This window comes from Lissotriton helveticus, chromosome 5_1 (assembly GCF_964261635.1).
Source record: "Lissotriton helveticus chromosome 5_1, aLisHel1.1, whole genome shotgun sequence".
Taxonomy (NCBI): domain Eukaryota; kingdom Metazoa; phylum Chordata; class Amphibia; order Caudata; family Salamandridae; genus Lissotriton; species Lissotriton helveticus.
Genome location: NC_136065.1, coordinates 1,093,778,942 through 1,093,900,837, shown reverse-complemented (window position 1 = coordinate 1,093,900,837; position 121,896 = coordinate 1,093,778,942). Strand labels below are relative to the sequence as shown.

General features: G+C 43.5%; 1 protein-coding gene across 1 annotated transcript; it reads left to right on the top strand.

The window, feature by feature from the left end:
• Positions 1–4,623: 4,623 nt before the first annotated feature.
• CALHM3 (calcium homeostasis modulator 3) lies at positions 4,624–61,502 on the top strand. The gene is made up of 3 exons (XM_078641173.1): positions 4,624–4,910; positions 22,075–22,330; positions 61,026–61,502. The coding sequence occupies exons 1-3, from the start codon at positions 4,624–4,626 to the stop codon at positions 61,500–61,502; spliced, it is 1,020 nt and encodes a 339-aa protein (XP_078497299.1).
• The last annotated feature ends 60,394 nt before the right edge of the window (positions 61,503–121,896 follow it).

The following is a 121,896-nucleotide window of genomic DNA, read 5'->3' as shown; positions in this document are numbered from 1 at the left end:
TGATGAAACTGGTCGAAATCCCTTGGGAGCCAAATGGTATGACAAGACCTGCCGTAAGGCACATAGTTCCCTGATAGCTGTTATTAAAACTAGGGTAACTATGGATATCAAAGTAGAGAGGGCAAAATACAAGAAAGTATTAAAGCAAGCAAAGACAGCATGGGATGATCAACGCTGGCTGGATCTTTATTAGGCCAGCCTGTCCACCAACCAGCTTAAATTTTGGCAGGTAGTCAAGTGGGGAGGGTCATGGGATCTGCAAACCCCAGTAAACCACGTTCCAGCCGAGGTCTGGGTTGAGTATTTCTCGGCCCAGTTCAGTAGCATGGTGACGGGAAGTCATACTATAGGGGAGAGTAACCTGTCCCCCACTCCTGTAGCTATCTGTGGGAGTATAGTTTTCAAAGAATCCGAGACAGAGAACGCATTAAAGCAGGTCCAAACTGGCAAAGCACCCGGTATGGACCGCGTCCCAGCGGATCTCTTTAAGCATGATATGGAAAATTGGGTTCCTTATATAACCACCCTGGCTAATGCCATCGGTAGAGGCGCCAGAATACCAGACTCCTGGAAAGGGGCTGAGATCCTCCCTGTATATAAAAAAGGTGATAAGACCAATGCGGGGAATTACCGCCCTATTAGCCTTATTGACGCCCTACAGAAAGTAATTGCTAGAATGTTGCTGGGCAGAATTCAGTTTTGGATGAGGGAAGATAACATCCTGTCCCCGCTACAGGCTGGCTTCAGGGCCAGTACAAGCACTGTCGACCAGGTGCTCAGATTTATTATGATCTATTGGAAGACAGTGCACTTAGGCGAAGGCACAATATACGCAGCGTTCGTGGATCTTAAATCTGCGTTCGATTTGGTCCCCAGAGAGAAGATGTGGGTAGCCCTAAGAAGAATGGGAATGCCTCCTGAACTACTTGAGTTAACCATCAGGCTACACAAACTAAACTTTGCCAGAGTGAGATGGGGCAGCCAGGGCCAGGTGACGGAACCCTTCTCAGTGACCCGAGGAGTAAGACAAGGGTGTGTCTTGGCACCATCCTTGTTTTTACTCTTCATTAACCAAGTAGTGCAGTTTCTTTCCACCACACTGACAGATGCGCCAGTTTTGGGTGGGACCAGGTTCCCCCTTTTAATTTTTGCCGATGACACTCTAATTTTGGCAAAAACACAGGTGGGTCTCCAGACTGCAATAAATAAGTTTGTGGAGTTTTGTAGTATAAATGACCTTGAAATTAACGTTTCAAAAACCAAATTTATGGTCCTGACCAAGAACAAACCGCTAAGGGGTCACGTAACTATGAATGGTACCATCTTGGAACAAGTAGGGGTAATGACCTACCTAGGGGTGGTTATAGACTACAGGCTACGCTGGAAGGAGCAGATCGAGGCACGCTGTTTAAAATGTGCCCGTTTATCGGGATGTCTTGTTAAAGAACAGCTCCCTAACTAAAAGAATTCTGCCAGCGCTAAAAATTTATAATGCAAAAATTAGTTCAGCCATCCTCTATGGCTCGGATCTATGGGGATACGTAGATCTCGCCCCTCTGGATAAAATCCAGAACAAGTTTTTCCGTAGTTTGGTAGGTCTCCCACTATCGACACCATCACTTCCCCTTATGTTAGACATGGGCTGCCAATCCATTAAAAATCAGGCACAATACAGGATGGTAGCCTTGTGGAGGCGCATCTGGTCCACACCAGAATTATCTATGTTTGCTAATGAGATTCTGGATGTGAGATCGATACTAGGGTCAGGGAATTTATCTTGGTTTAAAACCGTGCAGGCTACACTTTTTAGAATGGGTCTTCATATGCAGTGGTCAGATCCGGGAAATCAGGTATTCCCGTCGAAAAAAGAATTTAAACTATTGTTTTGGGCTACTGTAAAGGAAGATCTGGTTTTGCTTTCAAAGAATTTTAACCTGACAGGTATTTTTCTGCTCCACAAAGTGGTTCCGCATACTGAGACCTACTGGGACACCATTACTAAAAGTGCAGACAGGAAACTCTATCACCAATTTAGAGTTGGCACGCTGCCAATAAGGGAATATACCAACAAATGGCATAACAAATCGTCTTTGCACTGTCCCTGGTGTAGTGAGCAAAGGGAATCATTGGGCCACTTTCTTTTTGCTTGTCCAGCATACTGCGCACCACGCCGGAAATGGCTTAAACCCATCTGCAGAAGGGTCAATGCACGGGTGTGTGAAGAAGCGTTGCAAATTTTAAGATCTAATACAGCAGAGTGGTTGTCCATAGGTATGGCGAAATACCTCGGTTGGGCCTGGACCATTAGAGCCAGGCACTTACAAGGTGATAAACGAGAGAATCGTAACAGTAGGAACACACCAATATGAGTTGTTTAATGAATGAATTGTAAACTTTTATTAGCTTCTAAAAACGTCTTACGATGTCATTTAATTGATTTTTAAGAAAAATGATTGGCTACATTGTACATTGTACTTTTTAAAGATCTGCATTCATCATGTTGTACTTTTGTATATATTTTACTTGTTGTCTTTTATGAAGAAAACTTCGAAATAAAGACGTTAAAAATTGAACTGGAAGGGTAGGGGGCCAGTTTAGTTTGGGGGGACCGGTTTTGTACAAGTGCAGGAGTTTTAAAAACACTGCAAAGTTCTTTGTATATTCAGCAGGTTTCGGTCAACAATACGAGTGCCAAGATAACTTTTGTGATCAATGTACCTGCTGGAGAGGGATGGAGCATGTTTTGTCTAGTGGCTGTTTTACTCACCTAAGGTAGCGCAGAGTGGTAATATGCCTGCTGCAAAGAACATGTACCATGCATATCAAGGAGCAATATGTTATGTGCATAGTTCAGTGGGTACTGCTTTGTGTTCACTTCCCGAATGAAAGGACACTTGAATACATATGGCCTGGCAGTTTGGGCTGGACTGTTCACATTGGGCGCAGGATCAAGACTGATTTGCATATGGCTCGGTCCAAACTGGAATGGCATGGTGTGCAAAAAACGATGGATTTAAGCCCAGATCTCTGAACTGGGGTGAATGTATGACATTGTTCTGCATTCTGTCCATCAATTGTTCTTTTTGCATTTGTCACCCCGAGTGGGACAGGTATGCTCAGACAATAGTCCCGTGCTCTCCATGCCACTGGAATCAAGCTATCCTGGTTGATGAGGGCTGAAAGCCTGAAACCGGTCCTAGGATGCTTGATTCCGGTCCAGGGAGGACCTGGCCTGGCAGTTCGGGCTGGACTGTTCTCATTGGGTGCAGTATCAAGACTGATTTGCATATGGCTGTGTCCAAACTGGAATGGCATGGTGAGCAAAGAAACAATGGATTTAGGCCCAGATCTCTGTACTGGGGTGAATGTATGATATTGTTCTGGATTCTATCCACCAGTTGTTCTTTTTGCTATATTATGATTGAGCAGCTAGCTGGCTGACATGAATATGAAGGAGACAAAAAATAATCATGGATTTCTGAACAATGACAGTAAAAGCATTAAGGTAACATGTTGTTCCTGCTTATATTTCACATGCTTTACATAAACCTGTATTCCCTATGCGTGTTTGCTTTTTCCTGAATTAAACCTCAAATAAACATATCCATTCTTTTGATTAAATAATGTTATAAGCTGTAACTGGTCGGTGAAATGCTAAACGTACTAAAAATTGGTATGTTTTGCTATTTCTAGCCACATCCCTGACTCCGCCCACTGATTCAACCTTCGGTTATTCCCGCCCCCTGATTCTCCACCCACAGTTCCCCTACTTTTGTTTTCCCCACTTCGACCACTGACTGTATAACACCTGATTGCACAATACTGACGAGCAACAATGCTTGCTTTCAGAAGAAGTGTTGTAGGAAATGCAGTTTTCCCTAAAGGAATGCTTTAGAATATTCTGTGTATCAACTGCAGCCGATGTGCACGTGACTTTAATTTTACTAACCATTCTTTGACAGTTGCTGCGTCACTGCCCCTCCCCTATGTCCAGCGTGGCTCCCTTTGTTGTCGGTCTTCATGCTGTTTGATCTGCAGCTGGTTTGAGGGTGGGGAGCAGTGAAAGAGGTTCCCTCAGCTGCCTGGTTGCTGTATTGTTGTGAGCTATGCAAATACTCTGGGTGGAGGCACGAGCACAAACAAATCCGTGCATTTGAATAGCCGAGTCTCTCTCCCAAAGCCTGCCACCAATGGCTAATTTTCCATCACAACAAACGAGGAAGTGACTTGCTGAACATCCACTGGTCCCAGCCAGAGCCTCGTAGCCCAGAGGGGACCGCCAATTACTTGACGAGTGAGTATAGTTTGGGGGGCTGTGAAGCGTGGGATATACTTTGCTCGTCAGAGAGACAACTGCACATGATATGAATTAAAATAGAACTATTATTTGAATTGAAAGGTGAGAGGGATTTTCCTCACTCTGATTCACTGAAGATCAACATGAAAATACTTGTGTTGTAGTAGAGCTTCACCAAGAAAATCCAAGAATATCAAAGAAGGGTAGTATTTGCTCCTTCATAAAAAAAATTGTGGATATTATCAGAGCAGCTGAAACATAAGGGAAAATCCAACCTGACGTAAACTTCAAGTAGTCATTTATCGACACCAACATCAACCAGCGCCATGGAGAAGTTCCGTATGATCTTCCAGTACTTCCAGTCCAACTCTGAGTCGGTGATGAACGGGATCTGCGCGCTGCTCGCCCTGGCCAGCGTGAAGATCTACACCTCCTTCGACTTCAACTGCCCATGTCTGCCCCGGTACAACATGATGTACGGGATGGGCATCATGTTTGTGCCACCCACAATATTCTTCCTCTGTGGGATGCTGGTGAACAGGCAGACGGTGATCATGCTGGAGGAGTGGAGGCGACCCATAGGCAGAAGAAAGAAGAACTTCGCTATCGTCAGGTATTGTATAGATTACAATTATTCTTATTTGAATGGTTGAATGAAGTAATTAATGAATTAAACATTGAACACATTTTTGCATAGCACAGCAACAAGAAAGCTCCAGGCGTATTCTGTTTATTTCTTCATTCTCCATTCCACTATCTGTTAAAACTCAGATTTACAGGACCTCCATCCGGTATGCATTTTATTAATTTTTGGCATGCTAGTAAATTTTGATGACTATATTCAGATATTTGACTCCAATTCCAGGTGTCCCATGGATAAGGTTTAATTATCATAGGTCCATTCACATTGTCTTACAATATTACTGAATATTATTGCATTTCTGCCCTGGGATGTTCTGTGCCACTTAGAGAACTACATTCCTATTGTTTTGTATTAACCACATTGATAAGCAGGTGATATGCCCTTCATAGATTTGCATATTTTGGGATATAGGTTTCCTTTTTGTACGTTTAAAATGGCAGTGCATCTTGGCTTATGGTGGCACGAGATCACAAATGTACTTCTAAGTGGGGCAAATCCAGAAAGCACCAAGTTATCTATACATTTAGTCTGCCCTTGCAATAAATTCGAGATTTGACAATTATTGCATTAGGTACATTTTTCAAAAAGTGGCCAGCATATCATTTACCAGCGCCTTGGGACAGATCAATGTACTGGAGGATGTATGTACAGGTAGTGGAGGAGTGGAGGCACACGTGTTTAAATGGCTAGATGCTCAGGCAGATCAAATGCACTTCGTGGCACAAGACTACACAGATGGATTGGTGCAAATGTTTGGGTGGAGTGATGGAATAAAAATGCATGTACAGAAGATGTGATGTATGTGTGTGTGATACTAATCAACAGTTGGGGAGGAGGAATAACTGTCCATTCAGTTCCCCTTTATTAATCCAGAATCAATAGTGGAATGGACACTTGTAACCGTGTACCTTTGGTTACTTAAAAACCCTCATCAACGCGGTGTACGAAACGTGCCTAGCGGTGTATCTTTTTATCCGCTCTCCATTTGCGTTATGGCATAGTCATTGGGTTTATAAAGTTGTAATATGCCAGCCTCAAGCCTGAGGCAACCTCTGGTACTGCACGGTAGTGACCAGAAATCGTGACTCGCCCAAAAACAATGGTTAAAAAACAGGGCTGTTTTCTCCAAAATACTTTAATTAAACTCAAAACAGGTCTGTTATTAAAAAATTGATGGGATATGATGTTAGATCGTGTAACTGGGTCCAATCATACCACATGGTATAATTAAACTCAAAACAGGTCTGTTATTAAAAAATTGATGGGATATGATGTTAGATCGTGTAACTGGGTCCAATCATACCACATGGTATGATTGGACCCAGTTACACGATCTAACATCATATCCCATCAATTTTTTAATAACAGACCTGTTTTGAGTTTAATTAAAGTATTTTGGAGAAAACAGCTCTGTTTTTTAACCATTGTTTTTGGGCGAGTCACGATTTCTGGTCACTACCGTGCAGTACCAGAGGTTGCCTCAGGCTTGAGGCTGGCATATTACAACTTTATAAACCCAATGACTATGCCATAACGCGAGTGGAGAGCGGATAAAAAGATACACCGCTGGGCACGTTTCGTACACTGCGTTGATGAGGGTTTTTAAGTAACCAAAGGTACACGGTTACAAGTGTCCATTCCACTATTGATTCTGTATGTGTGTGTGGACAAATAGATGGGAACAGGTGTGGAATGATACTTGTCCAGGCAGTTGGACAGTTGATGTCTAGTTATTGAGATATACAGGTGGATGGCCAGAGAAATGTGTGGACGCACAGATGGATGAGCCAGAAGCGGAGCTATGTATATGTGTGCAGGTGAATTAATGCAGAGACATATGATGTACGGGTGCAAGGATGGATGGATAAGTGAGGTGATCAATGCCAAGGAAGGTGGATGAGTGTTGATTAACAGGTGGGTGGATGAGTGGAGCCATATCAATGAGTGTTCCAGATAAAGGACACATAGATGAGTGTTGTAAAGCTATGTAAATAGAGAGATAAGTGGATATCAATTTAAAAGAATGGATGGGTGGATACACAAGGGTGGTGGATGCTAAGATGGGGAGTTATGCAAGTTCGCTGATATGAACGGTTGGATTTTTATATAAATTTAAAGATGCGTAACTTCTGTTGGGATAGAAAAGTCCCCACATGGTACTAGATGTGAACCCCTGCCCTGAGTTCCCTAGCTGCGGTGATATTTGGATCCTTGGTAGCGAATTTTGGTCATGAGTGAACACAGATCCTCAACCACGCATACAAGGCCCTGCACAACACTGCACCAACATACCTGAACAGCCACCTTTCCTTCCACGCACCGAAAATACATCCCAATCAGCCGACCTCTCGCTGTCCACAATCCCTCGCATTCATAGGGCCAGAACAGGCGGAAAGTCCTTTGCCTACCTCGCGGCCAAGGTCTTGAGCAACCTCCCCCTCCACCTCCGACAAGCACCCACGCTGTCCTAGTTCAGGAGAGACCTCAAGACCTGGCTCTTCGGCTGCCCCCCCAATCCACTAAGGACCTCGACCTGGTCCTTCGGACGACTTCCACACTCAACAGAGCTGCCCCACCTCCAGCACCTTGAGACCCTCATGGGTGAGTAGTTGCCCTTCAACAACCACGATTGATTGATTTAAGTGTGTGCACCAGGCCTGTCTCGCGGTTTGTGGTCTGTTTATGGATGGATGCACCATACGCTATCCTCATAGTGGTAGAGGGCTACCATCTTAACAGGAGCTGAGAATCATGAGCACAGTTGTGCTGCATTCCTTCTGACCTCTTTTGTGGGAATGGGGCCTACTAGGCCACTCATAAATGTTCCACTGCTGTGTGTTCAGCTCAACCTTGGCCTACATATGGAAAGATGTTAAGACATTTTCTTTTCATAATTTCTTTTTTTTTTTACTTTTCTTTATTGATTTTAATAACACAATATAATTGAAGATGTTGAGTCATGTAATTCATGTTTGAGTGCACCACAGTGGCGTGAGCCTGTGAGGGCTACAGTACATGGGGACAGTCCATTCATGTGGGAAGTTCACCACACTGGTATGTGAGTGAGCCTGAGTGCTACAGTACATGGGAATAGCGCATGCTTGTGTGAGTGCATGCTGTGGCATATATGTGAACCTGTGAGAGCTGCAGTACATAGAGACAGCACATGCAAGTTTGTGTGCATCACGCTGATGTGTACGGGTGCCACGAGTGGTACAGCACATGGAGGGCTACACAAGTGTTTGCTTGCAGCAATAAAGATGCAAAGGTGCAAACAGCAACGGGCAGTCTCTCGCTCAGGGTCCAGGCAGGGGAGGGCGAGGGTCAGCGCGAGCAGCGGCCAGGAACAAAGAGGGCGCTTGACCCTCGCCCCCTGGGCTATATAGTCACTCCCCCCTCCCCCAAGACACAGGAAGTGACATTACAGGGGGACCTCTAATCCCCCCAACCACTAGACCACTCAGGGTCTGTGCCATCCTATGGCACTAAGGGTGGCCGCCCTCGTAGGTGGCCACCTTTGGTGTCCCGGGGCAGCCAATCAGTTCTGCCTGTTGTGACCAGGACTGGGGACTAAGTCTGTCCATGCTGAGTGTGGGTGTATCACACAGGAGAATCAAGAACACTCGAATGGAGCCTTTAGCACCAGCTTCTTCCTGACCCAATAAAAGAAGGCCCAGTAAGGAGAAGGAGATCACCTGGAAGGAGTGAGTTCCAGTAGAGATCCTGCATAGTGGGTCCTGGGAGCAGACTGTTCGATATGGGTCAGTCGGCACCACTGCATCGATAGGCCAGTCTTTCCGTGTGTACTGTCATACTGATTGGGCTGCCTGCCAGTGTGCGTAGTCCATGACCCCCCTCATATGTCAGGTGGGGGTCACAGTGATGATTTAGGGACATCGCCCTGGTATAGCGCTAGGCCAAGAAGAGTGCCGTCACCCTGTGTGCCCCTGTAACCTGAAGAGGCCATTGCACTGTGTGTGCTGCTATGACAACCCCAGTGTATCTGGAGGGGGTGTGGTGAAGTGAAGGGTGCCATCACCCTGAAGCAGCATGCTGCCATGAAGAAGGAGTAGGCTGTGACCTGCGGAAGAAGAACAATGATTTCTCAATCCGAATCTGGGAGCACCCAAGACCTGCCACTGGGCTCAGAGAGACTGACTACTAGGCCACTGGTCTTCTGGAGGAAGTTGCTCTGACTGACGGGCTATGGCACAGAGACACTTTGTCTTCTGCAAAGCTATCGTTGAACTCACTATCTGGGCCTAGCTTGTATGTTTCCTCATGTAAATGGGGAATAACCACTGTCCTTAAAATGGAAAGCGGGACTTGAGAGCTGAGCCTGTAAACAATTGTGTACCTGCCTTATTAAGACTGTGAATATTATTTGTGGTGTACCATATTATACTTTGTGTATGTGTGTAAATACTACCTTTTACAAAAAAGAAAATATTTGACTGGACAATCATTTATTGGGATTGTTAGGTGTGTTCAGAGTTGCGAGGCTGTATTAAACCAACACCTACCTCCTCCCTGAGAAGCCTTGGACTGCTCAACTCACGCTAGCACTGAGTCAAGTGCAGAAGGGGAAACAGCATTTACAATGTGGTTATTACCATGCAATCCCTCTAACACACATACATTACAACGCATATATCTTTACCACACATGCCTTTACTATGCACGTTTTTACTACGAAAAGGCCCTTACCACGTATACCTTTACAACAAAAATGTAAGTATATAGCAGATAAGTGAAGCAATATATATATGATGACATCACTGATGACATCATCAATTGAGTGTAAGTGTTTTCTAAGAGTTAATGAGTTCTAAACATATATACAAGCCTACTACAAAAGTTAGATTAGTTTACTAGGTGTACAAGTAATGAGAGATACTATTTCTAACATATGTGATCTGAGTTGCTGGGTGACTGTTTGTATCAGTGTGTGAGTGGGTGTCTGAGTGCCTGTATAGGCGTGTGAGTGGGTGTATGAGTTGTGTGTGGGTGAGTGAGTTAGTTTCCGAGTAGCTGTGTGGTGTGAGTGGTTGGTTGAGTGTGTGAGTGGTTTTGTAAGTGGTTGTGTGTGTTTGAGTGGCTGTGTGTGTGGTTGTATGTGTGTGTGAGTGTTTGTGTGAGTGGTTTTGGGGGTGTTAGTGGGTGTGTGAGTGGCTGTATGGGTTTGTAAGTTGGTGTGTGAATTGTTGTATGGATGTGTGACTGAGTGTGCGAATTGTATGGATGTGCAAGAGGGTGTTTGGATGGTTGTATGGGTGTGTGAGTTGTTGTGTGGGTATATGAGTGGGTGAGTGAGTGGTTGTGAGCATGTGTGAGTAGTTGTATGGGTTTGTAAGTAGGTGTGTGATTGGGTTTATGGGTGTGTGATTGGATGTGTAAGTGTGTGAAAGAGCGTCTGAGTACCTGTATGGATGAGTGAGTGGGTAAGTCAGTGTCTGTATGGGTGAGTGAGTGTGTGTATGAGGGGGAACAGCGTTTACTACGCAACTTTTACAACGCTGTGCCTTTACGACGCAACTTTTACAACGCAAGTCGTTACAACGACTTGCACTGGGGGGCGCTCCAGGATAGGGAATAGTTTAATTTACTATCCAACTCCTTCCCTACTATCCACGGGGACCGGAGTTGGAATAGTAAATTAAACTATTCACTATCCAGCGCCCCCAAACGCAAGTCGTTGTAACGACCTGCGTTGTAAAAGTTGCATCGTAAAGGCATGCGTTGTAAATGCATGCGTAATAACGACATACATCCGTGTATGAGTGCCTGTATGGGTAAGGGACTGCATGTGTAAGTGGCTGTATGAGTGGGGTTGTCAGTGGTTGTATGACTGGGTGTGTAAGTGGCTGTATGAGAGAGTGAGTGGGTGCATCTGGCTGTATGGATGAGTAAGTGGGTGTGTGAGTAACTGTATGGGTCTATGAATGGGTATGTGAGTGCTTATGTAGACATTTGAGTGGGTTTATGAGAGACTGCATGGGGGTATGAATGGAGGTGTGTTGACATCATCAGTGATGTAATTCGAGATGTAATCAGTGATGTCATCAGTGATGTCTCTGACCATGTCATGAGTAATGAAATATGTGAGGTCTTAAGCAGTGCATTACAGGGCATAACTTGTAGTTAGCTCAAGTTACTATAACTGCTGAATTTTAATGGTTTTGTACGAGTGAAATCTGAGCCTAACTATATTGTCTCTATAACCTTAGATTTTTCCAATTACTTTCCAAGGTTTTTTTAAATTCTATTTCCTAACTATAACACCCCCTCTAGTCTTTGGTTTTGTCACCAAATTTCAGAGGATGTTTTAATGTTATTTGCTAACTATAACCTCCCTTCAACCTTTAGTTTTTTAAGTTAATTTCTAAGGTTTTTTAATTTTATTTCCTAACTATAACCTGTTACCTTTGAGAGGGAGTGTGTGAACGAGAGCATGAGTGTCTCAGTGGGTGTGCTAGAATGTGAGTGGGCATTTGAGTGGCTGCATAGGTGTCTCACTGGGTGTGTGAGTGGGTCTGTGAGTGGGTGCATGAGTGTCTGAATGGGTGTCTGAGAGGGTGCGTGAGTATCTGAGTGAGTCTATGAGTGGATACATGAGTATCTGAGAGGGTCTATGAGTGGATACATGAGTGTCTGAGTGGGTCTGTGAGCAGATGCATGAGTGTCTCAGTCTGTGAGTGGGTGCATGAGTCTGTGAGTGGGTGTGTGAGTGTCTGAGTGCCCTCTGTTTTGAAATGAAATGAAATGAAATCGGGTATTTATAAAGCGCACGGATACTCACAGGGAGTGTCCTGGTGCTAATCTCCAAAAAACTGAGGCAAAACATGGCCCTCCCCGATAACCAGATGTTATTGTTGGAACAGCCATGTTTTAAGTTGTTTCCTAAAAGAAAGCATGTCCTGTGCCCGCCTGAGGTAAGGGGGTAATTCATTCCACAGACAAGCAGCTAGTACCTGGAATGACCTTCCTCCTATCCAAGATCTCGTGATCTTGGGAATCACCATGAGGAATTGTTTGGAGGATCTTAGGTCCTGTTGAGACTGGTAACGTTGGATCCTTTTTCTCAAGTACACCGCACCGTACCTTGGAAGGCATGATAAGCGAGTACTAGGGCCTTAAACTGGACCCTCTTTCTCACCGGGAGCCAGTGCAGCGCCTTCAGGTGGGGTGACATGCGTATTCTGGAGTTTACCATGAAGATAGCTCTGGCTGCAGCGTTCTGTACAACCTGCAGCCGATTGAGAAAATACTCTGGCAGCCCCAGATACAAGATGTTTACAATGTAGTCCAACCTAGATGTCATTAAGGCTTGCACTACAATCTTATGGGATTCCACCGGGAGGTGGGGAAGAAAGTTTTTTACCATTCTTATCAAGCTGTAGCAAGTACCAATGACCTCTTTTGCTCTTTTTTGCCTTTTCTGTTAGTTTTTCTACCCTCTGTTTTGCCTTTCCTGCTTGTTTTTCTCTCCTCTGTTTTGCCTTTTCATTTTTCTGCCCTTCATTTTGCCTTTTCTGCTAGTTTTTCTGCCCTCTCATTTTCCTTTCCTCTGTTTTGTCCTCAACTATAAATAGGAGAGGGGCTGTGCGGCCCCCTCCCAGACCGATTTCGGCCCCAGGGACCCGATCCCTCAGGTCCTGGCCATGTCTCCCTAGGTGCCATGGAGTCCAAACTGGGAACCCAGTGTGCAATGATAGGGACTGTAGGGTAGCCTCAAGGCCCCCATGGTCCCATTCAGCTCTTTGCCTCCTGCGGGAGCTGCCATTGCCTCCACATGCAGGAAGCTGCAAAATATGTAGCTCCCTGTGTATAGGAATAATATTCCATCTGTTTCCAACAAGTTCGAGCAGTTTGACAGCTCCCGTTTGCTCGAAGCAGAGTTATGTTTGCTCTCACTTAACGGGAGCTGTCAGCTCCCGCCAAGCAAAAACAAACTGCTATGTACCGTGGGTGGGCATCCCGGGACATAGCAGGAGCGGCGGTCCCCAGGGCCATTAATGGCTTCAGAAGAGGGCTGCGCAGCCCCCCTTCCTTTGAATGCACGGGCCTGCCCAATGGAAGTTGTGGTCCCCGGGGCTGTATATGGCCCAGGAGGGCAGCGTTGCCCCCTTCCCATTATTACATCCATGGCCTTGGGGAGATGGTGGTCCCAGGGACCCGGTTGGGCAATAGAAGGGGGTCCGCGTAGCCCCCCTCCTTTTTTCTCATAAAGCCCTTTGGAGGTGATGGTCCCCAGGGCTGTTAGAGCCTCAGGAGGAGGACTGCGAAGCCCTAGGCAGGTGGCAGTCCCAAGGTCCAAGTTTGGCTATGGAGAGAGGGCCCTCGTGTGCCCCCTCCCCTTATTTAAGATACAAATGAGCCCCCAGGACCTGGCCCACCCGGGGGCAAATCTTCAAAGAAGCACATGAGCCTGTGCTTCATTTTTAAAACATTTTTGCTGTGGATTGTGACTTTGTCACGATTTTGTGGCAAAAATTAAAACAAATATGTTTTTTCGCCATGGAGCTGAAGCAGAGTCCCAGGAAGGCTGCCAACACTTCCTGGTTGAAGTGTTGGCAGCCAATCAGATTTCAACACGGGGACTGTCAGATCCTCAGAGGATCCGTGTCTCTAGATATACAAATTTGGTTTACCGTAAATTTCTCAAAAACTATTGACTGGATTTAAATCACATAACAAAATGGGTGCTTTCTGATGCCAGGAGCTACCTTTCTTTCACATTTAATGTAATTCTGTCCAGCGGTTTGGGCAGTAGTCGTATTCAAAATCCCTATGGGAAGTAACATGGGAAACACACTTTTTTTTAACCCCCCCCCCCACCCCCCCATTTTCTGGACCCCATTTGACGGATCACCCCAAACTTTCCATACACAGCTAGAATGACTGGTACGTCTTTTTTGTAATTTAGAATTTTGCAAAGAATCATCCTATATATTCGGGATTGGTAAGGGTAGTAGGTGATATGGGTCATTTTAGAGTTTACAGGTGGATAGGGGTATTGGGCGGGCATGGTGCTTTTAATGTTTAGGAATGGGTAAGGGTATTGGGTCGCAAGTGTATTTTTTGAATTTAAGGTGGGTGTCCGTATTTGGGTGGCATGGGTGTTTTTATGGTTATGGGTGGGTGAGGGTATTTGGGTGGCATGGGTGTTGGATTTAGGGTGGGTGAAGCTATTTGGGTGGTAATGGTATTTTTAGGACTTAGGGGTGAGTAAGAGTATTTGGGTAGCAGGAGTATTTTGGGGTTTGGGTGGGTAAGGTTATTTTTAGGGTTTAGGGTGGGTGAGGGTATTTGGGTGGTAAGGGTATTTTTAGTGTTTAGGGTGGGGCAGGGTATTTGTGTGCTCAGGGTATTTTTAGATTTTTGGTTGGGTGAGGATATTTGGGTGGCAAAGGTATTTTTAGGGTTTAGGGTTTAGGGTAAGGGGGAGTATTTGGGTGGCAATGGTATTTTAGGGTGGAGTAGGGTATTTGGGTGATAAGAGTATTTTTAGATCTTTGGTTGGGTGAGGGTATTTGGATGTTAAGGGTATTTTTAAGGTTTAGGGTAGGTAAGGGTATTTGGGCGGCAAAGGTATTTTTAGGGTTTCGGGTGGGTTGGGGTATTTGGGTGGCAAAGATATTTTTAGGGTTTAGTTGCGGTTGTGTATAGGAGTTGGTGTCCACAAGGTAAAAAAAAAAAAATATATATATATATATATATATATATGTACCGCCACAAAGTTAAAAAAAATGATGGCACTCCACTCGGGAAACTTTTCAACAGCATTTATTTTTAGGCTGCGAAGACCAAGACAAGTTGTGATTTCATATATATATGTACATATACATCGAACCAAATGCTGTTCCCTTTCTTTTTCAAACAGCACGCCAAAGACACAAATGTTGCATAGCGGTGTTTATTTTCAAGCTTCAGTCAAGACCCAACGCGTTTCGGGGACAACCCCTTGATCATGAGTCACATATATATTTGCAACACGAGTTGCCTCCTAGGAAAGGAGCCACATTGGTAACGTATACTCAGCAAAATTTCTTTAATGAAGGAACAGCAATGTGACAGCAGTGAAATGCCTCGCCAAAATTAGTCCTGTCCAACGCGTTTTGTGCATCCCGCACTTCCTCATGGGCTACGGGCATTACTTAACAGCAGTCACGGCAGTTTTTTTAAACATCCTTTTATTCGTATATCCCGCCCCAATGGGCGTGGCCACCGCGTGGCCTCTTGGTCATATTAGGAATTTCAATCTTCCTTTCAAGAGAGCGAAAGATACATACACACACAGTTTTCACTTACCTGCAATATACTTAAATGTTCATTGTAAAGGTATGTGTAGTAAAGGCATATGCATGGTAAAGACTCGCGTGGTAAAGATGTATGTGTGGTGATAGATGCATGGTAAAGGCATGCGTGGTAATGGCATGTGCTGTTCCGTCAAACATCAATGCTGAAAGGGTACTTGGCCCAGTTGCTCAGAGCCCATAGTAAGGTGGGTCCTGGGACATCAGGAGTGAAATGCCTCAACCCTCACGGTTGGGCTCAGGAATGCCTGCTTGCCCCATGGCTCTCTGAAAGGAGTTCTTACATCTACATCTGCGTGTAAGTGGAGCTATATATGGGTCAAAGTACAATCTGTTCTGTGCTCAGATGGATTGATGCATGTATAGATAAAAGTGCAAATTAGTAAATAAAGAGATGCATGTGCTTTTAGGTAGATAGTTTCACTGTAATATGTCTAGATTGATGGATGGGGTATCCATTTGTGGATGGAGATGCAGAGGAGTGTGGAAGTACATATGAGCTGTTGAACTGGTGAGAGCGTGCCTGCGCACAACCACATGTGGGTTGATACAGCTCTGTATGTGGGTTGATGTAAAGGTGGAATGATAGATGGATGAACTGATGAGCATATCTCAGGTTACCTTGTCTTTGGCTCCTTGCCAAGTGCCCACTGCTTCTGACTGGGTCATAGTGTATTAATTGCCTGATCTCTCTTTCTATCTTATGGCCCTTTAGCAGACTTGGAGCACAAAGGATGTGTCAGGACATAGAGTTCCTCTTAGTGGTCACGGTACGTGCCAAGATAATTGCTGTCACTGAACAAAAGTTCATCCTGTAGCATTTAAAGTTATCTTCCTCCTGGGGTGCATAATAACGAAGGGAAAACACATTGACAGAGAAGAAGGACAAACCAGGAGACTACATTGTTGAGGTACAATCACGCAACTCAGTGATAGATACAGACGTTAGCATGGTGTCTAATGTAGTGAAAGGGGATAGGAGCACACTTCTATCACGTCTCAGCATCATTACGTCTAGGCATCTTGGTCGATGTAGTACAATGTTTTTTGCTCAGTACAAAGTTCGAAATGATAATTGGGTAATGCCATATTTTTAGTAGCGTTTCCCTAGACACGTGTTTCTGGATTCCTCCATCATCAGTAGGGAAAAAGATAGTAGGTTGCTGGACATGCTGCCACTTAATGTTTAAAGGCACAATTCCACTCAGAGCAAGCAGGCGCTCCCAAGCTCGTCAGCTCAAGCGGCTCAAGGGAGCCTTTTAAAACGGTGAAAGGGGATCGGAGCACACTGCCATCACGTCTCAGCGTCATTACCTCTAGGCATCTTGGTCGATGAAGTACATTGTTTTTCGCTCAGTACAAAGTTCGCAATGATAACTGGCTAATGTCATATTTTTAGTAGCGTATCCCTAGACACGTGTTTCTGGATTCCTCCGTCATCAGTAGGGAAAAAGTTAGTAGGTTGCTGGACATGCTGCCACTTAATTTTCACTTGCACAATTCCACTCAGAGCAAGCAGGCGATCCCAAGCTCGTCAGCTCAAGCGGCTCAAGGAAGCCTTTTAAAATGGTGAAAGGGGATAGGAGCACACAGCCATCACGTCTCATCGTCATTACCTCTAGGCATCTTGGTCGATGTAGTACATTGTTTTTGGCTCAGTACAAAGTACTGCCCTTTATCAGACTTGGAGCACAAAGGATGTGTCAGGACATAGAGTTCTTCTAAGTGGTCACAGAACTGGCCAAGATAATTGTTGTCACTAAACAAAAGTTCATCCAATAGCATTCAAAGTTATCTTCCTCCAGGGGTGCATATCAACAAAGGGAAAACACGTGGACAGAGAAGAAGGACAAACCGGGAGACTACATTGTTAAGATACAATCAGGCAACTCAGTGATAGACACAGACGTCATCATGGTGTCGAATGTAGGGCAGGATTAAAGGATGGTCCATGTGGACGTGCCTAACTGAACCTGAACTTTATGAAAGTGTAAGAGTTTACCAAACTTCATGTCACGTTAATTTTCAGGTGATCATCATGGATGACAGTTCACCAAAATGCCAGGGTTAGTGCAAGTGCCATCAAGCACACGTTTTAATAGTTATTATGGTGCTCTGTTCTGGAGTCTCTGTACTCTGCAGCGCAGATGGAGTGGTGGGGGGCTGTAAGGGAATAAAACTCTCCCTCTTTCCCACAAAATTTCTCCTGAGATGCATATTACGGTAATGAATATTTGGGTCAGTAATGTTTCGAAAAAAGCATTACTTTCCTAAAATGAAAGATGCTGTTCTTAATGGTTGTTACACTCCTGTATGAATAGTTGGGACTGAAAAGATTTTGTATTATTCTGCAATATGACACTTAGCCCAACTATTGCAGCTGTAACTGAGATGGTCTCATGCTGAACTGTGAATTTCTCCCACTGTTTAAGGTTTCTTGTATTAAACTAAGGGACATATTATCAAGGAACGGTGTTAAAATTATCGCCGCTTTAGGGGGCAGGAAACTGCCGCTAAGGGGCGATAATGGGCTTAATAATATGTCCTTGTGAATTCCCCTAGAAGCTCATGTTCTGGTGTGAATATGGGCTTCTATTGGAATTCTCTACAACATATTATCAAGCCTATTATCGCCGCTTTAGCTGCAGTTTCCTGCCGCTAAAGCAGCGATAATTTTAACACCGTTCCTTGATAACATGCCCCAACATGTTTAGTTTTCCTGGTGTTTTTTTCTCTACTTAGGTCCATTCGTATAATAAGTAACCCAATCATTACCAATGAGAAGAATCCCATAACATGATATTGGCTCTTTACAGGAGAGATGGTGTTCTTTGGGTAACGTGCTGTGCTTGGTTGTGTAAAACATAACCACTTGCATTTGGGCAAAAAATATCCATATACATTTCTTCGGACCTCTAAGCATTTTGTAATATGTTTACAGTGTCTCCTGAGCATGTTTGCGTGCTTCAAATGAGATTCAGTGAGGACGTCCTTGAGTAATGGCTTTTTTCTTCCCACCATACCATACAGACCAAATTTATGGAGTGCCTGGTGAAATATTGCCTCATGCGCACTTTGGCTAGTCTTAGCCATAACAGCCTTCTTCTTATTCAAAGTAGCCAGTGGGAACATTTCCTTTAAGGTTATCAATTGACACAAGCCAACTTTTACAACAGTTGAAATTTGTGGTGCCAAGTCAAAAAAGGCTCCTATGTTCTTGACCACTTCAAGAGACTTTGAATAAAAGGTAAGAGCGAGGGGCAGTGTGGAGGGAGGTTTTACAGTGAAGTCACTAATAATAGGTGCACTTTTTCTTTTTTAGCACATAATATATTCTGGTATAAGCCATTTGCAAAGGATTTTGCTTCAGAAATGACAACAGAAAGTGACAAATTACACTTGCCAATGCCTGTACTTGTATGGTTACAAGGACTAGTAACGATTTGAAGCTTTGTAGTAATGCACATGTCATCTTGGTACTTTTTGACTGACCAGATGATAAAGTTATGCACTGTATGTACTACATAGTAGAATCCTCAAAACCAGATGGCATGACTCCTTTAAAAAGCATTTGGTCAACGGTTTCAAACGTCATTGATAGATCCAAGATCCAGGATCCAGGAAAGCTACCTCTAAACTTTATCTCACACTAAGGCCCTGCCATTTCACTTCCAAAATCACATTCACACATCAGACTCATTCAACACTCACTACATTAGAGGACTACAGATTGTTTTGTCTCAATGAAGACCAGAAGGTGTTTGACCTATGTCTATCATAATTGTTTGGACAATAATTCCTGGGATTGTGAAGATTCATAGAGGATTTTGCACAAAAAAAAGGCACAGTTACTGCATATGTTTAGATTGAATGGCACTGTGCTCCATGCCAGCGATGTATTTTTTACAAAGGTCACGCAATATGAAATTTTAGAGTCCAGTACCAGAATGTGTATAGTTTCAAGGTGGGAGGTATTTCAGACACCTGCTGGTCTTGAGCTGATCTTCAATAAATGTCAGCGAATTCTACAAGAATGACTGAATTTGAAGCCAGGTAATGAGATGTAGTTAAGGAGCTGGGAATCATTGATGACCTCCTTGCTATGAGCTAGCCCTGATGAAATATCTCAATGCAATGTACTGAGTTTGACAAAATGAAATTATTATCGGATAATTGTAAATTGTCTATGCCATTGTTCATTGCTGTGAGTTTCATACATTTATCTAGATTCCAGAAAAGTTACATTATTCTTTCTTGAGGATTCTAAATTTCATGGAATATAATGTGAGTGTTAGATCCTTGAATACGCAATCTGCAATATCTAGAATGCTTACTGATCCGCAGTTGGTGAGTGGAGAGAACAAACACAGCTAAACAGATTTTCATTCATTTCTTCAAATCAGGGAGTTCAAGTGCATATGTCCAACACATAACGCAATATACTGAGGCAACGAAGCAGATGTTGAGAAATTTGATGGGAAAGAACTCAAAATTATATTTTATATATCTGATACCAAACAAATAGTAGGTTTTCAGGCATCCCCTGTTTCCTCGGCGTGGATCAAAGAAGTGTTGTATTGACTGAGTCTAAGCCTGTTTTCTTGTCAGGGGAGGTTTTTTTTAACTTCACATATTTAATGCACATGAAACAGAGCCTTGTTGCCTGATCATTGCTGATCGAATGCGCCCACTGCGGTGATGAAAACTTCCAGCAGGCTAGCCAGGCTCCGGCCCCTTTCAACCTAGTCTTGTATATGGTTTAGTAATAGTTTCCTATAGATTTTCCCTGCTCCATCCAACAATGACATTGGTAAATAGTTTGCACTGTCTGATGGCGAGTCTTTTTTGAAAATAGAGATGATATTCTCTGTTGTCCATTAGCAGGGAACGTCTTCGAATTTCCAGATCAGTTTGTAGACTGCTTAAAAAAGGAGAACCCATATGCCTTGGTTCGAAAAACATCCAATAACCTTTTATCTGGGCCTGGTGCATAATGTGACCTGACCATTGGCCTTAAATCGCATGAATCATTTCTTCTTCAGTAAATTGTAAATCTTAATTAGAGCCTAATATGCTAACTGACTCTGGCCCATCTTCACATTCTTTCTCGAAGCTATTATTGTTCTCAATTAGAGCAGAAAACTTTCAGAGCCATTCGACTCCCCTGTTTAGGTTTGTAGGTGTCCCGCTGCAACCCCATTTGACTAATTGCCAAAATCTACTTGTGTCACTTTGATGTAGCCCACTTTTTACCAGATTCCAATCTTTGAAAATGTAGTAGTGTCTTCTTAAGTTTAGTTAATAGCTTATATTCTCCTCTTAAAGTGTTTAGTATCATCTCCCCTGTCGGTTCAGATACCTATTTTTTAAGTCTTCCATTAGAGTTAGTATTTTTTGCATAAAATTCCTCATCAAACCATTTGAAGTTTTGCATGGAATAATTTCTTGATTTTAGGTTGGTGATATTTTTGGATAAAGGGGGATGAATGTGAGCATATTCATGAAGGCTTGAATTATATCATTCGTTGGGGCTTGCTTCTGAGTAATAATTTCTTGTAATTGATTTCTGAGTATTTTGTCTAGATGGCAGTATCATGTTTTGGGGTTTCAAAACTAAGTTAGTGGGTGCCTCTTTAAGCCTTGAAGTAGGAGCTTTGCTATTAATGGATAATGATCGCTTTCAATTCTTGGTTGAACACTCATATCATTAAGACTCGATACTGATTAATATGGAATTGATCAAAGTTGTTCAGTTTTTATCCAAAAGATATTTTTTGCAGACATTGCAGGCATATCTAATATTACAAGCCCATTAGGAGTATAAAGGCCGCATGCTGTCATCATTATTGCAAATGTGAATCCTTTCTTCATCTCACCATGTGGAGGTGGAGGTGTTTTAATGAGCCTTTGGAAAGAGAACTGAAATGTGAAAGAACATTGCAGTGTGTTTGACAGATATGGCGATGAGCCAGTCTTTCTGCATCGATGTCCTATTGTTATATCATCAATGGAGGTGCTTCTGGTTCACAGGATTTAAAAATGGAAGTCAAGGGTGTGATATAAATACGTTGGCTCCGCCATAGAAAGGATGAAATCACATTTGTTTTCTGTTTTTCCTGATGTGCCTCTTTGAGTAAAAAGGAATGTCACACAATAATTTAACTATTATAGATCAGGTGAGTCATTCGTTACCAAGTTATTAGTGAAATATCTGAAGTGTGTAAGAATGGCAAAATACTCGCTAGAAAGTTGTAGCATCTTCTGTAGAACACAGTGCCATTCCTCTCTTGTTCATTTGTTAAGGCAAGTGCTTTGAAGACCATGGCCCCATATCAAACCACAGAAGTGAGCAGAGACTACCTGGAGCTTTTGGTGCAGGAGATACAAATGACTCATAGGCAGCGCATTATGCTAAACACCGTCGGTTTCGGCAGCAAGGCTAATTTTCTGATTGGTGGGTAAGATATTAGAGATTGAAGATAACTCTATTTCCCCACATCCACATTAATTACACCTTTGGCTCGTGCCTGACTTTTGCGCCTTCCTACATATGTCCAGCTCAAGTCCACCTCTGATAAACCTTGAACAAATGGAAAATAGGCCGGTGTGATACAGATGATTGCATGACAAACACACATTCTGTTTACTCCAACAGATACATTTAAAATCATAGATATGCTTTTCAAATATTTCACAATGCATGGCATCATGTGTTTAGCTTTAAATGAATACTTTGTATGATTTGAGTCTAACCCTGGTCCCACACAGTTAAGATTCTGAGATGCCTAACGCGGCCTCTTGTCTACTTCTTGCTGCAGGTACATGTGCACTTCTGTCATCCAGCGGGCAATGATCGCTCCTGTGGTCTGGATAATTGTCACCCTCCTCGACGGAAAGTGCTTCATCTGCGCCTTCAGCGAGTCAATTGATGCAGACAGATTCTCTGGCTTTGCCAATAAAACGTCCCTGGAGGTTCTAATCTTGCTCTCCAAGGTCCCCTGCAAGGAGGATGAGCTTGTGAAAAACCACACTTCCAGAAAGGCCATTTCCAGGTACCTGCGCTGCTGGTCACAGGTAACACTTCCTGCATGCCTCTTCTGAACAAGGGCACCATTACAAGCCAATATATGAACTTTTGTTGTAATAGTTGGATTTGGTTCCTTTATATGTATGCATGGATGTAAACATATGTAAAACACACATGCAGGTGCCATCGCATATCCAGGTAGACCTGCAGAGTCAAGTTTATGAATGAATGCACAGATGATCGATGAACGTTTGGGTCAATAGCAAGATGGGGTTTGTGAATGGATAAATGTTGGTGGAATGCTGTATGGATCAATGTGTGGGTGGATAAATGCACATGCTTGAGTATGTTGATAAAAAAACATGCACGACCTATAAATAGGAAGTTACCTCTAGGGGCTCCTTTTCTCCTGATATGCCATTCGATACAGGGCAACCGGGGTTTAAGAGTATTGTTATCTTTAAAAGTACATATGCCATTGTCCAAATCATTTCAGCAGTTTTAACAGTGGTCACTAAATTTCGAACTGGAATTGGATGTGTTCCATGGGCGTGGGAGTCAAAGACAGACAGGAAGGACCAGGGCTGGCTTTGGCTTTAGCGCTGGTGGTGCCCGGTGCAAAATAATTTTTAGTGCCCCAACACCCCATGACAGCCTTCTCGGATTTTCTCACTGCCACCTGGCAAAAGTGCCCCTCATCTCTCCAATCATACGTTATTGCTAAACACAGTGCCCCCCTCCCCCCGAGGTCAGCGCCCCATTCCAAAGGTCAGCGCCCAGTCGCGCTGCCCTAAAGCGGCCCTGGTAAGGACATCAGGGTAAGAGGTGGCCAAGGTCAGTGAATGGAGGATATAAAGGGATAAAATGTCTGAGATTAAGGTCCCAGTCATTGTGAAATCATCTCAGTATATCTGTGAGTGTAAGATACGGTAGGGTATTGAGAGAAGAGAGTGTTATTAGGGTTTGACACAGAAGAAGGGGTGGTGGTTTGGCCATGCTGCCTGCTCTTGTTCCCTGTAAACTCCATATTCTATAGGCAGAATGAAAGGGGACAAGTTCGGATTTGAAGAACATGCAGGTGGATTGGTGGAAACTGTGGACACGTGCAGTGGGGGAAGGAGCAGGGATAAACTGATCCCAGTGACTGATATAATGCATAAGGTGAGGAATAGAAGGAGGGTCGTATCTGGAATTAGCCAAGTGGCGGAATATGGCTGCCGAATGAGACAAAGAGAGACAGGGTGGTGGTGTGTGCCAAGATGCAGCATTTTAATAGTACTACCCAAAGGGAAACTAGAGACTCATTGGGGTAGAGGTAACTAAAATTGGTCTTGAGGGCTTTCATGACTGAATCGTGGCAGCAGACCCAGCCCTGCAAGCAGCCTTCTAACCAATAGTCCACTAAGAAAATGCCAAGGTGGTAGAGTGGCCAGTCCGGCTCTGGAAGTCATGAGGAGCTTGTGATGCTGGTGATTGCAAGGAGAGCAGTGTGGTACTGATGCTGGTGTGCAGCCTCTGTCTTCTTTTCTTGCTCTTGCCCTTGTCTTTAAAGGCGTGTGTGAGCAGCCTGGCTGATGACGCCTAGGGGGACGTGCTTCTATGCCGGAAGATGATATGGAGGCCCAAAAACTAGAATTATTGACCGAGTCTGTAGACAGTAACGCTATGTTTGTAAAGAGCTGCATGAAATGTTTAAGGATATCATGATGAGGCTCAAGGGCAAACCATAAAAAAGCGCATGTTATCTCGAGCCACGTTAATGTGACTTGTATGTCCTTTGATTAGTGGAAAGGTTTTCTCTACCTCCACTAAGCACTAAGAGACAAGGAACAGGTATTAGCAATGGAAACTTTCCTCACACGTATAGAGCAGGGGCAACATAGGCTGCAGCAGGGTGGCAGCTTACAAACACACACACACACACACACACACCACCTACCAGATGTAGGACAGGTAAAACCTGTTCAAGATTCCCTCATACATAATATGTACCCACTGTGCAGGAACAATGAAATCTTCCCTCACATATTCAACCTAGTTACAGCCTCTGAAATTTTTAACTGGATCAATTCTGCTTTGCTGCTTTGGAAAAAGAGGTTCTGACATAAACAATACATTGAAGATTTGTACAGCCAGCCAGTAGGCTGCCCCTCAAAGTTGTACTGCGTATCATTCAAGTTGAGGTACCCACAGTTGAGCAGAGCTCTGCCCGTGTCAGCATTTATTGGCTTCAGCGCACATGGATTTTTCCTACAGGCACCAGCAGTTGATGGAGAAGGGGTATTTGAATCTCAATCTATTGGTAAAACCATAAAACAGAAGCCCCCACTGGTCATATAGACCTTTGGTTGCCAACTTGAAGTGTTGAGAGGGAGCTAAAATCAAAAATACATATCCAGTACAATAAACCAATGTGGCTTCACAATAACAACAGAGACGATGGTATTCAACCGTAGAGATTTGTTTTCCAAATATCAGTCAAATCATCAATCAGTAAAATTGGCAGTGGTCAAGAAAATATCAAAAATCCAAACAGGATATTAAAATGTTCAAATACCCTTCATTTTAGTATTAAGAAATACCCAATAGAAACAATCAAAATGTAAACAAAGCAAAATATCCAAATTTCTTCCATGAAGAAACACACCCTGTCTAAATTAAGAAATGAAAGAGTGATGGGAATTTCTGAAGAGGAAGTTAAGAAGATGTTAGCATTCAATGAACCTCAGTAGAAAGTCAGAGGAAACAAAAGTGTCCAGCATGAATCTTTCTACTCGGGGGGGGGGGGAACCCAACAGAGAAATCTTCTCGCTTCTAAGTCGGGGTAAGGTCTGCTCTAACTAACTATAGAGTCGCAGGGATTCTGCTCCTACACAGAAATGTGCACAGAGACCCAGGACCTCAGTGAATTGTGGTGTACCAAAAAATTCACCTCAGTGCCTAGAAACCCTACCCAGCTAGCATCAGTGCCACATTAGCTCTTCGTCCTATAGCAAAGGAACCAATGATTAGACATCCCAGAACATACGACTTAGGTTATATTCAGGAATGGCGGGAAGCAAGAGCACTCTTTCATTATACTCTCATACCAGTCCACAACAGGAGTAAAAAAGAGACACAGGAAAGGTTAAAATATTTATTTTAACGACGTGCTCTAAGATGCAGTATCTTTGCTAACATAAGCAGACATATGATTAGAAATAATATGATCAGCATTGTTACAATTCCATAAAACACAAAGGGAGAAATTATATTATAATGATGGTGAAAATAGGTCATATAGCGCCTAGTGATTCACCCTCCCTAGCTAGGAACTATGGGCCCGATGTAGGTAACCAAATACCGGTCGGTAATGGCCGTAAATACCGAATTTCGGCCGTTACTGACCGGTATTTGGTGTTTGAGATGTAGGGGGCCTAAAATTTAAATAATCTGTCAATTTACCGATTCGGTAAATGTACCGATTCTGTAAAATACCGAATCGGTAAATTTACCAAATCGGTAAATCTAGATGTAAGTGGCACTGAAAACAGTACCACTGACCCTTAAGAATTCGTTATTTACCACCAAATTCTATTTTGTGGTAAATAACGAATTCCTGTGTACATGCACATCTGTGCATGTACACATGTGCCATGTGGCACACATACATGCCAGAATTAGGGGTGCAACAGGGTGTCAAAGTGACACCCAGTCCCCCTTGACAATTCGGTAATTTTACCAAATCGGTATTTACCGATTCGGAAATTGACATTGATTCCTATGGGCCTCAAGGCCCATAGGAATCATTGGCAATTACCGAATCGGTAAATAGCGATTCAGTAATTACCGAATTATACCGATTCGGTAAAAATTACCGAATTATTTCCTACATCTCATTTACCGAATCTAGAATACCGAATCGGTAAACTTCGGTATTCTAGAGTCGGTAAATAAGATTTACCTACATCGGGCCCTATGTTTTATAAAATATGGAAGGTCTCTTAGGCTTGTACGTGGGACTCCATACCCCTAGAATCGGCAGGAATGGATCACATCAGGATCTGCAAAAGCTCTCTGTCTCTCTGGAAAAACGGGATTCTTCCAAGTGTCTGCAATCATGCTTACAGTGCGATATTAAAGGTGCCAGAATAACATTGGCTGCAGCTGCATTTATGTTATGGCTAAAAACGTGAGTCAATCAGTCCGAACAACAGCTACCTTGTTATGATAACCTTGGAGGCTTTAGAATTCAGTGTGCAAACTAGAGTCAAGATGTAAGTCTAGGGATGCTGAAAACAAGCCGTTCTTATGTGAAGCCTTTCACGCAGCCTAACTTACAACAACAGTTATATGTAGTGTCATGTGCAAATGCGGCAAAAAAGTAAAATGGCGTTTAAACTTATAATAAGCCTATGCAAACTTAACAATGTGCGCAACAAGGCCCAGCCTTTACTACAATAGAACACTAATTAGACGCACAATTGAAGGTTCCAGAACATCTATATCACGCTCCCACAGTCTGGAACCAATCCCATGGCAGCATTTGATGGGAGCTGGTAACGCCCTAAAATTCCCATGCTCACACAATTAGGTACACATTTGCTTGCTCATGAGAGTTGCATCTTCCTAGTATGCCAAGCACGGTAGGCTGCTTTTACCGTCATCTCTCCAACTCTGCTGCTAGCTTTCTCTTCAAAGAACCTCACTATCAGTCTAATATATAACAATAACTCTTTCTCTAACTAACGAGGAACCTGATACCACACATGTGGAAGAGACAAAACCAGCATACCGCCAACCTTAAAGCGTGCAATGCTCAGCTAAGACCTGACGCCAGGCTATACATTTCCTCAAGAATCAAATTGGAAGCACAATACCATATTATTAACCTTAGGAATCAAACAACTATTATTAAAGTATAAATACATATTTGGTAAATGCAGTTACACTGATTTTCATCCAACTCAGTACAGTTAAGCATGATTTCTTAACATGCCCGAAAGTGATAGCCAACCAAAGTTCATATTAGAGTGGAACACACAGATTAATGAAATTAAACACACATTGAATATAAGAGTTACACGTAAATGCATATACGTTATAAACAGAAGGTGGAGCCTAAATGTACGCTGCTCCAAAGCTCCCTCCACCACTGATGGCTTGTATGTCCATCACAAATCAAATTAATCTTTCTAGAGACATCTCAAAAATCTGTTGTCTACAACATCTTGCATCTGGAGTTTACCAGTTACTTCATTTCAGTGTAAATTTTACACTGACTCACTTCTCTTTTTCTTAGCTCCCTTCCCCTCAACTACTTCTTCTTTGATCTCATATATGTGAATCCTTTAACCCCTCCGCCGCGGCCGGAATTCTGCGCCTGTGCGGCTGTTTTGAAGAGTGGGCGGGATCATGACGGCCCCCAGCCGTCATCAGCACACGCCCAGCTTGATGCATGACGGCCGGGGGCCGTCGTCAGCATTGAAGGGGTTAAACAAAGCAAACAAACAAATCAAACACATTTCAATAATTCTAATAGGGTTCAATATAGTGCCTTAAAGCCCAATACCTGTATTACTCAATCAATTGCTTACTGTGGCAAATCCCTTTCCAATCGCTTCCCATGTGCTGTAGTTTCTAAATCCTTCTGGTGCTGTTTCAAATCAGTGATGTTTTCCACAAACCGTCTTATCTCCTCCCTCTTATCTGGTATACCAGTGTGGCATTGCTAAACCTTCAACATCTTTCAGACTCCGCCTTACTTTGCTAGCAAAATATCTAATGCAAACTGATTTTGCAATACCATGAATCTAATAGCTATGATTTTACTATCAACAGTCAGTAATGACCCAGCAGTGCTAATTGCTAATTTATCAGCTATTGTAGAAAGCTTCCTAATCTTGAGGTCATTTAAAACAACCCTGACAGAAGGAATCCTTGTGCCAAAAATATCTCCAACTATTTCAGAAGCACTACTACTACGCTCTGGCCTTGCAAAGAAACCCATGTCATGCTCATTTAACTTTCTACATGATAGATCTTTGGAAATACTACAGATAAATAACAGGTATCAGCCAAATTTCTGGGTAATTCAAAATAGGCATGAGGTTGTACACATTACGAGACCCCAGAAATAACAGAATCCTCCGCTCCCATAATCGGTTCTGTATCACCCCCTAACTCAAACGCATGTTCACACTTACTTCCTCTGATGAACTTATAATGTGCCACATGTAATCCCCTATACACACACATAACTTGCCTCTGTGTTGCTTATCTAAAGTTAATGTATTTTGAGTTCCCAACTGTTTATTTTCCTTCTTTGCCCACTTATCTTTTCCCATTTCTTTTCTTTCCTCAATCACCCTTCTCCTATCTTCCAATTAATCGATAAATGTATCTTCAATTGCAGTCATGGAACACATCACATTCTGTCTATGAGCATAAGCAGTGTTAAGCTTAGGTACAGGCCGAAAGAAACTCCAAACTGTTTCCGTCTCATTGGCATTAGGATGTGAATTCGAATGTTTGTACATCACAACCTCTGAAAAGACAGTCATAATTGAAAAAGCAATACTCAGATTGGCGCTGTTGATATAAAAGACTAAGCAAAATACTACTGGTGATGCCATAGGTAAGAGGAATGTGGTGATGTGTAATACATTTAATTAACAAGAGAGAAAGGGTCGATAAGCCACTCTTATACCCCTTAGAAATACTACAATCAAACAACAGAAGAGTGACTGGAGCGAAAAACAAGCAAAAAAAGGGGGGTAAAGAAATTCAGTTACCACCACCACAGAGTATTATCAAAAGAGGAGAGGGAACAAAGGATGGGTTTTGCAAACACAGTAAGGAAAAAGAACCCTCAGGCACCAACTGAACGTTGGTAGCCAGTTGTCTTCATTGGGTTCTCATTGTAAGTACATAGGATAGTACCCAATAGTGTAAAGTGAATTAAAGGAGTGTGGACTATTCCCCAAACCAGAATAATTTATTTAATGAAGGGAAAGTTCTAACTCCATTAAAAAAGTGATAATTGGACATACAAATGGTTGGGTTAATTTGAACCAGAGAGTCCTAAACATAAAAGTGCAAAGGTCGACATGTTTCTGCTTTTAATGAGCCAATATTCAGCTCAGCATTCATCAGGACCGTACATACCCTCGCCTCGTAGGCCGTGAGAACAAAAAAGGGGGATGATATTCCTGGATGGTAGTGGCGCTACACCAAATATCGGCAATATCAATATTAGTTGTTCTATTATCTTAGGCGTTGGGTGCCTAGGTATGGGTCATCATCCCACCCCACAAATGATCCGTAGATCTAAAGATACTTATGAAACACCTATCACACCAACTTAGAACATTCAAAAAGAAACACAATGTCACAAGTTAAATCCACAAGGTCACAATCAGGTTGAATGAATGCATAAATCTTTTAATCCACAAGGCTTTCTCCAAGTCCAGCCAACACGTGTTTCGTCGTATGGGCAGGTACCCACGACTTCATCAGGGCTGGGAAAGAAACAATACAGAAATATATTGTAGTCCCGCCGTACATCGGGCAATGTTTATACTGTACATATAGGTAATCAGTAATCTTCCAACTGTGGTATCATGCAAGTGGGTCTATTTTTACATATTCTATGCCCACAGATATCTAGGTTTATTCACATTCTTATATCAAGAGTGCGTGAAAGTGAATGATTGAAGAAGGGAGGAAGGGAGATAGAACTCCCAGAGAGAGAATAAAAGATGCCTCCACCGGAGGCAAGTGAGTTCCCTACAATTTTTGTCAATCAATCCATTCACCGGTAGCATCAGACTTCCCGGCATCATACCGGCACTATGCCTCACTAGTAATTTGTGTGCCAGAGACCCACGTGAGCAGGATAGCGTAAATATCAGTGCTGTACGTCCCTCCGTGGGTGAAATATATAACCCGTGATCAATATATGTCCAAGACTGAGCATAGCAACTCAGGCCTGCCTGATACTGAATCGGTGGTATATTGTGAGCCTGTAAATCATCATAAAGTGTCAGAACAATGTATCCTCAATGTCAACATCAATATCCACATAATGATCTGACCCAGAGACGTACCTTCTGGCTGGTTATACTTCCGACCCAGCCTCACGCGACTGGTCAGTTATACTTTCAAATCACGGGTCTGTCCTTAATATCACGCTGTGGGAAAATATGTATATATCATATATTACCCTGATGATTAACAAGTCTATATATAACAGCAATATAAGCTATGATTGCAATATCCATAGTCATGTCGTGTCCCTGGTGATTCCACACTATGTATATCCTAATCCAAATATCCCACTTCCGATCATCGATCTATTGTTAGTATCTATGTTGGTTATACGTCTTTGATAGCTTACCTATTGATTTTGTAATGCAATTATACAGCCCGTGAAGCGACCAAGATCCGAATATTGTATCGGATTCGTAACTGGTTCAGGTTTCAATTGTTCCTCACGTAGGTAATAAATATCAATGCCGTCACCCCAGCTAAAATGAGCACGAGGGAAAAGAAACACACATACGGACATCCATTAGTATTCTGTATGTGCAAACTCACGAGAGATCATGCCGCACCTCATAGCACGTCGCGTTCGTCCTTACCTACATATTATGAAGTTCTGGGAATAACAATCACCGCAAAGAGTAGAGCTGGTCTCTCCGTTATTTGGAAGAACCGCGTCTCCTTACCCGGAAGTCTCTTAAGACTGCCTGGCCTTCCTGCTGTAAATCACTAGACCGTCAGCACCCAAACATGCCGGCGTCCATATCCGCCATTTTGGGTCAGTATCAGTAACTTCCCCACAATCTATGCGACTGCTCCTGATCAGGGTGCCACTGTTCTCCACCACAACCATCAATCTACTTATCTAATATTGATATCGATCTAGATGTGCTGCGACTCCACTGTTTTATCGGAATAGAAAACCTATAAACAACTAATTTAGTATTCGTGTCCAAACCGGAACGTGTCACCGTTTGTTCCTATATGTAGGCCGTACCTATCTTATTTAGTATGTGTATCTACATAATTAGTTAGTATCTGGATAGTTACACCTCTAAGTAAATAAGTAGCGAGACGATCATCAGAGGGTGTGGCCTCACATTCTTATCAGTAGGGTGCGCCTGTGCTGAATTCAGGATACTATCGCCACCGGTAATGCTTGACACAGAGATGTGGGGCATAGTCAAGTACATGTAGTGTAGATATAAGGCGGAACAGTTGGCCATACTATTAATCATGCTAATTGCATCAATCTCGAGATACCTAATCCTAGTGCATGATCAGTGAGGCATATAAGTATATTTATATATCATCACACTCATATCTGAGTAAGGAGATTATATCATATAATACTTCTATAATGTTCAGTGAGCTTGAGGGCACATTAACGTTTTGCTGTGATTGCATTTCTGTCATCGTGCAACAGTCACATCTCAATAGTTGATCTAGACATTTTTACATTACATCACGCAGATGTACATGTTAATGATGGTATTGGCGGTAAGAAACCCATATTATTCTCCCAAAAAGTAATGTAGTTCATGGTCTGAGTTCATCCCATATTCAACCGCCCGCATTGTTAAGATCCATGTTGCCTCTCTACGGCGTAGAGACAATTCTCTGATGCCCCCTCTGGGGTCATTTCTGACCTGGTCAATGGCACAAAAACCAATGGTTTTATTTTTTCCTTGACTGGGACATTCATTCACATGTGTGGCAGTCATGTATCTGGCGTCATGATGTCGAATTGCTCTTACATGCTCAAATATCCTATCTTTGAGGGCTCTTGTTGTGCTGCCAATGTAAAAGCTTCCACATTTGCAGGTAATCATGTAGATTACAAAGCAACTGTTGCAATTTAACATTTGTTTTATCCTAAATTCTCTACCCATGTAGTTACAGAATGATTTGGTTTTGTTCATTGCCATAGGACACAGTTTACACGTCCCACATTTGTGAAAGCCCACGCAACTCTGAGTCAGCCAGTCTGGTGTTATCTTAGGTGTTGATGGATAGGTGGGGCTCACCCAAGATTTAATGATCTTCCCCCTTCTATATGTAATTAGGGGCTGTTTTGCGATGTGGTTGTTCAGGGATTTGTCATTGTTCAGTATCCACCAGTGTTTCTTCACGCTGTTTCTTAGTGTGATTGCTGCATCGTCATAATTAGTAATGAGTCTAATCTTTGTGTTACCACTGTCTGTATTCTGTTTGTGTTTGAGTGTGTCATCTCTTGGTATGTTGTTAATTCTGTCTTCAGCCTTCATGATCGTGTCTACATCGTTCCCTCTAGCTCTAAATCTGGTTCTCATATTGGTCTTGCATTCTGAGAAATCTCTATCTTTGCTACAATTCCTTCGTGCCCGTGTCAGTTCTCCAAAGGGAATGGATTGGATCTTATGTTTCGGATGTGAACTACCAGCATGTAATATTGCATTGCATGAGGTTGGTTTTCTATACAGTTTTCTCTGTATTTTGTTGTCCTCAATAAATAGTGTGAGGTCCAGGAATTCAATCTGAGTCCTGCTCATGGAATATGTGAGGTGTATTCCCATTATGTTGGAGTTTAGGTATTCACAGAATTGTTTTAGACTATTCATATCTCCTGACCAGAAGAGTAAACAGTCGTCAATATAACGACCCCAATATATGATGGATTCATTCCATTGTGTGCCACCCGGGCCCCAGATCCACTCCTCGTCAAACCTGCCCATGAACAGGTTCGCATAGGAGGGAGAGAATCTGGACCCCATGGCAACGCCCTGTTTCTGTCTGTACTATGTTGTCTCAAATAGAAAAACATTATTCTGTAAGATGAGCTCCATCATCTTAATGAGCATCTCCGTGTGAGCCCACTGGGATGCAGGTCTCTTGTTGAGAAATTTCCTAGCAGCCTTGAGAACTAGGTCTGTCCTGATGTTAGTGTAAAGGGAGGTGACGTCTAACGTGGCCATAATCATGCCATCCTCCCATGGTACATCCGATATGATGCCTAGAATATGCTTGGTATCTTTGATGTATGCTGGTAGATTCCGCACTAGTGGTTGTAAGAAATTGTCAACATATTGTGACAATTTCTCCGTGGGGCCCCCTATGCTGGAAATAATAGGCCTCCCTGGTGGTGTTTGGGTATTCTTGTGTATCTTAGGGAGTGTATAGATACGTGGGAACCTCGGTTTGTCTACCCTCAAGTATGTGAATTCCTCCCTACTGATTAGGCCTCCATGCCACCATTCCTTAAGGTGTGTATTGATGGTGGCCGTCAAGGGTCCTATCGGGTTCTCCCTGAGTTTCTCATAGCATGTCGTGTCTTTGAGTTGTGTCTGTATTTCCAAATTGTAAGCCTCAGTATTCATTACCACAATGTTACCACCCTTGTCCGCCTCATTGATGGTAACATTGGGTAATTTGCTCAGATCCATTAGTGCCTGGCGTTCATTTATGCTCAGATTATCTGGAAAAATAGTCTTATGTTTCTTTTTGTGTTTCAAGTGGTTATATAAATCCTCAGTAACCAGTTTGTGGAACATATCTACACTATTTCCACTTGGTAGGGTCGGGGTCCATCTTGATTTATTATGTATACCACTCGATATGGTAGTATCTGGTTCAATTTCATGATCAAAAAGTAATTCATCTATGGACATATGGGCCTAGATGTAGGTAATTTCATTTTACCACTTCTTAAATACCGAATTTTACCGATTCGATATTTAAGAAGTAGTAAAATAGAGGGGGGGGATGTAGGTATTACAGAATCGGTAAATACCAAATCGTTAAGATTCGGTATTTACCGATTCTGTAAATTCCGATTCGGTAATGCCCATTGATTCCTATGGGCATTGAAGCCCATAGGAATCAATGGGCATTACCAAATCGGTATTTACCGATTCGGTAAATACCGATTCCAGCAAGGGTGCAGGGGCTGTCACTTTGACACCCTCTAGCACCCCAAATACAGGCATGTGTGCCATGTGGCACACAGACATGCCCTAAGGCACACCTGGATTCGGTATTTTACCACCCAATTGGATTGGGTGGTAAAATACTGAATCTGAAAGGCCTTTGTGACTCAGAAGAGTCCCACCTACATCTAAAAGTTACCGAATCAGTAAAAATACCGATTCGGTATTTTACGGAATCGGTAAATTTACCGATTCAGTAAATTTACTGATTCGGTAAAATTGGCCCCCTACATCCCAATAACCCATTTACCGGTCGGTAATGGCCGAAATCGGCCGTTACCGGCTGGTAAATGGCCACCTACATCTGGCCCATGGTCTCTGTCATCATCCACAATAGACAAAAGTATTTCAGAATCTCTAATATCCTGTATTGTTGGTATCACATGAGTCACATTTGGTATTTCTATTTCCATGCTTTTATTTACTCTTGGATTACATTCAAAGTGTTCTTTTAGTTTCAATTTCCTCGTGAATTTAAACAGATCAACCATTGATTGGTGTATATCTCCCTGTTCCCTGGGGCAGAAACCCATACCCCGTTCTAAAACAGAAATCATGTCTTCCAATAGTACATTGTCACTGAGATTAACCACTTCAACACCCCTCAACCTTTCAGTAGGATCAGCTACTTCCTCCACGATCTCAATCTCATTCCCTGTTTTCCTGGAATTGGTTCCTCCTCTTTTTCCCCTCCTTGTCCTTTTGTTATATTTTCCTTTGGTCTTGGCTGTTCTCTGTTTCCCCGTTTCATTCTTTTTACCTCCCTTAAAAAAGCACTTCCCTGAATACTGCCGTCTGACGAGACCTCCGCCTCATTCTCACTTGGAAGGGTCTCCAGGGATGTTGATACAGAACTCACAGGAGTTAAGTTCTGTCCCTGTTGTGGTACCCCCTTTGCCCCTTTATCAATCAGATGATCGTATTTCCTTGCATAAGTAAAGACCCTTCCTTGTTTATAATCTATCTCATCTCTCCTTATTTTTCGGGCCTTACATTGTTTAATATCAATCTGATGTTTCTCCAGTATTCCCTTCAATATCTCATAGTTTTTCTCTGTTGCCTCCTTAAGGTTTAGTTCCCTGATTTCCCGTTTCCAATTTTCAACGGGATCTTAATATATCGTCCTCCTGGTCCGAGGACTGACTTCATACATAACTTTTTACAGTCCCTGGAACCATATTTTGGTCGAGAAAACTTTTCCATTCTGGGTGATTTTAATTATCATTTAGATCGGTATGACTCATCCGACACCTCAAGTCTTATTGAAGCACTAGGGTCCTGCGGACTCACGCAGCGAGTCAGCGGAGTTACACATCGTGCTGGTCATACTCTTGATGGAATTTTTTCCAACGACCACCGCCTAACCACCTTGGATCCAGTGCACCTGTCATGGTCTGATCATCTTGCAGTTCCATTCCTCCTAGAATACCATGGGGTGGAGGGAAGTGTAAAGGTCAACCATATAATGGAAGCTGCCAGAAATTTTAGGAACATTAGCAGCGATTCCTTCGCGCCCTGGGCTGCCAGTCTGTCTATTACTAACCTGGATACCGTACGGACGGCGGTTAGCAATTTCGAACAGGTCACTACGGAGGCCCTGAACGAATTGGCCCCAGTACAGACTCGCCGTCGAGCAAGAAAGAGACCATCTGCCCCATGGTTCTCAGATTCCCTCAGACTCCTCAGGCAAGAGGTGAGGAGGAAGGAGAGGCTTTGGCACTCTAGCTGGGACTTCAAAAATAAGGAAGCCCATAAAGCTCTGGTCAGGAGATATAAAGCCGAAATTACTCAGGCCAAACAAGATCATTTTGTAGCCCTAATATCTTCGCTTTCCTCACCAAAGGAGCTTTTTAAAATTGTAGATTCATTAGTCACTCTACAAACCCCTGATTTTGTTGTTCCATCGCAAGATCTATGTGATCGGATCGCTTCCTTTTTTCACACAAAAATTCAGGATATCCACACGGCTCTTGAGGTACAAAGAGCCTGTATCAGTGCACCTTCTGCTCGGGTTGAGATGATTACGATCCCCCCTAGCACCCCTCCACCGAGCACTTTGGACTGTTTTCCCCCACTGGCTCTGCAAGACCTTGAGATCTTGCTCAACAAGACCAAATCTGGCTCCCCCCTGGACATCTGCCCTCTGAAAATTATCAAGCAGTGCAGGGTGACCCTTCTACCTCCTCTGCTAGAAATTATGAACTTAGCTATGAGAGAGGGCGTCTTCCCCCTGGAGTGGAAGAGCGCAATTGTTAAACCTCTGCTAAAGAAGGCTTCCCTCGATCCGGAGGTCCTAAAAAACTTCCGTCCAATCTCGCTGCTTCCAGCTCCCGCGAAGATGCTTGAGATTCATCTTAACAAGCACCTTGCTGCCTTTGTCGAAGGTTCGGGCTGTCTGGATTTTTCCCAGCATGGATTTAGGAGGGAACACAGTACCGAGTCGGCCCTCACCATCGTGCTTGATAAGATCCGCACGACAGTGGATGGGGGCCAGACCACCCTCTTGGTCCTGCTGGACTTAACTGCGGCCTTTGATACCCTCTCTCCCTCAGTACTTACATCTCGGCTGAGGGAAGTGGGGGTGAGGGACGCAGCTCTGGACCTTCTGACCTCCTTCCTCACGGGCAGGACACAAAGAGTCAAGCTGGGGGAGTTTCTATCTCCGTCCCGACCTGTGCGATGTGGGGTCCCACAGGGGTCGGCTCTTAGTCCGACCCTATTTAACATTTATGTGACCCCACTAGCCAGACTAATAAGATCTTTCGGGATGGAGGTAGTCTCTTATGCGGATGACACCCAAATCCTCGTCTCTCTCTCCCATTCAGATGTACTTACTGCCTCCAAATTTAGATCTTGTATGGAGGCGGTCGGTCAGTGGATGATCATGAATTCACTCAAGCTGAATGGGGAGAAGACTGAAGTGATGGTGTTTGGAGGGAAAGAGAACATCTGGTCTGCCAGCTGGTGGCCTGACTCTTTAGGATCTTGCCCTTCCCCCACTACATCGGCTAAGAACTTAGGGGTGATTATTGACCCGGCCCTGGATATGGGCAAACAGGTGAGTAGAACCATCTCCACCTGTTGGGGCCTAATTCATACCCTACGAAGGATTAGGAAATATCTCTCCTTGCAGTCCAGAAAGCAAATAGCGGTTGCACTTATTGGCTCACGCCTGGACTACTGTAATGCGCTGTATGCGGGGCTTAATAGGAGCCTCCTGCAGCGCTTACAGGTGGTTCAGGATGCCTCAGCCAGATTTGCACTGGATGCTCCTAGACGCTCTTCGGCCACATTGGCCAGGAAAGCGTTGCGTTGGCTACCGGTGGAATACCGTGTTCGGTTCAAGGTCTTATGTATGACCTATAGAGCCATTGCAAAGGGAAGCGACACGGGAGTTGGGTCCATCATCTCCCACTATATCCCTGGAAGGAACTTGCGCTCCTCCGGGAAACTGCTCCTGACAGTCCCCCGGATTCGAAGAGCCAAGTGGGGTGGCAGGGCCTTTTCCTCCCTGGCCCCCAAATGGTGGAACGATCTTCCGCTTGATCTTAGATCGTTACCTTCCCTTCAGAAATTTCGAAAGGCTTTAAAAACTCTCCTCTTCCTTCAAGCCTATGTGTAAGGATGGATCTTTCAACTTTGATGTGATTGTTAGGCGCCTTGATACCTGCGGGTTATTGTCTTGCGCATTATAAATTTTTATCAAATCAAATCAATTCCACTTGTGCAATCTCCTCCTGAAGTTTTTTAACTTTACGGGATGCACTTTCAATCAGGATATTCATGAGGTTATTGGAGTTGGAAATTAGTTCTTTTTCGCAGGCTAGTAGGAGATCCTCATCGAGATCATCGTAGGTCGTCAGTATTTGTGAACGGAGCCCCCTAGGTATTCTTTTCAATCGTCGATACTGTTCTAGGGTAGCCCCGTCCCACCATTTGGAGTTTTCAGCAATTCTTAGTCTCTCTAGTTTCATAACCTTATCCCTCAGTCCTTCATTCTTTTTACTCGTATTCCCACTTGCTAAAGAGGTTGTTACTGTTTCTCCTCTTGCTAGGCTATCAAAGAGCTCCGCTGCCTCTTTACCTCTATCCATTGTATATTATTATATATTGTTAGCAATGCCTTTGGAGCTGCCCCACCAGATCTGAAAACTGTAGTGAGAACAAAAAAGGGGATGATACTCCTGGATGGTAGTGGCGCTACACCAAATATCGGCAATATCAATATTAGTTGTTCTATTATCTTAGGCGTTGGGTGCCTAGGTATGGGTCATCATCCCACCCCACAAATGATCTGTAGATCTAAAGATACTTATGAAACACCTATCACACCAACTTAGAACATTCAAAAAGAAACACATTGTCACAAGTTAAATCCACAAGGTCACAATCAGGTTGAATGAATGCATAAATCTTTTAATCCACAAGGCTTTCTCCAAGTCCAGCCAACACGTGTTTCGTCGTATGGGCAGGTACCCACGACTTCATCAGGGCTGGGAAAGAAACAATACAGAAATATATTGTAGTCCCGCCGTACATCGGGCAATGTTTATACTGTACATATAGGTAATCAGTGATCTTCCAACTGTGGTATGATGCAAGTGGGCTTATTTTTACATATTCTATGCCCACAGATATCTAGGTTTATTCACATTCTTATATCAAGATTGAGTGATAGTGAATGATTGAAGAAGGGAGGAAGGGAGATAGAACTCCCAGAGAGAGAATAAAAGATGCCTCCACAGGAGGCAAGTGAGTTCCCCACAATTTTTGTGAATCAATCCATTCACCGGTAGCATCAGACTTCCCAGCATCATACCGACACTATGCCTCACTAGTAATTTGTGTGCCAGAGACCCACGTGAGCAGGATAGCGTAAATATCAGTGCTGTACGTCCCTCCGTGGGTGAAATATATAACCCGTGCTCAATATATGTCCAAGACTGGGCATAGCAACTCAGGCCTACCTGATACTGAATCCGTGGTATATTGTGAGCCTGTAAATCATCATAAATTGTCAGAACAATGTATCCTCAATGTCAACATCAATATCCACATAATGATCTGACCCAGAGACGTACCTTCTGGCTGGTTATACTTCCGACCCAGCCTCACACGGCTGGTCAGTTATACTTTCAAATCACGGGTCTGTCCTTAATATCACGCTGTGGGAAAATATGTATATATCATATATTAATAATCAAAACAATAAGAGAGAAAGGGCAACAACATAATCGTTCATAAGCCCCCAAGGTCAACTGTACCCAAAACAACAAAGAACGATCCACTAAACCAAACCTCCTCCTTGTTTGGTGTTTGAGCGTTCTTCCTTCTTTACCATCTTGAACACTTTTCTGCCTTCTCTTGCACTTGTTTCAATTTCTTCAACTACCACTCTTCCCCCTGTTTCCCTACTTTCGACAGTTTGATTGTGGGTTAAAAGAAGGAGGTTTGGTTTAGTGAATCGTTCTTTAGTTGTTTTGGATATATCATATATTACCCTGATGATTAACAAGTCTATATGTAACAGCAATATAAGCTATGATTGCAATATCCATAGTCATGTCGTGTCCCTAGTGATTCCACACTATGTATATCCTAATCCAAATATCCCACTTCCGATCATCGATCTATTGTTAGTATCTATGTTGGTTATGCGTCTTTGACAGCTTACCTATTGATTTTGTAATGCAATTATACAGCCCGTGAAGCGACCAAGATCCGAATATTGTATCCGATTCGTAACTGGTTCAGGTTTCAATTGTTCCTCACGTAGGTAATAAATATCAATGCCGTCATCCCAGCTAAAATGAGCACGAGGGAAAAGAAGCACACATACGGACATCCATTAGTATTCCGTATGTGCAAACTCACGAGAGATCATGCCGCACCTCATAGCACGTCGCGTTCGTCCTTACCTTCGTATTATGAAGTTCTGGGAAAAACAATCACCGCAACGAGTAGAGCCAGTCTCTCCGTTATTTGGAAGAACCGCGTCTCCTTACCCGGAAGTCTCTTAAGACTGCCTGGCCTTCCTGCTGTAAATCACTAGACCGTCAGCACCCAAACGTGCTGGCGTCCATATCCGCCATTTTGGGTCAGTATCAGTAACTTCCCCACAATCTATGCGACTGCTCCTGATCAGGGCGCCACTGTTCTCCACCACAACCATCAATCTACTTATCTAATATTGATATTGATCTAGATGTGCTGCGACTCCACTGTTTTATCGGAATAGAAAACCTATAAACAACAAATTTAGTATTCGTGTCCAAAACGGAACGTGTCACCATTTGTGCCTATATGTAGGCCGTAATAGATTTATCAAAACGAAAACGGACACTTGTTACACCTAATGACCATTGGTTAAAGGGATATATTAGAGTATCCTAAAAAACTCAATGTTTTTGGAGTGCGGTATATCTGTTTCCTCCGCCCCACATTGTAGTTGTGGCAGTTATCATTGGGTACTCCAAAAAGTAGTGATTTGCCAGCCTCATCCAGAGGCACCTCTGGTCTAAGGTGCAGTGTCCAGAGATGTGAGCGAGAAAAGTGTGAAAACAAATTTTGGGAAAACATGTTAAAAAAAGGGGAAAACCACCCAAAGAATTTTAATAGAGGGTAGATTTCCACTGTGATTAAAAATAATGATACTACAAATAGATCAAGTTACTGGATCTAGCAGTATGTTGGTAAGATTGTCGACATGTTTCAGCTCCTTAGGCCCGAGGGGTCTGTGGAGCTTTCGTCAGGACTAACAAAACAGAAAATTGTACTCACACAATTTGTGTAGTATCTTTTTGAGGTGGTCATTTTCTAATAATTGTTTTTGAAAACAATTCCTCCAAATTCTGCAATGAGATGAAGAAATACACATGCAAATATACACTTTTTCAAATGCGTTCAAGTGAGGCTGGTAAAGAGTGAATTAACATTTTTTTCACCGGAAATACATTATATTACAAAGGAAGGTTATTACTACAGGGATTAAGAGGAAGGTGCTAAATGTGTGCCCCTCGTTATGATGTCTCAATTATGATTGCCGCTGATGCGGAGGTTGATCTGGTCAAATGGGTGTCAAACCATAAGGAGGCAATGCATTGGTCGCTAAATGTTTCATAACCAAGTGGTGACATACAGGTAAATACTCGAGAACTCCTTCGGTGCGTTTTCAGAGTGGGCTAGCCATTACGAACACGAACCCGAGTAGTGTTCAGCAAATTTGAAAAACATTGAACCTGATGACTATGCCAAAATAAGTGACTCACAACGATAAAACTGTTATTGGGGAGACTCAAGGTTCCAACAATACTGACCGCCCCAGGAGTACGCTACTCTACTCCCTTGGGATAGTTTAGCAAACTGATTCTGTAGGTTAGCGAAGCAACAAACGAAAAACGGAAAGATAGTTTTAAATCCTACCTGAGTTGGGAGAACCCGTTACTTTATCGGGGATCCCGCTATTATCTGCCCAGAGCTGTTTGGAAAATGGTTTTGTTGCGCGTTAATATTAGCCAGGCATATGCGTCTTACCGGTGTTGTTTGTGGAAAAGGTCTACGCCGCCATTACCCGTGTGTAGGAATTCTCCCTGATTTGTGCTGACTCTGCCCCCGAGTGTGTCTTCTCAGCTACGAGCTCAGATTTAAAGGGGCTCGGCACTGCACAGAGATGCAATGTTTTTTCCAATCGGATAGCTTTATGAATACAAGGGTTCAAAACTGACAATGTTCAAAGTCGTAATTGCAGTACCGGATTTGTTGGAAAATATTGAGGCTCGCTGCTGTTGTCATATTCGATAGTTTTATGACCGCTGGATTCTGTTTTAGAAAAAATGGGGAAAAGCATTGTTCAATGTCACAAAGGGATGTTCAGTTCTGCCCCGTCTTAGTATGTTGGTATTGACAATGTTCTTATTTTGCGAATTGATGCCAAGGGATAAAGTCATTCAATCCTTGTTCATAAGTTTTAAGGGGATCTACCCACCTCTGTTCTTTTTCATACAATATTTGTTCAGAGTTGTGGGATTTATCGGTGAGCATTTCAATTACAGTCCAGTAGAGCTCATCACAGGAATGACCAAATTTGGTAAAGTGGGAACATAATTTTGTAGTGTTCTTTTTTAATCTGATGTTACTTTTATGTTCACCTATTCTTAATTTAATTTTCCGGCAAGTCATCCCAATATATTTCTTTCTGCAGGGACAGCTCACCATGTAAATAACATGTGAGGATTGCAATTTGTATGCTGTCTCTGTGTCCATACTAGGGTCTCCGACAATTGCAATGTTTTGGACACTGTTGTTGTTTTGCAAGCTACACATGATCCACAAGGATAGTGCCCTGTTACAGGTGTCATCATGGCATCTCTCGTTGTGGTCTGTTGCTGTTTCTTCAGAGGTCGTGTGTGTACTAGGATGTCTTTCAGGTTTTTAGTTCTGCGGTTGGCGAATCTTGGTTTAGGCCAGTTGAAGATTCCAGTATTCAGAATATGCCAGTTTTTGTTTATCATTTTTTTGACATCATATGTGGAAGGGCAAAATGTTGTGACACAGGTTGTCAGGTCTTGTATCTGTGCTTTTGGGAAATATTGTAGAAGACATTCCCTCGGTTGATTGTTCGCTCTCTTTTTACAGTACATGATTGTTTTTTCCGTATAATCTCTTTTCCTCAGTTTTTCGCTCAGTTCTTGGGCTTGAAATTGATAATCCTCATTTCTTCCTCACATGTTATTTACATGGTGAGCTGTCCCTGCAGAAAGAAATATATTGGGATGACTTGCCGGAAAATTAAATTAAGAATAGGTGAACATAAAAGTAACATCAGATTAAAAAAGAACACTACAAAATTATCATCCCACTTTACCGAATTTGGTCATTCCTGTGATGAGCTCTACTGGACTGTAATTGAAATGCTCACCGATAAATCCCACAACTCTGAACAAATATTGTATGAAAAAGAACAGAGGTGGGTAGATCGCCTTAAAACTTATGAACAAGGATTGAATGACTTTATCCCTGGGCATCAATTCGCAAAATAAGAACATTGTCAATACCAACATAATAAGACGGGGCAGAACTGAACGTCCCTTTGTGACATTGAACAATGCTTTCCCCCATTTTTTCTAAAACAGAATCCAGCGGTCATAAAACTATCGAAAATGATAACAGCAGCGAGCCTCAATATTTTCTAACAAATCCGGTACTGCAATTACGACTTTGAACATTGTCAGTTTTGAAACCTTGTATTCATAAAGCTATCCGATTGAAAAAAACATAGCATCCCTGTGTAGTGCCGAGCCCCTTTAAATCTGAACTCGTAGCTGAGAAGACACACTCGGGGGCAGAGTCAGCACAAGTCAGGGAGAATTCCTACACGCGGGTAATGGCGGCGTAGACCTTTTCCACAAACAACACCGGTAAGACGCATATGCCTGGCTAATATTAACGCGCAACAAAACCATTTTCCAAACAGCTCTGGGCAGATAATAGCGGGATCCCCGATGAAGTAACGGGTTCTTCCAACTCAGGTAGGATTTAAAACTATCTTTCCGTTTTTCGTTTGTTGCTTCGCTAACCTACAGAATCAGTTTGCTAAACTATCCCAGGGGAGTAGAGTAGCGTACTCCTGGGGCGGTCAGTATTGTTGGAACCTTGAGTCTCCCCAATAACAGTTTTATCGTTGTGAGTCACTTATTTTGGCATAGTCATCAGGTTCAATGTTTTTTAAATTTGCTGAACACTACTCGGGTTCGTGTTCGTAATGGCTAGCCCACTCTGAACACGTACCGAAGGAGTTCTCGAGTATTTACCTGTATGTCACCACTTGGTTATGAAACATTTAGCGACCAATGCATTGCCTCCTTATGGTTTGACACCCATTTGACCAGATCAACGTCCGCATCAGCGGCAATCATAATTGAGACATCATAACGAGGGGCACACATTTAGCACCTTCCTCTTAATCCCTGTAGTAATAACCTTCCTTTGTAATATAATGTATTTCCGGTGAAAAAAATGTTAATTCACTCTTTACCAGCCTCACTTGAACGCATTTGAAAAAGTGTATATTTGCATGTGTATTTCTTCATCTCATTGCAGAATTTGGAGGAATTGTTTTCAAAAACAATTATTAGAAAACGACCACATCAAAAAGATACTACACAAATTGTGTGAGTACAATTTTCTGTTTTGTTAGTCCTGACGAAAGCTCCACAGACCCCTCGGGCCTAAGGAGCTGAAACATGTCGACAATCTTACCAACATACTGCTAGATCCAGTAACTTGATCTATTTGTAGTATCATTATTTTTAATCACAGTGGAAATCTACTCTCTATTAAAATTCTTTGGGTGGTTTTCCCCTTTTTTAACATTTTTTCCTTTTTTCCAAAAATTTGTTTTCACACTTTTTTCGCTCACATCTCTGGACACTGCACCTTAGACCAGAGGTGCCTCTGGATGAGGCTGGCAAATCACTACTTTATGGAGTACCCAATGATAACTGCCACAACTACAATGTGGGGCGGAGGAAACAGATATACCGCACTCCAAAAACATTGAGTTTTTGAGGATACCCTAATATATCCCTTTAACCAATGGTCATTAGGTGTAACAAGTGTCCGTTTTCGTTTTGATAAATCTATTACTTACCCTTGGGGAAAGAAACGGATGCTTCAATCCCTCATCCCTCCTTGCTGATAAACTACTATATGTAGGCCGTACCTATCTTATTTAGTATGTGTATCTACATAATTAGTTCGTATCTGGATAATTACACCTCTAAGTAAATTAGTAGCGAGACGATCATCAGAGGGTGTGGCCTCACATTCTTATCAGTAGGGTGCGCCTGTGCTGAATTCAGGATACTATCGCCACCGGTAATGCTTGACACAGAGATGTGGGGCATAGTCAAGTACATGTAGTGTAGATATAAGGAGGAACAGTTGGCCATAATATTAATCATGCTAATTGCATCAATCTCGAGATACCTAATCCTAGTGCATGACCAGTGAGGCATATAAGTATATTTACATATCATCACACTCATATCTGAGTAAGGAGATTATATCATATAATACTTCTATAATGTTCAGTGAGCTTGAGGGCACATTAACGTTTTGCTGGGATTGCATTTCTGTCATCGTGCAACAGTCACATCTCAATAGTTGATCTAGACATTTTTACATTACATCACGCAGATATACATGTTAATGATGGTATTGGCGGTAAGAAACCCATATTATTCTCCCAAAAAGTAATGTAGTTCATGGTCTGAGTTCATTCCATATTCAACCGCCAGCGTCGAATGCGGTCACATGACCACTATTCTTTAGTGTATTAAAGGGACAGATGTTAATTGAAAATAAAATGTGTATTCACATCGTTTTAACACGCTGATAGGCAAAAAACTTTATTGGTACAAATGAGGACAAGCCAAACTTAAAACTGCCAAGAGTCAAGGAGTATCCAGTTTGTTACTTGATTCAGCAGCCGCTAAATTAAGATTAACTCCTATACTTCTGAAAGTGACCAATATTTAACTCATTCAGCAGCCGCTGATAACGACTACAGCTTAATGCCTAAGGGTACCCCACACCACAAAAAGAGGCAATAAACACTCAGGCAGCAGGCCTCCCAGAAATATTGTGTTAATTTTCAAGTAACATCTGTCCCTTTAATACACTAAAGAATAGTGGTCATGTGACCACATTCGACGCTGATCACGCATTGGAAAAAAGATCGAGTAACGGCAGCTGAACTGCGTGAAAACACTGACAACCCCTTGATCTTGGGGAGTTCTTTTTGCTCTTTAGTCTTCATTTTGACCTAATAAAGTTTTTTGCCTACCAGCGTGCAATAATGATGTGAATACACGCCTTTAAACCTCACATAAGTTCTGCCTCTTTAAAACACTAAAACACAGATCGGAGGTCACGTGATTGTAACTGACGCCGATCACGTTTTGGTAAAAAACGAGCGACACCGCGGGTTCCGTGTATTCGGTCCGTGGATGTGCATGAAGTAGGTTGAACAGAGGGTAGTCGCCTGGACGCAAGTAAATGTGGTGGCAGGGCTTCCCTGTTCTTCGTCTTCTTAAAATTGACTGCTGCATATGCTTGACGTATGCGCTTTTGACAAAAATTACGCGGTCAAAGACAAATAGACATCTCACCGCGTTTTTTGCTTTTGCTTTTTTAGTTCCTCCGGGCGTGAAGGTTCTCCCCTGCCACACGTCCATGTGGACTTTTACCCGAAATTGACGAGTGAGTTAATGGCCTTGAACCTGTTCTTCTTTGATTGAGGGTGTAACTTAATCGATTATGTAATTTAATCGATTAAGCTTTTAACTGGCACTTTTCTGCCAAATGGCAACACTTCGGGGCTCTGAAACCATTAGGACTGACGAAGGTGTTCTTTCGAAGGATAATGTGCCTCGTGGTACCTTGCACAATTCTGGCGCAATGTTTAGAATATTTAAACTCACAATTGGTATGACATGCTTGAGAGTTAGCGGGTCTGCCTTTCCCCCGTGTATTATCTGGTGGGATGTATTGAATTTAAGAATGCCATTGACATCCTTTGTTCACTGGGTGTGTTTTGCTTATCCTACATTGTAACAAACCATTCATCCGCAATGACTGTATGAGTGGGGATCGTTATATGTGTTCAACTTTCCCTATGTTTATGGATGTGTTCAACTTTTCCTATGTTTATGGATTTATTTCAGATTCAACAACCCTCACGTACTGGAGGGTTTGCACGTGGAAGTCCCTGTGCATCGGTTACATCCAAGTTTGTAATCCCTTTTCTCCCTTTTTTTGCCCCCTTCGAGCTGGGGCCTTAGTGAGCACGGCCTACGAGGCGAGGGTATGTACGGTCCTGATGAATGCTGAGCTGAATATTGGCTCATTAAAAGCAGAAACATGTCGACCTTTGCACTTTTATGTTTAGGACTCTCTGGTTCAAATTAACACAACCATTTGTACGTCCAATTATCACTTTTTTAACGGAGTTAGAACTTTCCCTTCATTAAATACATTATTCTGGTTTGGGGAATAGTCCACACTCCTTTTAATTCACTTTACACTATTGGGTACTATCCTATGTACTTACAATGAGAACCCAATGAAGACAACTGGCTACCAACGTTCAGTTGGTGCCTGAGGGTTCTTTTTCCTTACTGTGTTTGCAAAACCCATTGTTTGTTCCCTCTCCTCTTTTGATAATACTCTGTGGTGGTGGTAACTGAATTTCTTTACCCCCCTTTTTTTGCTTGTTTTTCGCTCCAGTCACTCTTCTGTTGTTTGATTGTGATGTGTAATACCTCAGCTATTGAAGCAACAAATTGGGTGCAATCATAAAAATTCTTTATATCCATTGTGTCAATGTATTCATAAAACAACCTAAAATATCCATTTGAGGAAAAATCTCAGTTTGAAGCGTCTTTGTGTAACAGTTCAAAATTAAAGTTGTGGAATTTTTCTATTGCAGAAATAGGTGTGGTAGGTTTAAAGGGGGACCTAACGGGGTTGGTGGGAGTATGCAAAGTTAATCCTATAAGCAAGGATATAATACTATGATAGCAATGTTTAATATTCCAGATACTATCAGCCGGCGCTTACCAGGATTATAAACATTCATGGCTTCTCTACAATCAGACCATCAAAGTAGCAAAAGCAGCAAACTATCCCTTCTCTGTCTTCTTCTAGAATGACAATTCTACTATTCTTTTGCATTGTTGGCCCCAGGGAATCTTCTTAATTCAGTAAAGCAAAGTTCTTTGAAATCCAAAGTTCATAAAAAGTCTATGTTCATTTCAGGAATAATCGAACAAAAAACACAGTTCGTTTCTCAGTTTATTTAGTCATTGAATCAATTTGAGATGCAAATTCTGTGGCGGGTTCAGTTTCACTGAAGTTCTGTTAGACCTGCACTGTTACCACATAAATCATATGGAACTCAGGGGCTGAATACCTCCTGTAAGGCACCTGTGCTCTTTTTGATCTCCTAATTACTGGCTGTTCTGCTTAATACTGGCTGTTTGTCTTCACTGTCACTTAACTCACTGGTTTCAGTTTCTTCTGTGACAGTTTGTGGTATGTGTTCAACAAAAAAACTTGGCCTCACTATCCCTTGTTCCTTTGGCCATTCGTCTTTACCTCGCCCTCTGCTGGTCATATCACTTGGCTCTTCACCAGGATCAAGGTCAGTCTCCACCTGCACCAGTGGTCACGGTATTTCATTTGCCCCAACCTCGACCACCGTTCACCTCAACCCATCCTTATGATACTTTGGTGTATTGAACCACCAAAGGATCTTGGAGCTCTTGTTTTCTGTCTTTGCCCCCTCTGATCCTTCAGGGTATCCTGCCAGTATTGGTTGCGTTTCATGGATTGCTTCTATGGTCAGATTGGGAACCAAAACGGGCCCTGGCAAACAGCTCGGCCGGCCTCAAGGTGGGGGGTGCTAGTGGAAAGCGGGAGACATCCATTACATCGCGGTCTTCACACCACGATACTTTTACAACATGGCCATTACAACGCAAGTTATTACAACGACTTGCGCTGGATGGCGCTATACACTAAGGAATAGTGTGATTTACTATTCCTACACCTTCCCTACTGTTACATAGGCTGGAGTTGGAATAGTAAGTCATACTATTCCTAAGTTCAGCACCCTCCAGCGCAAGTCGTTGTGTAGAAGTGAGATTCCTCCCAGTCTCACTGGTGCAGGGACACCCTTTGTCTTCGGGTTCACAAAATGAGGATCGACACTGGAGTGGAACAAAAACACAAGTTTATTACATCTCATGAGAGGAGTCCATCATACAGACACTACAAGTGCCTGAGAGAGAACTGACTTGCATGATTTCAAACCTAGTAATTATGCTAATTTGGTACAGTAAGACAAACACTAAAAAAACCTTTGTCATTGTTACATAATGCTTACACAACCCCTTACACAATGCTTACATGCTGAACTGTAGAATCCTGATAAACCCCTACCCACGTTATCTTTGTACATCGGCAAGGGAGGTGACAGGCGTTGGTGGACTAACAGATAAAGCATATGTTCACTTAGGCCCTTCGCAGGGCTCCTTACTGTGACACATGAGCATTATCAATACAACCAGCTTTCAGTGAACACATAACTTCTGACTTCACCGCAGCCCCCGCAGAAACACAAAATGGGGCTGGTAGACAAAATGGCTGAAAGCGGAGGCTAAGTTAACAGAATACAATTTTTACCGTTTAACAGTCCCTCCTTCGAGCCTCTGCTAAAGACATTTTGCCTAATTGAGAGTACATTTCAAACACACATATATATATATATATAAAAATGTTGCGAATACAGAATATATGAAGAGTAAAAAAACAAATCAATGTTATACTGTAAGAGTTTAAGGTGCTCTATCTGTATTGTTCAAGCTTTCTGTATCTATTTTCATAAATTCATCTATTTGTTGCTGAGGCATAAGCTGCTTATTACATCACAAATAGCCACTTCCTTAGGGATACAGGACATGCATAAAGAAGTACAGAGGGGGCATATAATAGGCATACATTGAATACAAAGGCAACAACCTGGAATAGCGCCTACTATACAGGCTGCTATGACAAGTCATTTCCATCCCCATGACATACCAATGCCCCAAAATCAACTAGACCAGGTCCATTTTCCAGTGTCTTGGTGTATCTCGGCCGCTATCTTATGTAATTTGGAAATGGCCTGTAAACGTAAGGTGCGTTGGCTGGTATATAAACACAGCAACTGGCACCGATAATTCGGCATGCACCTTCACGATCTGCAAGAATAACATCTAGAACCATACAATACTGTAAAACTACAAGTCTTGCCGCCTGGAGTTCCTCAGAGATGTTACCTAGAGCTGTCGTAGTCTAATTAACTACTGCCTCAGCTACTCTAGTGAGTCTTCGAATGTTCCTACTATTAAGAGGCGGGCCAACAAAGAAAAACATACCCAAGTTCACATCAGCATATTCTTGCAATGAGGTGTAGGTCTGATCCACTGCCTTAATATCTATCATTCTCTTGGTTCGAGCTAATAGAGGATTGTGAGGCAATAATCTAGTCTTATGATAAGAAGCTGGAGCTAAATAAACGGAGGGGAGGAGGAAAGATACGTAACATATCCCTGACCATCCTGGAGGTAGATAGAAATAACCCTTATTCCCATAAATAAAATATGTATTATGGGATGCTAGAACACGACTAAGGGTCAGACCTGTAATAGTCAATATAGTGTTACAATCACTATTACCTATAAAGTTGGGACCAAAACGTTTCACACATATTGGGGCTTGTGTGTCTGTTACTGTTATAATAGGGAACCGTTTCTCTAGTCTAGTCTGTGTCCTTGCAAAAACATATCTCCTGGCAGAGGTACCTCCATCATGTTCCTCAGTTTACCATTCCGATCCCTTTGCTTGCGGATTACCATCATCATCTGGGTAACATACCATATTCAATTTATTTTAAGACCCCCTACATCAGATTTAGAAACGCCCCTAATTTCTGCAGCCCACAGAATTGCAAAGCAACATGACAAGAACCATTGTGGGAGAATGGGAGTGGGATGAGAGGAGTTCCCCCTGCACCCTGGTGTGCAGGTAACAATCCACAAACCCAACAATTAGAAACATTAGTAATGCTATGAGTATAATGTAACATTCGAATAAATGAATTATTCTTGTGGCAGAGTCTATGCCTTTCATCTAACGGTGATAGCGTAAAATGGTAATGTTCAAACAGTGTGGGTGTTGAAAGTACAAGCATATGCACAGGAGTTTTCACATGTAAAAACCAAGCTATCGCACAAATTCCTATAACACTAACTAAACTTGCTGCTAAACAAATGGACATCCGTTTTTGTATTTTCTCTCTCGACGAAAGGTGTTGAGAATATCCTGGTGTTCTTCCTCCATATTTGGCATCCAAAAATCAACAATGTCTTTAACGGTATTGTCTCTTAAAAACGCTGCATAAAAATGTTCTTTTTCAAAAATGTCTATAGTTTATGTCCAATGCATATGTCAGGCAATGGGGAATTTCAGAAAGAAAGCAAACATTTGAAACAGTCAAGCAATATTTTTCACCTTGATCAAAGTCCAAGGTAAAAAAAAACAAAAATTGTTTAAGACTTGTAGTTCAATACAACCACAGAAATGCAAAAGGAAGTCAATATAGCAAGTATTTAAGAAAGATCATCCACAAGTTCATTCCCTACAGCCAGAAGGATTGTTAGATATATTGCCATTTTCAAAGGATGCAATTCAGGTCCCCGATAAAATCCAGTTGGAGAAGAATCAGAGAACTGAAGCTGTGGGCCAAGGCATTCAAAAGCTATCTTACTTCTGACCGGATTCCTTGGCCATGAAGTGGAAAGTTCTGACTCTATCTCCAGTCCTGGGCAAAGTAGATTGATGAAAACTCGAATAGTGTAAAGGGTTTTCGGCACCGAAAACCCTCGGATTCTCTCCATTCAGATACTGTGGGATGGATGTTTGCCACAAAAATCCAATCATAGTTCAGAAATGTGGGTTCTACCACGGATTCAGGGAATGTATGACATTACAACGCATGCTTTTACATCGCATGCTTTTACAACGCTGTTTTTACAACACATACCATTACAACGCATAGTGCTTTTAGGCGCTGGATAGTGAATTGTTTAATTTACTATTCCAACTCCAGTCCCCGTGGATAGTAGGGAAGGTGTTGGATAGTACATTAAACACATTCCCTATCCTAGAGCGCCCCCCCAGCGCAATGCGTTGTAATGGTTTGCGTTGTAAAAGTTGCGTCGTAAAGGCACTGCGTGGTAAAAGTTGTGTTGTAAAGGATGTTTCCCGGATTCAGGATATCCCCACCACAAACAGCACCAAACCTAGTTCAGCTGCTTCTGCAGCACAGAGTCTCCTGCCAAGTAGGCCCTCTAAGCAGACCAGACTCGCCGCACCCTTATCTCAAAGTCTGCGTTCAGTAGGTAGCACGAGGTCTCCGATTGTACCTCTCTCTTCCAGCTACTGTCGGATCAGTAAAAAGAAGTTCTTCAGGTGTGGCAAAACAGTGGTCTGTCTTTTCTATGTTGCTGAGAATACTGTGTGCAATTTCTGCATTCTCAGTTTCAGTAATCTGAGTCAGATCGGCTGGCACTTTCTTGCATTACCTGTCAAAGACATTTGCAAACTACTTTTTACTAACAAAAGACCCAAAAAAGACAACCAATTCGATCCTACCTGATCGCAGTACTACAACTCCCACCTGTCGATCCTCGGATCAATAGATCACCTCCAAAATGCCAGCCGAAGAGCCCCAGTTGAGACACACAGCCGACACGAAGGTAAGGTCAATAAGCTGAAAATCACCTTGGCCGCAGCGAGCAAGTCTCAGTCTGCGGGGCGCACCTTAGTGTTTCTGTCCTGTCTAAACAACCTCCTCTGGTCCAACTGTGTCCTTCAATGGGGCCCCATGTTTCCGGCGCCAATTGTAGAAGTGAGATTCCTACCAGTCTCACTGGTGCAGGAACATCGTTTTTCTACGGATTTACAAAATGAGGATCGCCACTGGAGTGGAACAAAAACACAAGTTTATTACATCTCATGAGAGGAGTCCATCATACAGACACTACAAGTGCCTGAGAGGGATTTGACTAGCATGGTTTCAAACCTAGTATTTATACTCATCAGGTACAGTAAGACAAGCACTAAAAACACCTTTGTCATTGTTACATAACGCTTACAGACCTCTTCCACAACCCCTTCCACAACCCTTTACACAATGCTTACATGCTTACATGCTGAACTGTAGAATCCTGATAAACCCCTACCCACGTCATCTTTGTAGATAGGCAAGGGAGGTGACAGGCGTTGGTGGACTAACAGATAAAGTATCTGTTGACTTAGGCTCTTCGGCAGGGCAGGGCTCCTTACTGTGACACGCAAGCCTTATCAATACAACCAGCTTTCAGTGAACACATAACTTCTGACTTCACCAGTGTCCCCGCAGAAACACAAAATGGGGCTGGTAGACAAAATGTCTGAAAGCGGAGGCTTAGTTAAAAAAATACAATTTTTACTGTTCAACAGTTGTAACGACTTGCGTTGTAATAAGTGCATTGTAAACGTATCTTGGTGGGAAGACCGTGATGTAACATCATACATTTGTGGAAAGCACCACTCCCATCTTATCGCTGCCGCTTTTGTTGCAGGTGGCCCACATTGCAGCTATGCTGCCCCCGGTAACAAAAACGCCACTCCAGGGGTCCAAAACCAGCCCCCACCCAGGCAGCCTATGAGGGAAACGCCCAGGCTGCTACAGCCAGTCCGGCCCTGGTCGGCACTGTCACATTATCCAGAGGACACGCCGCTCGCAGAGTATGTATCAACCCAGTTAGGTAGCCCTCCACACTTGATAGCTGCTTTGTCACAAGAATGGGTTGGAAGTGGATTTTCCAGCAAGGCTCCCGGAATGTCTTTCAAATATAATTCTTCACGAAGACCCAGTCTCCAGGACTAAGTTAATTTCACTGCTCCTGGTGCGGGAGAGCGGTAGCAGCTCTGACCTGGCGAGACACAGAACGCACCACATCAGCCAATCCTTTTCCATATTCAAGAATCGCATTAAAGAAGCAAATACATTTTTCAATGTCAGTTAAACCCATCCTGTCCTATGTGATCAGGATCAGGAACACTAACCTCCTTCCAGTTTTAATACTCTGGAGAGTCTGTGGTGGACTCCGAATAGTGATTTGGGAATTCTGAGACATAGGGATAAACTAAGCCATAGTTACTCCCCCCAATGCCCCTAACATTGGAGCACTAATCAACTGTGCAGTCTCTGTCGGGACTACTATAGGATGTGTGGGCTACATAGGAGGTGGAGGCCCAAAAACAGGTACAGCTAGCCTAACGGTAACTGGGATAGTTCCAGTAATAGCAGACAGATTGGGTACAGTCGCTACTTAAAGGGTTTGAGAGGGTCCTCCAACCTGCATCACATTAGGGTCAACAGGGGCTGTAGCAACAGTACTGCTACTAGCGGTTACATCACCATTTGAGGGTGTGGTATCACTGTATTGTGGGGGACATTATGATAATAGGTCGTCTAAAAAGTCATTGCTGGAGTCACTGTCTGTACCAGATTTGTCTGGTTTCTCTATATCTTTCTCTCCTGGGGATTTTTCATTTGTCAATACAGTGTACATCCTAGCTCCCTCAATTACTTCCCTTCTCCACCTTTACTGTTCTGCATCCCATTTAGCATTCATATAATTGCAAACAGTTTTCTTAGCTCTGTTCTGATAGTTCTTTTTGTCTTTGGCATTAGCAGTGTGCTCCCAATCATTCAAAGCCTCATACTGGGCAGGTCTAGGTGGAGGCTTCATATCATATAATACACGCCTCAAATGTTCAATAATTCTTACGTTAAATGTCACATATTGAGGTAATTGTAATGGCCCTTCTTTGTGAGTCATCTTATGCCACAGGTTATGCCAAATGCATGTGGGGAGCCCCACATTTAACCCATGTACTAACCATTAATCTAGCCTTCTGGTGGAGAATCATTACACTCTCGGACGAGAACTCTCATATCACCTCTCATCAAGACTTTAATAGCTCTGAAACATTTCAATTTTATGATAATTTAAAAATCTGTTCTAAACAATCACAATATACTATTTTCCAGCACCAGTACCCAATCTCTGTTCAGCGCTCCCCGGGGTGACCTATCACAGAGTGATACTTGATTATGTACCAAACAATACCAGCAAGGCTCACTATAACGCAACTCACTAAAGAAATTCAAAGTGAACACATAAGGGGACAAGGAAGGAATAACATTTTCCTACATTACCTTTAACAGAGCTGAGAGCTCTGAAATCACCTTGACTAATGCATTTTCTTCTTTGCACAACAGGATCTACCAGCATTATTCACTGTTAGAACTCTCACAACAAATTGAAATTCCCTATCAATTTTGCAGTTGATTGTACCTCACAACCAGCACTACAAACCTTCAGCAGACAAGTTAACAACGATATACACAAATCTATCCCGGAATCTTGAACTGCAACGAACACAATAACAACTTCAACTGCTCAACATTACATGCATATGCAATTGTAGCATGAAACATTCTGCTCAGGGGGAAGCCCAACAGAGGTCTGCTCTCTTCTAAGTTGGGGTATGGTCTGCTATAATAAACTATAGAACACTAATTAATAGCGCCATAAAAAGGTTCCAGAAGTTCCATATCTCAATACCACAGTCTGGAGCCAATCTCATGGCTGTATTTGCCAGGAACCAGTAAACTCCCTAAATTCCCATCCTCACACAATTATGTACAAATCTGTTTGTCCTTGAGAGTTGCATCAATACACCGGGTACAGGAGGCTCCTTTCACCACCATCTCTGCATATCTGCAGACAGCTTTCTCATCTAAGACCTCACTATCACTTTAATACATAATACACCTTGATCTAACTAACGTGGGACCAGATTACACCCTTGCAGAGGGGAGAAAACCAGCATACTGGCAACTTTAAAGTGTGCAGTGCTCAGCTAAGGCCCAACGTCAAGCTAAATTAGTTCAAGAATCAATATGGAATATTATAAATCCTTAGGAATTAAACATTTATTATTAAAGTGTAAATACATATTTGGGAAATACAGTAACATTGATTATCATTCAACTCAGTACAGCTATCTATCATTTCTTAACAAGCTCAAAAGTGGTAGCCTACTAACATTCTTATTAGAGTGGAACATGCAGATTAATTAAGTTAAACACACATTGAATATAAGAGTTAAACGTAAATGCATATAATTGATATGCAGAAGGTGGAGCCTAAATATGTGCAGCTCCTATGTACATGCTTCCATCATATACACAAACAGTTGAAGCTGAAGTAGCAGCAGGGCAGGTTTTCCACACACGTACACACACACACACACACACACACACACACACACACACACACACACACGTAATGCATAGGCATCAACCATGCATGATTCCCTCGTACACAGTGAATAATTTATGCTGATGGTTGCAGGTGCTGGGCACTGGTACGCTTTCTTTTAGGGACATCGCTTATTTTTCAACATCAGTCTTTGATTTAGAGTAAAAAAGACTTACGGATTAAAGTAAATAGTTTCAAGAGGCTAGTAAAAATATAATGGAAAACACAGCTGAAAAACATACAATGATATTGTTATCATGACAATAGGCAGAAAATATAATATCCCTCACTTGAACTATGTCCAAATGACACTGAGCATGCAAGTGAGGTAAGTGCGCCTCTTTTAGGGGAGAGGTGTATGTCCCCCCCAAGGAATTCTCAAAACAATCTTGCCATCCCTCCTCTCATCTCTTTTCTTCCTTTTCCCTTCCATCTGCCCACCCATCCTTCTCTCCATCCTCCATCTCTTTTTCCCATCCTATGCTTCTTTTCATCCCTCCACTGGTCTCTCCATCCACTAATCTATCTCTCTTTCTCTCCATTCATCCAGTCATCCATCCAGCATGTCTTCCTTCTTCAATCATCCTTCCACACTTCCTTCTCTCGATTATCCAGCTTTCATTCTCTCATTTCTTCACTCATCCATACTCTCACCTCTCCATCCATCTATCCTCCCCAGACATTCTCCTCTTCATCCATCCACCCATCTTTCTCTCCATCCAGTCTTCTGTTGCTCCTCTTCTTTCTTCATATATTCATCGATCCATCTTTTCTTCCCTCCATCCATCCAACCTCCCTAGACATCCTCCTTTCCATCCACCCAACCATCCTTCTTTTCACCCATCCAGTTTTCTGTTGTTCCCCTTTTTCTTGCTCTTTATCCATTCATCCATTGGTCTATCATCCACAAATCCATCTTTCCTTCTCTGCACCCACCCATCACTCATCAATCCATCTTTTCTTACTTCGCATCCATCTATCCTCCCTTCCTTCTGTCTCTTCATTATCCACCCTTCCCTCTCTCCGTCATTCATATTATCCATCCATCCATTTTCTCACCCATCTATCCATCTCTCCATTCTCCTGCCAATCCATCATTCCCTCTATCCATCCTCCTCAAAATCTTTTTCTTAGAGTGTTCTTCCACATGTATCATTGTGAAGCTGTGGTCCCTAAGCCCACATTGGCAGAAAAAGACATAAGCACCAGGAACTTCGAGTTCATCCATCAGCCTCTTCTTCCACTAATCTATCATTCCTTTTCTGCACCATCAATCCATTTCCTTCCTGCTCGTCCAACCATCCTCCATTCTCTCTCCACTATACATTCTTTCTTATTCTTCCTTACTAATCTCCAACAACCTTCCTTCTCTCCACCCATACATCCATCCATTTATCCATCCACCCATTTCTCCATTTTTCTCAATACCCATCATCCCCCTCTATCCATCCATCTCGCCATCTTTTTCTCCATCTTTGCCTTCCTTCCCTGCTCTCTTGTTCCATTTGTTCTCATACCCTGAGCCCCAACAAACAATTCTCTTTACCAGCTTCTTTTGGAGATCAGAGTCTCCTCGAAAGTCAAAGGAACCATGAATTACAATGCTTCCGAACAACGTTCAGAAGGCCTCCCATTGACTTCAATGGCGGCCTGTGTTCCGACCTACAACACAGGATCCCATGGGGAAAATGGGTGTCTGTGGAAAATCTTGCAACCTGTCACGGGCACCCCATGGTGCCTGCCACACAGTGTATGGTTTCAGAGGATGGTTCCTTAGATCCCCCACAGCCCCCAACCGGAGGGCTCAGGATGAAGGGAGACCTGCTAGGAGCCCCCAAAGTCAGTTTCCAACAGCATTTTCATGTCGAACAGACCAAGCCAAAAGGCTACCAGAATCCAACATCGTAAACGGTTTGTCAGAAACGCAGTCTGTAGAGCTGTGCGAATCGGCTCTAACTGACTCAGATTCCCCAAGTGCCGGTCAGAATCGATTTGGAATGACCGAAAGGTTCCCCTTCCAACCGCGAGCATCGTAATCGGTAGGTCGGAATTGTTTCCGACCGAGTCGGGAGGATGGGTTCTGACATGGTCTAGGAGAATCCTATTGTCGGTCAGAGGCTTTCTGACCGACATCAGAATCACCCACCTGGTGTATTATTATGGCAGTGCTCTGAGTTTGACATGTCAGACTTGTGATAACGCAGTAATACTGCCTTTCCACTGCTTCGAACTGTGACAACAGGTGCTTTAAATGGGAAAAAATAAGTGCTGGTACTCATTAAAATGAGCTAGAGGCGTGGCTGGTGGGAAGCGCTGGGGCGGGGCTAAGGGCAAGATCTGATCATACATAATGACTTCTGTACCAATGGCAGCACAGATATCAAAACACATAAGAAATGCATTTATATCAACAAAACAGATTAACTCATTACCCAAAATGAAAGCCAAACAGGATGTTATGATAACATTTCCTTGTTTTGTAATATTTGCTTCATCTTAATGCCATTCTGTTATGTGTTTGGTGCAATGCTATAAATTCTCAAGCATGCACACAGACAGAAAGAAACAAGCAGACATGTACACAAAAGAATTCCACACATTCCCCTTAAGATATCTCCTGAAAGTGTCCTGATTCTCCCCCTCCTTCTCTCACAGAAGAACAGGCACACAAAAGCAGGAACACACAAGCAGGCAAGCAGACAGACATATTCAAAAACTCACACAAAGTCTCAGGTGGGATTAAAGCCATTTTAAACTCCTTACCTCCCATGGTTTTTTTAATAGCCTATGTCAGCCTATGCGGATGTTTGTACACATCCGCATAATAGTGTGGATGTGATTAACAGCACAGGGCCTAAATGGGCCCTCCACTGTCAAACACAGTGTGATGGTGAACACAGGAACATCATGCAAAAAAGCCCCCACTGAATAGTTCAGCAGTAGCTCAGCTCAGGAATATGAAAGGGCCTTGGCTGTCAGATACATTCCAACGCTGACAGCCTAGTGCTCACCAGCACTTGCAGTAAATGAGCCTACCTTTCATGAGCGCCGGTACTCTCCTCACAGTAGAGAAGTGCAGTACTTATAGTGATGAAAATAAGAAGTGCCGGTAGTAAGTACATGTGAGTACTGGCCCATTTAAAGCACGGCCACTGCCCTTTACCCTACGACCAGTCTCTTCCTGTCTCTTGCTGGTGCCGTTATTTTTACATCCACATATCCTATCCACTCGCCTCTCATCTTTACCAAGCTGTTCCGTGTTTTTTCATCCACATGTCCTTTCCACTCGCCTCTCATCTTTACCAAGCCTCTACTGTTCTCTCACTAGTTCTGCCTAATTCCTCCTACTTCTTGTTAATTCTCTCCACAAGTCTCTTACATTTTCTCACTGTTTTTTTCCCTACTTGCCTCCTGTTCTCCTCTCTATGCTGTACTCATCCCCTAAGTTTGCCACCTGGCCAGTATTTTGCTATATATTTAATTATTTTTGTGTATATAGAAATATAAAAGTTAACAAGAAATGTACCAGATTTTTTGACTTTAAACAAATTTGTGTTAAAATACCATTTCTAAGCCCATTCATGATTTCAGGACTCAACAAATATCTGGTATTTTTATCTGAAAAAAGTGTCAATCCTCACTTCCCCTGTCACCTCACTTCTTTACATTCATCCCTCCTCTTTCCTACTATGTTCATCTCCTCTTTCCCCCAACCACGTACATCACCAGTTGTCATGGGAGTTCATTCCTGGAGTGCTGCTGTTTCCCTGCTATTCATTGCCCTATGGGCAGGGCTAACTTCACACACATGGACCCATTACCCAGGGCAGTCACTGTTATCACATAAATGCAGCGATTAGTGTTGGAGGGGCACACAAAGGGATGCAGCTCCTGTGCTGAACAAAAACATGAAAAGAAATCCGACTTTAACAAAGGTGGAGCACTGTCTTGCACTGCCACTCACATTACTACAGACAGTGCAATACCCTAAATGGGACTGGATTACTGACTGGAGGCCCCAGCTAATTTCACACACCTGACAGAGGGGTGAGGTGGGGAGCTAAAGCACTTTCACCTGAATGGTTCTGCACACCTGGCTGACAGTGCATGGTCTGTCTAGAGACCCTGTCCTGTTAATCACAGTGTAACACAAGCCCACTCAAACCCCTGCAGTTTGGGTACATTCAAATGGACACTGCTGGAATCTTCAGCAGCAACTCTGCAAAAGCCTACTTCACTACTCAGTTACTTACAAGCTCCTCAGAAGCAGAGCAGCATTTGCACTTGAAGAGAAATCTAACCTTAGCCTGCTGTGCCGTCGATCAGAGTACCAGTACTCTCCCTGGCTACAGAGATTTGCCAGTGCTGACTGCCAAAAAATTCAGAAGTGCCGTACTCAGTATTGGTGAGTACTGGCCCTTTAAAGCACTGATAACAACTAGGTATGATATGGCTTTTTCCCCATGCAAATGCCACCAGATTTTATAAGGTGAAAATTATTGAGGGGAAAAAACATGGAGGTGCGCTATTTACCTTAAAATTCAAAATCCAAATATGGGTGCAAAAAATCAAGAATCCAACTGGATTTGGAAAGAGCCCAGAGATTATTCACCAAGCATTCGGTAACAACTTCCTTCCCCTTAGATGCTCTTTAGACAACTTTCACTGTTCTTCACATGCCCCACCCGTAGTTGAAGTCATTTGTTCTGCCTCAGATCCATTCACACCTGTTTAACCACCTTCCTTTTGTTTATATTTCTCTGTTTGTCTAGGCTCTTGGCTGGAGTATTTTGTTGTTCCTGATTCTGCTGGCCTTCCTAGCCCGGTCCCTCAAGCCCTGCTTCAACCAGACCGCCTTCCTGCAAACCCGTTACTGGAGCAACTACATTGACCTGGAGCAGAAAGTTTTCGACGAGACCTGTTGTGAGCACGCAAGGGGATTTGCGCACAAGTGCATCGTTTACTTCTTTGAGAGTATGCAGAACGAGATGAGGTTAAGAAATTTTAAAACCAAGGTGTCGGAAGAGGAAGAGGAGGAAGAGGATCAGATTCGCGGGATCACCGACCTCGACCAGATGAACTGTCTCCTGAAAACCTGGTACGAAGATAAACCCCCTCTTGACATCAGTCCAGCGGCCAGGCGACCACACTGCCGGTCAACGGAATCAGTGTGCCTAGGGGGGTACAGCGAGTGTAATGGGTGGCACTTTTCACATGAGCCAAGGAAAGCCAAGCACACAGATGTTTAAAACGTACAAGCCAAAATACAATAGTCCATTTGTAGTTTTTTTCTTTTTTAGAAAATTAGGGGGCTTATTTAAAGTTTGCCGGATGGGGTATTCTGTCATAAACATGGTGGTGGATGGACCATGTTGCAACTCAGGTCAATACAGCCTGTGGCACTTGTAATATGGCAGAAGAGATAGCCATCCTAGTAACCCAGCCACCAAACGTTAAGGCCTTAAGTGACAAGCACATTTTGCGAAGAAAATGATACATTGAAAACATCAATTTTGTTTTGGGATCTATCTGAGTAATGTGCTTCTCATGCAAGTTGAGGGATAGTTAATGCATGAATTCATCAAAACTGTCTTGAATTCAATGATTCACTACATCAGACAGGTTGTGGAGATGGAAGGTTGCAGAAGATTAGAATAAGGAGAAGATAAGTGTGGATGGTGGGCGTGCCCAGAGCAAGGAATAGAAGTAGTTGCCAAAGTAGTGAGCCAGTTCAAATCCATCAGTGCAAGATTGCTGTGGCAAAGGTGGATATCACTGGCTCCTCATTGGCCATGCCTGCAGTGTTGTCACCAGATTGGGGCCAACCGGGTCCCCATGCCCGAACTGCATTCCTTCTGACCCCTCCGTCTGCTCCATCATAACTTCTATTAGTAAAAGCAAAGACACTTCAAACCTTATGCTCCATCAACACGTCTAGTAAGGCAAGAGACCATAAAATAAAGTCAAAAATCTGTACTATAGCTGGCTGTGAAGCCTAAAGGAGAAGCCAGGGCTGTAGGAGAAGAAACAAAAACCAAGATGTAAAAAAAATGGCGATGGGACACCATTAAAACTGAAACTGTGGAGAGGAAAAGATTTGGAGGAATGACAGAAAAGAGAAATAAAAAAGTGAAATAGAAAGAAATGTGAAAGTGAAAGGGGGAATGATTAATACATTTCGAAGAAAGGGTCACACACACTCACACAAATACACACACCGATACACAATCTTGGTGTTTGCCCATTATAGGTGGCCTCACCAGTTGTTTATGTGGTCCTTTGTATTCCAACCTAAATATTATGCCTAAAGACATAACTGCATGCTGGGTTTCAGAGGCGAAAAAAAGCGTAGGAGCCTCAAATGAGCACGAGAGAGTTGTGGGTGCCTTGGTGTCCATCTCAGGTAGTATTTGTATTGTTGTTGTCTTCTATAGGCGCCTCATTCCCATATGTTGAACAAACGCATTGTGCTCAGTAGCTCCTTTCTGATGTAAGACGGCTCACAGGCTGAGGCCATGATTAATCTGAGCCTTTTTGCTAGTTCAGCGGCGAGATTGTGATGCTTCTCTTGAGTGGACCATGTTATGGTACAAGAGTTCTTATGGCTTTGGTGGAGCAGTAAATCAAAGAACAGTAGGCCCATTGGGAGACAAGGCAGAGAATTTAGGACTAGGATGAAAGCCACATTTAACAGAGCCTGTTTTCAAGGTAAAGCGTGGGCAACTGTTATCTTGACTCTTTCTTGTGCGACAGCGACTCACACATTCTAATATGTTCTGTAGAGAGGAGGGAGTGGAATAGACTATTAGATTCCTTGAGTGATTCTGGATGTAGGTATCTGGACAAGGATGCGCGAGGACAAGATCAAGGGGAGGAGGCCAGGATGTCTGTTCTTATACAGCATATATCTGTACGAGGAGCAGAAGTGGCTGCAAGTTACCACCTCTATAAATCAAGCACTGATAAAGCCAATACGTGAATATGTGTATTTCTGGATGTGTTTGGGTGCCCGACTACGATGGTGGGTGTGTGTAGCTACATTTAAATTGAATGGAAAGGATATAGAGTGTGTTGGCTTGTTGGCTGCTTGCATTTTGAAGGACATTTGGCCAGTCCAGTAGCATTTGCCAGGGCACAATAGATTACTGGTACCCTAGCTGTTCTCCTCCGAGGAAGTTGTCAAAACTTTGTGCTAAATATGTCATGTTATCACACATTGGGGCTGATGCCATGTACGGAGCTGAGGGTGGCTCATGAGCAAAATGTAATTACCTTACCCAGTGCATGCTAACTGCTGACCAGAGATGGACCATGCCAGCTAGCTGGAAGCCCACTGATGGTAGACATAGAGAGAAGGAGAAGGAGCGACAAATTCAAAAATGTAGCAAGAGGTTTAAAATGCATCAACTCTCAACTATGCTAGTCTGTGCAGCAGTTTCAAAGTGAAGGCGGAGCTCTGTCGCAGCTGGCATGAAGGATGTGCCATCACTGTAAAAACTTTCACAATACTTTGCTTATCCCAAAGAAATAAAGACAATGGTGATTGTAAAGTGAAATCTAACACAGAAGCAGGGTGCGACTGGGAAAGAAAACAGGCTCGGGCACCAAAATAAAAGTGTCCCCCATTAACGAATCAAATAGCTATATAAATGGTCCATATTTGCGAATTGGGGCAGTTTTGAACTTTAAAGACACTCTACGCGTTTTTGCAAGGAATGTAAGACTGCATGAATTTGAGATTATTGCAGGAAATGCGTGTTTTAATAACAGAGAAGTCAACAGTAAAACTGGACCGGCAGACTATAAAACAGGCCCACAACCAGAAAAAAATACTGTCGCATACACTTAACTGTCAGCCCCACTGGCCAGTACAACCCTATACATAAGTGCTAAAGATTGAACAAATTGACTGTTCAGAACATGGCATCAATATCCTTAAATTAATCAGTATAAATCCACTATTTGGTTGGTGCTTAGCACTGCTTGTAACAGTCCATCACGAGTTACCAGTAGCTCCCAGACACCTTCAGGGTAGCTCACAGCCCAGTTCAATTTTAAATAAGCACAAGGTCATATATTCCCTTTAAAGATAAAGGAATGAGGTGTTTGTATTTTATTATCATCAGGCTGCAGATAGCTGGCCCTGATAATAAGCAGTGCTCAGTCAGATTTATGACCCAGGCTGGGCCACGGAGGTGAACAACTGAAACACTGAGGTTTGTAACTCTTAAATAAAATTCCTTGTCAACCTAATATTGGAAGCTGTGAAGTAAGTGATGTTTCTGAATGCTTTTAAATGGAAGAAAATTAAAATGGAAGTTACCTTAATGAGTAATTTTACTCTTCATTTCCTTTTCCTCCCATTTCAAAGTGTCACCTTTGTAAACAGTTAGCCCCTTACTCCCAGTTGCCAGTAGACACTGTACCATAAGTATAATGATAAAATACAATCTTTTTTTAAAAAAATGAGGGAAATTTAAAGTGCAGGAAAATGTTCCATATTATGAACTTTAAAAAAGTATATTTTCCTGCACTTTTAATGTTGCCGATTTAAACTAAAAGATAGTAGGTTTGTGTTACACATGTAAGGTTTGACATATGGTGAAAGGTATTTCCTGTGCTGCAAGTACATACAACACAGGCTCTCAATCACCCATACACATATAGCCCATTCATATGCACATATGTTCATACATCCCCAAAGACCACCCTCATAATTTGCTACATATCTCCAGTGGACTGGGACATTTACACATTTTGCAGTCTATTCCTGTTTAGGGGATCTTTAGTAAGTGTGATAAGGAATATAATAGCGCTATTGGTTATTTTGACGATTTTGATTTTTATCTTTTATTCAATGAACAGGTAAATGTATTTTATTGTAATGACTCGTTTCCCCCCTTTACCTTTTATTTCTATCTAGTCTAAACATGATTATTATTTTAATATCAGTCTTTGTCTAAAGCATAAGTTACTTATCTCTTGATTGTATTGTAGCATGGTTGTTGATTTGTACTTCTCAGCACCCCTTACAGATTAAATCGTTGAACTCCAACCCACCTACTGTAAGAGAGAGTCAAAGGCACTTTAAGAAGGTCTTTTGCCCACCATTGTTTATGAAAAGCAGGCTTTAGGGTGCTGTGAGAGCTTAGTTAAAGTGAATTCACCCCCTTTAGCTGCTTTCTCGCTGCTCACAGCTCTGGGGTGAGTAGTGAGCAGTGCCTAATCTGAGCCAGTGTTTTTCGGTGCTCGGCACCGGCACTGGAATTTTGAACACCGGTGCTTGTGACTGTATGTCACAAGTTGGCGCTGTCTGGCAAATTTGAGATTACCACAACAAAAGGTCATTATTAATTAAATATACATTAAAAATGAGTATTTCCTGCTGCCCAAGTAATTCTTATACCTTTGGGGGCCTGGAATAGTCTGAATAGTCACACTTGTAGGAGTGTGACAGTTAATAGTTGCATTGTTACTATCACTGGCAGCATGGAAGGGGCAATGTGTGGTTCAAGCTGCAGTGGCCTCCTGACGAGAGCCCTGGCACTTATTGTTTTACAGTTTAAGCACGGGTGGCGCGCGCATGCCGAGAGAGGCAGATGAAGCTGGATGAGGTGTGATTAGGTTATGGCTTGGTGGAGTACTGTAAAGAGGCCACTTCAAAAAACACCAGCAAAAAAATATTTGGTGTGTTAGTGTAAAGTTTATTTCAAAGGGCTGTGAGCACATATGACACCGTTTTTTTCTGCAATGCAGCTCTGGCAGACAGAGGCAGATTTCTTCTTAGGTAAATCTGAAAATCTCCCAACAGGCTGGTAGTACAATTTGCCTGTTCGGAACTCATTTCCATATAGGCAAGTGCGCCATCAATAGCTTACAATATTTGTTTAGTCGAAGGCAAACTAGGGATGCAGGCAGGCTGGAGTAAGGGTGGGCTTGTTAAATCTAAAAACTGTGAAATAATATACTGCATTCAGTTGGGTCAAGAGGTTTTTATACATTGGACTATGTTTGTAGACCGTTAAAGAGGAACATTTTGCTGGTTTGCTGGTTGGTGGGTGTATGCGAGACTATTGTCTCCTAGGCTTTTCAGGGAAAGGGGCTGGCCACCATTGGCCATTGAGCAATAGGGGCTGTTGACAGGGTGAGGCGGGCTTTAGGTGAGTGCTTAGGATGAGGCTGCTACGTTCTTGTATTCCCTGTACACAGAGGACCACTGATGTCAATTGTGGGCCAAGCCACAAGGGAGAGTGAAAAAGGTGGGGGAGGCTCGCAGGAGGTGCGACCAGGGATTAAGCAAGGACAGGTGCAGGTGTATGAGTTGGGTGTGAAAAGAATAGGGGTTAAGGCACGGTGGAAGAAGCGTGAGGTAACAAGTAAGCCACGACATAGAGACATCACCCCCCCACATTATCTCACTCCTACCTGAATACTACCACCATCTTCATGTGGGCTGGAATTGGCACTTTGTGGCTGTGTGGGTCCTACAGCTTTTTGTGATCAAAGACAGTAGCGCCAAGCACCAATGTGCTGAGAGTCAGAGGAGATATGTGATGTGGAATCAGCAAGGCTTCCAATCAACATCTAGCCTGCAGCATGCAGGTTGTACCATTTGACCGACTCCCAAAGGCAGTGACTCCAGGGGACAATGATAATGTAGTCTCTAGGACGCACTCGTGAACATGCAAGGGTGGGAGGTAACAAGGGTGAGCTCACGAAGTACGCCTTCAAACTAAGCATGAGTGAAGAGACCATGCAACTAATGACTCATTGCCAGGCTGGTGCACAATTCCTCAAATGTCCAATTATATAGGGCTCTGCCGTTAAGGATATGGAACTAGTGTCAAGCACCGCTGCCACTTTTGTTACAGAGGGTTGATATTGCAGCACTGTTGCAAAACCAGGCCCCAGAAGAAAACCGCCCCTACAGGTCAAAAACAGGCCCCCACTCTCTTGGCCCACCAGAAAAAGGCCTGGTGCCTGCTACGGCCAGTCCAGCCCTGGCTGTCAGCTATGCTGTTCCTCCTCACTTTGGAACCTCTATCTGTTTGAAAAGTCATGGGATACAAACTACATCAAGCCAAATTAAGGCATTTCTATACACCAATGACATCCTGTCAACGTACCGAAACCTGACTTGTCCCTACCTGCTGTGATGTCTCTGGTACATGTTTTCTCCAAATTCTCTGGGTACAGAGTCAATTGAGGGAAATGCAAGGTATTAGCCATGTCCAACATTGCCACAGGACCTGCTTGTGTGACCAATATACACAGTGGATCCTCGTGTGCCTCAAATACTTCAGAATTCAGCTTAACAGGGGCCTTGAATGGATGATAGAGTACAATTTAGTACTTCTCATGCCTGAGAGTGATATCGTTTTTTTTTAGTTCCATCTTAATTTAGTGATGTGGGGTAGAGTTCAAACAGGTAAAATTACTTTCACGCTCAGATGTATTTATGTACATGGAATGCTGCCATTGCAGGTGTGGGAATCAGTGCTTACCCAAATTGACCCTAGTATTACATTGTACATCTAGGACAGAAGAACATCCAGACTGAAGTCCCAGAAGCAAATAGCACACATCACGTCCAGTGGCCTTTGCTTTCCACACATATTTATTTACAACAAGGGGTGGTGAGGGACAGAGTCTCTGAATTAAGCAGAATACTCTCACCCAGTCAAGAGATCAGGGCTAGATCCAACACCGTTTTTTAGCTCATTGCACCATCCCAGTTTCAGAACCTGGCTGTATGCAAATTAGTCTGTTCCTGTCCCAGTGCATGATGGGAACAGGGCAAACCAAACTACAAAAGCCAATTCTTACACTGGGAAGGAAACAAGCTTCCGGGGACCGGTTTCTGGCATTACAGCCGTCTTCGGCCCGGCTTGCTTGAATCCTGATGGTGCAATGAGCAAGGGACTCATGTCTGAGTATACCCTTCCACGCTTAGGGTGGACAAAATTATTTACAACAAGGGGTGGTGAGGGACAGAGTCTCTGAATTAAGCAGAATACTCTCACCCAGTCAAGAGATCAGGGCTAGATCCAACACCGTTTTTTAGCTCATTGCACCATCCCAGTTTCAGAACCTGGCTGTATGCAAATTAGTCTGTTCATCACCACCCCTTGTTGTAAATATTTTTGTCCACCATAAGCGTGGAAGGGTATACTCAGATGTGAGTCCCTTGCTCATTGCATCATCAGGATTCAAGCAAGCCGGGCCGAAGACGGCTGAAATGCCAGAAACCGGTCCCCGGAAGCTTGTTTCCTTCCCAGTGTAAGAATTGGCTTTTGTAGTCTGGTCTGCCCTGTTCCCATGATGCACTGGGCCAGGGACAGACTAATTTGCATACAGCCAGGTTCTGAAACTGGGATGGTGCAATGAGCTAAAAAACGGTGTTGGATCTAGCCCTGATCTCTTGACTGGGTGAGAGTATTCTGCTTAATTCAGAGACTCTGTCCATCACCACCCCTTGTTGTAAATATTTTTGTCCACCATAAGCGTGGAAGGGTATACTCAGATGTGAGTCCCTTGCTCATTGCATCATCAGGATTCAAGCAAGCCGGGCCGAAGACGGCTGAAATGCCAGAAACCGGTCCCCGGAAGCTTGTTTCCTTCCCAGTGTAAGAATTGGCTTTTGTAGTCTGGTCTGCCCTGTTCCCATGATGCACTGGGCCAGGGACAGACTAATTTGCATACAGCCAGGTTCTGAAACTGGGATGGTGCAATGAGCTAAAAAACGGTGTTGGATCTAGTCCTGATCTCTTGACTGGGTGAGAGTATTCTGCTTAATTCAGAGACTCTGTCCATCACCACCCCTTGTTGTAAATATTTTTGTCCACCATAAGCGTGGAAGGGTATACTCAGATGTGAGTCCCTTGCTCATTGCATCATCAGGATTCAAGCAAGCCGGGCCGAAGACGGCTGAAATGCCAGAAACCGGTCCCCGGAAGCTTGTTTCCTTCCCAGTGTAAGAATTGGCTTTTGTAGTCTGGTCTGCCCTGTTCCCATGATGCACTGGGCCAGGGACCGACTAATTTGCATACAGCCAGGTTCTGAAACTGGGATGGTGCAAGGAGCTAAAAACGGTGTTGGATCTAGCCCTGATCTCTTGACTGGGTGAGAGTATTCTGCTTAATTCAGAGACTCTGTCCATCACCACCCCTTGTTGTAAATATTTTTGTCCACCATAAGCGTGGAAGGGTATACTCAGATGTGAGTCCCTTGCTCATTGCATCATCAGGATTCAAGCAAGCCGGGCCGAAGACGGCTGAAATGCCAGAAACCGGTCCCCGGAAGCTTGTTTCCTTCCCAGTGTAAGAATTGGCTTTTGTAGTCTGGTCTGCCCTGTTCCCATGATGCACTGGGCCAGGGACAGACTAATTTGCATACAGCCAGGTTCTGAAACTGGGATGGTGCAAGGAGCTAAAAAACGGTGTTGGATCTAGCCCTGATCTCTTGACTGGGTGAGAGTATTCTGCTTAATTCAGAGACTCTGTCCATCACCACCCCTTGTTGTAAATATCCACACATATTGGCATATCATATAGTGCATCACTTAACGCAGGTGGCTTGCTTTTTACCCAAGTTGCAAGATTCACCTCAGTGAATAGAGACTGAATGATACATGCTTAAATGCTAAAAATGTATTCTGTTTATTTATACATGCAAATCGCTACCAAGAAATGCCAACTATCTGGCCCTCATATACTTGTTTGCTACATGGAGATTGGCACATAGATGATTGAAAGTACACAAACCTGAGCACCTCTTGGCATCTTTATAGCATAGCATGGGCATATAAAAAGGTAAAAGATCACTGACTTGAATAAAATGGAGAATGAAGGGGATTCTCTTAAATTATTTCATGATCTGTAAATGGAAATTTGACCTACATAAATAGATCAAATTTCCAGTGGTCTGAAAAGTCATTTCAGCTCACACATGACCGCCTTACAAGCGTCCCTGATCATGCATTACCTCTACAAGTGGGGCCTGTCCCGGGGCCTGTATGGTGTCCTTATTATGGAATTTCTCCCACACCAGTCCTAAATGCCTCTTGTCTGCTTTAGCAAATATCACTGAGCAAAAAATACTCTCTAGATGGCTTGTCTCGTCTCTTCCCTATCATGTGGGCGAATCCAAACTGAAATTCCTATACTTTGAAGTATTCCAAAACTGGTATTGGACCCTCCTGAAATGTGGAGAGTCTCATTGCTAATTTTCTCAGACCACTGAAGATGGGGTCAAGTGTATTCAATCTAAATATTGACTCAAACATATCCTGCAGCCATAATATTGTGGGCAGAATATTGTGATTACAAAAATAGCATGCATAAAAATATCAACAATAAGTCTATTTTTATTTTCTGACTTACAATAACATTGCAGTTTAATTTTGTTTACAATGATCGTTTTTAACTGTATTGTTCTTGTTCTATTGTATTATGGTTTTAATTTTGTATGTATGTTTTACAAATATGTGTGTATTTATTTTACACAAATATTATAGTAGTGTATAGGTGTAGGGTATTGTTGAGTTCATTTGTGGATTGGGTAGGTAGTGTGTTTTTAAAAAAACCTAGATATGAATTTATTTAAAAACATCAAGATTCTAATTATTCAATATTTTATTTGTATTTGTTTACACAATTAATATATTGTTAATTATGTAATACATATAAATTTGGGATTGTGGGGTTTATTGGGGTTTTGAGTTTTTAAATAAAATGTGTCAAAACTCATAATAACTGAATAATCTATTAATTATGCCCTTATCATTTTTAATCTATTGTGTACTTGTTTATTTGCTTATAAATAATGAAACTGTTTGCCTGCTTTTTTTTAGAAAAATACTTTATTATTTTGTTATATGTTGACTGGTGCAATGGGATTTTGGTGGGTAGTAGTCTTTACTGCTTGTTCATTATTGTTACCTAATAGTTATCATTTGTGATGTTTGCCATTGTTATTGTTTCTTTACATGTCTTATCATTTTAAAATGATTTTATTTATGGTGATGTGGGATTTATTGGTGGATTGAGTGGGTAGCCTTTCAATAAAAATATGAAATATTATGTATTTACTGATTTTTCTATAAATTAGGTTATGTTCAAAGTGAATATTTTCAGTTAACTTGTTTTTGTATTGCATTGAATGATGTGATTATAAAATAAATGTCTGTAAAAATTGTTTATTTCACTTTTTATGATTGGTTGTGAAGTAATTTTTGGGAATCGGTGACGTGTTTTTTCTAAAAGAAATGATTAAATTATAAAATACTAAAAAGTTATGTATGCAGAATACATACATTGTTTTAGCTTGTGGCTTACTTGAGAATTTGAGAGGTCTGGTTTATTTTAAAATATTGTACTGAATAGTATGATCAAACAGTGTTTTAACAATTCTGGTATTTTTGTATTGTTTTTTATTTATTCCAGTGTTTTACTGTTATAACATTTTTATTTGAATTTTAGATTGTTAAAAGTGTTTAAAAGTTTTTAAATCAATTTAACACCATATAAATGTGGGTGCGGATTGCAACACCTCCAACTATCTGTGGTATACTCCCCATCCTGTATGCACAGCTTGGGTTGGGTTCTCTTTTCTCTGGCTAAATAAAGCAGCACTCAATTGCCGAAGTTGCAGGAAAAGGTCGAATTCCAGCTAACTCAATCAAGAATCCCAGACCACGCAACCATCAAGCGACTTTGGGGGCCAAGTACAAGAACCCTGGAAATGGTTCAAAAAGCAGATCTCAAATTTCTGATGGACTATAAAGAAGAAGCAGAAGGAGTGTGGAGTGTGGAGCATAATCAATGCCAAAGAAGACAAAAACAATGACAATTAGATAAACAGGGAATGTCCCCACAATGGAAATTCAAAGCCCATGAGAGGGAGCAGTTGAGGCCACACAGAGTACAGGTATAAGAGATAACTCGAGAATGTTTAGTGACCTTAGCGAACTGTCTCTCCTTACGGGATCAATGACCACTACTCAAGATAATAGCTCATAATTGGGCTACAATCCAATAACAATTCCAGGCTCTGTCGAATAGGTGAAGGGTATCCATATTTAGAGCTCGCTCCTGTCTCTAAAACAACATTTGTTTACCAACTGTTTTACCCCTCACCTTCAAAAACTCCCCTGGTGGATCCAAGGGGCCAACAAATAAAGACAATACGTTGCAACTCTCCCTTCTCACTAGTGCAGCTCACCAAAAGAGAGCCTCCGATATGAATGCGGAAAGTGAACAAAAATCCATCTGGAGGATAGAAGCCACACAAAAAGATAAAGAGTTTTGGGATAGAAACATGTCCCTCCTGCTGCTGCCTCATGTACAGCCTCCAGAGACTCTTCTAAAATCTGATTTGCTACATGCTGGCTTGACAGCTGAATTATCAACAGGACCGCCCGCTCAGCTTACTGAGCTACTGCAACAAATATTAGGGGAGATAATAGATACAAACTTTGCAAGAAACAGCTCATAGAGAGCTACATGAACAGCTCAGTTAAATAAACGCAGCCTTACAGCAATTCAATTTCAGATAGGCACAAGCAGAGCAAAGAACCTCCGACCTTGAGGATTTTAAAACCAATCCAGACACTTCAATAATTAAATGCAAATCAGAATTAACTGAGCTACAATTGGATATAGAAGATATAGAGAAAAGATCCCGCCATTCTAATCTCCACTTCGTTGGGATTTCTGAAGGACGAGAGAATGACCAGGGTCCTATCAAGCTGATTTTAGACTTGGTCAAACAGTACATGATCACGAAACAACAATTAAAGGATGAGGTCCTAACTATTATGGAAGCTCATTGTGTTCTTTTTTTTAGTCTCCTAATGCAAAATATCCAAGCACATCTTTGGTCAACTGTGAAGACTTTTGCATAAAAGAATAAATCCTGATGAAAGATATCAGAACTAGACAGTCCCAGACAACGGACAATTCTCATTCCAAACTTTTTCAGATATGTTTTCGGTGCAATTGTCATTGCCGAGAATTTGAAGCAATGATCGATCCCTTTAAAAAGCATGCCGGTCAAGTGGAACTTGTGCAACAATTCAAGCTAAGAGCTCTACTTGAGGGGCAATTCCATATCTTTGCCTCAATCGAGCAAGCTAATGACTTTCTTCAGCTCATCACCGGAGAAGGGAAGGCAAAAAAAGGTCCTAAAACCCGATGAGAAGATGATGGGACTCTCGGTTTCTGGGCGGCAAACAGTGAATGTTGGGATTATTTCCCAACGAGTTAGATCACGCCTCTTTTTCTTTTTATTACTGATTGCATTTGGCTCTGTTTGTTCGTTTTTTTACGTGAGATTCTCTTTTTCCACCGTTTTTTTCAAATGTTCCTTTCTTTCTTAAAAAGGCTTTGATGATATGCTGCAGTTACCTGTGGAAGCAATTATGAGTGCTATTCCAAAGCACTCAAAAATTGGGGAGGTGGGGGCGGGGTAGAGGAGTGGGTGGGACTGGCCCAGGTAGAGAGTTCAGGGAAGCTGAGGCCTTCAGGGGTCCTAGCTCTACAGGAGGAGGGAAATGGGGTGATGGACAGGGAGGGAAAAGGGGGATAGGAGTGTCACAAAAAGATATAGCAGAGGTTTAATTCGAATTTGTAACTTGGCTGTTCAATTACTTTGCAACAAATCATGGCTTCTAGATTGTTAAAAAGGATTTCTTTTAATGCCAATGGCCTGAACAACAGTGTTAACTTTCAGCCGATGCTATCATGATTTAAGACCTTAGACACGTATTTTTCCAAGAGACTCCTCTTAAAGCCACAAGCCCCCCCTTAAATACATCAGGCTACATCCAACGTGCGTTTTTGTATCTTCAGATGCAGCAATTAGAGGGGTAGATACTTAATCACTAAAAACGTATGTAGTAGGATATTAGATGTAACCAGTGACCCTGGAGATAGATGGAATTGGGTGAAACCTAAGGTGCAAGACCATATAATAAATTTCATAAGCTATTATGGACCCATAGTGGATTTACCCCTAGCCTTAGAAGCCATAAATAATATTGCAAAAGAAGCAGTAGGACTGCTGGTAATTGGGGGTGATTTTAATTTTCTTCCCAATACTTCTATTGATTCCTCTCCTATTATTAAACAGAAAAACAAACCTAAAACTAATAAGATGCTGAGATTATTAAAACATCTCAGGCCTTAATAGACCCCTGGCGCATCAATCATCTGTATGACAGACAAATCAGTTGTATTTCAAAAAGTTTCAATTCAGCCTCACGAATAGATTTCTTTTCAACTTCACACATTTGTTTGCCGAAGCCAAACAGATATCATAATCAATGCGTTCTCAGACCATTTGATAATTACGTTAGAACTCTATCTGCCAGCTTGTCAGAGCATAAGGTTTAGATGGGCATTCACTAAATCTTTATTAGCAAACGAAAACTGGGGAGAAAGTATGCAGCAAGCTCTGGAGGTTTTTCTGGAGCCCTATATAGATAAAGCTTCTGATATATCGGCCTGGGTGTGCAGAAAGCTTTCTTTAGAGGTGAAGTTATTGCTTTTTAAGTGAAGAAAAACTAACTAGAACAGGTAAAATTGCAACAGCGGCAGTCAGCCTTAAATCAGGCAACGATGGCATCTATCTCAACACCAACTTGGGAACTAAAATGGAGGTTGCTCGAGCGAGACAGAATTTGAAAGAATATTTTACCTCAGTAGAAGTATTAAACCATAACACATTTCTTCAAAAAAGATACAAGGAGAGTGAGCACATGGATAGATATTTAGCCTGGTCAATTGAGCATAACAATAACAATTCCATAACATCAATCAGCCGTGGTGCGTGCAGGTAACATCGGTTGGGCTGTGTAAGGGGGGATTCCGAGGGACGATGCAGAGGGAAAATTGAATAAATAATTATTTTTTCCTCCGACTCTTCCCTCAAAATCCCCCCTTACACGGCCCCACTGCCATTCTGCTGTTACCTGCACAAACTGCGATACAAAAGGGGATGATGGACGGAGCGTTTGAACAAATCAAACACTCACCCCCAGTCAACTGATCTGGGTTTAATCCATTACCATTCTTTAGCTCACTCGGCCACCCCAGTTCAGACATGGCTATATGCAAATCAGTCTGACCCTGTGCCTTGTGGGAACAGTCCAGCCCGAACTGCTAAGCCATGTCTTCCCTGGACCGGAAACAAGCATCCTGGGACCGGTTTTGGATTCATAATCCTCAGCCACCCCAGTTCAGACATGGCTTGGCAGTGCGTAGCAGTGTGGGCGGAGCCCAAGAGTCCTTTTCTTAGGGCCTCCGAAAACCTACCTAACAAATTCCTGGCTGCTTGTGATTTTTCGTCTTTTTTTTTGCCAGCTGCATTTCAATTGGCCTTCTCGTGCGTGTGTTTTTGGAAGAGAGCACGCAATAGGCCATAGGCGGTAGAGTAGCTCCGCCTATGGCATATTGCGTGCGGTCACCCGCACCAGAAGGCCATATTTCTGCAATTATCGCGGCTGTCAGGGCCCGCGGTAATTGAAGACAGATGCTGGGCGCGCGTGCACCACTCTCGAGTTTCTTTTTTCTCAGCTGTGTGTGTGCGCATGCCGCCTCCCGGAAACCTTGTTGTGAGTTGGCCGCCGCATCTAAACCCGACTCAGGGCGCACTGCTCCTGGCGGCGCAATGCAGTGCTTAGAAAGCCTATAACACGGAGTTAGGCGCATAACTCCCAGGACGGGTTTCCTCGCACTTCGTTTCCGTGGAGCCGTTGCTGACTGACTTAAAGGCTGACTCCAAGGCCTTTCGTGCTCTAGTGTACTTTCCTACACTGGCAGTTCCACAAAGTGCACATGCGTGCACACACACCTGTGTGGGGGAAGTCCTCGTGAGCCCTGTTGTCACGCTCTTCCCCGCACTGCTTCTGTTGAGATGTATAGCGTATAAATCTCCGGAGTATTGTCAGCTAAGAGCGATGCCGGAGAACTAGTGAACATGGGCCGCACATGCACACACGCACCTTCCTTTCACGCTTTCACACGCAGGAGGTGATATCTCGTCACGCGCACAGGTTCAACGTGACCCCTTCACCAGGGGCTGTCGTTTTCGCATCATAGGTGCCTGTTTTGGGGACATGGGGGAGAGGGCAAGGGGCAAAAACTGTTTGCTGGGACGACAGGGACAGCAGAACTAGGCCAGGTAACCACAGCACCGGCTCTCTCCTACCTCCAGGCTTTTTAGTTTATACATATATATCTCCTTCTCCAGTGAACAGAACAAAAAGTAATAACTTTCTCTGCCGTGCCACCGTCACGGTGTTTCTCTTGCCATTGTCAGCACTTTCCAGCTGGATCGCGAGTTTCTCCTCCGTACCCCGTGCACTAGCACTCAGCATCCAGCGTGTTCCCCTCCACAAGCCGCCTCTCTGCAGAAAGGTACCACACATTTTCCTTCGCAGAAACTCTTTCCAGACACAGATGCAGACACATCGGGATTGGCCGAGGCTGACGCTCTCCCATTGCCCGAGGGACACTCTACTCTGGCAGGATCATATATTTCACGAATTGGGGAGCTTAACTTTCCAGACGGTGTTTCCGTGTTTTAATGCCCACGTTTTGAATGCATTTTCAACACACAACCTTGTGTTCTTTTCAAAACATCGCAGTCAAACAAAAAAAACGAGATGTAGGTGCACGTAAATAAGATCACATTCGATCACTTCAGAATCAAATTAATGGGTTTTTAGTTGTTTCAGATGTTGTACCTAGTTTGTTGGGGTTATATACAACAAGGAGTTCGTAGTCGATATTGAATCCTTCCTTGGTCTCATAAAACATAGCATAAAATATACCATAACGTAAAGTAACGTAAGGGAACTTGATATGAGATTAAATGACAATGGAACAGTTTAAGTATAACCATGGCCACTGGCGCAAATCTGCGGCTGCAGCGTTTTTCTCATAATTATTGATGTTATCATCATCCAGCCGTCATCTGCTGCATTATCAGCAGGTTCTAGATCAAATTAAAGCTGTTTCTACCGGTTCAAAAGTTACCAAAGCGCAGTGACTAGTTGCAGCCCTTTGCAGAGGTTGAGAGGCCAACTTTCTGTTGCTTTTTGCTTCACATGGGGGTTACACTGGTACTAATGAGTTGCAACCTATGCCCAGACACTCTTAACAAGTGCGAAAATGAGGGGGAAAAATGTATTAATAGTCTCACAAAATGCAGTCAACCCTGCCACATAATGGTTTTTTAGTTGTTTCACATGTTGTACCTAGTTTGTTGGGGTTATATACAACAAGGAGTTCGTAGTCGATATTGAATCCTTACTTGGTCTCATAAAACATAGCATAAAATATACCATAACGTAAAGTAACGTGAGGGAACTTGATATGAGATTAAATGGCAATGGAACAGTTTAAGTGTAACCATGGCCAGTGGCGCAAATCTGCGGCTGCAGCGTTTTTCTCATAATTATTGATGTGATCACCATCCATCCATCATCTGGTGCATTATCAGTAGCTTCTAGATAAAATTAAAACCGGTTCAAAGGTTATCAAAGCGCAGTGACTAGTTGCAGCCCTTTGCAGAGGTTGAGAGGCCAGCAGAGTGAGAGTGAGTGCAGAGTGAGAGTGAGTGCAGAGTGTGAGTGCAGAGTGAGTGCAGAATAAGTGCAGAGAGAGAGTGAGTGAGAGTGAGTGCAGAGTGAGAGTGAGTGCAGAGTGTGAGTGAGTGCAGAGTGAGTCCAGAATGAGTGCAGAGTGAGAATGAGTGCAGAGTGAGAGTGAGTGCAGAGTGAGAGTGAGTGCAGAGTGAGTGCAGAATGAGTGCAGAGTGAGACAGAGTGCAGAATGAGAGAGAGAGCAGAGTGAGTGCAGAGTGAGAGTGAGTGAGTGCAGAGTGTGAGTGAGTGCAGTGTGCGTGCAGAATGAGTGCAGAGTGAGAGTGAGTGCAGAGTAAGTGCAGAGTGCTGAGTGCAGAGTGAGTGCAGGGGCAGAGTGAGTGCAGGTGCAGGGTGTGAGTGCAACCTGTGAGTGCAGAGTGAGTGTGAGTGTGAGTGCAGAGTGAGTGTGAGTGCAGAGTGAGTGTGAGTGCAGAGTGAGTGCAGAGTGCAGAGTGAGTGCAGGGTGAGTGCAGAGTGAGTGCAGAGTGAGTGTGAGTGCAGAGTGCGTGCAGAATGAGTGCAGAGTGAGAGTGCATGCAGAGTGCTGAGTGCAGAGTGAGTGCAGAGTGAGTGCAGGAGCAGAGTGAGTGCAGGGGCAGAGTGAGTGCAGTTGCAGAGTGAGTGCAGAGAGTGCAGAGGGAGTGCAGGTGCAGAGTGCAGAGAGAGTGAGTGCAGAGAGAGTGAGTGCAGAGTACAGAGTGAGTGCAGAGTGAGTGCAGGTGCAGAGTGAGTGCAGGTGCAGAGTGAGTGCAGGTGCAGAGTGAGTGCAGAGTGAGTGTGAGTGCAGAGTGCAGAGTGAGTGCAGAGTGGGTGTGAGTGTAGAGTGAGTGCAGGTGCAGAGTGAGTGCAGAGTGAGTGTAGGTGCAGAGTGAGTGCAGAGTGAGTGCGAGTGCAGAGTGACTGCAGAGTGAGTGTGACTGCTGAGTGACTGCAGAGTGAGTGTGACTGCAGAGTGAGTGTGACTGCAGAGTGACTGCAGACTGACTGCAGAGTGAGATTGACTGGAGAACACATAAGACCACACACACACCACAAACACACCACACACACACACCACACACACATACCACACACACACACATCACACACACACACACACCACTCTCTCACCACTACACACTCACCACCACACACTCACCACCACACACTCACCACCACACACTCAGCACCACACACACCACCACACACTCACCACCACACACACAACCACACACACAACCATACACCACCAGCCGTCAGTACACGCTTTCACCAGGAACAAACACCACCAGCCATCAGTGCACGCTTTCACCGGGCACAAACACCACCAGGCGTCAGTGCAGGCTTCCACCAGGCACACAACACCAAACGTCACTGCACGCTTTCACCAAACACACACACACCACCAGCCATCAGTGCACACTTTCACCAGGCACACACAACACCAGCCGTCAGTGCACGCTTTTACCAGGCGCACTCACCACCAGCCGTCAGTGCACGCTTTCAACAGGCACACACATCACCAGCCATCTGTCCACGCTTTTACCACGCACACACACCACCAGCCGTCAGTGCACGCTTCCACCAGGCACACACACCTCCAGCCGGCAGTGCACGCTTCCACCAAGCACACACACCACCAGCCATCAGTAAACAATTTCTACGGGCACACACACCAACAGCCATCAGTGTACACTTCAATTGTTAACGCATCCACAATAAACTATTGTACCAATCGCAGTATGGTGCACTTTACTTTTAAACATATTCATCTAAAGCGCAGCATGCCACCATTGATACAATTCCAATGCAACCCACATATTTCTACTACATACCACATGCATACACTCCATAACACAGGGCTAAAAGACATTGCTATTTACAATGCCATTAGCTCTAACTCAAAAAAATCCGAGACCTATTGCATTTCCAATGCTTGTTTCTAATGTCATGATTAAAGTTTCATAATCATTCTTTGAACACAATATATTCCACACTATGACATTTTATTTGGCTAGGGAAAAAACCCAGGCTTAAGTTTCAGGCTTTTCATTTACATTTGGGAGAGGGAGGGCTGGCACTCCCTAGAATGAAGTGATATTACCAGGCGGCATTTATGTACTGGCTGTCAAGATCAGCTAACAGCATTCTGAGCAACAGTAATTTCTACTTAAATAGCATGTTAAGAAGAGCAGAAATTGAGGTTTTTGCCTTTTTAGAAATCCCCAGGCTACCAAAGAGGCCCAGATATAGGTATCCCGGGTAGTTATGGATGGATTCAACAGGATCTGGAAGAATATGGAGTGCCCTGGTTCCATCCGATATTAAAACTAGTCAACTGCATTAAATTAGGGTTTCCTTTAATCACTAAAATTCTGACTCGCTGGGCAAATTTGGGGCTTCAAAGAATAAATTATTTTGGCCAAAATAATGATTTTATCCCTTGCATTGGTTACTCAGCATTCACCACGATATTAGCTCCTCCCTGTTATTTAGCTACATTGAAATCGAACACTTCTGTGCCTAATATAAAACAGGACTAAAGGTACTAGCCAACAGCATTGATAAAGCTTTTTTTTTATTTCCAAGCTAACCGGCATAAGTAATTGGTATAGAATACTATTCCCAGAAATTTGTGAAAATGTGAGAACAGATTTTTTTTTAATGAAAATTACAATTTCAACTGGCTGTACAATCAATATCTCTTAATGGAGATTCCAAAACCAGCTGAGTTCTGAAGCCATACGACTGCTAACTACAAAAGAATGGCTTTTTTCAGCGCCATTACATTCTGGCTCTAATCCATGAGTTGCACCCGTCGGCACCATCAGCCTGTTTCAGGTGTAATTATGAGAATGGGGACTAGCTCCATGTGATGCTCACCTGCCCTCATCTGGCTGCATTTTGTGTAGAGATCTTTTTAGAGATGAGTTAACATTAAAGGTAAAATTAGTCCTGGATGCCTACTGTGCTCTATACAATATTGTGTTTCAACAGCTCGAAATGTCAATAGGACAGTATCAATCATTTTTTATTTCCACTCTCGTGGTCAGATCACTAATTAGAAATCTGATGTAATCCCTGCACTGAATCAGAGGATTTCGAAAATGCAAAGGCTTAGATTACGTGAAAATCTCTATGCACACAGAGATGGGTCTGTAAGGATATTTTTAAGGATATGGAAAATTTGAGTTAATTACAAGGACTCTTTTTTTATTTTTCCTTTGCTGTTTGGCTTTTTGAGTGTGTTGGGGGGAGGTTTAATGGTGTCTTTCTCTTCATTATTGATTGCCATGTAATACATCGAAATAACAAGTGCTTAGCATGTGATTCTTTCCTTTCTTCGGATGAATTTCTTGACATGTATGATCCAAGTATTCGCTACAAATGAAATTGTATGGTTTTTCAGATGATTTTCAAAACTCAAAATTAAAAACATGTATACTATTTGGGTATATTGAACCAGGGGCCAGATGTAGGTAATTCTATTTTACCGACTCATAAATACCGAATTTTACCGATTCGGTATTTATGAATCGGTAAAATAGAAGTACCGAGATGTAGGTAAATCCAGATGTGGATTTACCGAATCTGTAAAAGTCGGTATTTACCGATTCGGTAAATACCGACCGGTAATGCCCATTCATTCCTATGGGCTTTGAAGCCCATAGGAATGAATGGGCATTACCGATTCGGTATTTACCGAATCGGTAAATACCGAATTTCTCAAGGGTGCAGGGGGTGTCACTTTGACACCCTCTAGCACCCCCAAAACAGGTTCGGGTGCCATGTGGCAGGCATACCTGCCCTAAGGGCAGGTCTGCCTGTCATATGGCACAGGTGTGCATGCACACATGTGCATGCACACCGGAATCGGTATTTTACCATCAAATTGATTTTGATGGTAAAATACCGATTCTGTAATGCTTGTGGGACTCTAAAGAGTCCCACCTACATATCAAATTTACCGAATCGGTAAAAATACCGATTCGGTATTTTACAGAATCGGTAAATTTACCGATCGGTAAATTTACCGATTCTGTAAAAATCTGCCCCTACATCTCAAATTCCATTTACCGGTCGGTAACGGCCGAATTCGGCCGTTACCGACCGGTAAATGCCTACCTACATCTGGCCCCAGATCCCTCCAATACATGTTTTTTCCTAAAGTTTGATGGACTGAAGTTAAAATAGTAAAGGCATTCCCTCCCCCATCACCTCAATGTATGCATGTTCCCCGATTTAGACTGGAGTTAGAATAGTAACTCCGACCCTCCCAATGTTTGTTAGACTGAATTTAGAATATTAAATCTAACGTCTCCATGTAAACAATTTTCTCAATGTTTGCTAGATTTCAGTTGGAATAGTAAATTTGACACCCGTTTTTCTACAGGATTCGTAAATGTTAATAGCCTTCTAGAAGTTGGGAGCATGCTTGCACCTGGTTACCTTCAGTGCCTCTTCGCCCCTACTCCCCCCATTTCGCTCCAACGATGGACAAGATATATGTTTAATTGAAAGCTGTAGCGAACTGAGAAAGCTATATATTTATACTGCATTTGTTAAAGTTCCCATCTTTGACCCGGTGTGTTTTGTATTGGATGTCTCCTATTTTGCAAAATGTTAATAAAGAAATGCAAAAATGTACCCCTTCATGTAAATGCTTTCCCTAGTGTTTAATAAATTGTAATTAGAAAGAATAGTAAATCTGCCCCTCATGTAAACACTTTCCCTAATGTTATTTACACTTGATTTAGAATAGTATAACCTCTCCAGGGTATGCACTTTTACTATGATGTTTGTGAATTAATGGAAAACAAAAACTAGAAACCACATTAGAGGAAACCAAATAATTGAAAACCTATTTTAAGGAAATACAATTTTAAGGAAAAAACAAAAAAATCTAAAACAAAAGGAAACATTTTAAAGGATTGATCTTTTTAAGGAAAAGTCCAAAATTACATTAAACTTGGGTGGAATTTCGGACTACTGTGGTGTTTTTGGGTTCAGGGAAGGATAATATTAAGAGTAATGAAGGGTTTTTGGGGAGAAATAGCCACAGCACTTGCACTCTGTACGGACACATCCCTGCCACATACATGGGAAGTTTCGATTTTGGTGCTATATGCCAGGTCCAAGAAGAACAAAGTCCCGTCACGATTTCGACACCTGTAGCAAAGCGATTAATCACAAAGAGGTGGAAGCACAATGCCCCCCTAGAGATAGTCAGTTGGGAAAGATCACTAATGATATGGGCGAAGGCAGAAACTACAACACTATACAGGGAGGAAACAGCGGGGCTCCGCAAATATCCCATAGCACAGTACTGGGATACCATACTCACAGCCTTTAAGAGTAGAGGAGGCGGAGATGATGTTGGTACCCCATTCCGCAAAGTACATAACCCAACCACTGAAGGTCCCAAGCCATGAGACGTGAGATATCCATAGTCAACACTGCGACCTATAATGCAACGCATCTGTGGCCCGAATCCGCCGCTGGGCGTCCCCCCAAGTCCCTAACCAATCGATTAGAAGGCAGCGATTTCTGAAACCCTATGAGCCTTAGTGCCACCCTGGCGAGCCCACCATAAGGACATGTGCAAGATACACATACCCTCGCTTGCTCCGTTCCGCAAAGCACTGAAAACCTGGCTTTTTTCTGAAGTGTATCTTTAAGGACTTCACGGGTGACTACACATTACATGACCTGCTTAGGCGCCTTGATGCCCTTGGGCTAAGTTGTGCGTTAAAAGATTCATTTCATTCATTCATTCATTCATTTACGTGCCCTGTCATGCTATACATATTCTCTTTGTTCTTATTCGATGGCAGTTTCTTTGTTTTATTATTGGTTTTGAAGTTTAGATAACATATGTCTTATTGGCACATTCTTTTTTTTTCCTTGCACAACATCCCAGTGACATACTGAAATCGATATGCATTTCTACCTCCCATGCACGCTAATGCTGTGCACCCCATGTAACAACTGACTGGTTTACCTAGCCTTGTCTGTATTTAAACAGGCGTTATTATTTGCAGGTTGGGAACTGAAGTGCACCAGTGCAAACAGGAAGTAGCATGCACCGTTTCATAAGCATAGGGCTCCTGTAGCAACAAGTATGCATTACCATGTATTGCACTTATATTCATGTAACAAGTCACAGATATGTCAATTATTCTCAGAATGTCGATTCAAATATACAGGCATGATGCCTCAGATAATCCTGGATTGTTACAAAATTTAAGAAAAACAATAAAGGTTTTTAAACTAAAAATGAAAGGTTTTTGGGGTACAGGAATAACTGGAGTTCAGCCATAGAAAAGTTTTTTTTAGAGTTCAGAGATGGGTGGATTGTAGGGGTGGTGAGGGCTTTTAGGATACATGGATGAGTGGTGTTTAGATGTGTGAGATGTTCTTAGGTTTCATGGATGTGTGCATTGGAGTTTTAGGGTTCATGGATAGGAGGAACTTAGGGCTTGTGAGTGTTTTTTGAGGTTACATTTTGGGTAGCAACTGGTGTGGTGAAGAGCTTTTAGGGTTCAAGATGGGGTGGAGTTTAGCTTTAAGGATACAGTGATGGGTGGAGTTTAGATGTAGAAAGGTTTTTTTAGGGTTCAGGCATGAGTAGTTAAGGGTGATGAGAAGGGCTTATGGGTCATGGATAGCTGGTGTTTAAGGGCAGTAATGGTTTTTTAGGGTTCAGGGATGGGTGGAGTTTAGATGTGCTGTTTTCAGGGGGTATGAGCAGAGTGGGCTTTAGGCAGAGAAAGGGGTTTTTAGGTTTCAGAAATGGGTGGAGTTGGAGATAACCAGAGATTTTATGGTTTAGGGATGGTGGATTTTGGGGTAAAAACAGCTTTTAGGCTTTAGGGAAGAGTAGAATTTAGGTGTGGTGAGGGGGGTTTAAGGGCGCAGGAATTGATGGTGTTTAGGGGTTGTGAGGGGTCAGCGATAGATGGTGCTTACAGGTGGATATGGGTCAGTGTATTAAAAGCATTTGAAGTCATTGTTTGACAATGTAAAATATATAAATATGAAATAATTTCTCCTGAAGGAAATCACAGATATAAATATCTCTGACAAAACTGTTTCTGAAAATAAGACCTGAAACCATTGCATTTACACTTAAAAAATAAGCAATCAAACGAAAACATCAACTAAAAAGACATTCTATGAATTGGTGTCTACGAAAAGGTACATGCCATTCATTCTGGAAATGTCCATTAAACAGTTTAGAAGAGATGGTTTCTGTTGAAAAATGACCCTCTCTGAATGGTCACCCAAAACTTTTTGGCTCTCTCCTCCTTTTTTTCTGACCTTCTTTTTTTGGTTTAGGACTCTGAGCACTTTACCACTGCTAACCAGTGCTAAAGTGCATGTGCTCTCTCCTCCAAACATGGTAACATTAGCTCATACCCAATTGGCCTATTTACTTTACTGTTAAGTCCCTAGTAAGGTGCACTACATGTACCCATGGTCTGTAAATTAAATCCTATTAGTGGGCCTGCGGCACTGATTGTGCCACCCACTTAAGTAGCCCCTTAACCATGTCTCAGCCCTGCCACTGCAGAGCCTGTATGTGCAGTTTAAACTGCCATGCAATTAAATCATGTTTTATATGAAATCATATACAATCCTTTCACTAATGGGTATTATATTGGAATTATAATAGTATATTTCAACTCCATCCACTTTGTAAACAATGTCTCTAGTGTTTGTTGGATTGGAGTTAGACTAGCAATTATGACACCTCAATGATTGTACTTTCCCCCACTGTTTTTTAGACTGGAGTTAGGATTGTAAATCCAACCTCCCTCACCTACTCCTCAATGTATACACTTTCCCAAATATCTGTTAGACTGGATTTAGAATAATAAATCTGCCCCCCACTGTAAACACTTCGCCCAATGTTATTCCCTCACCCGCCTGCATGTATGCCCTTTATCCAATGTTAGTTATACTGGAGATAGAATAGCAAATCTGACCCCCCCATGCATTCACTTTGCCGAATGTTTCTTGGACTGAAATTAGAATAGTAAATCTGGCCTCCCCAAGGTTTTCACTTTCCCCAACATTTAATAAACTGGAGTTAGAATAGTAAATCTGACCCCTTCCCCCCAAATGCATACATTTTCCCCATCGTTTGTAGGATTATGGTTGGATGGTGTATTTGAACAGTTTTTATGTGTTTATTTCATCATGTTTTTAAATTTGAGTTAGGTTACTATTTCTTACTTCATTCTGGATTCTTTATAAGATATTTGAGGGCATTCAATGTAAACATATATTTTTTTAATTGTTGTATTTGGATTGCTTTTTAATTTTTTTATTATAATTTCCTAATTTTTGTAATTTAGGTTCTTCTGTATTAACATATTTCACCAAAGACACAGACGGGGTATCACACTTTGAAACATCACACCCATAGGGGTATATTCACAAGAACGTGTGATAACTACCGTAAGAGTAGCGTAACGCAACTTTCAACATTGCAGCCCTTCGCGGGAAAATAAACAATGTGTCAATGTGGAATTCACAACAAGGCGGAAGCATGCAATAGTCACCAGATAACGAGTCAAATGTTAGCGTGAAAATCAACACCACGCTGCAAAAATACGAAACGCAAACGCAAAAAAACATGTGATGAGGCCAATCGCGGTACAAAAATCAGAGAAAACCAGCCACAGGCATGCAAATCCCACACATCTGGTGGGAAACAGCACTATAAAAGAAAAAAAAAAGCATTTCAAACTGCGCTGCAACATGGATGCAACCGGACCGAGTGCAGAGGACAAGCCGAACCCCACAAGCCCCACGGAGGTACTACTAGGAACCCCGTGTTCAGGGAAGGGCAAGGACAAGAGGAAGACAGGGTTCAGTCCACAGGAAGACCAGATCATCGTCATGGAGGTGATAGAACACCATCAAGAACTGTTTAGCACCTCCACTAGGGCACTGGCAACCCAAACTGAAATATGGCAGGCCATCGTCACCAACCTCAATGCAGTCAGAGTGTCGAGGAGGTCACTGGAGGAGGTTAAGAGGGGCTGGCGTGAAGTGCACACCAAACCAAGGAGAAGCTCTCCGCCAACAGGATGGCAGCAAGGGCGACTGGAGGTGGGAGTCCTGTGACACAGGAGGAGATTGATGAGCTGGAGAAAATGGTGGCCACAGTTAGCAGTGTGGAGACGGTGGCAGGAATTGGGGGCCTGGACACAGCACAATATGACCTGACCCAACAGCAACAGGGTGAGTAAGGAACCAGGGACGGGGGGACAGGGATAGATGGGCACAATGGCGCACATGCACAAACATGTGTAGCACACTGCACACCCACAATGATCATGGAACATGTCACTGATAGCCTTGGCACACTTCAGCACTCATAGAAACGCCAAGTAGGCCCCCGTCCACAATGTGCACAAAAGGCCCCCCTCCAATATCACCAATATCACAACCGACCCATGCACATGTGCTGAATCCAGCAAAGCAGTGGCTCTGTGACCCACACTGACTATGCAAGTAACACTGCATGCCCAATAGCATGGCAGCAGCCCAAAAACATGAGATGGCCCACGAATCGACATGGAGGTATCCCAGTGCTGATCACATCCGTAAAGGAGCAGGTCACACTCTGACATGTCCACGTGCAAACACAACCCATGCCGTACAATACACGCAGCAGACGAACAATGCACAAGGCCACAAAATCTGTCCGAGAGCACAAATGACTCAAGTCAAAAACAAATCATGCCCCGAAAAGCATGCAATTCAAAGGCACTCCACCTCAAAGGGAGAAGGATACACGAACTCAGCTGCAGGGGCAACTCTCCCACAATGCAGCACACACACATAGCAATCACAGAACATCAGTAATGACGACAATGAGGTACAAAGTGCAACACCAACACCATAGGACACGACTCACAACAGGTCCTGCACGTGCGTAGTAAGTTTCCACTCACATCTGGCATTGCCTGACACTGTGAGATGATAATGTACGGGTACTACCACACATCCGTCATGTAGTCGTAAAACACACTGACTGCAATCAAATACCCAGCCCCACCAAAACAGGGGCAATGTACATTGGCATGCAATCTGAATGTAAACATCTGCAAATCTTCAATATACATGTGTAACTCTGTTAACCTGCATCTCCCCTTTCACAGTGAAGAGGGACAAACAACACCTACTGCAGGGCACACCACACTTCACATCACTGATGATGAAGAGGACAACCTACACATATGTCAAGAAACCCTCCAACGAATAATGGACAGCCTCCGCACACCATCCCCAGGAATAGGGCAGGCCACCTGCCCAGAGGTGAGACCACCACCTGCACAGACCACACAGCAGGAAACACATACCCCCACAGCTGTCTCCCAGCACCCCCAACCAATACATGGAGTTCCAACAACGTGTGTGGGGTTGCCAGGTGGAGTTGGCTGAACAGCTTCGGTGGGTTTTAAACAGTAGCGGCCCGTGGAGGGAGTTCCGTGGGGCAATGATGCGGTATGGGGAAGGGGCAGGATGGGGGTAGTAAACACCGAAATATGGATGAACAGAGGCAACGAAATTCATTTTATTCATATTAAATGTTTACTTACCTCCATTCATCTATATTCCGGTGTTTACTACCCACCACCCTGCCCGCCTCCCCACCCCATGGAACTCCCTCCACGGGCCGCTACTGGTTGCAAACTTGTGACAGCCAAACTTGATGCCATCCATGGGTGTCTGAGTCCCATCAGGGACCATGTACAGTCCCTATCGGAAACACCCCCTGTAAGCACCATGCTCCGCCACAGACCTTGGCTGACCTCGCTGGGGCCATGAATCGAATACAATAACTGTCTGGTCAGACAGGCACCAGCGATTACAGCACAGAGTTGGCACAGATGCGGAGGTCAATGGAGACCATGGAGCAGATGTAGCCTGGAAGTATGTGTGCCACGGCTGGACACCAGCAAATAGTATCTGGGAACTTCAATGCCCTGCAGTACTTCATCTTGCCATTGCTGTCACTGAGCCTCTCCCAGATGACTGCAGCGGGGACATCGACACACACAGCTCTGAACCCTGATGTGTCTGTGGCACACAGGGATCGTGCCCCATCACCTTCGCAGTCTGTTGTGTCATTGGCACACAGTGATGCAGCCATCAGCCCGCCACACACACAGGACACACCAGACACATAACCTGTATCAGCGGAGTAAGAAGGGGATGGGAAGTACTGTGTAAGGAAGGAGGCAGTATCCTACAGGTTCACATGTCGTGCTACATTGCCATGTGTGTGCTTTCCACCAGCAGTGTGTCCAAATTGGCAACGTTGCCACACGACGCTGTCTTGCTCCTACCATGGACCTGCATCACCTTGCACAGGTGTGTGAACACACACGTTGTCCCACACACATGCATCCAGAGTCCGGACAATGGCAGCCATGTCCACTGTTGTGGTGGGATATGTGAGCAATCCGCATGATGCAACAAGTTGTTGGGGCCTGTGCTGTGGGTCACAATCGGATGTGGCTGCAGGAACGTAGTTACTCATCCATGAATGCCCACACAGCTTCATGTGCAATGTGTTCCAATAGTACGTTGGTGTCGTGTTCCAGGAACACCAGAGTGAGCCAATCCATTAACTGGTCTGGGCAGGTGTGCTCAGCCCACGCCATTTCATCAATCCGCAACACAGCCCAATAGAGGAGCGCCTGGATGTGGCCACTGCACACAAGGAATTGTGCAATCTCCCATGCACAACTGCCAATACATATGCAGTATGTCAAGGCATCCCATGCACGGCTGTCTCGATTACACTCCTCTTCGGGTTCCAAAAGGGGGCACAGACACAAGTCATAGTCCAATTCATCCATGGGACACTCAAATGTACATGTTCGGCAGTAGAACCAGGGATGGACTCAGGTGACGTAGGCAATGCCGAAGCTGAGCCGGTAACTGATCCACAGCACTGCCAGTGGCACTGCGCCCAGTAAATGCAGCATACGTGCATGGTAGTGTTCCACTTGACGGAAGTTGAGCATGCGCGCGGAATGGCCTGCCATTGCCTTGGTGCGTCTTGTGGAACCAGCACTCTTCTGTACTGTAGCAGTTGTGTGGAGGATATGCTACAGCTTTGAGCAATGATTCAAATGTGTGTACAACTTTGGGCTGAATGGGTTGCTGTTTCCGTGAGTGTCAAGGGCATCCCATGCGGGGGTACCTCAGGAAGGGGCTTCTGTGTGTGGGGTGTGGATAAGTCGGATTGTTCATTTGTGCAATGTGTGGTGTGGGAGTCATCCACATCTGCCATGGCATCTCCCTCAGGGTGTTCCAGGCGCGTTCGGGACCAAGGTCAGAGGTGCAGGTGTCCTCCCGCCTTCTGCATTGGAACAATGGAGCTTTCATCCCTGATGTTTGTCTGACTACTACTTGTGTTTTCGGAATGTGACGTGGCTTTGGCGCTGAGATTGGGAAACGGCCTTGGGCTCATGGTGTACGGATGGTGATACACACACACATGTTGGCATGTGGTGCCAGGAGCCCTGCAAGGCCTTGCGCTGCTTGTGCAATCTCACTCTGTCACTCTCCCTCTCTTTCCTTTGTTGGGTGCATGGCACACCTTCTTCTGTTGGATTTAGTCTTCCAGGCTATGCCCTACGGATTGTTCAGTGTCCGCTAGGACTCATCCAAATGGTTATTTTGGCTTTTGTTTGCATGGTGTTTTGTGTTGGTGATTGCATTGCTGTATGACTGACTCTCCATTTTCTGACCATGCATGTATGTTGATTTTCCTGCTTGTGCGACATCAGGCAAAATATTTGTTTTGGGATTCGTGGTGTTGGTGTGCAGTTTCTAAGTCCATGGTTGAGGGTGGGCCCGGGGGGTGGGGGTGTTGCGGGCCTGGGTGTGGTGTTGTGTAGAAATCAAAAATCCACTTCTCAGGGGTTCCACTGATACTTAGTCCTTTTAAACTCACAAAGAAGAACGTGACACAGAAGCTGGAATATAAAAGTACATTTTTATTAACCTCAAATGAATGAGACTACATCACACAGAAGCCTTAGCAACTGAATGAGGCAGTCAGCCAGAATGGTCTTACTTCACGTATTATATACTCTTTATCCTGCCCCAGGCATGTAAGGGAGTTGTACCAATTACATTCCTAAACAAATGGAAAATCTGGAGAGTCAGCAGGTGAGTAGCCTTTGGGGTTTTAGCAGGATATGGGCAAAACATTATAAGTACATAGTTCACAAAGGTTAATCTGATTTAGATGGCACTGCAGGGCATGGCATGATTACATGTACAGTATCCCAACCCAAAAGTTAATCATTAAGAATGTCCCAAATTCAACCTCCAAAAGCCGGACAAACCTATAATTGAAAGCATAACCCATGTAATGAAGAAACATAAAAAGAAACAATAACAGATGATGAACAAGATAAGGCATGTGCAAGTTAACGATGTCCTGAACATTGATTGGCAATCTTAGACAAAGATCGATCAGGGAAATTGGCTTTGCGAGGTCAGTTTCTTACAGTTCATTTCAGAGTCAAAAAGAAACCTTAGTTAATGTATACATGAACTAAGAAGGCCAGGCCACTTTATTCGCCAGGCTACCTTCACAGGCCTACGTGAGGGCAACACAAAATGGTGGCACAGAACAAAATGGACTCAGACTTGAGAATTACAGAACCTTAGACCCTCCTTTTCTCATTACGTAGGCAATAACCTAAACTCATGTTAATCTGAATCTAGGTCCATATCAATCTTCATTAGGTCATCTAAGTGTTGCTGTAGCATCATCCTATTATTCTCTACTTCTCTTGGGACAGGTCTCCGAACACACATAGTAGCACAAAGACTGACTTCTGGTGGACCATTTTTGGATGCTGGAGGCGGAGCCACTTTCTCTTCCATGGCAATTCAGTCAAATGAGAATTAATTAACATTTACTTTATACAATTGCACTGGAATCGCTTGTGCAACTGCGCCCAAAGTCGGTTCAAAGCTTCTCTGGCAGGCTTCTATCGTCCATCAAATCTGCTTCCATTGTCTTCTTCCGCATTGGGCCTCTCGATTCAGGCCTCTTCATGAAAATAGTACTGTTTAGTTGGAGTGCCCTCCTGGCAAACACTCACAGCTCACTCGAAAGTCTCAATGTCTCAAGGCAGTGCACCAATATCTCTCCTCTGCGGCAGGCACTACAGATAGTGTGCTCTTCATTGATCATGGGCACAGATCATCTCGTGCAGACCCAAGTACTATTAATTTGAAAAGAGCAAAAGACTTTCACGCTCAGCAGCACTTTCAGGCTCCAACACTCATTATTCAGTGTCAGAGGACGCTCAAGCTGCTCTTTCATGGACACCATAATGTAGTGCCGTAGATTCTCCAGTGCACTGCCCTTCCGTTGGAGCAAAGAAAATGAGGTGGTAGCCAAAAACTCAAGCCAAGGGGCTCAAGGGACCGCACACTGTCAAAGGTTACCAGCACATCACAGGTAGAAGACTCAAGCCTCAATTCTTTTGCTCTTTTGCACTGAAACTCTGGTTCTGTGGCAAAACCAGCTCCTCCTTCTTTTCTGATGTTCAACGCCTTCTGATGAAGCAAACACAATACTTTGAAGATACCACTGATGGCACGCTGGCGATCGTTGTCCAGCCTTGCTACTTTCTGGGTGCTGGGACTGTAGGGCCAAGACGTCTGCCATTCATATGCAGCTGTCACTGATGGGAATTAGGCTTATCAGCGTTCTGCAGGTCATGACTCGATCCCGCAGAACCTAGTGATGTAGGAAATGTAACACAGTTGTTAGCTTCCTTCAATTCAGTACAAAAACAGTTCAGTGTTTTGACAAGGGGGCTGCAAGCAAGTAGCCTGCAATCTTCAAAGGAATGGCCATACGCCATGGGACTATTGTGATCTAAAATACACGGTCATTCTCATAGAATACAAAGACAAAGGCAGTAGGCAAAACAGTGCCTCTAGCCTCTTCAATTGGGTTTCCATGTGAGAGCATATCCTCTACCACCTAAGGGTAGATAGCTACATGGGAATTCTATCTGAATGGATGTCCTCGCACATAGTGGCATCGTCTAATGGGGTAAACAGATTTTTTTTCTCTAAATGATTACATATAGGTGTTCCTAAATTCCTTATCTAGCACACCTCAAAAGAGAAATCACATAATACAGATTATCAGGGACATGTAGATACCTCCCTTTAATAATTGTGCATCAGGTGGACTATGCAATACAAAAGCTAATGATAAAAAATGTGGAAACAAAAGACAAGAACTAGAGAGTCCTAGTATTTCCATGATTAGAACACATCTGATCCACCAAAAATTAAAGCAGCAGAAAAAAGAAACTAAAAACCAAATTAGAATAGGCATTGAATCTGTCATATTAAAAAAAAAACGTAAGGTGTCTCCTATTGAGGTGGAAAACTTGTCTTACTATAGTATTGAGTCAGTTAACCAGTCTATCACTACCCTGACAGTCAGACTGGAAAACATCGAAGTAGGCCTAAAGAAAATTCTTGAAAACCAGTCTGGTCATACAAAAGGGAATTATACATAATATGGGGGTCCCTGGTACATCACTGCAGTCTGGAAGTATGAACCTGAACAATACACCAATAATAATAATAAATGGGCTGACTAGTGAAAGGGAAATGGAAAAAGGGAAATGGGACTAGGACACAGCTAAAATCCCCAATAACTAGACACAATGCGACATTGATCAAGGGGAGAAGCGGCACAATAAAAATCTATAGGAAGAACAAGAAATTACTCGGTGATAGTCAAGTTTGTGACATAATACCAAGAGTATGGGTGATGCACAAAAGTCAAAATAGTACACAAATTTTAACTCTACCGCTGGCCCCTACACCATATACGGTAATCTCAGCTAATGTTCCAGTTCCTTTTTCAGGGGAAAAATGAAGCTTGGTTCCCTTTGAGGAACAAAGCCATACACTATTTAGGAAGCAGAACATGATTAAGTAATGCAATACAGAAATTAGGTCACCTTGTACAAGAGTCACAAATCTATAATTTCATCCTTAGGTCCAATCAAGGAAACATAAATCTAGGGCTTCCTTTTCCTTAAGGGAAGGGGGCAGTAACGTGACTAACTGCAGGTGACACACTTTGATCCTGTATATCTCTTTTATTTTACTTCAATACTATTATGGCCAAATTTGACATACACTGGTGAAGTTTTGTCTGTCTTGTTCACAGCATGAAAATATCATATCTGTGAAATTTAGTGTCAGAGCAAATTCACCCAACTGTTGTGCAGCGATATACATCGTCATGTAGAACCCTTCACAACACGGGTGAACTTGTAATAGTATCAAAAGCAGCAACATAAAACAAAAACATGCATAAAATAAAAAATGCAAATATCAAGCCATCAGATATACGTGCTGTATACCAAGCACAAAAAGCATAGACAAATTACAATAGCACATGTAAATGAGCGGTGACGCACGCACTTCATGCACTGTGAACCTGCAGCCCAAAACCCAATATTCGGGCCTGCTTAATTTGTCAGGCTTAAAGTCAAAATTACACCAAAATTACACTTTCTTTTACTTTCCCTCCTTTTGACAGCAGATCACCAGTTAGTGGAGATCGGCTGTCAAATTCAACTTGCTGTGTCGCTTCTGACACACAGGCCCAGCAGGAACAATTCATAAAGGATAAAATGCAAAAACATGAGAAACGCACAAACATTTCTTTTCAAAGAAGTCATAATAAAAACACATCTGTTTTCAACATACTGCTGACACTGCACATAATACACAAAATCTCAACTGTAACCAACCATCTTTTGTAAACATGCTAAACCACCTTAATTTTAACTTTCCAAAAGTAAAACTCATTCACAGACACTCTGCGTGTCCCGTGCGCCAACCCCCATTGAGGCCCTGCCTTTTTTCTTCTTGGAAGGCCGGTCAGGAATGCACTTCTCGGAGACAAAGCCCTAATTTAATAGGATGCAGAAGTCTACGTGAAAGCCTCACACAGTCCTTCAAGAGCAAAGAATAACACCTCAGCAGAACATCTGTTTCCACTTACTCCTAAACCCCCACCGTACAGACCTTAAGGTCAAAATCTGCCTTGTGAGCTCCACGCTCCTCAACCCCCCTCTCTCTTCCTCACTCTAAAGTTGACAAAGACAAAAAACCTTCCTAACTCTTTCCAACCTGCAATAATCAACCCTATTTAAAAACACATGTTATATATATTACTCTTTTTAGGGGCCACAGTTTATTTATTCTTAGATTATTAAAACATTTACTGTGAAGAATTCGCAGAGCACAACAACACAACATACCAGCTTTAGAACAAATGCTTGTTACCACCCCATGCAATGGTACTCATTTCATCAACCTTAAATGGATGAACGTCTCAGTAGGTCCAGCTAGAGTTAGAACCTTCAACCCTGATATCAAACTCAAACCTCTGCACCGGGCACATTGGCTCACTGAGTCATTAAAAGCAACCCCAAATAAGGACAACCTGGAAACTTGTATTATACCTAAATGTATGCATTTACTGAAGCTTAAGGCACCTTAAAAGCTACTCTAAATGGCAAGAATACTGTTTAAATAGTCTATTTTACCCAATTTCGACTTTGGTATTTGGGGCACTTAAAAATGAATATCCTATGATTGTGTTACATATTAATCATCCTCAGAATGTTCTTTACACATTGCAGAGATCGGACATTGGACATCTCTCATGTAAATCCTTAGAAAAATGAGTTTTTACGCCTGCGCCAAGTGAAATTCCATGTGCAAATGTTCTCATTTTTGCTTTTCAACACAACTTAAATTAAATTTTAATGCTAGAAGGTCATAGTATGAGTAGTAAGCTACATGAATATTAAAAAACGATTTTAGAAGCACTTATTATTTTATTTATTTTATATTTTTTTCATAATTAATAATAATTCCTTCTTCTTCAATAAAACCAATAATTTTTGATAATTCCACATGAAAAGCAAGCTGCATCCCTTGCCTATCATTTTTAGACGCATTCATTCACAAGCCTAAGCACAGAAGCCTAACTTAAAACATGGCAAATGTTTGCGCCACTTTTTTTTAAAAGGACAATTATTTTAACGTTAAAACCGAGAATATGCTTACAGAAAATGCTTAAAGAGAAGAAAACCGCACTTGAAATGTCTTCCTGTGATACAAAATAATTAACCTTATTTTTGTAACCTTTTTCAAAACAGCATTCTGAAATGCAAAGGTTCTCCCGTGTTTAACTGGGAAAGTCCTTACTGAGTAAACATTTCTGTCTATTCGTAATTGCTTCATGTTGCTTACTTAGCGGTAGCAACAGCTGTTTCTTAGTGTTGAAAACGTGGGCACGGTGGCAGTCTTATTTAAAACAGCCACAAAACACACAATTTCCCTTTAGAGGCCTTTCATTCCTAGTGAATGTGAATTCTAACTTATTATTTCTTTTTATTAAGCATTGAACAGTTTTGTACATGTGCGCAATTGCTACTCTATGAATGAAATAACGACATATAGCTATTGTAGCATATAATATGGTTCATTTCTGAATTTTATTTCATTTCTAATTAATTTTAATTAACTAACATTTTGCATAACAGACTAAAGACAACAAGAAAGACCACAAACACATATTGAGCACATGATCAGACATATACAGAAAGGGGTGAAAACACTCAGGACGCACAATACAGCGCACTTAACAACAACATTTCATAAATAACACCATCGCTATTCAGGTACAGAAGATGCACTAATGAGAAAATCACATAAACATTTAAACACACATTTAACCCACAGATCAACACTCAGAACGGAAACAAAGGACAGCCCACAGACTGTACTTAAACCAAACCATTTGTAAATACTAGTTGTAAGTCATATTTACAAGAAACGCTTCTCAATAGTGTTCCGAAAGACTGCTGTATGTCCAAGAAGCCAAAATACACTCAATTCACTAGCTTTGGCTGGCAGAACACCAAAAATCGCCCTGCATATCTCCATTCATAAAATTGCACAGAACAAAGGATCCTTGTTTGTATTATGTCCATATTTTAATTCCCTGGGAATACAAAATCACCAAGGAAGAAAAATGTTTATTTACCTAAACCTATTTAGGTATTTCCTCTAAGGGAGCCGGCTAATTTAATTCACATCTCACTATGGTACCTTCCAAATAAAGCAACACATTCTTTGATGTGAGCTCGAAACAGGCATGCCAAAAATATTGCAGAATATACATGATTGATTGAAAAAGCTTTATTCGAGTTATGCACTCATAAAAGCACAGACATATAAAATTACACATTTAAAAAGCTCTAAACATACATTGACACTTAATTTTCAGATTAAAATACACAGTATACACACATAAAATATTCACCACAAAATTAATATAAGCTTTCTCATAATATACAGAAGCTAAATGCGAGTTAAAAAACAAAATCGCCCACGTTGTGGACCATAACCAAAATTGTACAGTCAAAACTCATTACGTGCATTTAGCAACATATTATAGCTAAAAATTCATAATTCTCTCCCTCGGGATTTAGCAATGCAATTCATATAAGCAAGAAAACGAGATTCAAGGCCTATTCGGAGATAGAGCCCTCCGCCTTATGGACCAAGCCCACCCCAGGTATTTTGCCGTTCCTACTACTATAGGCAATTCGGTTGAGGAACAAATAATTCTCAGCCCCTCGACACCACTTAAGACACCAAGGTTCCTGCAAACAGGTGCCAGCCACAATTTCCTTGGGTTTACATAGGCCTCACACATGAATAGAAAATGTGCTATACTTTCATTGGGGGCGCCACATGTCGGGCAACATGAACTACTATTAGTTCCCCAATTGGACGTCAATGACCTCAGGGGGAGGGAGCCTGCCCTTAGCTGGAAAAATAATTTCCTGTCTAACGGAACAGTTAAGGTGTCCCAGTACTGTTCTAGTGCAGGTCTCGTTTTAATTTCCATAAACCTACCCCCCATAGATTCTGAGGTCACACTCCTCCAAGACTTCTGGTCAATATAATCCCAATATATAGCTTTTATAGTTGTTTTACTAGGGAACACTTCCCCAGAGGGGTTTTCCCAAAGTTTGGAGAGACTGAGCTCAGCAAGGGCGTCCCTAAGCTTTTTTAGCCATGAAATTTTATGGAAGACATCTGATTTAACTAGGGCAGAAAACCCCTCAGCATAGTGTCTAATTTCTGGGGTCGTCCACAACCGTCTCCAGTAGAGGATAGGCCTTAGTCGGGCACGATCACTAAGCGATCTTCTTCCTAAATCCAGGCCAAGCGGTATTAATGGGGTACTTTGAGGAAGACTAGTTATCCCTCTCAGAAACCTGTTCTCAGATCTTTGGAGCGTATCGAACCTCTCAAAGCCCCAGACTTCAGCCCCGTAAAGGGCTGCGCCCAAGGCTTTTGCGTCGTATACCATGAGAACCGGTTTAATAGGCCTGGTTTTAGATTTTGCTTGTTCCACTCGAAGCGCTCCTGAAATCTGCTGGTGTTTCAAAACCGCCTTCTCAATATGTCTCGACCAACCAAATTTACTTGATATCTCCACCCCTAGGTATGTAAAAACATTTACTACCTCTAGTCTAATGCTGTTCAGAGATACCCTAGGTTGGACTTGGCGTTTTTGCCCAAAGACCATCAGCTTAGTTTTATTTACATTAACTTCGAGACCCCGTTCCTTGCAGAACATATCAAATATGTTCAAGGCTCGCTGGAGTCCTGCCGGGGTTTTGGACACGATCAAGGTATCGTCGGCGAACATCAGGATCGGAACCCTGATGCCCGCCAGCGAAGGTGCGTCGACCCTCGCATCCAACATCCTATCGACTATACCATTAATGAACAAGGAGAACAGCAGGGGTGCCATGGCACAACCCTGACGTACCCCCCGCTCAACTGGGAAATTGATGGATGATTCCCCGTTCCTCCCCCACTGGACTTTAGCGAAGTTGCTTTCGTGGAGACGCATTATTAATGTGAGCAGTTCAAGTGGAACCCCTATCTTGCTCAAGACACCCCACAGCTTACTCCTGGGCACCAGATCGAAGGCAGCCCTCAGATCTACAAATGCTACATAAAGGCTGCCCTCGCCAAGGAGTACAGTCCCCCACCGTAGCATAGTGAAGCGAAGAATTTGATCAACCGTGCTGGTTGCTCGTCTAAATCCTGCCTGGTAGGGGGATAAGGCATTGTTTTCATCTACCCAGGCCATAAGTTTGTCGACCACCATCTTACCCACCACTTTCTGGATAGTGGCCAGCAAACTTATAGGTCTATAATTTGCCGGGAGCGACCGATCGCCTTTCTTAAAGATCGGAATTATAATTGCCCCCTTCCATACATCCGGGATTTTTGCCCCTTTTGCAAGGGCATTTCCCAGCACAGTCGCATATTTTGCCCAACGAACCTTATCATGTTTGAAAATATCTGAGGGAATTCCATCCAACCCCGGAGCTTTCCCCCCCTGCAGTGATGAAATTACAAGTTCTGCTTCTTTAGTTGAGAATAAGTCTCCCTTGGAAAATACCACAGGGATTGGTTCAATGTCCATTATATCCCTATTCTCCGCATACTGGGGTTGGAAATACTCGACCCATGAAGCTTCATTAACATTATTATCGGGGTTGTTTGGCGTACCACCTCTGCCCCATTTCATAATTTTCCAAAAGAGTCTTGAGTCTTTTTGCCCAGAGGCCTCAAGTAACTCCTCCCAAAATTCCTCGTCCCACAGCTTCTTAGCCTTGCGAATATTCTCCTTATATTGTTTCCTAGCAGTGCTAATCAAAGCCTTGTCCCTGCTTTTGATTGCCCTGCCCAGCTCCAGTCTAGTTGCCCTGCACTGCTTGTTAAACCACCTCGCCAGTTTAATGGGTGGTTTTCTATTTGCCCTAACTGATTTGATAAAATGCGGTTTTATCAAATGGAAGAATGTGTCGTGTATGTCTGCTATTAGAGAGGAACCCGGTGTTACAGGGTATACTGATTCCATGGCGGCAATAGCTTTATCCACCTCCAGATTAATGTGCTCCACAGTGGCCAAATTGGCCAGCACATTTGGCCATTTCACCCTTCTTGAATCATTAGCTATAACAGGTACAATTTCGCTACCTAACACTAGGTGGACAGGCGCAGCCCTCCACCATGAGTGGGTAACACTGAGGGGGTTATGATCACTTTCTATTCTCCCCACAATTTCCATGTCACCCACGCCACACCATAGCTCAAGACTACAAATGACATAGTCGATCCTACTCTTGCTATGCCAATTGTCGAATGTGCTATTTCCTCCTTGGTCACTTTTTGTCCTGCCATTAAGGGCCCTCAAGCCATACTCCAGACATAACGCATTCAACAGCAGTACATCCTTAGTCCACCGCTTCACTGGTGAGAGGTTTAGGATTGGGACGCCCCATAGAGCATCCTCCTCTTGTCCTATCGGATGTTCAGTGTTTTCCAAAGGCTCAAAAGTCCTATTCAGGTCACCTGCCACAACCACTCTATTACCAAGTGACTTGGATTCGAGGGAGGTTGATAGAGCTTCAAGGGTGGGGGAATTCCCAGCACTTAAACCCCTAGCATAAATATTATAGATATCTATCACACCGCCCTGTCCTAATGTTAACCTCAATAATTGTATATCCTTGCAGCATAGGTCAATGACTTTTATTTTGGCCTGAGAATTCTGCTTGACCCAGGCTGTTAGACCTCCCGTAGGTCTGCCCCTAGGGCCCCTAGTCGCTGGTATACAAAAATTTAGATAACCTGGCAGATAGATAGGCTCACAAGCCCACGTCTCCTGGAATAGGCACATTTCAAACCCATTAACAAAATCTAACCAATCTTGAGACAGCAATCTGGAGGCCAAACCTGCTATATTCCATGAAAGAAACCTCCCCGTGGTGTCACCTTTACCGGTCCCCCTTTCAGTAGCTACCATAACCGGTGAATTAATCAAGATCTCGGAGTCACCACCCTCTCCCATAGCAATATTTGCACAGTTGGCCACATTAGCGTCATTTGTACCAAGACTTAATGGTGGTCTAGGATCGCCCCCCCAATCGTCCTGGCATACCATATTGCCCCCCCTCATACTTCCACATTCCCTGTCTGGGACCACTTCTGCTAAATTACACATTGCATCCCCCTTGGGTGACAAAATTGGCTCCACAGTGATTTCCCTATCCATTTGTACAACAGAGTCAAAAAATTCAACTGGATCCCGTCAGCATCCCCATCTCATGTACCCTACTCCACCATCAAAGTTATATACCTGTTTATAACTATCATTTGGACGCAAGATAGGGGCAGGGAAAGAGCTGACCTCTACCAAGGGAGGCAGACTAATTCTCATTGACTCATTACTCCCCCCCGGATGAGAGGACACAGATCTAGGATAGAAAAAAGTCAAGTCCACAACGCCAATCCCACCAATGCTAATATTCCATCCCGGTTTCGTGATTAACCCTACTACCCTTGGGTCTTGAAAGTTGATTATGATACACTCGCCCCCCTGCTTTTTTAGGGTGTTCCCAATCCAATTGACCCTTCTAACCCCAATAATCAGGCCGTCCACACCCCCTGGCAGGGGTCTATTGACCCGCAGCCAATGCATGGCTTTATTTTTTAACATGTCATATGTTTCCCTTTGACCTTCCAGTAAGGGTGGGACGTTGGTGAGAATGGCCACATATGGATAGGAATCAGGGGTGAGTTGAACCGGGGGAATCCGAATTGAAGGTTTGTTAGCATATAATTTTGGTGGGCAGCGTTCTGGGACAGCAAGGCTCGAAGGAGCACTATTTCCCACAGCCATGCCAGTATTATTTCCACCGGCTGTGGTGTTGCCATCCCTTACATGACCGCCCCTATTTACTATCTGGGAGGGAAGCTGCCCGTTTGATCCATCAACATTCTTACCTAGGTTTTTATCTGTGTCTATCAATGTACCCTGGTTGCGTTCCATAGTAGTTAGTAGGAGTGAACTATTTTTATTAGTCGCGGGGGCACAGTTTTTAATGCCATCTTTGGTACCTTTAGCCGTTGCACTAATACAGCTGGTCTTAGTTCTCCCAGAACTACTATTGTTTACAGAGGGTAGGGGTACTGCTATGTTCTTATTATTCTGTCCCTGATTCTGCTGAGTAGGTGAACCACTCGCTATTGGGGGAGTCAATTCGGCCACCGTGACACCTATATCCCGCTCGGCTAGCTTATGTTTTGTCCCATTCTCTCCCAATTTATTATGGGACTTAATTAGTGATTTTATTGAAAAGAAATTATCTAAGCTAGCCTGCTCAAGATGGTCCAATTGTTTTGCTAGCTTCTCAAGTCTAGTCTCAAGAGGATTTAAGAGGGAGCGTATTAGTTTTTCCAAATCCAATAAATATTCCGGATTAGACATCAGTTGCCCAGGGGCTGCTAAAGTGATGGGGTCTATTTCTATTACTGGTGATGCAGGGATCATTGGGTTTTCTGCACCTATTAGGACAACCAATTCCTCCCCCGTTGTTACCCCACTAGGGTTCTCAGCAGGAACATTGATTATGGGTGTTTTAATGGCCAACTTCCTGACCTTCCTTGCTGGATTTGGGACTTGGAATTTTTTTATGGTTGTGGCCCTTTTCCTCTTTGGGCATGGTTTAGGCTTAATAGCCTGTGCTTGAACACATGCTTTTGGTATAGAGTTTTGCCCCCGTAGTGTTCTATTAGAACCATTTAAATGCTCTGCGGATAAAGTGGTAACCACTATATCTACAGGAGAGGTACCCAGTGGCTCATTGGATACAGATATATCATACAATGTATCGTGTGTAAGTGGCAGTACTGTAGAAGATAGCGGGGTGACCAATGCAGGGAAACTTTGGCCTATATGTTTATCAAGGGGGTTTTTCATAAGCTCAATCGATAGCCTTCGCCCGGCGCGTCTTTCCGCCAAAGCAATCTCCCTATCGATGTCTTGGGGCAGGCGTTTAAAGTACGTATCTAGGGGCCCCATAACCGCCGTCTCAGCCTCACCCATAGAGGACTGCAAGGCAGAGGTATTTAGAGTATTAGCCATGGTGCACACCCCCCTGCTACCTTCAATAACTTGATGATCCGAGCGAACACTAGGCAAATAAATTACATCCAAAAACAAGTCTGTAGATGTTGGTGGGGTGGCCCAGCCCGGCCTCCTGCGGCCCCGGACGGCCACAGACGGTCCCGCCCTTGTCCCGGGCTTCTCCCGCGCGCTCTCCCGCGTTGCGGGAGTACTAGTGGCTTAATATGGAGTGTGCACCCAATAGGTGGAAGGGGTAGGAGGGGTCGGGGAGAGCGGCCCAGGTGTAGCTCTTCAGGGCTGGCGGGCGCTCCTGGGAAATGTAGTCCCAGAGAGCCCACGCGCTCGCTCGCAGCCCCGGAAAGTGCTTTCCTCAATATCCCCGTCAAGGCGCTGCAAACACTCCTCACGCAGCGGGACCCGCGAAGCGGGTTCCGCAAGGAGTAGGCTGGTGGCTGGTGGCTGCAGACAAAAGAATCCAGGCAGGTAATAAGCAAACAGCAAGGCGTCCCACTGGTGGCTGCAGACAAAAGAATCCAGGCAGGTAGAAGCAAACAGCAAGGCGTCCCACTCGCTATCACAGCGAGAGCAGTTGATAAAGGATCGGTGGAAGGGTAGGAGGGGTCGGGGAGAGCGGCCCAGGTGTAGCTCTTCAGGGCTGGCGGGCGCTCCTGGGAAATGTAGTCCCAGAGAGCCCACGCGCTCGCTCGCAGCCCCGGAAAGTGCTTTCCTCAATATCCCCGTCAAGGCGCTGCAAACACTCCTCACGCAGCGGGACCCGCGAAGCGGGTTCCGCAAGGAGTAGGCTGGTGGCTGGTGGCTGCAGACAAAAGAATCCAGGCAGGTAATAAGCAAACAGCAAGGCGTCCCACTGGTGGCTGCAGACAAAAGAATCCAGGCAGGTAGAAGCAAACAGCAAGGCGTCCCACTCGCTATCACAGCGAGAGCAGTTGATAAAGGATCGGTGGAAGGGTAGGAGGGGTCGGGGAGAGCGGCCCAGGTGTAGCTCTTCAGGGCTGGCGGGCGCTCCTGGGAAATGTAGTCCCAGAGAGCCCACGCGCTCGCTCGCAGCCCCGGAAAGTGCTTTCCTCAATATCCCCGTCAAGGCGCTGCAAACACTCCTCACGCAGCGGGACCCGCGAAGCGGGTTCCGCAAGGAGTAGGCTGGTGGCTGGTGGCTGCAGACAAAAGAATCCAGGCAGGTAATAAGCAAACAGCAAGGCGTCCCACTGGTGGCTGCAGACAAAAGAATCCAGGCAGGTAGAAGCAAACAGCAAGGCGTCCCCAAGTAGTGCTTAAAGTACTCTTCGTACGTGCACCGTTCAAATTTTATACAAAGTAGAGAAAAGTCTCCTCATTACCTGCCTACACAAATTGCAATTCACATATACAAACCTATACAAATCCAAAGTTGGCCAACACTAATTCCAAAATTCCAAAGCTATACCAAACAAATGGTTGTCCAAATTCTAACTGCCAAGTTCTAAATGACCTAACGATCTTTTTTTAAAATACTCACGCCAAAAAGGTTCTCAGTCAGGAGTGACATCATGTGGAGGATAAAAATCAGGAAGATCAGAAATATACTGGGCTGCAGAGACAAAGAATCCCCAGAACCTCTGTGCACAGAGTACCTCCTTAGTAGAGTCCTGTCCTGTCCTCCTCAGTAGATTTCTGTCTTCTGCCAAGATCACTCCCTCAGATAGCCACTTCTCTGATGAGGCCCGCGTTGGCCGCGCCATTTGTAGAAATCAAAAATCCACTTCTCAGGGGTTCCACTGATACTTAGTCCTTTTAAACTCACAAAGAAGAACTTGACACAGAAGCTGGAATATAAAAGTACATTTTTATTAACCTCAAATGAGTTAGACTACGTCACACAGAAGCCTTAGCAACTGAATGAGGCAGTCAGCCAGAATGGTCTTACTTCACGTATTATATACTCTTTATCCTGCCCCAGGCATGTAAGGGAGTTGTACCAATTACATTCCTAAACAAATGGAAAATCTGGAGAGTCAGCAGGTGAGTAGCCTTTAGGGTTTTAGCAGGATATGGGCAAAACATTATAAGTACATAGTTCACAAAGGTTAATCTGATTTAGATGGCACTGCAGGGCATGGCATGATTACATGTATAGTATCCCAACCCAAAAGTTAATCATTAAGAATGTCCCAAATTCAACCTCCAAAAGCCGGACAAACCTATAATTGAAAGCATAACCCATGTAATGAAGAAACATAAAGAGAAACAATAACAGATGATGAACAAGATAAGGTATGTGCAAGGAAACTAAAAGTTAACGATGTCCTGAACATTGATTGGCAATCTCAGACAAAGATCGATCAAGGAAATTGGCTTTGCGAGGTCAGTTTCTTACAGTTCATTTCAGAATCAAAAAGAAACCTTAGTTAATGTATACATGAACTAAGAAGGCCAGGCCACTTTATTCGCCAGGCTACCTTCACAGGCCTACGTGAGAGCAACACAAAATGGTGGAACAGAACAAAATGGAGTCAGACTCGAGAATTACAGAACCTCAGTTGTTGGGTGTTGTGGCCCTCTTGGGTGTCCGTGCTGCATGTTCAGTTGCTCCGGGGCATCTGTTGCCCTTCAGGTGTGGCTCTGGGTTGTGCTCCCTTTTGTGGTGCAGACTGTGGTCCAACTTTGCACCAGGTCAGTGTAGGTGTTAATTTCGTGCTGCTAGCGCGCCTTATCGCCAGTTTTGTGTTCTTTTCGCCGTTCTGTCTGGTCATTGTGAATGTTGTGGTGTGGTGTTGTAGCAGCTTTTGGCACGGGAAAGCCTACTCTGCATCTCATTAGCGATAGCTGCGGGGGTCCTCTGTTGCAATGTTTTTTGCAGATGCTATCGCGGGAAAACTGGTGCTGTGGGCTGTTAACACCAGCTTGTGAATGGGGGGTAAATTTATCATGACTAAAGTGCAGTTAATTCGGCGATAGCTCCTTGTGAATATGCCCCTTAGTATTTAAAAGACAGTTAGTGTTTTTTTCTTACATATTGATGAAGTATATTTTAAATAATGTAATAAATGTAAAATACTTTTTTCTAGTAGTTTCACAAATTATTAATGATTAGAAATATGTATAGTGTTTATTATTTTATTAATATTATATTTTGTACATACTAATGATATTTGTATGTATGATAAAGGTAACTTATTTTTTTATTCAAATAGTTTTTTTTAATTAATTGTTAAATTTACTTTAAAGTACATGTATTATTAAAAATGACATTTTTCAAAGTTAATAAATGTTGTTTATTTCTTTCTGTTATGTACTTTTTAAATGTACTAAATTGTTTAGGAAAAAAAGTAATTTAACTTTTTAAATACATGTAAAACATAAACTGGCCAATGCAGTGTTGATATTTTGGTCCATTATATGTTTATTCTTCTAATTTACATAATATGTTTGTAAAGTCAATATTTTGTCGTTATTTTGACAATCATTTTGTACCATGAACTTTTTGTGGTCATCATACAACCCTATCGAAGACCACTATTTATGACCCTTCCCATTAAACACTGGCAAATATCAAGCATAAACAGAACAACTCTCTGAAAAATGTAACTGATTGGATTATTAAGTCAGCGTGATGTCTCTGAATTAACATCGTCGTATATATTTTTCCACTGAGTTACGCACAGCAAAGCCGTAGTTCATAATTAAGTATTGCACAAGAGACAGGAGATGTGCACTGCCCCCTGAATATTCTACATTTCAACAGAGGACAAAAGGAAGTGAGGGAGAACCCTCCAGCCATCAGGGTGAAAATTATCTATTGTCCTTATCTTCACGCACCCAAGTATTCGTTATTTTTGGGATGACGCCTCCGCGCTCCGAAGCATTCATGGTGCGTCACATCTTTCTGTTCACGTCTCAGAACACCTGCGGCAAACCTTCAGTGGCGGGGAGGAAAGGCGGGAGAAAAAATGCAATAATGCGCACCTGCCTCAGGAAGAGGAGAGGTGAAAGAACATACCAAACTAGCTACGGAGTGGGGGAGCAACATTCCAGCCTTTAGCAAACATTCTCTCACCATTAGCGATAGGTTTGGCAGGTAACAGCCAGGTTCCATTCCTCAAAATGACTCCTACCCACATATGTGTCACGCACGCGCGCTGTCACTACCTTTCGTCGCCTAAGGTGGTCATGGAAACCGAGGTAGGCTGAGCAGCAGGCAAATAAATTAAACATTGGCTCTATCCAACGTAAAAGACGCAGGGGCCTATTTACAAACCCCTTGCGCCGCCACGTTACGTCACTTTTTCCCATATGAAACGTAACGCACCAGCGGCGCAAGGAGCTTGTAAATAAGCCCCGCAGTTCCTCGCAGTCCTTGTAGCAAGGATTTTGCAAGAGAAAGCAGATGATGGAGAGAAAATAGCTGTGGGAGTGGCCGCTCAGAGACAGGCTACTATAATGAGGGGGTGGCGCGCTTAACTGTTTGTTGCCTTTTGGGGTACTGCATTGAAGTATCACTGAATTGCAAGGCACAGATTAACGAATATTAGTGCTGTGTGAAGATCTGCAGAGCTGCATAGTGTAAATGGGAGGTACTGTGCTGTGTCAGATTAAACAAGTGTAAAGCGCCAGAGGTGTGACCGGGCATTCCAGCGCTAGAAAATCTGCTTCAAGGCCAGAGCAAGCATTGTCCTGTGAGTCAAAGGAGATGTGAGGCGGGCAGGGGAGGCACAGCCTGACCAGATAGAGGCCCGCAGGGAACACCTACCAAAGGTGAGAACATAAGGAGCGCGAGGCAAGAAAAACGCCCACGAAAATGACGCACAGTGATTCTTTGTATGTCAAGAATTAATTCAAGGGGATACAAAAAGACAAATCAATCAACAGCAAAAATGTTATGAAAAGATATGTAAATAAATTAAACAAACAGTTCATAACAACCATCGGCTCCTAGAATTAAAAGAAAAGCAACTGTCAACCAACCAGTATTTTTGTATAAATAGGACTTTCCGTGTGCTTTATCCGTGATTCATAATTGATGTTGTTGTCCTGTGGACAGTCTGAGGTTGATTTTACTTGACTCACTCACCTAATTGTTTTGTAGAAAATTATAATTGATCCATAAACGAATTCCCTTGTAGACTACTTTTACACAGAATTGTTCATTGCCCAAGCCTACAAGGGTAAATTGGGTTTCCCTGATCTCCTAAGAGTTGCACAGTGTTTGGAGCGTGTGTTTTGGACCGCCCAATATTGACAAATGTGATGTGTAACAAGCAAAATGGGGATTTCGAATGACCAACCAATACGTTGCGACATGTAGACTCATTTATTGTGTAATAATCTGCGACCTTCATGCACCATACACTGTTCCCGGGGTGAATTAAAAGGAGGGAGGGGGTGCACTGTGTAGTCGAGAAGAAGGGTGTGAGCTAGCACATCAAGGAGGGGTTTGAGAAGTGCCAGTTTTTTTTTCAAAACATTCTTATTGGTTTTTAGCACAGCAATCAAGACATTACACATTGGGTCGGCTTTAGGGCTGGTGGCGCCCAGTGTGACAATGTTTGTTGGCACCCCCAATGACCAACTCGGCCAACGATTCTCTCACTACCACCCTCTAACAGTGCCCCTCAAGTCTCCATAACCACTCTCTCTCAGATGCATTTAATTTGTTTTATAGCGCCACTCATACCATTGTAGGGTGTCAGAGCGCTTTACATCTCACAGAGACAATAAATCTTAGGTGTGTAAATCAGTGTATAGGAAATGTTATGTAAGACAGAGGACTGGAAGGTGTAAGAGTCACATCACCCACACTGGTAGGCGGTATCGTTTAAGAGTGCTTGGTCTGGTGATGCTCAGACTCAGAAATTAAAATGTAACACCATGGTTGGGGGTTCTCTTTCATAATCAGAATTGATTTCTATCCAAATGAACCCTGTTTCCAACGTTAGGATAATGAAAGACTGGAGAAAAAATCCTAACGCTGTAATCTGTACTTTGTAGTTTGCATGCAGCTATTTGTTGACAGTTAATAGCTCGCTCTTCTATGTTAGGATTTTAACCTATAAATTGCAAGTAACAAAAGGATCTCTCAGACAACAGCAGTAACCCATTGACGTATTTACATTATATGCCTTTTGCGCTCTGCATGGAACACGTTCTTAGCAGCAGGCATATTAACCCACTGCGCTACCCTACCATGAGTTATCTTGGCATTTTTATTGTTGCCTCAAAATTGCTGGAGGCCAGAAATGTGTCAGCAGGTGTTTTCAAAACCGTAATATACTTGCAAACAGGTCGCCCCCACCAAAGTCAGTGCTCTGTGCTGCCCACTGGTCACACTGCCGTAAAGCTGGCCCTGATTACACAGGTTGGGGTTACAAATCTCCACCTTTCCAGTCTGCGTTCACTCGGCCAGCTGCACCGCTAAAAAACCGATACATAATAACGCCAACATTACCTCTGCCCCCAAAACAGCTATGCCATCTCTAATGGATAGTATTGCGGTGTGCGAAGTCCCAGTGCGGGCTGACCACAGCAGAGGAAAGCCCCCACAAATATCTGGATGAGGTACCCCTCAACCCACTGCAGTGTCTTGGAGCATGTCTAATTTCCTCAGGCCTCTTCCCTCCCCGGCAGGACGGCTCTTCCATGTGAGCTCACCAGCCCAGCGACGGCTCCTCCGCTAAAGCAGAGGAGGGTCACCTCATTACTTTTTAGCAGTACAAAAAAGGAAAGGAACAATAAAATGATAACAACACAATATTATTATCATTTTATTTTTCAGAGCAAGCCAGGTTACGGCAGGGCCGGTCTGGGCTGGGCTGTCAGAGCAGTGGGAGGAGGAAATATGGGCACAAAAGAGCGGTTTGGCCGACTGTCTTGAGCCGGCCGAACAGTCATGCCCACCTAGCATGTTCTCCACCTGACTGTATTGCACACCCAGGGTGGAGAACATGCACAGGCTCCCACTTCCTTTCTGAGCTCCGAACCAGGCTGCTCAGACCAATCACGACATTTGCTGTCATGCTGGTGACAGCAGCGTCATGATTGGCCTAAGGGAACTTGTGTGCTTCCTGCTTTTGGGAGTCAGGAAGCGACGCAGAGGAGAGACAACAGAGGAGAGATGGTGGCCGTGCAGAGGTAAGTGTTATACATGTATATGTTTTTACCCCTGCTCTCCACCCCCGTTTTGTACCAGCCGCCACTGTCAGCAATATGCAAGTCTGGGTCTCTCATTTAATCAACCAAGTTCTCCCATGCTTGTGCCACATCAAGGGACCCACACCCATGTTTCGCCTCTCTAAACAAGACACCCCTTTCATAGCTCTTCAATTTAACAATTTCTCTACGCTAGGTTTCTACCTTCTCCAATTTAACCATTTCGCTACGCCAGGTTTCTACTCTTGCACCCCTAGTTGTCTTACTAATTCTGTGTGATCTCTCGTTTTGCAAAGTCAACATCACGCTGGGTTACCTCATTGACAGAGGTCAAGGTCTCTTCCCAGATTTCCACCAAGAAAGGGCAGGCCCAAACCATATGATACCTTTCAGCCGCATCTTCCCCACACCTAGGGCATGTGGCCCCAGCGGTGCAGTAGAATCTGTTCACTTTGCCGGGTGTGAGATATGATCTGTGCTGGAAGTAGAAGTTAATCAACTTAAACTGAGCATTCCTAGACACTTTCAACATTTTTTCCATAATTTTTGCCCAGTCTGCCTCAGGGATCAGGGCTCCCAAATCCTTTTCCAATTTCTCCCTGCGCCTGGTCATTGGCGCAATAACATCTGCTCTGAGCGCCCAATAGGAACATGTGACTGTCTTATGGGTGCCTGACGATGTGCAAATCAGGTAACAGCTCTGATGTGTGGGGGGTTCTGCTTTCATAGCTCCTCAGTGAGTCGTAATCACCGCCAATACAGCTATATGGAGCAAGAAGTGGACCCCAGGGAGTTCAAATTCGAGCTGTAGGTCCCCAAACAGGCTCAAAATCCCTGCACAAAACAAACCCCCCACCTGGGCAACACCCAAGGCTGGCCACTCAGTCAACCCTTGCTAGTTACCCTGTGGGGCAGCACCACTAGCCACTGCAGCTGTATATTATTATTATTATATCTGGGGAAAATGGAGCTGAGTATTAGTTTTCTGTAAGCAACACAGCCAGCACTGTCTCATAACTTGGAGCTCAGCAGGACCCTCACTGGGCAGTCGATGAGGGATCAAGAGCACCTGAAACAACTGTCGGACATGGGAACAATGTGCCTATCTCTCTACCCGGAGTCTGACAGCAATCTATCCACTGTGTAAACCACAGCATCTGGCCAGCTAAATAATAAGCTTCTAAATCCAGGGCTACTAGACCCCCATCCATAACTGAATGCCGTAGCTTAGTCAGTGCCACTCTATGGTGGCATGTACCCCATATGAAAGCAATGTTAAGCAACTCAAGATGACGAAAGATGATATGAGACACCAGTAACGAAGACACTATAAAAAAATAAAGCAGTCAGCGAAGTGCCACCATTTTGAAAATGGCAGTATGGCCAGCCACAGTACCAAGACAGCCCCGCTCAAAGCCACCAACAACATCAGGGCCCTCCTGGACCGTGGTAAAATGGCAGCCCTCATCATTCGAAACTGTCTCCCATCACATCATAGTCATAGACTCCACCACATCAGAATCCAAGTAGACGCCCGCCAATAGATTGCCACTTACCTCCCTTAAAGAACCCAGAGAATCAGCCTCAAACCTTTCACCTCGGAACCCCAGAAGATTATCTGCGGCGTTTCCCAAGGATCAACCATCAGCTCCACCCTCTTCAACACATACATTACTTTGCCAACACAGTAAGATCACACTGACTCAACATCATCTCCTATGCCAAACAACACCCAGCTCATCATCTCGCTGTTAGAAGACCCATCCACCACCACAAATAATTTCCACAGATGTATGATGAATGTCTTCGACTGGATGAAGGAATACTGTCTAAAGCTCAACACGTACAAGACAGAGGTCCTTATCTTCGGAAACGATGCATGGTGACTTCCTGAACTCAGCCCAGCCCCAACAGACCAAGCCTGCAACCTTGGCATCATCCTGGACAGTAAGCTTTTTATGAAGAAACAGGTAAACGTAGTCTCATCCGCCTGGTTCCACACCCAATTCATGCACTGAGAGATCTTCAAGAGGCTCCCAGTCTACACCAGAAGAACCGTCATGCAGGCCCTCATCACCAGCAGGCTGGACCATGGGAATGCACTTTACGTAGGAATCACCACTCGCTTTCTGAGGAGCTTACAGACTATACAAAACTCAGCAGTCAGACTCATCCTAGACTTACCCAGATGAACCCACATCACATCCCACCATAATAAGCAAAACTGGCTGCCTCTCCAGAAGAGAAACCAGTTCAAGAATTTGACCCACGCATACAAAGCCCTGAACAATGAAGGACCAGCTTACTTTAACAAATGCATGACAATCCACCGACCAACCAGACACCTACGATCCCCCTCCTTCTTCCTCGCAAATACCCCCGGATTCGCAGAAGCAACATTGTCCTTCTCACACCTGGCAGCCAAAGCTTGGAACAACCTGAAGGAGATGTACGATGCAATAACAAATGCCATTTTAATGACTGGCTTTACTCTGCAAGCGTTATAATGAAAATTCCTATACAACAAAAGGCTTTTGCAACAAAATTTTATACAATTAATATGTTTTTCAAATGAACGGCTTTTCCATGAAACTGTAACCATTTATCAAGTAAATATAAATCCCTTTTAAATTTATGTTATATATATATATATATGGAGAGAGCGGGTCTGCAACGTCAATAATAAAGGACGCTGTAAGAGCGGTAAGCAGATCTGAGTTGGTGGATAGACACAGCTTGCAACACAGACTGCTCCAAGCATGCCCACTGGTGTTTGAATTTCTATTTTGGGAGGGAGAGCGAAGCCCACTGGGGCATGCATTGACTTTGGGAAAACCACAAGTACCAGGACACACCTGCGCATACGCCCATTATGGGCGGGATATTTAAACTGCGCGTCATTTTCCTCAAACTGCTCTCTTCTCCTGACAGTGACCAAGGGCGATGGAATGCCCGAAACGCATCTGGCTATGAAATTGGTGCTTCGAAAAGCTGGTTATGATGCTGTGTTGCCTCTCTGATTAAAAGGACTTCAAACTTACCGGGTGTGGCAATCTCATTTGGAGGCAACTCTTTCTTTGTGTGTATAGCGGCTTGCCTAGCCGTGAGAGAGCCCCCCTGCTGGGAGCGCGGGTCTGCAACGTCAATAATAAAGGACGCTGTAAGAGCGGTAAGCCGATCTGAGTTGGTGGATAGACTCAGCTTGCAACACAGACTGCTCCAAGCATGAACACTGGGGTTTGAATTGCTATTTTGGGAGGGAGAGCGGAACCCACTGGGGCATGCATTGACTTTGGGAAAACCACAAGTACCAGGACACACCTGCGCATACGCCCATTATGGGCGGGATATGTAAATTGCGCGTGATTTTCCGCAAACTGCTCTCTTCTCCTGCCAGTGACCAAGGGCGATAGAATGCCCGAAACGCGTCTGGCTATGAAATTGGTGCTTCGAAAAGCTGGTTATGATGCTGCGTTGCCTCTCTGATTAAAAGGACTTCAAAGTTACCGGGTGTGGCAATCTCATTTGGAGGCAACTCTTTCTTTGTGTGTATAGCGGCTGGCCTAGCCGCGAGAGAGCCCCCCTGCTGGAGAGAGCAGGTCTGCAACGTCAATAATAAAGGACGCTGTAAGAGCGGTAAAGCGATCTGAGGTGGTGGATAGACACAGCTTGCAACACAGACTGCTCCAAGCATGCCCACTGGGGTTTGAATTGCTATTTTGGGAGGGAGAGTGGAGCCCACTCGGGCATGCATTGACTTTGGGAAAACCACAAGTACCAGGACACACCTGAGCATACGCCCTTTATGGGCGGGATATTTAAATTGCGTGTGATTTTCCTCAAACTGCTCTCTTCTCCTGCCAGTGACCAAGGGCGATGGAATGCCCGAAACGCGTCTGGCTATGAGATTGGTGCTTCGAAAAGCTGGTTATGATGCTGTGTTGCCTCTCTGATTAAAGGACTTCAAACTTACCGGGTGTGGCAATCTCATTTGGAGGCAACTCTTTCTTTGTGTGTATAGCGGCTGGCCTAGCCGCGAGAGAGCCCCCCTGCTGGAGAGAGCGGGTCTGCAACGTCAATAATAAAGGACGCTGTAAGAGCGGTAAGCCGATCTGAGTTGGTGGATAGACACAGCTTGCAACACAGACTGCTCCAAGCATGCCCACTGGGGTTTGAATTGCTATTTTGGAAGGGAGAGCGGAGCCCACTGGGCATGCATTGACTTTGGGAAAACCACAAGTACCAGGACACACCTGCGCATACGCCCATTATGGACGGGATATTTAAATTGCACGTGATTTTCCTCAAACTGCTCTCTTCTCCTGCCAGTGACCAAGGGCGATGGAATGCCCGAAATGCGTCTGGCTATGAAATTGGTGCTTCGAAAAGCTGGTTATGATGCTGTGTTGCCTCTCTGATTAAAAGGACTTCAAACTTACCGGGTGTGGCAATCTCATTTGGAGGCAACTCTTTCTTTGTGTGTATAGCGGCTGGCCTAGCCGCGAGAGAGCCCCCCTTCTGGAGAGAGCGGGTCTGCAACGTCAATAATAAAGGACGCTGTAAGAGCGGTAAGCCGATCTGAGTTGGTGGATAGACACAGCTTGCAACACAGACTGCTCCAAGCATGCCCACTGGGGTTTGAATTGCTATTTTGGGAGGGAGAGCGAAGCCCACTGGGGCATGCATTGACTTTGGGAAAACCACAAGTACCAGGACACACCTGCGCATATGCCCATTATTGGCGGGATATTTAAATTGCGCGTGATTTTCCTCAAACTGCTCTCTTCTCCTGCCAGTGACCAAGGGCGATGGAATGCCCGAAACGCATCTGGCTATGAAATTGGTGCTTCGAAAAGCTGGTTATGATGCTGTGTTGCCTCTCTGATTAAAAGGACTTCAAACTTACCGGGTGTGGCAATCTCATTTGGAGGCAACTCTTTCGTTATGTGTATAGCGGCTGGCCTAGCCGCGAGAGAGCCCCCCTGCTGGAGAGAGCGGGTCTGCAACGTCAATAATAAAGGACGCTGTAAGAGCGGTAAGCCAATCTGAGTTGGTGGATAGACTCAGCTTGCAACACAGACTGCTCCAAGCATGCACACTGGGGTTTTAATTGCTATTTTGGGAGGGAGAGCGGAGCCCACTGGGGCATGCATTGACTTTGGGAAAACCACAAGTACCAGGACACACCTGCGCATACGCCCATTATGGGCGGGATATTTAAATTGCGCGTGATTTTCCTCAAACTGCTCTCTTCTCCTGCCAGTGACCAAGGGCGATGGAATGCCCGAAACGCGTCTGGCTATGAAATTGGTGCTTCAAAAAGCTGGTTATGATGCTGTGTTGCCTCTCTGATTAAAAGGACTTCAAACTTACCGGGCGTGGCAATCTCATTTGGAGGCAACTCTTTCTTTGTGTGTATAGTGGCCGGCCTAGCCGCGAGAGAGCCCCCCTGCTGGAGAGAGCGGGTCTGCAACGTCAATAATAAAGGACGCGGTAAGAGCGGTAAGCCAATCTGAGTTGGTGGATAGACTCAGCTTGCAACACAGACTGCTTCAAGCATGAACACTGGGGTTTGAATTGCTATTTTGGGAGGGAGAACGGAGCCCACTGGGGCATGCGTTGACTTTGGGAAAACCAAAAGTACCAGGACACACCTGCGCATACGCCCATTATGGGCGGGATATTTAAATTGCGCGTGATTTTCCTCAAACTGCTCTCTTCTCCTGCCAGTGACCAAGGGCGATGGAATGCCCGAAACGCGTCTGGCTATGAAATTGGTGCTTCGAAAAGCTGGTTATGATGCTGTGTTGCCTCTCTGATTAAAAGGACTTCAAACTTACTGGGTGTGGCAATCTCATTTGGAGGCAACTCTTTCTTTGTATATATATATATATTACCTACTGACGGTTGCCAGTAGGAAGTTATAGTTAGGACCTAGTTTCCATAGGAAATCCACAATATTCTATTTGGAATAACTTTGGCACTGGTGGACGAATCTTCGCAAATTTCTCCAAGAAAATGGCCAGCTCGGTTCAGCTCCTTCCGTGAAAGTTTGGTGGTGATTCGTCAAGTGGGGGCCGAGAAAAAAGGGGGGTCGAAAAACATGTTTTCCCCATGCAATTTCCATAAGGACCTTTAGCCAGGGCTACAGTCCGAACGGCTGAACAGAATTACACCAAATTTGGCAGAGAGGTAGAGTTAGGTTCACAGATTGTGCTTTTTCATCATAGCGATATCTAGAGATGAAGTACAGAACGAGTACCAAAATCTGTACAATTACGAGCACGAGCTGCATGCTGATTGGCTGTCAACTGTCTGTCAACACTCCAAACCAGGAAGTGTTGGCAGTCATCTTGTGCCTCGGTAGCACAGAGTCACAAGAAAACAGTAAAAGAAAGTTGAAAAATAAGGAAAGGGGGCAGGGTAGAAACATGTGGATCCTCTAGGCCTACTCAGAAGGTCCCACATGGATGTTTAGGTGCAAAATTATTATTATTTTTTTAAATAAAAAAACTGCATGGTACGTGTATTGTACTCGACGTGGTGGAAAAGGAAAAAAAACGTAGAAGTCTGTTTTATTCTTAATTAGCTCCCGGGGGGCCAAATCCTGGGGTCAATTTTTTTCTATAATGGGGGGCTTGGAAGTGTCCAAGAGGAACAAAAGAATGGAAAAAAAAACGAATGTCGAGGACAGCGATGCTCCTGCTTCCTGCGTTTTATCAGGTCAATAGACTGTTTCCCATAACACAAAAGTTTATTGCAATAAATGCATAGAATTTTAACTTCACCAAAATCAGGATTAATTTGTGGGTGTGGAGTGCTTGCTGAAAATGCTGCTGCAGCAGTTGATGTGTTTGGTACAGTAGCAGGTGTGTTGTCCTTCAACCTCTGTGTTGCAGCTCGAGCAAAGTTGTTGGGGTGTAAGTTCTTCAGGTGTCGCTCCATATCTGGCTTATCCACGGTATCATAACGTTACTTTTTAGCCTGTTTAAGTTTGAGGTTTACATGAAATAGTATGCTATAGGCAGATATGGATCTTAAGGCAGCGCTTATCTCCATGAAGGTTGGTTATTATCATTTACATATAGGTGCATGAGGGAGGGAAAAGAAGTGTATCTGAATGGCGAGGATTGCACAATAGCTCCAGATCACTCCTTAATTTGTAGACACATACTATTGCATGGCTCTTGTAAACAAGATGCGCCTAATTTGGCTTGAGTGTTGAAAGGCACTCCGACACCTGCTATCATACCAACGTTCAGTTTACTGGAAACGTGAGTTATTTAATTTGAAATAATGCAGATTGTTGTGCAATGTTAGCAGGCATCGGTTACATGATTACGGTAACTGAGCGTGTGGTTTGCTATAAAAAAAGTTGTGTTTACTCCTCTGCATGGAAAGCTGGATGTTTCTATCTGGCCGCCGATTCCGACCTTGAAAGTAGAGTCAACCAAATGAGCCGTATAAGAGCGCTATTGTCTCAAAAAGAGGTCACTCTTACATCTGGTAGAGAAACATTTGTCCTTCACGTGGCAAATACCCGCACTGAAGTACATGCATTATTAAATACTGGCCTGTCCTTGTATTTTGGGGAGTTAATTTAGACTATCTTTAATGCGTCCTTGACTACGGAGTTACTTTACTTTTTTAAAGTTATAAGCAGTGGCATTGTGACTTCTTTTCAAACTATATTTGGTGTCTTGTCGGCATTTTTCCATTCGATTTTTTCCAGCATCGTTGGTGGATTCTGAGGTTCCGTGGTTTTCGGGACCGGACTCCATTTTGTTTGCGTTGTTCATAACGCCATTTTGTGTTGCCCTCACGTAGGCCGTGGAGGTAACTGAACGAACAAAGTTGCATGGGCCTCATTGTTCATGTATGCATTAAACAGTCCCTTTTCTGACTTGTGAGTGAACTGCAGGACGCTGACCTCTTCACCTGAAACTGACCCTTCACGAAGCCAATTTCTCTGGCTGATCGTTGTCTGAGATTGCCAATCAATGTTCAGGACCTCGTTAACCTTTAGTTTCCTTGCACATATCTTATCCTAATCAGCATCTGAATTGTTTCTTTTCTTACGACTTTTCATTACATGGGTAGTGCTTTCAATTATGGGTTTGTCCGGCTTGCAAAGATTGAATTTGGGACAGTCCTAATAATTAACTTTTGGGTTAATGTGATACTCAGTTAGAAAATGTGTCCTATTGGTCAGAATTTTGCACAGTGGGTGTACATTTATAATGAGAATATTGTGTATAAAAGGTGATGTCTTGCTCTATGAAAATTGAACAGTTTCTTGAGTTGTACACCGTGTTGTATTGCTGAGATTACTGTTACTAGCTGCAGCTAATAAATTTGATATCTGACGCCACCTAGAAGTATTCTGTGTCTCTGTTTGCCAAGGCAGGAGAACCCGAAGACTTTGGGCGTGTCCCTGGCGCCGCTGAGTTATAAAACCCGGTTCTTCAGTTGGCGCCCAATGTAGGGCGACTTCAGCGGTACCGCTCCAAGCCCGAGGATCGTGAGGAGCCACGTGAGGAAATTCTGGAGGAAGGCCACCACTTCATTGACCCCTGCATGTCGACGTGGACGGAAGGTCTTTTCTGCGAGGCTTCCCGCTTTCCAACGGCTACGAAGGACTGCTGCCCTGACTGTTGCCCTGTCTTGGACCCTTGATTGATCCTTTGTAAAGCGAGACGATAGACGGTCTTCTGGTGGCGTGACGGATATTTGGTTAAGTATAAGTGGGTCGCTCCCACGACTTTGTTTTGGTTCTTGGTTTTGATTTGATTTTTGCAAAAATCGAAGCCGAGGGGCTCGTATATTTACGAGTGTATCGATAGTTGATAACCCCTTGAAGTTTGAAGCTAGATTAGTGAGCTATAAGATGCCTGGTCTTAGCAAAATTAGGAAATGGTTTAGTTGTGGTTGCAACAGGGATTCCCGATTGGAGGATTCGTGTCCGATACCTCCGGTTGGAACTCCGACTTATGAGCTCTATTCAAAACACGGAGTGGGTCCTATTACTTATAATGAAGTGTGGGTCCGCTATATTAAAAAAGATGGTGTCGTACGATGGCCCCAACATGGTAGTTTCGAATTAAACATTTTAGATAATCTGGAAGTTGCGCTATTTAAGAAGGAACTCTTTCCGCCTTTGGCGAAAGGAAGCCAGACAGCGAGAAATTAAGCAAGCAAAGAGAGATAGGAAAGATAAGAATATGTCAGTACTACAAGCTTCTAGGCAGTTTAAGTCAGATGAGGAAGATCGAGTGTGTGAAGTTTTAGATAGACAGCGTTGCATGGCCATAGATAAATGTTATCCGGCCTTGCCGTCTTCTCCTCCGAAAGTGACGGAAGACCCTGAAAAAGATCCTTTGATGTCTCATTTACTGAGATTGCCACCCCCGTATGTGCAGGGTGCTACTGCGCCTCCATTACCCCCGGTTGTTCCACCCTTTGTTGTTCAACCTCCTGCTGTTGTTCAGCCACCCGGTGCTCCACAGATGGTTTTGCCTCCTACTGCGCAACCCACTCTAGGGTCGCAAGCTTTGCTTCCAGCTTTGCCTCAAACTCCTTTGCCTTCTGCTTCTGCATCTCAGACTCCTACTGCTCTTGTTCCTACTTTGTCTCAAGATTTTAACGTTCCTGTTTTTACGCCTACTTCTTCTCCTCGAAAACGAATGACAGAAACTGTTGTTAATCTGTTGTCTCCATTGTTTGGGCCACTGAGTATGACCCCTGTTTCGGAACGTAAGCAGAGTCGTAGTCAGTTTCCCAGTTCCGAGGAACGGGCCGTGTTGGATTTATTGGCTCGTACATGGATTTTAAATGCTTCCAGGTATAATTTGCCAGCAGTTATGGATGTTTTCTTTCAGTGGGAGCCGCCTAAGCAAAGGTATGTTTTTGATGTAATGTGTGCTTTTCTGCGGCAGGAATGGGAAGATAATGAGTTGGGTCCGATTCCGCAGGAAGTGCTTGGTGTTCAGTCGGAGTTTGCTAAAGGGACGATAGTGGAATCTGATGTTACTGATGCTGTAGAGATGATACTTGCCTTCAGATCTAGACTCCCGTCTCAGCCATTGTACGAACCTGATCTTTCTGTTAGGAGGAAAGTGAAGCAGTATCCTATGAGAGAGGTTAAAACCTGTATGGAGAGACGCAGTTCAGGCTGATGCCGTTTTGGGTATTGTGGCCGCACCGGCCCATTTTCAGCGAGTGTGGGTACATGTTCCATGGAAGAGAGCAGAGGTCTTGGCTCTTAAGCAGACCTTACCTGACCCTCGTAAGAATCCTGCTGGTTATTACAAGGAGTTGTCCCAGACAGTTGAAGCGTGTATTATGAATTTAGCTGACATAGATATGTTAATGGGTAATGTAGTTCCTCAACCTTTGTGGGCGAAGATTCGTCATGAGAATCATGCAGCAGAATAGGAGATACGTGGGCTAATATTGTTGCTGCAGATGGTCGACAGGTTGGAGGCGCCAAACCTGAGCCTTTAGTTGCAGAATTACCTGGTAGGATTATTAATCTAATGAAAACTATGATGCCTGCTTTACGAGTGAATTGGGACAAGTTAGCGGCATGCAAACAAAAGAAAGACGAGAGTGTGTCTGATTTCTTCACGAGGTTTGAAGAAACGTTTATCGATCATTGTGGTCAGGACATGAGTACGGAAGGTGGTCAAAGGTTGTTTGTGGACAAATTTGTCTTTAATTTGCTTCCCGAACTTTCCAATAAGTTAAAGGACTCTGAGAGTTCATGGGCTGTTTCTTCGTCGGCCCAGATATTGGCTACTGCACAATATTATGAGAATAGGGATAAAGATGAGAAGGATAAAGCATAGAAGAAAACTAAAGATTTAAAGACAAAGGTTCTTTTGCAGCAAGCTTATCCGCCTCATCAGAATCAGCCTCAGTTTCAGCAACCTCCACAGTTTCAGAGATTGTTACAGAAACCTGAGCCTTATGCTCGGCGATTCTTTCCTGGTCCTAATCAGTGTGCTTATTGCAGAGAGGAAGTTCATTTTAAGAATAGTTGCCCGGCTTTGTTACAGCGTGCGAATGGCGTATCTGGTCAGAGAGGTCGTGGTGGTTTCCAGCAAGCTCCTAGGGGTAGGGGAAGTGGTGTGTTACCCCAGAATGAGCGTTCCTCTTCCCTTCAGAATTTTGCGAATTATTTTGATAGACAGAATGTTCCGAGTGGTCAGTCTGCACAGTACTATGTTGATGATTATTATGTCGAGAGTGAGAGTGCTGGTTATAATGATAGTTAGGACAGCCATGGCCAGAGAGAGGGAGTAGTGTCAGTTCCAGTAGACCAGAGTGGACCTTATGTTGAAGTGACTACATCAGGTGTGACAGAACCTTTTCTTTTGGATACTGGTGCGACAAAGAGTTCTATTATGCACTCTAAACTTCCTGGTGCACCTTTGTCTGGCTTGACCAATGTTTCAGTAGGATTTTCAGGCACCCCAGTTTGTAACCCGATTTCTAATCCTTTGCCCCTTTCTATTGGCCCTTGTTAATTGGAAGCTCCTCTTATTTTGACGACTGGTTGTAATGAGAATCTGTTGGGTTTGGACTTGCTGAAAAGATTGTATGCGACATTACATTGTTCTCCTTCGGGAGTACATCTTACCCTAGGTAAGAAAGTGATTTCTCCAATGTATGTGTCTAAAGATTGTCTTCCACTGGAATTGCGTTCTCTTCCTGATACACTTTGGGCTACAGGTCCTAATGATGTTGGTCTTTTGCAGAT

Bases quoted from the DNA above. Each gene is read 5' to 3' on its own strand.
- CALHM3 (XM_078641173.1), top strand. From the start codon at position 4,624: ATGGAGAAGTTCCGTATGATCTTCCAGTACTTCCAGTCCAACTCTGAG. The intron at 4,911-22,074 runs GTATTGTATAGA...TTCTTGCTGCAG, and splicing joins AAGAACTTCGCTATCGTCAG to GTACATGTGCACTTCTGTCA. The intron at 22,331-61,025 runs GTAACACTTCCT...CTGTTTGTCTAG, and splicing joins ACCTGCGCTGCTGGTCACAG to GCTCTTGGCTGGAGTATTTT.